The sequence below is a fragment of the Acipenser ruthenus genome, chromosome 41 (assembly GCF_902713425.1).
Source record: "Acipenser ruthenus chromosome 41, fAciRut3.2 maternal haplotype, whole genome shotgun sequence".
In the NCBI taxonomy this organism is placed as follows: Eukaryota; Metazoa; Chordata; class Actinopteri; order Acipenseriformes; family Acipenseridae; genus Acipenser; species Acipenser ruthenus.
In genome coordinates, this window is record NC_081229.1 from 558,273 (window position 1) to 679,067 (window position 120,795).

At 45.4% G+C, this 120,795-nt stretch overlaps 4 protein-coding genes and 1 pseudogene across 7 annotated transcripts; 2 read left to right on the forward strand and 3 right to left on the reverse strand.

The window, feature by feature from the left end:
- Positions 1-1,190: 1,190 nt before the first annotated feature.
- LOC131709140 (IgGFc-binding protein-like) lies at positions 1,191-19,349 on the reverse strand. Its single transcript, XM_059011135.1, has 21 exons — positions 19,318-19,349; positions 18,605-18,655; positions 16,526-17,758; positions 15,349-15,683; positions 14,083-14,656; positions 12,931-13,538; positions 12,273-12,840; positions 11,403-12,004; positions 10,633-11,197; positions 10,097-10,296; positions 9,478-9,616; positions 8,644-8,969; positions 7,734-8,307; positions 6,908-7,503; positions 6,183-6,750; positions 5,059-5,639; positions 3,803-4,367; positions 3,316-3,515; positions 2,388-2,765; positions 1,965-2,236; positions 1,191-1,342 (listed from the first exon to the last, which is right to left on the reverse strand). The coding sequence occupies exons 2-21, from the start codon at positions 18,651-18,653 to the stop codon at positions 1,333-1,335; spliced, it is 8,943 nt and encodes a 2,980-aa protein (XP_058867118.1). The 5' UTR covers positions 18,654-18,655; positions 19,318-19,349; the 3' UTR covers positions 1,191-1,332.
- Positions 19,350-32,953: 13,604 nt separating this feature from the next.
- On the reverse strand, positions 32,954-52,715 carry LOC117433769 (nephrin). 4 transcript variants are annotated; one of them, XM_059011141.1, is made up of 32 exons: positions 52,025-52,715; positions 50,163-50,263; positions 49,619-49,813; positions 49,229-49,351; positions 47,877-48,008; positions 47,464-47,545; positions 46,829-46,932; positions 46,182-46,303; positions 45,761-45,932; positions 45,263-45,420; positions 44,963-45,104; positions 43,866-43,990; positions 43,566-43,737; positions 43,220-43,349; positions 42,819-42,991; positions 42,396-42,536; positions 41,990-42,130; positions 41,559-41,680; positions 40,940-41,105; positions 40,403-40,559; positions 39,981-40,132; positions 39,236-39,347; positions 38,823-39,004; positions 38,527-38,589; positions 37,999-38,124; positions 37,855-37,888; positions 37,395-37,518; positions 37,050-37,164; positions 36,556-36,728; positions 34,476-35,884; positions 33,519-33,570; positions 32,954-33,040 (listed from the first exon to the last, which is right to left on the reverse strand). In XM_059011141.1, the coding sequence occupies exons 2-30, from the start codon at positions 50,224-50,226 to the stop codon at positions 35,750-35,752; spliced, it is 3,837 nt and encodes a 1,278-aa protein (XP_058867124.1). In that variant the 5' UTR covers positions 50,227-50,263; positions 52,025-52,715; the 3' UTR covers positions 32,954-33,040; positions 33,519-33,570; positions 34,476-35,749. The 4 variants fall into 4 exon arrangements, with proteins under 4 accessions (XP_058867124.1, XP_058867121.1, XP_058867123.1 ...); XM_059011138.1 differs by having other exon boundaries at positions 34,476-35,887; positions 52,025-52,712; XM_059011140.1 differs by having other exon boundaries at positions 34,476-35,887; positions 37,855-37,885; positions 52,025-52,711.
- A 13,786-nt stretch (positions 52,716-66,501) lies between these two features.
- Positions 66,502-86,068, forward strand: LOC117971982 (kin of IRRE-like protein 1). The gene is made up of 15 exons (XM_059011163.1): positions 66,502-66,940; positions 77,712-77,861; positions 78,095-78,244; positions 78,502-78,659; positions 79,101-79,251; positions 79,491-79,596; positions 79,959-80,107; positions 80,615-80,742; positions 81,266-81,392; positions 82,025-82,125; positions 82,525-82,723; positions 82,888-82,995; positions 83,278-83,390; positions 83,820-83,906; positions 84,238-86,068. Exons 1-15 carry the CDS (start codon positions 66,895-66,897, stop codon positions 84,691-84,693), a joined length of 2,229 nt encoding a protein of 742 aa, XP_058867146.1. The 5' UTR covers positions 66,502-66,894; the 3' UTR covers positions 84,694-86,068.
- Positions 86,038-106,452, reverse strand: LOC117434051 (suppressor of tumorigenicity 14 protein homolog). The gene is made up of 19 exons (XM_059011157.1): positions 106,397-106,452; positions 106,006-106,035; positions 94,954-95,107; positions 94,483-94,664; positions 94,011-94,081; positions 93,469-93,641; positions 93,119-93,380; positions 92,583-92,722; positions 92,218-92,315; positions 91,823-91,932; positions 91,516-91,646; positions 91,209-91,313; positions 90,728-90,835; positions 90,036-90,152; positions 89,484-89,609; positions 88,886-89,066; positions 88,167-88,435; positions 87,559-87,695; positions 86,038-87,328 (listed from the first exon to the last, which is right to left on the reverse strand). The coding sequence occupies exons 2-19, from the start codon at positions 106,033-106,035 to the stop codon at positions 87,167-87,169; spliced, it is 2,556 nt and encodes an 851-aa protein (XP_058867140.1). The 5' UTR covers positions 106,397-106,452; the 3' UTR covers positions 86,038-87,166.
- An 11,465-nt stretch (positions 106,453-117,917) lies between these two features.
- The window catches only part of LOC131709012 (amyloid beta precursor like protein 2-like), an 11,910-nt pseudogene continuing 9,032 nt past the window's right edge, over positions 117,918-120,795 (forward strand).

Genomic DNA, 120,795 nt, shown 5'->3' on the forward strand with positions numbered 1-120,795 from the left:
CATTTGTTTTAAAATAAAAGTCATTGACCAACAAAGGGGATTATTAACCATATGCACAACAAACTATCTCTGTGGTAGAAACTTTGAAAAGAGTTTTGTAGGATTCCCCATCTCAAATGGAACTTGGGAAAATCATAGAAAACACTTGTGCACCAAGTACCAAAGCCAATCTCAAAGTGTTTGGTCTTTACCATCAGCAAATCTAAAAATGCAAAAGTGAAGGTTTAAAAAAAAAAAAAAAAAAAACGACAAATGTGGCCAAAGCTGGCCCTTCCACTCATGGTCTTTGTTCCAACTCTTCTGTATTTAATTGAACCAATTAACCCTCCATCTAAACCCTGAAGTAGTTTGGGATCTCATTTTACCTGTTAAACCTGGAGTGGAGTAGCCCTCTGGGACCGTGATTGGACACCCCTGGCTTAAGCGATAGCAATAGTTGAAGTTGTTGCTACCAATTTATTTATTTATTTAGTATGAACAAGTCTTACTCATTCAGGTCAACTACACCAAGTCAAGAGATAGATACGCCATAAATATATTTATTAAAATACCAACTGGATAGAATATAGCATCAATTGTTTAGGCAGTGGAATTATTTGGAATCCCAATTTATTGGTTGTGCAAACTCTACAAAACCAAAAACACACAAAAGAATGAATCATTTACCAGCCCTCCCTCCTCTGTACACATCTTCTGCTTCAATGCATTTATATGGTTTGTTAAGTTAATTAAACAATGTGTAGTGTATATATATATATATATATAAAAAGCTTAACTGGACAGTATGGTTTGTTGATCAACAGGGTGTATAGATATATTTGTGAGTCATTGGGAGTTGGGAATCAGGAAACTAAGATGTTGATCAAACCTTGTCAAGCAATTCGGCACACATTAGAGCCAGAGGTTATCAGCGAGGCAAGCAGCAATGCAAGGGAAAGTCAACAAGTTAACATGGTCTCGTATCTACATGCATTTGCCTTGGGCTGACCTGTTCACCGAATCTGACTGGGTTATTCACAATGGGTGAGGTTAAGAATAATCTTTGACTACCTTCCTTCTACTGCTCCATTATGTGAGAAAGCATCTTTTAATATCTGCAATTCAATAATTGACAATGCATTCTCTCAAAATGCAAGTCTGGTATGGTTATCAAGAACACTTTAAAAAAAACTGACACGTGAACACAAGGGTTTCTTTCTCTTGTTTTTTATTGTAGCAAAAGTGTCACAGCTTTTTAAATAAGTTTACAGACACCAAGGACAAGAATAAGAACTGTACTTGTTTTAAACAGAAGAGCTCTGTATTTGTCACACACAGTCTTCCAACATCATCTCAGGGGCTGCTGCAAAAAATAAAATAAATCACATGCGACTTAACGAGGGAGGTAGCCACCAAACAAAGTCACTCCATGTAATGAAAAGATGAACCCACAATATTAACGTACTTGAACTCTTTATATAGAACCCGTTGTGGTTGAAATATTTCAAATGCTTTGCGATTGACATTGTGTGAGATCTACACTCTGCAGCATTAGGAGGGTAGTTAATAGGTTCCAGTGGGAATGCGCCTTGTATTTTCTTTTGAAAACACTCTTCTTTAGTAACAGACCATTTCATACAGTAAGGCTTGTTAATTACTGCATCCAAGCAGCTGCAGATCTAAATAAAGTCGACTAATAACAAGCATCCTGCTGGTGATTTCTGATCATAATCTATTTCCAGAATGCGTAGTTAACCCATGTGTAGTTCAAAAGCGTGTCATTTTCAAATAAAAAATGAAATATTTATTGAAGTATTGAGCCAAGGGCTTGTCCAACTTGGTGCCATATATTGACAACCTATATATAAAAAAGGTACTAGTCTTCTATATATTAAAAAACAAGGAACATTTTGCTGAATGAAACATTAAACCTGGCAGTCATCACCTCAAATCTTTCAGGTGTGCCAGAAATCTCCACCACTCACCAGAGAGAAAAATCTCTTGCAATCCAGGAGGAGTCGACTGGCCCGTTGGAATTCATCCCTTCATCCGAAGGATCTCCGTTCAGGTTGCCACAAGCACCGCAGAGTTTGCCAGAGTACCAAGATGACGCTATTTTCACCGTCACATCCCCAGTGGAGCTGAACCCGATCTCTACCTCCGAGCCCTGTCTTACCACCACACCATTACTAGCGTCAAGGCCGGCCGAAATCCCAACGGCAACATCCACTGGAAGGGTAACCGAGCGTCCATTGACCTGCAAGAAAAGGGACAAACTCTCCCATACAGGCAGGCAATGGGAAAACACCTCCCCCCCCCACACACACACAACATTGCCTTTATCCAAACTTTGCATCATAACTAATCTTACCCCACCCCCACCTTCTTGCACTATTAAAAGGCCTTACCCAAACATTTTCTGTTTGCACCGTAATCAGAGTCTGGCCCAAGAAGATGTGCAGAGCAGTGGCTCTTGGCGTTAGGGTGCCGTTGCACAGCCCACTGTAGACCACGATCCTGATCCACTTCTCAGAAACCTGTTCACAAAGGGAGACAAGCTCATACGAAGCTCCAGTCCCGAGCACCCCGGACATCCCGTCGAAGGAGAGCAGCCGAGAGCCCTGGATCAGCTGGCAGACGCTTTCCTTCCCAAAGCATCCTCGCACTCCGCTTCTGACCAGGCAGGATTCCTCTGCCCCGCAAGCCACGCTCTCACAGACCAGACCTCCCGCCGGGTGGCACCAGCAACTCTCGCTGCAGTCCCTGCTGTATAGCTTTTCAGTAAACTGAAAGACAAAATCAAAAGAGAGACACAAAGCAGAGCCTTGAGGGAAGATGCATGATAAAAATCGACAGGGTTATACTGCAGAAAGCAGTTATATAAAAACAGGCTGAACTTCGGTATACAGGTTAGAGGTGAAATCGGGTGTCACGTGCATTAGGTTGCAATACCACCCCACCCCCCACTCCCAAAACACACACAGTTACACAGATAAAAAGTACACTCATTAGTCCCTTTCCACCCTTGATTGGATGCAGCCTGCACATTCTGCTCTAGGGTTGGACCTGTACAATAGCGGTCACCTTCATTTGTAAGCTGTTTAAGTTCACTTTCAAAACAGTGATTCAGCCTTACTAAATAACAGGTATCTTCGTGCCAGTTCAATTCCATTGAGGCAATATCTTCAGTAGAACATGACCACATTGCAGAAAGTGAAGAGCTGCAATATTCATTGCTACCACTAAGTCAGGTTGAGCGTGGGAATCCAATGCACAGTTAAACTGGATTTAACCCGACTAGTGAATAATGCAAGAAGGGCTCCGGATGTCCATTACCTTAATGTATCTGCCGTCATACACACAGCCACAGCTGCTCATGGGCACACATCTGTCACCATCGAAGACATAGCCATCGTCACACCGACACCCTTCCAAGCACTTCCCCTCGCAGGGGAACGGGCTGGTGATCCCAGCACAAGTGTTTCCACAACTGTCTGCACACACATCGAAGTGGCTGTTCTGCTTGCAAGGAAGTGCTACAAAATACAATCCAGGTGGGTAAAGTTAAAAATCGCACAGATCAGACCTGTTACTGGCTGCCCATCTCAATGACAGGCATACAAGAAACCACTCTTTTTTTTCTTTAATATACAAGTCATTTTCATTCACTTCAAAATGTGACACACATCTATTTAAACTCCATTAGCCAGTTGAAAACTAAATATAAAAGCAGCCCAATGGGTGGCCCTTGCACTAGACAGACCTTCATCTGGCTGTGTTCTGCTGACAAGACACTTAAGCCTCCTTTTCTGCAAATACTTACTGCAAAAATCAGCACGTCTCCAAGGCTTAATGCTTCCACCCTCCACCTGACAGGCGGTCGCATAGGCTTCCACAGATCGGCAGAGAGCCTCCTGGCTGCCAGCTGTGTCACACTGGGCTTTGACACAGAGCTGGAAATACGGTCTGGGGTCCACTAGGGACTGGCAGGTGCTGAAGGGTCCGCTTGCCGAGGTGATCAGTCCACAGCTGCTGCTGTATAGGGTTTTTCGGGCTGGATCACAGAAGGGACACTTCAGACCACAGCCGTCCTCACAGAGCTCTCCATCGCGAGCCACTGTCCAGCCGGCTGCAAAGCCTGGGAGGTTTGAGGCCAGGGCACCACTGGGAAGCAGCAGGTCGTCCACGACTCTGCCATTGAAGTTCCCGCAGAGGCCAGACACGCGACCTCTGTAGCTCCCAGGAACGGAGAGTTGAAGGTAATGAGAGGAACTGGAAAAGAGCTTGAGTCCAAAGTCTGTCTGGAGCACGATGCTTCCTCCTTCCTGGTAGGCCCAGATCAGACTTCTGTTTAGCTTTAGGGGAAGATTGAAATCTTCTCCGTTGACCTAGAAAAAACACAATTTCAAACCCCAATTTAACATCCAAGAATTTCTCCATCAACATCAAAAGGGTGCAGTAAGTCAGAACATTCGTTTCTAATATTTAAAACTGGAATAAAAGCTATGCAGATGAAAAAAGTATTTGATAATCAATAAACTGTTTCAATTTGTTTCAAACTCAGGTCAGATTTGCTTAAGTCCACCAGAACCAAAACACATTCCTAAATTGTAAATCTAATAGGGTTAAAAAAAATGTACACAGATTCAAATATAAAAATCTAAAACACTTTGGGTTATATGTAGTAACAATGTTCCTCATAGGTTTTTTATAACAATTACATTTTCTGCTTGTTTTTCACCCCATCAGGAAGTAGCTGTCAAAACTATTACCACATGGTGGTAAACAAAAAAAAAAAATAAAGTCCAATTCCAGGTGCTGCACTGCCATCTGCTGTTCACTTTACAAAGTAGGGAAAAAATAAAAGCAAGGTTTTAGGAGCCTGCTAAACCCAACAAGAGCAGGAATGACAAACTGGAAGAAAACAAGAAACTTAAAGAAGGTTTGAATCTGCCCATTGCAAACAGCATGTTTAAATCATGAAGATCAAAACATGCCAACATTAATTAGCAGGTCCCACACTGTATATTCCTGATTGTCAAAGGCACAGTGAAACAGTAGCAGGTTTTAAAGACTCACCTTCACCTGCCACTGCACGGCTTGCTCGACTGTGATGTTGAACCCATGCACAAGCAAGACCGCCATCCTCGTCAGGGCAACCTTGCCGCCGTCTGTCTTGGTCTGCAAAAGCACGGTGAAGTTCACTAAACCCTGCCCCTGGGATTTAGCCAGTATGTAGGTGCAGGCTCCATGGTGGGTGAACTGGTGCCCATCGAAAGTGACAAAACCTGTGCCTCCAACTGCCAAGCATTTGCCTTGATCAATGGGGAGGCACTTCCGGACACCGGACTTCACGCCACACAGTTCCTGGGGGCCGCAGCTGAACTGGTTACACTGGACAGAAGCATCTTCGCAAAAGCACTGCAGCCTGCACTGCTCGTCTGGGTAGAAGATGCCCTTGCTGTAGTATTGGTCTTTATACACGCACCCGCAATCCGAGGGAGGGACGCACTTGTCTCCACTGAGGACAAATCCACTATCACACTGGCAGCCTTCTTTACATCCTTCATTGCATCCAACAGGGGTGGAAAGGCCAGAACAGGTGGCAGGACAGCTGGTTCCACACAGATTGTAGTGGCTGTTCAGAGGGCAAACAGCATCTTGGGAAGGAACAGAAGATTACTGTAAGCAGACATGCTGTACTGTAAAAACCCGAGTATGCATCAAAATCAAACACTAATTCTTGGATATAATGCAAAAGCTCAACTTAATTACTTGGACATCTTGCAGTCGATTGCAAGAAAGCCATTGGTGAGCGGGGGGCAGTGGGGACACACTGTCTAGCTCATTGCTCACTATGGAAAAGAATGCATGCAAACACCATCTATCCAGGAACCATTTTCACCATCATATGTGGCTTATAGTATGTATCAAAAATGTCCAGGTGCATTTCAGCTGGAAATTACCCTTTACTTGAGGGTATAAAATAAAGTCTGTAACCAACATTCAATGCAATTCCTAGGGACGCACCAATATTGGAATCCAAGAGGATTCATAAAATCAGATGGGATTATTAAGTTTATATCAGATGGGATTATATTAAGTTTATATCTGAATTGTGTTCATTTATCTAGGATTTAGAATTTATATACATTTACTTAACTCAATGCGTTAAATGGAACATGCTTTAGACCCACACTTACCACAGAAGGTATCACTCCTCCACTGGTACACAGTCGCACCAGATGCTTGGCAGGCAGCAGTGTAGGCAGCGAGGGAATTGCAGATGGCAGAGAAGTGGCCTCCGTAAGCACAGGAGTCGGAGACACAGTTACGCAGGTAGGGCTCTGGGTCAACCGCAGCGTGGCAATGAGCGAAGGGGCCAACTGCATTGAGCAAGATGCCGCAGTACTGATCCATCTCGAACCGTTGCTCCTGCTCTGTGGTGCAGTTTTTGGGTCCAGGGCTGCAGACTGATTCGCAGACCGATGTCGTTTCATTCTGCCAGCTTGTCCCAAACTCCTGCGGGTTCAGCGCCAGCTCTCCATTGCGGGTCAGAAGGTCGTCGCTGGTGTCATCGTTGGCATTGCCACAGAGGCCACAGACTGCGCCGTTGTAAGTGCTGGGCAGCGAGACGGTGATGGCACTGTTCCAGTCAAACACCACCTTCAACCCAAAGTCTGTCTCCACCACCACAGACCAACCACTTTGATAGATGATTATTTGGTCAGTGTTGAAATAGTAGGGCAGAGCTGCATGCAAGCCATTTACCTGGAAAACCAAAGCAATGCAAGGGTTGGGCATACTTGAACCCTACGCAGCAGATGAGTCTCAGAAGATACAGCAGTTGGAATAGCAACTAGAACTCTAAATACAATTAACATTTGTAATTTTTAAAAACTACAGAAAAAAAAAAAACACACCTTACCTGAACTCTGCAAGGAAAAGCTTTCTTGATGATGAGAACAGTTCCATAGACTTTAATGTTGATATCTTTGCTGTAGAAGAGCCTGTTCCCACAGTTGCCGTCAAACACCTGGATTTCAAAAGGGTCGAGCGCTTGTCCCTCCGAGCAAACGCCGACAAGCTGGTAGGAGCAAGAGCCCTGGAAGTCGTAGAGGAAGCCGTCAAAAGTGCTATAGTGAGACCTGCCCAGGGCGGTGCACTTGAAGCTGCTGAATGGGTGGCAGTCCAAGACCCCTTCGAGGAGCATGCATCTCTGGTCTGAAGCACATTCCTCGTTTTTACACTGGATCGTTTTCGTCCCAGAGTCGCAGATGCAATGCTGCCGACAACGGCTGGAGGTCCAGAAGCTCTCCCCCGGCTTGTAATACCGGCCGTCACTGACGCAGCCACAGTCTTCCGGCTTGACACACCCCTCCACACTCAACATGTAGCCCGGATCACAGAAGCAGCCTTGCACACACACGCTGATGCACGTCATAATCCCCTGGGGCATACCACAGGAAAGAGGACAAGCGCTGCCACAGTATTCATAGTGGCTGTTGTCCGGGCAGGAAAGAGCTGGAGGAAGGCAAATCTGAAAACGTTAACAAAACTGCTCCAGAAATAAGTCAAATAGAGATAACAGAATGCAGCCCATTCAGAGCAGAGTAATTATAAGCAGTCAACCGCAAACCCACTGTGACAAAGCTGAAACTAAATAAGCGATGTTTCAAATGAACCATCTGCTGCTGCAAATTCAGATGCAATATCTACCAAATTGTAGGTTTAAGAAAAAAAAAAACACTTACGACAACCACACATGTCCCTCCATTCCATGACAGTGGCCCCAGCTCGCCCGCAGAGGACAGCATACGCCTCCAGAGCCTGGCAGAGAACCTGCCTGGTGCCGCCATGCTGGCAGACATCGTTGACGCAGCCTGTGAAGAACGGGTCAGGGTCGACCAGACGATGACACTGTCCGAACGGCCCCCCGTCCTGCTGGTTCAGAATCCCACAGTACACCTGGCTCTTGTAGAGGGACGTCTCCTCTGGTGTGCAGGGTTTGTATTGCTCTTGGCAGGAGGAACAGCACCCCTCGTCTCCATCGTTCACCTTCCACCTCGTGGCCCATTCCTGGACGGTGGCTGCCTGGGTTCCATTCTGGAGCGTCCGGTCATCATCAGGAACGCCGTTGAAGTTGCCGCAGAGGCCGTCTGTTTTATTCTGGTAGCTGCCAGGCAGGTTGATGATAAGGTTGGAGTTCCAGTCATAGGAGACCCGCAGGCCAAAATCCGTTTCCAGTATCGCCTCAACGCCTCTCTGGTACACCCGCAGCTGTCCGTTTGCGAGCGTCACAGGCAAATTGGCTATTTGATTGTTGACCTGCAAAACGTGGGACAACTGATTAAGCCAATTGCATACTTCATGAGTGAACGGGGGTGGGGGTTGGGGCAAGGCTGACCCTACAACAGGAGCAGAATTTCTGTGCATATGGAGAATCTCATATAGGGAAGGGGGGGGGATTTAAAACTTTTGCAGATTGATAGTTTGTGTTTTTGCCTGATTCCAGACAAGCATGTCAAGGGATGATGTACGCATCTTTTTAAAATGACTACATTCATTATTCTACAAGTGCAAAGACCAACCTCAATCCAAGTATATGCACCCCACACATTTACCAGTTCACGCTCTCCGTAGAGAGTGTATTGTAGCACTCACCCGGACTGTGCTGTGCTCCTGCTTGTGAATGCACACCTTGAAGCCATGCACAGAGATGTGCACCACCCTCTTCAAGGACACCTCTGCGTTTCCTCGGTTCTCGTTCTTCTCCTCGATGGAGAAGGGAACCAGCCCATAGCTGCTCCCGTTGCTCATGGCAAGGACGTACGTGCAGGTGCCCTGGAAGTCATAGTTATACCCATCAAAGGTGCGGTAATGGGTGTCCCCCCAGGCCCAGCAGTTAACGGTGGACAGAGGAACACAGACCCCCACTCCATTCTGCAGTCTGCAGGTCTCCATCGGGCCACAAGTTATTTTGCACAGATCTACAGGAACACAGATCTATAGGTTACAGTTTGACATTAGGGAAATCCACATTTAAATTTCCATTAACTGCTTTCATTATAGTTAAAGAAAAAAAACACAACCAGAAATGCAGACAAAACAAACTGCACTTTTGTAATCCTTCAAAAAACAAAACAAAACAAAATCAATAAATAAGGCAACAAAAAATATTTATTTTAGTATTAAGAACCTAAGGTCTTTGGTGTCATGTTCATGTCTACTGGAGATGAGCCTTTATTTAGAGAACAGCTTGGTAGGGTATGATATTGCACAGTTCATCAACGCATTCTTGTTTAGGTTCATGTGAAAAGCAGTACTGGAAGGTTTACAGTGTAGTAAAAGCTCTGGTTATTGCTCGTTGGCACAACTGGGGAAAAAAAGGAAGTGTGTTGCTTCTGGGGTTGACAAGTTACAACACATCAACGCAGCAGCAGAGCCTCTGTGAATTGTAGCCACCATGCGATATGTGAATCAGCTGAACACCTTCACCTGGATCAAGACAAGTCAGAACACCGTTCTGGACGCCACACGTCTGGTCAGGAGAGCAGCGGAAATCCCTGCAGTTCGGTCCTGGCGGAGCGCAAGTACAGCTCTTTGTGCAGTAATCCATCAACATTACCTCTCCGCGCTATGAGTGAAGACACGGGAAACAATTAGTCAAGTAAACTTCCAGACCGCACAAGCATATTAGTAAGATTTAAAAAGTACAGTAATCCCTGACAAAAAAAAGGAAATATTGAAAAGCTGAATTAGTGAAGGACCCTGATAGATGTACAGTACTTGTATCTGTCACTACAGGGATGGGAACAAAACTCCCACTGCATAGCAGTTTAATCTGTTCTGGTTTCAATATGTTGATGACACACCTGAGCTTGTTACCTACAATATACACTGTGGCTAAATGAAGCTCATAACATCTGAAAAAGGTAAAACCGCTATGCAAAATGAATCTCCTTTCCATCCCTGTACTGTCAACTTGGCCTAACTGAATAACACAACCTGTGCGAGTTATCAAAAGCTTAAAGGTCGAGGGAGTCCTGTATATTGGTCTCTGCAGTACAGTGTGGTCTGTGGGGACCCGTATACATCAACAGCACTCATGCAGTACCCTGTATCTTCTTCCATTCTCAAAGCAGCTGCACTCCTCTGCTGCAACACAGATATGGCCGTCAAAGATGTAGCCCACGTCACACTCGCAGCCCTCCGAGCATTTCCCAGAGCAATCCAGGACGTCAGAAACTTCATAACAGGTAGATAAACAAGAGTCTGCACAAAGAGCATAGTGGCTGAAAGGGGGGCACTGTAGTGCTGGAGAGGAGGAGAGAAAACAAAAAACAAACACACTGATTCAGGCATAATGGCATCCAGTTCCTCCGATACACTGCAGACATTAATTAAACAAATATATATCAATCTAACAATTTAACACGGACTGGGGACCACAGCAGCTCACCTAGCGAGGGGCACGGTCACTTGCAATGTGGCTAGGGCCCCAACAGGGAGCGCTGTATTAGCCATTGCTCTGGAGAGAGTTCACCCAACAGCGCTTGGGTATCTCAAGAAAAATCAGGTAGTACAATCCAATTTTTTAATTTTTTTTTTTAAATTGAGAAACATTGAAGTGAGGGAGGCCTCGATACTTACGACAGAAAGACTCGTTCCTCCAGGGTTGGATTTGCACCCCTGCCTCCTGGCAGGCGGCTGTGTAAGCCTGTAAGCTGTGACACAGCTGCTTGACGTCTCCAGAAGACAGACACAGGTCGTACACGCAGTCATTGAAGTAACTATGGGGCTTCACTTTGGAGATGCAGGAACCAAAAGGGCCACTTGGAGCAGTGATCATCCCGCAGTAGACCTTGGATTTGAAGACTGCCATCCATGTCGTGTCACAGCGAGGGCAGTCGTTCCCACAGCCATCTTCGCAGTCAGCGCCCGGCACAAACACCTTCCAGGAAGAGCCCAGCGCCCGGATGTCTGTAGTCTGGCTGCCATCTGCAAGCTGGAAATCGTCCCTCGGGTTCCCATTGTAGTTGCCACAAAGACCGCACATCTGGCCCATGTAGGTTTGAGGCACCGTCACGGACATTTGGTAATGCAGATCATAGGTGACTTTTATACCCGTGCTTGACTTAATCACCACATTGACCCCTTTGCGGTAAACTCTGATATCGCCGAGAACAAAAGGGAGGTTCTCCAGCACTCCATTGACCTAAAAGCAAAAACAGTTAAAACCAGGATTTCCTCCACAGTTCATTAAATACATTGTCATCAAATCTACTAAATAAGAAATATTTGCAAAATAGCACCAACTTCATTTAATATTAGCTGCAGTGTAAATGCACAATGGGCAAGCAGCATCAGGACCAGAGGAAGTGGAAGTATAAAGACAGTATAGACCACCTATGAAATCTTACCTTGACTTTTCCGCTCAGCCCTTGCGTCAAGGTAAAGTTGCTCCCATAGATCCCCATCTCCACCAGCTTTGTAACAGACACTGTCCCTCTGTCCCACTTCTCATTCTGCACGTGCACAGAGAAAGGCTCCACACTACCCATGGCTCCCCATTTAGGGCAGCTCACAGCCAGCGTGTAGGTGCAGGTGCCCTGGAAGTCGAAGGCACGCCCATCGAAGGAGCGGTAGTGCGAGTCCCCAGAGGCAGAGCACGTGCCGGAAACCGTCACCGGGATACACTTGCGCACTCCATTTTCTACTCTGCATTCTTTACCTTTGGCACAGGAGTAGGGGCGACACTCAACCTGGCCGTCTGACCTACAAGTGCACTGCTGCTGGCACAGCTTGTCTGGGAAAAAGATCTCCCAAGCTTGGTAGTACATGTTGTTGTACCGGCAGCCACACTCTGAAGATAAGACACAACGCGCCCCACTGAGTACGAAACCAGACACACACCGGCAGTCTTCCATGCAGGGAGCACCAAGAGGGACTGGAGATTCAACACAGGTAAGGGGGAAGGCAGCTGTGCACAACTCATAGGTGGTGTTGGCAGGGCAGGGCATATCTGTGGGGAGAAGCAGAAAATGATTAAAAAACACACACACACCAAACAACAAAACCCCACACACACAGGTTCAGGTGAGAAGTGGATCCTGGTGAAAATCTACTGGCTATGATACTGTAGGGGGTTTGACCCCAGGTAAGGCAAGGACATTTACTCTCAACACAGGGTTCACTAGCTAGTGACAGAACCATCATACTTTTTAGGCACTGCTAATTAGGCTTCATAAATACCAGCACCTTGGAAATCTGTGCTTCAGGAAGACTCTTACCACAGAAGCCCTTGGATCTCCAGGAGTAGATGTTGGCTTTCACTTCCTGACACCTAGCCACATAGCTAGCGATAGACTGACACAGGATAGACTGGAGACCTTTGTAGATACAGACATCATAGACGCAATTCTCAAAGAACCTCTTTGGATCCACAACACCAAGGCAGTCTCTGAAAGGCCCTCTGGGGTCTGTGATCCTTCCACAGAAGCCACTCCCTGCATAAGCCAATTTCTCTTTATCACTGCACTCTGAGCAGGAACCCTGACAGCCGTCAACACAGCCAGGAACGTCGCCAGTCTTCCAGCTCCCTCCAAATGCATCTGGGCTGAGGACCGTCTGGCCGTTCTTTCCAATCAGGTCATCAGCAGGATCACCATTGTAGTTCCCACAAAGGCCACAGAGGGAGCCAGAGTATGCATCAGGCACAGTGACAGTGACACGGCTATTCCAGTCGAAGGTCAACGAGAGACCGAAATCAGTTCGTACAACTGCAGTCATCCCAATCTTGTATATTTTCACATTGCCATTACTCAAGGAATAAGGAAGGTTGGTCAAGATGCCATCCACCTGTATGGGAAAACCAGACATATCCATGCATCAGTATTGGTACTCAGAAAATTCATCAGCAAGTTAAAGAAACGGTTGAAACCAACCCACCTGAACCTTGCCGCTGTAGCCTTTGGTGATCTCAATGGTCATGTCATACACCTTCACCCGTACCATCTTGGAGTAAGACACCACTGTGCTTCCCCGGTTGTCGTTCTGCACATGCACCTCAAATGGAGTCAAACTGGGATTGTAGGAACACAGCGCCACCAGCTGGTAAATGCAGGTGCCCTGGAAGTCATACCAGCGTCCATCGAAGGTGGTGTAGTGAGGGTCTCCCTCAGCTGAACAGGTTTTGAATGAACTCTTAAGTGAAGGATAACAGCCCCACACCCCATCAACAAGCCTGCACTCCTCAGAGGGTTTGCATGAAGCTTGTATGCACGTCACCCGGCTTGTGTAGAGATCACAGGTACACTGCTGTGTGCAGCTCTCGTCAGCCCAGAACTTCTCACTGGGCGGGTAATAGTATCCCTGGTAGGTGCAGCCGCATCGCTGGGCAGGAACACACAGATTGCCGCTCCTCAAATACCCAACGTTGCACTGGCAGGTCTCCACACAAGGCAGCTGGCACCTGGCTGAGGCTTCAGGGTCACTGCATGTTGCTGGGCAGGCAGATCCACAAGACTCATAGTGACTGTTCTCCAGGCAGTTCATGGCTAAGAGGAGAGCAAAAGATCTTTAGGGTTAATGTTATGGCTGATTTCAAGGGCCAAAGTCAAACTGACTGAAGAAAGCAAAGCATGCAATGTTAACATATGAACAATGAAATCATAACCAACATCTGCTGCAAAAAAAATAATAATTTATTTACAGTATAGTGACGGGGTGAAGAAAGTGAAATTGGAATACAATTAAACAAATCTAGTGGGTGCAGATCGATTATATTCCAGATAATATAGAATTGGTTTTCTAGAATGTCAGTCTATATGCATTGAAAACAGATATCACTTCAAAATGGTAAATTTACAAAAACTGTTAATTGCACTTGTTTAAATACCAGTTACACTGTCCCATTAAACCAAACCCTGTGCAGTACTAAACATTCTGAAGACCCTGCATATTCAGGAAACATTTAGTATGAGGTCAAACTAAGGAAACTCATCAGCAATGTTCCTGCACCAAGGAAGCACATCAGAAAGTGGTCACAACTATCTAAACCTAGTCAAAAAGAAAATACAGCAATCACTCTCATGTACTTACGACACTGTGTAATCCCTCTCCAGTCGTACACTTTGATCCCAGCTCCCTGGCAGGTATCGGCGTACGTCTTCAGAGCCCGGCAAAAGAGGGTTTGGTCTCCTTGGTAGACACACAGGTCGAAGGCACAGTTAAGCACATAAGCCTCAGGGTCGACCCAGGAATGGCAGTCTCTGAATGGCCCATCTTGCTTCACAAGCAGACCACAGTAGCTCACAGTCCCATATGCCCTGGACAGATCCTCGCTACACTGCGGACACTGGTCATTACAGTCGTCAACACAAAAGGGACCGTCGTCCCTCTTCGCCTTCCAGCTCCTGCCCATCTCAGTTCCACTTGATACTGCTGTGCCATCTGGGGTCACAAAGTCATCAGCGGGGTTGTCGTTGTAGTTGCCGCAGAGCCCACAAACTTGGCCCGAGAATTTACTGGCCAAATTGATCACCAAGTGGTGATTCCAGTTGTACTTCACTGCAAGGCCGAAGTCCGCTTCCACAACAGCGAAAGACCCGCTGTAGTAGATCTTTATTTTACCGTCCTGGAGCGTGAGAGGCAGGTAATGCTTTACACCATTTACCTAAAAAATTAAAATAAAAAAAAGAGAGAGAGAGAAGTGGGAAATAATGGGAGGATGTGGGCTGCATGCGAATTTCAAATGCATAATTTAACTTCTGTACATTGTAAAACTGTTCATGCACAAAACCTAGAAATACCTAAAAAGTTGTTGGTGTTATTAGTCAAGCTTCCCACTAGTTTGCACTGTTTACATGCAAAATGGATTCCCATAGAAATCGTAACACACGCTAGGTATGCTACTTGGAGCTCTTACTGTATATCCCTTTAAGCAGTCGTGGCATGAACTTATAGGTCAATCCACACATGCTTTGGCTTACTATAACAAGCCATGGGGAACACAACGAGGCAATAGTTTCACTTGATTATGGAGCATCAACACTGCTGCTGAATTAATGAGCCAATGCCAGAACCACGTTTGGGTCGTCATTCCCCCCGCCCTGCATTTAATACAAATATCAACAAGTGTGGATATACCCCCAAGCCACGTGACTTCACGGCAGCCTTAATAGTGCTTTGTTTCTTTTTAAACCCTTAAGTGGTCTTGCGAGCTTACTGCAGTAAGCTATTAGGGGACATAGTTTAGTATGCCCTGTTCAGTAGTAGTCCATATAAAAAGTGCATTGTTTATTTAGTTAGCAAGCAAGCAATCCATGGCACCCACACCATGAGATCCACTCTCAATCTCCACCTCACCCTCACAAATGCCTGCTCCTCCTTCACAATCGTGATGTTGACCCCCATAAGCGTGATGTAGACCGTTCTGACGAAAGACACCGGAGCACTCCCTCGGTTTTCATTGGCTGCCTGGATGGTGAACGAGGGGGTTGCGTCAGAGCCCCCACAGGGGGTTTGGACGAGTGTGTAGGTGCAGTTGCCTTGGAAGTCGAAATCTGTCCTATCGAAGGTGTGATAGTGGGGGTCGCCCCACGCCCAGCAGGTTCTAGAGTCCGAGACGCAGACTGCGCTGTTGTTTCTAACCTGACATCTGCTGTTGTAACCACAGCGCACAACTTGGCAGGGATCCGCAACTGCAAATATAGATCAGCGTAAGTATTCATTCAACTGTCACAAGCCAATTCTTCAATGGACTCTTCAAAAAGAATACATAAATAAATCACTAACTAGCTTTGTAGAATATCTGGTTTTAAATGAATATGCAGCCAATGCATGCATCCAAGAGATCACAGTGCACCCATAAGTCAGGTATCATATTGTAGCGATCTTGGTTAACGCAGGCAGACGTGAACCCGGGACCTCTCGCACTAAAGCATAGCACCGATACCGCTGTACAAAAGAGCCGTATATCGGGTTTGTGTGTGCGATTACATCACCTACCAGCCATGCTGCTGCCTCCCCCGTGCACGCTACAATATTATTATTATTAATTTCTTAGCAGACTGCCTTATCCAGGGTGACTTACAATTGTTACAAGATATCACGTTATTTTTACGTGGAATTACATTTTTACATACAATTTAGCCATTTATACAGTTGGGTTTTTACTGCAGCAATCTAGGTAAAGTACCTTGCTCAAGGGTACAGCAGCAGTGTCCCCCACCTGGGATTGAACCCACGACCCTCCGGTCAAGAATCCACAGCCCTAACCACTACTCCACACTGCTGCTCATTTAACCCATATTAAGAGATCATTCCTCATCTGCACCCAAATAAAAAAAGGCAAATGTCACACAAAACTGATGCCTGACTTCTATGAATCCTCTATGCAGGACTTGACAAAGTTATTTTACATTTTTTAAATCATTAATAGGATCCACAAAATTATATAAAATGAGAAATGTTAGAACCTTGAGCGTGGACCAGCATGGCTATTTACATGTTAACTGAAATAATCAATTATTGAAACTCTTACTTTCTTCTGTGCACACTGCCGGGTACCCATAGGAACTTTCTGAGGCAGTGCCAACAATGTACAGCCCAAAGATGCCATCCTGTTGCCTGACACTGTGATCCCCAATGGCAATGGCCATCACTGCCCAGGAGTAGTCAGACTCTTTCACAGGACTCCAGTGAACATCTGGGGGCAGGGGTTTCTGATCGAGCGCAATCAGGATCCCGTTCGCACCATTGGCCACCATCACAGCGCTATTCTGAAAGGATGGCATTGCGGTGAAGGCGTAATTGAAGCAGTATGTGCCAGTGTCTGCTATGCCCATCATGAAGGGGGCGACGGCGGGCAGAGCCCCAGGAACGCTCCCTGTGCAGAAGTAGATCACCTGTACGCCCTTGGAGGCCGTGATGTACATGGGACTGGAGGGGTCAACCTGAAACTGGGCTACCGTACCACCCAGCACGTCCTTCAGTTGCTGGGCTGTGTTGTACTGGATGTGGATCCTGGTGGTCTGGAAAGCAACTATGTAGACCAAGTCCGAACCTGAAGGGGAAGGCAGGGGTGGTACCACATAGCTGAGCCCCCAGCTGGGGGCAGGGATGAGTTGTTGGAACCCGTAGTGACACTTTGCCACTTTGTTTTTTGGGGAGCAGGTGAATCCACACATCACACCCACAGATTTCCGTGTCCTGATTTCTGTGCCAGATAAGCTGTTGGCACCCTGCAGCTGCACGCTCTGAAACTCGGACAGTGTAATCTTCACCACGTCTCCCTTGGAGTATTTGGTGCCTTGAAAAGTGACCTGGCTGGTAATGGAGACTTCAATGGCATTCTTATACTCGTGGTTGGTGATAACGATCTGCCCGTAGGTCTCTTGCTGGGGCACTTGAGGTGTGATGGCATAGTAATGGTTGCCCCAGTACCCGACTGGGTAGAGCAGGGATGTGACACAAGCTCTTGACTTGCAGCTGACTGCCAAGACAGAGACCTCTTGATCAGCTTGCACGATGCAAGCGTTTGAGGAATAGGTGTTTCCCCGCATCTGAACCTTCCTCGGGAGTTCTACAGACATCCTCTGGCCAGCAAAGAGAGTGAACTCCTTCCTGAAAGAGGACTGGTAGACTTGCACTTTGACCAAGGTAGAGGCAGAGTAGGCGGTTATCATCACCTCCAGACGCGAGTCCAAGCTCGGGCCATTGTGCTGCAGGAAAACATTGACAAACTCTCTGCCAGCAGGACTTGCTGAGCAGATACCTGGGGTGGGGGGGTGGGGGGGTGGGGGGAGAGAGTTAAAAAAAACTTGAAGCTACATGTACTGCAGAACCATATTGATTTAGATACATTTAGGGCCTGATGTTCCTACATACATACATACATACATACATATTTAGATACATACATAGAGACAGAAGCTTTATATAAAGTTAAACATGTTCTGTATCATTTGTTAATTACCCTATTTGCATGATCTCACTGCAGACTTCACCCTACAAAAACCTACAGTTACATGAATTTGACTACTCAGCAGTATTTCCCAATGGCTTAAGCTTAACACTAACTGACAATACATTCTGTAAACGGGTAGAGCGACCTGACGATGAGGCTCAAATTACATCAACTCTGAATATTAAAAGATTCCTCCCCCGGCTCCCAAATTAAACAGCAATACAGGAAGTCACGGTTCAAGCCGAGACACAGTCGCACAAAAGGAATGACCAAGAACCAGCCGCCTTTAACAAAACTCAAACAGAATTGATTTTGGACAACCAACCTGCATAACTCCCAAAAAGGTAATCTCTTTTTTCATTTTTTACAGTTACTGCTCATCGCTCTGTGTGTTATTTTTTATAAAATGTTTCTGCTTTGAAATATTTTCCTATACAGTAGTTACAGGCAAAGGGTGTATACAAAATGTCTGTATCGAGTTAACTAAAATAGTCATGAGCAAATCGTGCATTACCGCCTATTGCTGCAAATAAAAACAGGACCTATTCCCAGTGACAAAACAGGGGCAAGCGTTCAAGTTTGGGTCTGCTGGGAGGGGTAAACAGATTACCACGTTCTGAAAAGCCCAGCGATTTAATACAGCTAAAGACTCACCGCCGCTCAGCACATAGAACACGCATATCAGCAATAGTTTTCGCCACATTGCTGGAAGAAAGAAAATATATAGGCTTTAGAACGTGTCACATGTAAAAGACACCGCGTTCAGATCAAATCACTCGACAGCAGCCTGCTTATCCGTGTGATCGATTTATTGAATTCAATTTAACAAAGTCGTGTGCTAAAGAACGTATACGCCTATTTCATATCTCCTTCGGTAGAACATTTAAAACAGTGTGTGTGTGAACGACATGGAGTTCGAAAAACTGCCCTGGCATAACTTTGAGAGAAAAAATGCATGCATTATTTAAAAAGATATTAAACTGAACATGGTGCAGTTATGCACACAGTGATTGAAGGGCGGTATTGTACATATTAAAAAATATATATTATACATAGATCAGCGGCCCTCCAGCATGTGTAATAAGGCAACTGTTGCGCGACACCTTCAATGGGTTCATTAAGGTTGGTTTTGTTGTTGAAGGTATATTGGATCAAGGCAGTGGAGCGATCCTATAGTACAGGCAGTCTTTGTGCGCTATCAAACCTGTTTCAACTTGCGCAGCGTGCGTGCCCAGGCCTGCGCAATTTTCAACACAAGCTGTAGAACTACTTTGTAGTGTTTCGCAAGCACTCGTGCGTGTGTGTGTTTATTTAACAGCAAACATTATTCCCATCGCCGTTCATACTAACACTTGCAAAGTTCTTACCTGAAAGCTGTCTTAACAAGCCTGCCGCGACTGGTCCCTATTTATCAAGTTCGGGGTGGGCTCCTTCTAATTAGTATCGTAAACTCGTCGCACCTGTGTGGCTGGAGGTGTTAATTGTCCAAGATTTAATTGTTGACTTGCCTGGCTTTAACTGTACTGGTCGTGTGCTCAGAAGGCTAAACTAGTGAACATATTACTTATTATTATTATTATTATTATTATTATTGTCGTAGTAGTTTTCATATGGAGACTCTGTACACCTCAGTGTTCCTGTAAGTACGGTAGATGTTTCTATATGTTTCTCCATGCCAGGTAGTCTCGTCTGTGAATGAATGCGCTACATTTTTTACAATGTGTTCTTTAATTAAGGAAGCGCGCAGGAGGCACAAATGCATTACCTGTTTATTTTTTCACACTTGATTCATAGTCTATAACATGGATTTCTGGAAGAAAGAATCAAAAACAACTTAGGAATGAATTGAGGCGTGCGTGCAAGGCGGACAGCCAGTTGTATTGAGCGATTGAATAAGATAATAGAGAATTAGTCAGAAAGGAGGGTCTAGACAAATAAAAAAATTATTCCAATAGCATATTAATCTGAGCTGCATGACAGCTCTGCAAACACGTCTCCTAAAGAACTGAAGCGCTGGTATGCGTGCTGTTAGGTACTGAAACACGGAGGCGTTTAACACAGAAACTCTGAAGATACGGCTCTTCCATCCACAAAGCAAAGCGTTTAAACCAGGGGTGGCCAAAGCGATCCCTTCCACGCCTGTTCTGAATTGTTTAATTGAACCAATTAAATGTCCATCCACACCCTGAAGTAGTTCATTATCTCATTGTACCTGTTAAACCTGCAGTGGAGTGGAGTGGCCCTCCACCACTGCGATTGGACACGCCTGCTTTAAATATATTGGCTTGCTTCTAGTTTAGCACGGAACCCAAGAAGATTATATATTTTAATCTTCTTAACATTAACACCAAAAAAAGTAAAACACGTGCGCACACAATGACCAGTGATAAGGTTTCTCATACTAATGAGAACAGGGATGTTAATCTGACTGTTCTGAATGGGTGAGTCTGATTTTCATCCTTTAAAGCGATTTGCAAGTGTTTAAAAAATGTGATTTTAAAGTATCGTTTGCACTATTAAAGGGGTCGAGCAGTGGCAATCTTCCTAGTGCCAAAGACAGGCAAGCAATGGATTTAAGCATCATACAGAACGGTATCTGCAGAAACGACTGTATTTGCAGGAAATCGTTGACTGCAGTTGTGTGGAATGGAGACACCCGCGTTTGGATCAACGTGCTGTTTGAAATGTGCAGACAGACGGTTACTAAGTGGGCAGACCTTGTTATACTTGCTTGTCAAGTTCTCGTTCTTCTTTTTCACTGAAAAACAAAAACATCACAGCAAACAAAGACAGGTATTGCGATGTTAACTGTTGCAATGCATGCGTATAGGACATGGAGGGTGGTTAAATGTATTGTGTCTGTAGCCCTGAAACAGGCTGCTCTAAGTCTGGGTAATTTGAATGCTGTCATATTCGATGCTGCAGCACAGTACGCTGACCAGGCTGTGCTCGCCATCTTTAAACAACGCTTGTCTTGGGTTATTTCTCACACCTCGCAATGCTGAACAGCATACTGAAGCTGTTTCGCTCTGGCGCTCGCATTAAACCAAATGGATGCAAAGCATGATCTTAATATTAGGCAGACTGCACAAGCGTGCTTACATGAGAGGCGATACAGATGGGGAATATAAGAATGTGGTAATACTGTCTGCAAACACCCACTTTGTAGTTCCAATAGCAAATATCTGATCTCTGACTGCCAACCCTCATAAAAGTTCACCTCCGTTAAAGAGTAACAGTTTAATAAAGCATATGTGAGCATTGTGAAGAATAGTGAGGTATAGTCATAAACATGGCAAGCCAGGGTATAGTAAATGCATTGTATAACCAAAGCAAAAATACCATGATAAACTTTTATAAAGGAAAGGACCTAGCCGTGCCTTTTTTGACACTGTGTAAGCCTTTGAAAAAAAAAAAAAAACAGCCCCAATTTGTAATTGGTTTCTTTCAGGGTTAATGCAACAGAGACAAATGCTTTGCATGCCTGCCGTGACCAGAGAGCTGTCTATTAATACTGTATTGGTTACATGTAGCACCTGCAGCGTTGAACACAAGGGGGGAAAACCTAACTGAGGTGATCCACGCTTACCCAGTGGAACCACAGAGCAGAGCAGAGCAGCTGTGCTGCTTTATGTCACGGGATAGTATACACCACACAAAAAATCAACAATCCCCTTTAGAGTGAGGCAAGTCATGAAAACTTACTTCAAAGAATTCAAATCAGCAGACACCGTGTGCTGCGTTAAACAAAATCGGGTACTTTTGACTTGGACTCGCAGAAAACAAATCTAAACAAAGTCAAATTTCTCATGAAGAGGAGATGTGAAAAAGCGCTGAGGTTGCAGCGTTACAGTAATATGTCTGAGTCTGCAAGTTTAAATTCTGCTTTCATGATCGCTATCAAAGCGAGAACTCAGAGAAACATTACAATGCGGGCTCTTCTTCACTCAGTTTCTGTCTGACTATTTTTCTTCACATAGAAAAGCCAGTTGTGTGAGAAACAAAGTCCAGAGCAGGTTGGGTGGGGTTCAGGATACTCAAAGTGTGTTCTGCAATTTATTTGGTAACACTGAAGTGTCTGGCATTTACTGTGTATTTACACAGCAGTTACTTAGTGAGTACAGTGTTATCCTGCATAGTTCCAATGTATTTAAACTTGTCTTTGCTGTTTGCATCAGATGATCTCCTTTTCTTAGAACATCTTACTCTAGTCTCTTGCTTTTTAGCGGATGTGGTTTAAGAATGCGTCGGACTCAGCGTCTGTTTCCTGTACCATTTCCCCCTTGCTTATCGGCAACATAGAAGCAGTCTTTGAAAATATAACAGAGGGACTGTTTCAGTCTGTACTGTCTGGGAGAGCAGTCTGGCACTGCAAGAGCTGTTGAACCTGTTTGTTTGCATAGTAGGTTGGCAGCACGGAGCGTTCTAGAGTTCACACTGCTATTGAGCAATATAAGAGACTGTGGTGCCTTGGTGCTGTGAAAGGTAGGACATTGTATGACTTCCGTTTCCTTTTTTGTTGTATCAGCTTTTTCTTCAGGGCTTACAGGTAGCATGCAGGTGCTAGGTCACAGCGGTCACTTGTCATTGGACCTACTGTGTTTGAGTTGCTGTTCCAGAACTAGCCATGAGGTGTCCCTTGACGGTCATTCCAGTCTAGGACTTTGTTCCAGCCCAGTTTTAAATTAGTTGGGAAAACCTGGCTGGAAAAACATATGGGGACTGGAATGGTTCTATAGGGCGAGATAGGGGATCTGGGATGACATCCAAGGGGTTGATTTGATCTGGACTGTACAGCACTTTAAAAAGCGCTCATATTATAGCATTGTGCTCTAATTGCCCCATGCTTGCTGTGCCTTTGGGTAATGCAAATGAATTCTGGAGCAGAGATGAATAATGCAGGTGTGTTTGAATCTGCCTCTAGCTGAGGAGTAGCCTTAATAATGTGCAGATTAAATGATGCAGTGGTTGGTTTTGCACGGTTTGCCGTGCCCTGCTGGATTCGTAGTTCTGCGCTGTGACGTCTGTGAGTGTGTTTTCAGTGGCTCGTTGTCCTGCACGCTCAGCACAGCTCACCCTGCTGAGATGAGTTTGGATGCATTGCTCCCTGTGCGGGTTCTCAGCCGAAAGGGGAAGGAGCAACAATCTGGTTGCAATTGTTTATCTGGGGATCTGCGACTCTGTGCACTACAGCGGCTATCAACGAGGAAGCTCGCAGCATGAAGGGTCATTCCGCTTGCCAGTAATGCAGTCTGTGTGTAAACAGATATATAAATATGGGGACAATACACCGATAACCTGGCTGTGATGTCTTTAACTGCTTCTACTATTCCTTTCTGTTTAAACCTTCAATTCAAACTCTCTCTCTCTCTCTCTCTCTCTCTCTCTCTCTCTCTCTCTCTCTCTCTCTCTCTCTCTCTCTCTCTCTCTCTCTCTCTCTCTCTCTCTCTCTCTCTCTCTCTCTCTCTCTCTCTCTCTCTCTCTCTCTCTCTCTCTCTCTCTCTCTCTCTCTCTCTCTCTCTATATATATATATATATATATATATATATATATATATATATATAGCACAACCGCATACTGTTTGCACTGTACAGTATTAGGCTATCTAACACCTGCTACATTTCCTTTTCCTATATTATCAGAGTTTAAAAATAGAACAGTGTGTATTCTGCACAAGATGTAAAGCTGTAGTAAAAGGATTTTAGTTCCTCAGTCTCACATTGGAAGCAGGCCTGACCTAAAGCCTCTTTCACACTGGCACTCCTTCCCGGGTCCGGATCCAGGTTCTGGCTACCCGGGTCAGAATCCTGCGTAGTGTGAAACCACGTACCTGGGTCGACACGGTTTGACCCGGGTTGAGCGAGACAAAATGCATGAAGGGCGTTCGTAAGCCGACAAAAATAAAGAGGAGTGAAGTGAAGGTTTCACTTCCGCCAGAAGCGTTTCTGTTTATTCTGTTTATTCTGTTTAGCCATGTTTCTGTTGCTTGAGACACAGCACGAGACAGATTGCAGCTGGGATGAGGAAGCATTTGCTCTAATCAACATTTTTGCTGATGGTTCAATCCAGGTCCTGATCCAGGTAGAGCATGCCAATGTGAAAGGGGCTTAACACGTTGGTGCGTCATGCCTAGTCTAGTGTTTCCCACCTTGGGATGGTGTTGTTGTGTAGTGTCTACATCAGCACACAGATGGTGAAAGGTCATCAGACACCATCTGCTAACTTCATTCATCATTATTTTTGGAGCTGTATTTCCTTCATTTCATATTTTGTTTTGCATTTGCACAACAAAAAACATTCACTTCCTGTCTTGGTACGTCTGTTCTGCACATGTGACTAACATCCTGACACGTTTTGTTCTCTTATTTTCTAGTTCCTCGTCCTCTGTAATCAGACAGCTGAGCATTGCTCCTGTACCGTACTGTATGCCTGCAGCAGCTGGTGACTAAGGAGACGTCATTCCACACGTGGTAGGCTCCTCCCCCTCCATTCTGCTCAGTGAGGGCTATTGTCCAGTCTGCAGATGTTCGCTGTGGAAGCTATTTTGAAAGTTGATGGAGGGGTCTCACCATTGATAAATAGGAAGTTGACTTGTTTAAAGTCGGAGTAAGAAGTCGAGGAAATGAAGGGGTGCTGTTTTAATTAACGGGAGGAAACGGCTTTGTCTTCAATATTATATAGATGTTTTTCCTTAGTCATTAGAAAAGTTTACTGTAGTAAGCCACAGTGAGAGCATGGCAAATTGTAGATGAGCAAATTAGATATATGGTAAAAAGCAAAACTATGGTAAATGCATAATATATTTGAAATGTGCATTTATTTATTACCAGGATAGAGCCCTTGAGACATGCATGGAAGTGTTTGAAACTGCAAATCTGACATGAGAAACTTGCATTCTGTTTTGTTTGATTATTCTGTTCATGGAATGTTTTGTAAATATCGGTGTTGATTATTTAAATATAACAGTTTGCATAATATCTCTTGGTGCATGGGATAGAAAGGGAATGGGTTCTCAAAGAGACTAGCAACGCCCCAGCTCTCCACTCCAACAAAAACAAGCTTGGAGGCAAAATGTCCTTTCTGAACACTTTTGATCAGAGCTACTGTAAAACCAGAAATATTTTCAAACCTTTTATGTGTTTTTTGCGTATGGGAGGGAAAAAAGTAGGTTTTATGGGTGTGATTCGCCAAATATTTTTGGCTTTACAGTCTTCTGATTGAGGGGCACCTTTTCATTTTGTGACACACACTGCCCTCTAGTGGCGGTGTCTCAGAATGCAGTCAATAAAGCACATCACCACATTTCCAGGTATACGGTAGGCACACCTTTGCTGTTTGTTTTTCCCATGCTGTAAAAGTCGGGTTGGCAAGTTCACAACTGGCTCGGATCCAGGGACAGATAAGACTTCTTTCTTTCTCAAGATAAGAGAGAGAACGTGCTAGTTTCACTATGGTACTCCTGTAAACAAAGCAATAAGGAAAAGAAAATTACAAAACAAAAGGGTTTTATTACTACTATGACCTAATTGTTATATCTTTCATTTCATAACAAATAATTTCTTTGAATAAATAACCCCAATCCTTCACGTCTTTCTGTGTTTCAGTATTCTACCATGCTGCGGATCCTGATCTTGTGTTTCATGCTAAAGGCTGCAGGTGGGTTTTCAGTTCTGATATGGTTTTAAGATGCTGCCCCTTTTTTTCTTCCAATAATGAGTAACTAATGTTTCTAAATCAAAGAAAAATACAATGCAACGATTAGCATGAAAAGTGTTCAAGCATATCTTACTGTCACCACTGTGTGGACGTCTTGGCTGATCGTCCCACATACTGAACGAAATACACAACAGGGTTAAACGTTTCCAATCAGAGTCCGGCTGTAACCGTTTCTCTGACCTCTTTGTTGCAGCCTCTTTGGAAATGGAGGGTTCTTCGGGAGACTTTCCAGGTAAATAACACGGCTGTTAGTTCTGATGATCACACATCTGCTTCTTTTAGAGGCGTCCAGTAATCTGAATTTAGCACAGATTCCTTCATCAGCTTCAACTATGTGTGCTACGTCTTCCCATATGTATGTATTGATTTATTGTGTGTGTTTGTTTATTCACTCATATTATTTGATTTTATTTTTTCATCCAAATTATTAAAATGAAGATGATGAAGACCTTCATGGCTTTATTATTAAAGGTAAGGTTTTCATATATATTATTCCTGAAAAGTTGCCTAAAATCCGTTTTCTTTCCTCTTCTTAGCTTTGTTAACGTTATCACGCCTCCCTCTTTTATAGTGCGGACAATATTTTGGTTGTTTTTCTTTCCACTTCCTTGAAACTTTAAGATGTTTCAATATTGCAGCTGGACTACAGCAGTAAGACTAAGGGGCTGTTTTGAAGTGGCTGCCCCTGCACCCTGGCACAAGCTGGATTGCATTGGAGTATTTAACAGCATCAGGGATTCTAGGTGGCTGCAATCCAGGATTCCCCAGTGCTGTAAATTGCTCTAATAGAATCCAGGAGGGGATTGTCCGGGTATAGCTCGATCAAACTGACCCCTTAACAATATATGTGATGTGCGAGGAAGTTGAGGGGAAACCTGTAATAATCTGATTATTATATGTATTGAAGTTGAGGGGAAACCTGTAATAATCTGATTATTATATGTATTGTTATTATTACAGATGTGTTGAAAACCCAAAGGGAGTCTTCCACAGGTGACTATCTGTACAAAAAACAAAGAGCTTCGGCAAACGAGCTCTCTGAAATGAAATACTGCTATTATGGGTTGGGGTTCGGGTTCAGGATTCAGGGTAGGGGTTCGGGGTTAGGGTGCAGGGTAGGGGTTCAGGATTCAGGGTTGGGGTTCAGGGTAGGGGTTCGGGGTTCAGGTTCAGGATTCAGGGTTGGGGTTCAGGGTAGGGGTTCGGGGTTCAGATTCAGGGTTGGGGTTCAGGGCAGGGGTTCGGGTTCAGGATTCAGGGTAGAGGTTCGGGGTTCAGGATTCAGGGTAGGGGTTCGGGGTTCAGGATTCAGGGTAGGGGTTCAGGGGTTAGGGTTAGGAATCTGTAGCCAAGCCCGTTTTCTGGAATGGTCTCGTCGTCTTTCAGTTCCCTGCTAAGCTGACACTTGGTTGTTTTTTCAGAGGCCCAAACGAGCCCCAGTTCTTGGATCATCCCTGTTGCAGTCACTGCAGGGCTGGCGGTCTTTACTGTCCTTGTTATAGGTACAGCCTGTTTTCCTTATTTCTTTGCTATGTGGAAGAGGCACGACTAACACAGGAGGTGTGAATGGACATGGAGAGCTCACCAGCCAACGCATTACAGCCACGTTTTCCTAGAATTGAATGTACTGCCATTTTGAACGTCGTTTTGTGCGTGTTCTGTATGATATTGGTGTTTATGCTTAGAGTTATGTCCCAAGATCCTACAGTGTTTTACACCAGACTTGCTGCAGTATTTTAAACATTCGCAATTAGGAGCAGCTTTGATAGCAAGTTCAATACCAAGTAACACCCTCCTCCTCCTGTTTTTTCTTTTTAAATTCAGCAGGAGTTTTGATCAGGAAGCGCAGCCGCTCACAACAGCAAGGGTAAGCACATGCGCTCTATTGTCACGGACGGATTGAGTGGTGGAGTTACTGAACTGGGATGTTTGGGACGTTTGGATGTTTGTTTTCTGGTGCTTTTATGTGTTTTGGTAACATTGCGTTCTTCAAGTATTTAAAGAGCGATGAGCAATATTTTTTTTCTCCCACATCAGTTCAGAATAATAACAGTAAAGTCAAAAGACATGAAGAGGAATAAGTCCATTGTAACAGAGACTACATCGGTACAGCAAGGAGAAGCTGAACTGCTGCTCTCAGATACTCCTTGCTCCTTTCATGCCATTTAAATGTCTCTATGTCTGGCACATGCATTTGCTCTCGCCCTAGTTGCTAAGTCTCTGACTCTCTCTCCCTGTCTCACTTGAAAGCACTGACCTGTCTTCCATCCGCAGGGTCTACACAGTACCTGTGGAGCAATCCAAAAAAGAAGCAGTGTGATTGCAGCAGTGGACAGGAGGCCCAATCTACTGGTGTGGGTGCAAACGCTGCATGCGTTTCGGGGCAAAGTGCCAGTCTTGGAAGCTGTCTTCAAATTACCTGCTTTTAACACAAGCGCCCCCTCACTGACAATATACTGGTGCAGGGGCTACGCTATTTCAATTACTCCATTTCAAGAAAAAAGTTTTAAATATATCTATATATCTATATATATATATGAAATGTGTTGTGAGATTTGATGCTGTTTATGTACGGTGTACCTCGATTATTTCATGATTCAGTAACTGTTGATTTTGGTTTTACCCCATGTTGAGGGTAAAAGGCACACACTGCTGTATTTGCACCCTTGATTGAGTCACTGTATTGTGTATGTTGTGTCAGATTGGAAGAGCAGCACTGTATTCATTTGCTTTTGATAAAACGCGGTGCAGGGCTCACATCTTCATCGAAATGCATTGCTGGAGATGGGCTTTTATTTCTTGGCTTCAGCCGTAGGGCGGTGGGGGGGCTCTCTGTTCAAAGACCAGGTGGAGGGGATGTGCAATCAGCTTTGCTCTGTCCTTGAGGTGTCCAATTAGATATTTATACTAGAAAGTACTAGCGTTGAAATGTCTTTGTACGAGATGGAAAATACGCCTCATTAAAAATGAGCTATACTGTTTCATTATTCGTATGCAATTCTATATTGTTAATTAAAAGCAGATTTTTACGCACTCTGTGGATATCCGCTTGTATCATACAGCACCCAATCCGATGCTCTGTATGTATTTAGTGATGCGAGTAACTTGCCTCATTCTCTTTTGACATGTAGCACTCTTAGTCACCTTGTATTTGAATGGGATTTTTGCATTGTGCCACCTGGTGGCTACTTTAGTGTACTTCACTAAGATGACTTTATGACTGTAGCAGATTACTGTGCCTTTTGAAATGACTAAGGTCTGTTTATTAATAATCACCAATTACTGTAATACTTGTTTAACTCAGATTTACAATGTCCGTGGTGTGGTTTGTATGCTATATACTGGAAGTGCTTCTGCTGCACTTAGTTTTTTTTGTTATGTAACGTACTAAGAAACTGGTTTTCCATCAGCAAGAAATCTCTAACGTGTTTTTTTAATTGTTAAATAAAATAATAAGACAACAATATTTTCCCATGTCATTTATAATGTATTAAAAAAACGTTATATCTCCAAAGTATTCAGCTAAAGCCTGGCACAGAGTATTCTGAAGTCCTGGTTTCTTCCTCCCCACTAACATCGAGTCAAGTCGTAGCTGCTGTAAAGAAACACAGATTCAGTCCCACCTCGTGTTAATGGCACTTAAATACAACATCACTTCCTGTGCTGTAGGTCACATTTACTCAGATCGGGGGCCGGGGGTGGAGGATGGTTTGAAAGCGTTGCTCGTTCTGCTAAATTCATTTCTCTCATAAGAGATGAAAGGAAAACATTTGTGTTTTTGATTTTTAGTCTTTCTTTTTGGAACAGAAAAAAAAAATCCAACTCTACAACAAATACAAAACTGCTTAGGACCGCTGGCAAGACCCCCAAATGAAACGCCGAGCACTTTATTTCTGGTTTGATAACTGCATGATTTACTCACTTTGCCTTCTTCGCGTGACACTTCGGCATGGGACATCTTTTGTCACCTACAGAGAATAATTGAGAGAAAAAACAAACAAACAGAATAACTGGTGTGTTTCCACCCACTGAACACTATCTGTTCTCAAATCGCGTTGCAAAATCACGTACTGAGGAGGAAGCAGGCTAACCCGTTCCATGAAGCGTCTCTAGACACTGTGTATCTACGCTGTACTTATCTGGTAAATGCTCGGACGCTTGCGCATCATTACAATGCTATCCTGCATAGTTACAATGTCCTTCTGCACTCACAGATCAGAACCATGATTCCCATCACAAACAGCACAGCGGCGAAGATCAGACCCAGCCTCCTCAGGGAGTAGTCGTCTGTACGGAGAGAGACGGGACACGAGTGAAGAGTCTGCACACGTCGTGCACGCTATTATAAACCAGTCAGCACCACAGTGCTGAGCACTCCGGTGTGCATTCATTGCTGTGAGTGTCGCTAGACTACAAACTGATAAATATATTATACTAAATATATGATTTACACTCATGTACAGTTGATCCTGTTTTGACAGAACAATGTCTCGGCTTTGCTTCGTTATCCTCTTGGCCGTGTTCTTTTTTGCACAGTATTGTGGCAGTTTCCCCACGCTGTTCCCATGGTGATAATATGCATTTATCATAGCTGACCCTGGTTTGCCATGTTGACAATGAGATGTATATCTCAAGGGTTCTATACTGGTTAAATAAAAATACGTCTCTGTTTGAATTTGAATGTTTATTAATATTCTTTACAATACTTCCCTGTGCTTTACCACACCTCTCTGTGCTTTACAATGCTTCCCTATGCTTTACCAGACCTCCCTGTGCTTTACAATGCTTCCCTATGCTTTACCAGACCTCTCTGTGCTTTACAATGCTTCCCTATGCTTTACCAGACCTCTCTGTGCTTTACAATGCTTCCCTATGCTTTACCAGACCTCTCTGTGCTTTACAATGCTTCCCTATGCTTTATCATCCCTCTCTATGCTTTACCATGCTTTGATGGTGCTGTATCACACTGTGCTTTGACTGTGGGAACACTTTTATAAGGGAAGTGCTGACAAGATACCATAAGAGACAGAGGAGTTAATTGAATACATTCATCTTGACTACAAAGAAATAGGTAAAAAAAAAACCAGGCTGAAAAAATAGAAAATGAAGAAAAGGAGGGTGTGTGTTTTACTAACCATATTCAAACACACCAGGCTCCGGTGACAAACCTGTAATAAAAATAAAACAAGAAGCGATTAAGAGAAATAATGAAAGAAATACAGCTCTAACATTCACCCTGAGGCTGCTGAGCACAGGAGGGTGTTTATTAGGGTTATAATAATAATAATAATAATAATAATAATAAATTATTAGTAGTAGTAGTAGTAGGATATGATTATGATTATCATTATTATTAGTTGTTGTGAATGAGTTTCTCTGGTACAGTCACAGGTCATTTATAAAGCACTCTGCAGTTGTTAGTGTGCGTCTCATTTGTTTAACCTCAGCAGCAATATTAAGAGCTGACTCGCTGTACCTTGTGTGGTTTGTTTCCTTTGACTGGTGTTGAGGGTTGAGGCTGTGGGAGAGTATGGGAGATTCAATCTCCAGGTTAAACACTGTAGTAGTACTACGGAAGCATCTGCCAACTGAGCTCCAGCTGTCTTTGCTCTCTCAGAGTCAGGTCAGCTAGCTTGACTCTCAAGACTGAAACTGACTTGAAGCAAATAGCCTGGTTCTTACAAAATCTGCCAATCCTGATTTTAAGATGGCTTCTGTCTGTACCTTTTCCCGAAGTGGTGCTTTTGGTGGTCTTTATAATCCGGGGCGAGAGAGAAGTCAGGGTGAGGGTCAGAGGGGAGGGAGCAGGGTTATAAATCAGAGCAAACGCACATCCCAGCACACACAGCACTGGAGAACATGACACTAAGAAAATCACTTCATATCAATCACTGGGTAATTGAATCAAACACAGGTTGTCGTGACCATGCATGTTCTTCAACCCTTTTCTATTCATCCAATACAGAATCCACTGCTTTACCGAATCAACGTCTTAAGATGATCAAATGATCACTCTGTCTGTTTCCTTGAATGAGAGACGGATTGATGATCACAATACCTGCTGTGGAGTTAGTAGATGCAGTGCTCCCAGAAGTGCTTTCCGAAGAAGTACCTTCAAAGGGAAAAAACAACACGTTTTTATTAGTATAGTTTTTGTTTTCCCATTTAGCAACAGCAGTCGGACAAAGATATTGCCATGCATTCACTTAGAGAAATGCAGCACTGTAGTGGTGCATGAGACATCGCCTTTCAAAGTTAGTCCAGCGATACAAGAGGAATCACAAAGCCACCCAGACAGGCAGCCTGTGTTACTGTGCAGGGAAATACCTTGTCGCTCCGTCGACTCTGTGCTTGTGCTGCTCGCTCTGGACGTTGTTGCCATGGTACCTATCGGGTAAAGAACCCACAGCGTTATTAACAGTGAAGAGCGTGTTCTGAAATGTTAAAGCCTCGTCTGAGCCTGGCTCCAGTTAGCATGCTGCTTGACGTTTCTTGTCTCTCCTTCAAGCACGCTTACCGTTGGATGAAAACCCGGTCTCAGGTGCTGCAGTGGCTGTCGTCTCCTCAGCGCCGAACGCTTTCCTTGCTGATGGAAACAGATCCAGTGCTTTAATCAAACTGATGACACTTACAATGTGTTAGGAATGGTGAAGCCACGCCAAGCCAATCACAAATGCCATATAACTGTTTTTATTGGAAGAAACTCTGGGAACACTTTACATGAAGTGTCTCTAATTGCTCTGTATTTACATGGTAGATACTTAATAGATGCATGTGTGCTTACACATAATTACAATGTTATTATGCAGAGTTACAATGTACCTAATCTGTAAAAAAAAAATAATAATAATAATTGTATGATACAACCCTAATCTTAACCCCCTAACCCTTTTCAATTGTGTAAAAGTATACACTTCTACACTTCCATATGTCGTGCAAAAAGATTTACACATTAAGTAAATCGTAACTATGCATACTAACAGTGTAATGATATGTGGGTACACCTGTATTTACTATGCAACTACTATATAAGTACACAGTAGAGACACTTAATGTAAAGTGTTATCAGAATTCCTAAATGAAACGAATGCAGACTGCTGTGTATTAGCAGGCATGACAGGAATGAAGGGAGTTACCGTTCGTTTCATTCCTGGCATCCCACCAAGCAGCAGAGGAAGCCTGGCTGGTGGATTCTGGGACGGTGGTGGATTCTGGGACGGTGGTGGATTCTGGGACCGTGGTGGATTCTGGGACGGTGGTGGATTCTGGGACGGTGGTGGATTCTGGGACCGTCGTGGATTCTGGGACCGTCGTGGATTCTGGGACCGTCGTGGATTCTGGGACCGTCGTGGATTCTGGGACCGTCGTGGATTCTGCCAAGAAAAGCAACATCTGGTTGGACGGTAGCAAAGTGGAGTTCTCATCGGTGCAGCCTGAGAACAAACAACCCCAACCCAAATCAGACCCAAATCAGCCTTACAGACTCACCCCACAAGTCCTCTGGATGCGGACGTCTTTTGTTCCACAGATTTTGTTCCCTGTCTGACTCAAGTCTGTCTTTACAGGTATTTTTAGCCCTGGAACACACAGCCACTTTGTGTCTTGGAACTTGGTTTCAGGAGACTAGGTTTCTGACCACTGCATGGCACACCAGGAGGACTTGGGGTTTGATACAGCAAAGGTGTCCTGGAACCAGGTTTCAAGCTGCTGCTCCTGAAAATGTGTCTTTGTGTCTCCAGGGCTTTAGACTATAAGTGCAATTCCATATTATAAAGCACGGTTCTCCCACCAAGACCATTAATCAAAGGATAAAAACCCTTAAAGGAAAACAAAACAGCAGGGTCAGCTTACCGCCAAATGAGACCAGCAGCACGACTGGGATCAGGAACAAAACCACATGCAACTGTGAAGAGATGAACAGATTCCAGTGTTAACAAGGACATGGGAAATGCTCCCTCATTAACACTCTGCTTTACTGAAACAGGAACCTGGAGCGATCTGCTCATCTAACCACAGCCTTTCCCACAAAAACACATCTACATAGAAACCACCTGCTCAGGATTTCCGTTTCAACTGCAGCTTTTAACGTCGTTCTTTTCTTGAGGTGACCGGATTAGCTGGAATTGCTTCATGAGGATCTTGCTTCATGAGGATCTAGGGTGGGGAGGCGTTATTTTGTAGCTTGACGTCAGTTTTTTCGGTGAAGGAAATTAAAAAACAATACATTTCCTGCCGGCCTTTACCAAGAATTTAGAAAAATCTAAAAATAAAATTAACGCCCGATTAGTTTTAAAAAGAAAACTAAATGTACAAGAGCTTTCACGAGCTCTGTGGTCGGGGAGCTGGATGCTCAAGAGCTAGCAGAGGCAGGAGACAGGAGATGGCAGTTTGCAAAAAGCGCACTTTTATTTTCCAGAACAAAAAGGTTGAAACAAACTAAATAAAAATGAAAATCAGAAACCAGGCCCAGTGAAGGCAGGACAGAGCACACAGCCTTTCTCTAAACTAACACAGCACGGGGTTCCTCTTCTACACCATGTCGTTTGGAGCAAAAATTAGGACCTGGCTACATTCGGTTCATGGATTTAGCAGGGATGGGAAAGTCCACTTCTTTAGCTCCGTACACCCTTAATTAAAACACGATACAAGCACCTCTGTTTAACTCGGTTGGATCCTCTGCCATGTGGCTTTCCCCATTTGGATTACAAACCTTCCAGCATGCCAGGAAGGTACAGCCCTGTCTATCTTGTGCTTCTGTTCTGAGAGTGGATCACAGCAACCCAGCCAGTAGGAAAATTAGACCCTTACCTTCCTGTGCGTCCTTAAGAAAGCCATCCGTGCGTCTACCTTGACTCTGCGGAGCTCTGTCTCCAACCTCCAGTGCTGTGAACTAACTGTCAGCCCCCTCCTTGTGAGTAACTTCCTGACTAGGCTGTTACTCATCCTACATCTCTCTCTCTCTCGCTCTCTCTCTCGCTCTCTCTCTCTCTCGCTCGCTCTCTCTCTCTGCCAGGCGGAGGAAGTTACAGGAACAATTATTTACTTTCTTGGCACCCACAGAGACAAGGTTTCCATCATTATTTTGTTGAGTGAAGACATCAAACAGTCTACTTCAGAACTGTTTTGTGCAAATAGATTTTAGTAGAAGAATGTAATAGTGCATACTGTACATCTCCAAATGACTCCACAACCAGACTAAACCATTTCTGTTGACCACCCCGAGATAGTCTGACTGCAAGACATATGTTAACACTCTGGGATTATCATGCAAAGCCAGTGGGGTTTTCTGTAAGATGAGTGTGCGTGCAGATGCGTTTGAAAACACAGGTACCAAAAAAACAAACAGAGGAAGTGATAAAACTGTGTTAACCGCATGCAAGCTGCTGCGGAAATCCCCAACTTCAACAACCAATGGTCTGTACTGCATCAAGGGCAGCTGCTGTGGTACGAGAACATGCGGTGATCTGTGAATGAGAGGAGTCCATTCAGCCCGCCAGCGCGCGTGTCTTCTATAAAACACTAGTCATTTTTTTTTTAAACTTTTATTTTTGGAAAATCTACCCTGTTAAGATCAGAATGTACGAGTATACATGGCATTATTCCAAATCTTTTTTTTTTTGATTGTTGAAAATAAATACACAGAAAACTTAAGAAAAATGCACTTTTGGATTTTAGAAAAAGAAGGAAACAGCATCGATCAGTTAATAGAAAAGTGAACAATAAATGTTTTCAAGCTTAAAAGCAAAACTCACATTCACTTCAAAATGATGCATGGTGCATTTTCTTTGATTGTCATTTTTTACATAGCACACCTTGCTATTACAGGAATGATCAATCATGTTCTACTCCCCACTAACAGCTAATGTTTTAAGCATGCTGAAACACTGACTCCTTTTCACAAAAGTGCATTGAAACAGATTTTAAGCGTGTGTGCGTTTAAGTTCAACAATACATAAAAGCAGACTTTCCATTTCTCTCTGCATGTTCTCAAGCCAGTGGAGTAAAGCTGCTCCCTCACTGGAATTCTTGCATCGTGTCATTTCCACAGGCTAACTAGCCCCTGCTCTCCAATTCAAAGGCCCTCACACCAGCTCTCCTCTCATCTCAGAGGGCGTCTCATAGTCTCTCCAGGAGGGTGTGTACTCAGCCACGCTGTCGTAGACTCTCATTGGATCCTCGTATTCCGATTGGCCCCGCCCTCTTCTCTGATAGGCTCCCTGCTATAATGGAGTGGGGGGAAGGAGGTGAAGCATTGTTTTTCATGTTAGTATTAATGAGAAGTACCGTCTGCTGCTCTACTGGGAACTTTTTTTGTTGTTTTTTTTACACAAGTGTTTAATGTAGATATCATTTGCCTAGAACGAACCTATTTCCCAAGGTGTGTGGCTACATTTCGAAGGATAATGTTGGGGGATGCATGGGAAAGCAGCTCACTGGCTTCTATTCCCTGTGAGTTGTGGTGAAGTTAACCCGTCTCCTCAGTACATGAATCAGTCTCGTGTTGTTCTAAAACTCATTTATATAAATGCATCTGCAGAATGTGAAGCAATGGATCTTCTTAGTATGCATCCATGTATTCATGCAAGAAAAAGCCATTAAAAAATACTCCTGAATATACAGAAATGTGCAAAATAATCTCAAACCATGCAGGTGCCACTATATCCCCTTCAGTCACACATTTTAAAACAGTTTGTGTGAACTCTATGGAGTTGGAGAAGTTGCCTTGCTTTAAAATAGACAGGAATCTTAATGAGATGCAGTTGTACACAGTGCGAGTGAAGGGGGTGCATCTCACAATGCGACTCACAGTTCCTGCACCTTCACAATCTCCCTCTCACAAGGTATACATGGATAATAAAGTCAGCATGCACGTGGGGTTCACACTCACAGTGGGGTCTGAACCTTGCCGTGGGTCCAGCAGCGCTCGTCCTTGCCTGTCCAGCACGCTGTGGTAGTACCCCGAGGAAGGGGGAGGGGGGTACGGTCTCCCCACCTCCTCATACAGGCTGGCATCTCTCACCTGCTCATACTCATGAGCATCCCGCCTCTGATCCCAATGCCCTGTGAACCACATACAGGACTTACAGATAAACCACGCCAGCCTTCAGCCCTCTGCTGTTCACTTTCGTATAATTTTCTGTTTCATTTATTGCATTACAGAGACTTTATAAAACACCTATGTGGCCCAATAATAGAACCATGTCTAAACATTACTCCTCCTCTCCACCTCCACCTCCCTGCAACACTCTGCCCCCTAGTGGATTTAAGAAATACCACATTTGCTCTTGGATGTGCCTATAATCTTGAAAGTGGTGTACTTCGAGTTTAGACATGATTTTTGAGAGCTCTATTGAGTGTCAGAGGGGTGATTTTTTAACTCGCCTGCAAAGCTGCTCGTCCCCTCGCTCAGACACTCTGGTGCCTCCTGGTGGGGGTAGAGGGAAGGGCGGAAGTCGCTCGCGGGGTAGTAATAGTGACCGCGCTCTGAGGCACTGTCCTATAGAGAAGGGAGGAACGGGTGGGGAAGTGTGAGGGACACGTTTAAAAAATCAAGAGGGAAATAGAAAGAAACATGAATTAGATAGGGAAGAACTTTTTTTTCATGCACAGAGAGAGAGACAGAGAGAGAGACACCCCCGCTTCTTCACTGCAGCCCCTCCCAGCAGTGCCCAGTGCCCAGTGCCCAGTGCCCAGTCAGTTCCCATTGGGAGCCTCCCAGACCCTCACCCCTTCATAGCTCTCGTACACACTGGAGCTGAGCTCAGAGCAGCTGTCGATGAGCAGAGTCTGTCTGGCTGCCTTGTTGAGGAGTTCCCCTCCTCCATACTCATTGGGCTTCGTCAAACTGGACCTGCGGAAGTCAGTGAGAGGACTCAACACAACATGAACACCACCCCTGTAGATGTGTAGCTCACACTGTGGTGCCAATGAGACGCCCTTCAAGTGACAGAAGCAATAGCCCTCACGTCCCTAACAAGCATGCCTATAAAGTACAGTAAGGCATTGTGAAAGCATGGTAAAGACCAGGGTAAACTCTTATAAAGGAGGGGGGTAGTAATATTAAGGATAAGTCAATTATATATCAATCTAAGAGACTGCTAAAGCAACTGAAAACGCTTTGAAGGCAGGTGTTCTGAATTTTTTGTCCAGTCCCTGCATGATACTTGTGTGTGTGTCCATTACTCACCCTTCTCCTTCTCCTTTCTTCCCTTCTGAACCTGCTGGGAATGAAATTTGACCTTGAGGTTAGAATGGTGCCGACCAAGGCTTTCAATGCCATTCTATCCCGCTGTCAGAATCAGGCTGCCTCTCGTCCCACACTGCCCCCTACCTGCGTCACTGTGGTGAGTCCTCCACTTCTTGACAAGGCAGGCCACGAGGGCGGAGTTAAGAATCAGCAGGACTCCGCCAACCACCGCCAACACCACAATGAGATAGAGTGGCAGCACAGGGCCCTCTGGGAAACAGGAGGAACAGACAATGAGTGACCAGCGCTCTGAACTACAAGAAACAAACATTTCAGCTTTACCTTCTTCAGGGTTACTGAGGTGAAACTAGAAGAAGCCCAGTCTAACAGACACACATTTTGGCTAGTCCCTTTATCATTGTTGTTGAGGTAAGACTAGAAGAACCTTTCTACTCAATAACATTGATGAAGACACGAGTCAAAGCGTTTGTCTGCATGATTCAGTTTTCTTCCAGATTTTACCTCAATAGCACTAGAGGCAGTAACTTAAGTTATATGTAAATCAACTTTTTTTTTCAGAATTCTTTGACTTTCCACTACTACTGTAGTTGCAATACTGAGATCCAAAACGAGAAGATGCTCTAGATATCAGTTGCAGTGCACGTGTCTCACCTGTAGGGGACGTCTCCGCTGTCTCAGGCGGGCTTGGTATCTTGTCGTCCTTTTCTGGTTTCTCTGTGGGAAAGGAAGGTACAGAAAAAAAAACAAGACAAGCCAAAAAAAAAGGGCGTCAAAAAACACCTGCCATTCAGGGGACTCTTTCAAGGCTGGCGATTAGGTTGAATTGTGAAAATATCGACACCCATCCCTGTTTCCAGTTTCACGTTTGACTGAACGGTTTTGCTGTGAATGATATTTCTCCATCATTGTCAGTCCAGCCCAAGTGGTTTCAGTTCCCGCCCGCTCACCTCTAGTGGTGACTGTCAGCACTGCATTGCCGTCAGCGTAGTCGCTCTCCCCAAGCAGGTTGAGCGCGTTGACGGAGAAGTTGTAGGGAGTCTCTGCGTTGAGGCCGGTGATCGTGAATGTGGTGGCTTGGGGGGGGAACACATCCACGTACATGAAGCTGGCAGCTTCCTCCCAGTGATACCTGCAGCAAAGACGATGGAGATTAACCAGAGAACTACGCCCACCCAACCCACTAGGCTTTCAGGCTGCATACAGCAAAGTGTATTACTAATGGTAAAGGAGTGCTGACCGAGATCAAGACTGTAGCATTGGTAGCATTATCACTGGTCCCCTTTTCCTTGTCTTGAATTTTTTTTCTCATAATTTCTTGATTACCTAACCCTGCACAGTGAGTAACTCCGGACATAGTTACCTGACCCTGAATTTTTGCTCCAGACCCCCGTCAAAGCCCGCCGTCCACTGCAAGGTGACGGAGTTGTGGGTCACGCTGGCAACCTGTAACCCCGTGGGTGGGTCCGGCCGACCTAGAAACAAACGAGAGAAATCTTCGGCTATCACTGCTTCCTTCCATCGCAATGTAACCCTGTCTAACAACCTGGATCGCTCATAGCTTACCATGTCAGAATGCTGTGCTGTCAATGATCCCACACACATCTACATTTTGAACATCGGTTGTACAGCGATTAATGTTTCAAGTTTCCGATCACCCTGCCCCTTATAAAACTACTGTTGTATGTTTCCAGTTCTCCCCCATGCTTTTCCTATGGTTACATACCATGCATTTAGAATCGTTCACCTTGGTTTGCCATGTTTATTAATATGCTTTACCATACACTGTCTCGCTTTTCTTTACAATGCTTACCTATGCTTTATACAATCAGACAGTGACTTAAGATTAAGTTAAATATTTGGGTGTAATTGAAGGTCCAGCTCAATATGTAAAATGAGTCACCAGTACAAAGTAACTAAACAAACACACAAACAAAATATATATAACTGTGTGCAATCAATTAATGCTACCACTGAATAAAATGTCTTTGTTGTTTTTTTTTTATATATTTGGGACTTGTTTCTTAAAAGCCACAGTAACTTGTACTCCAGTGCCAGCCCAGTTTAAAGCGAGCTCGACGCAGTGTTAGCATGAGAGCGCGGCGTACTGGTGCTGACGAGCTGGATGTGGAAGACGTCGAGTCCCAGCTTGTTGCGAGCGGTGCAGGTGAAGATGGCGTAGTCCAGGGCAGCACTCGCGTTGATGATGGTCAGAGTGCTGGTGTGGAGAGCACCCTCGTGCACAGTATCCTCCGAGTACCTGAGTGGAGAGGGACACACTCTGCCTTACAGTGCCATTGCAAGGGGAGCCAGGCTGTCGAACATAGAGGGCAACTGATGCATGCAACGATTTTCTTAGAACAAAAGTGGGATTATTTTATGTTTAAACAGCAGACACTGAGTACAGTCTTTGTTTTTGAGATGTATTATTATGTAGTTAGTACATAATTTGCAGGGTGTCTCTGATTATACCACTTTATAATTTGTGCACAGTTTGAGCAGCCGCAATTGATTCACTTCTAAGACTCACCTTGGGTGATTGAGGTCCAGACCCACTCCATTCTTGGCCCAGCTGTATTCCACTTTGGGGATGCCCTCTGCTTTGCAGCTCAAGGTGGCGGTTTTGCTCCCATCTCCAGAGGTGGCCACTTTACTCAGATGCACGCCTTTCTGCAGCTCCGGTTTGACTGCCAGCAACGCAAACACACACACAGTGAGAACTGGGCAGCTTTCTATTGGACTTCACACAATCCCCCCCATGAATAAGACCAGCTAGGTCTAGTTAATAGAGAATCACACAGACCAGGCAATGACGGGGTATTAAACAGGTAGAAAAACTATTATTAGGAAAAGGTAGCTGATATAAGGTCGGGGGGTTCACCCCCCGGTGCCACTACTGTAAATTAAAAAAAGGCGACTCAACAATGTGTTAACTCCCAGTTGTTGTGTGTTTGAGCAGCTTTCCCAGCTGGAGGGGCGAGTGCATGCCAGTTTAAATAGTAAAAGACCTGCTACAGCAAGTGTTTACAAGCGGACTCTTTGAAAAGGACAGATCTGTAACGCTCACAGCGCACAACGAGCCGCACTGCCTGCTTGGCTGGGGGCGCGATGCCGTTGTCCACTGTGCACTCGTAGAGTCCAGCGTCTGAGCGTTTGGTCTCTGTGATGACCAGCTTCCCTGTCGCCCCCTCCGCGACCTGCTGATCAGCTGTCAGCTCCCGCTCCTCCTCGCCCTGCCAGACACACATTAGAAAGGATGCTTGTGTCATGGGAGACAATATTGCCAGTAAGCAGTAACATAGATATTATTATAGTTGTGAGCAGACAGAGAGAGAGAGAGAGAGAGAGAGAGAGAGACATAGAGAGAGAGAGAGAGACAGAGAGAGAGAGAGAGAGAGCGAGAGAGAGAGAGAGAGAGGGAGAGAGAGGTGGATACACAGATATACACAAGTATGTCAAATGTTTCAGCTAGTGCCTTCATCAGTGCTTGTATTAGCTGACGAATTGCTCAACTTTTTTAGGTTTTACAATTGCTTAGAATTACCAACCCCAGAGAGACATTAACACTGTATACAGGATCCAGAAAGAAATGAACTGACAGACAGAAACAAATAGATAGCAAGGACAGGCAGAAAAGACCAATGCTCAGCTGGTTACCCATGCCAGCGCAGTGAACCCCCTCTTACCAGCCAGCCCCACCGGAACATGCCCGGGGTGACAGGATTGGCGTCGGCGGTGCAGACAATCTCCGCAGTGTCCCCGAGATCCACCTCCGTGGGATCCTGCAGGCTCTTTATTGAGGGAGAGTCTGCCAGGATAGAGACACTGTCAGGGTGAGTTTCAGAATGGAAATCGGGCGCCTGTGAGCCTGACCATTACAATGTGATAATATAGTGGGGGGGACTGTTCTGTATTCTCTTTATTAACATTGCTTACATTGACGGAATCTAAAGGAGGCAGCCATCTGTAGTTTGCAAGCTGCTACATTAACCCTGATACAGCTTGTGATATCGCAGCATTCAGCTTATGATAGAACAGCAAACCCCTGGATACGGTTATGCCAGACATGGTTTTGTTTCGATTTCCCAGGCGTCCCTCCAGACCCCCCAGCACTTACACTGCACGTCCAGTTTGATGAGGGTCTCGTTCTCGCCCTCCGTGTTTTTGCAGAGGATCTTGTAATCCCCGGCGTCTGTGCGGGTCAGGTTCCAAATCTCCAGCTCCCCTCCGTCCTTGAGGTGGTGGCGCAGCGCGCCCTCTGTAGCCAGGAGAAGCAAGGTGCTGAATGAGCTAAGACACTAGAACTTCAAACACTCAAACAGAGGTACAACCTACAAGCCAATTTGCTGCAGATTTGCAGGCCGTGTTTCTATCGTGCTTCCAGGGGTGCTTTGTGTTTTGTTTACAACACCCTAATTTAATTTTTTTTTAAATAAATATTCTGTAAAATGAACAGGACTGGAGGACCCCCCTTTCTCTTATTGAGTTTCCGCCCATCCCCAACTGAGTTTTGATTGGTCTACCTTTTATCAGGTTCTCTCCATGATAGGTCCAGGTGTAGCTGATGTTGTCTGGATTGGCCGATACCCTCAGCGGCAGGCGGGCTGCGTCGTGCTCCACAGCTTGGACCACCCGCTGCTGGTCTGGGGAGAACTCGGGGGGGTCTGCAACAGAAAGACACGTCGCTAAAGAAAACTCCACAGACTGAAATGTCTGCTCACTTTTCATTAAGTACTGTGGAATACTCCAAAGTGGCAAGTGATTTAATATGTTAATGTAACATTATTCAGCAGGTTTCATTCGACATGATGAAGCAAAATTAGATCATTCTATAGGATGACGCTGCAAAACCTTTGGCCACAGCTGTACAGTGTTGTCTTTGGAATATCTGATGCTTGTGTGCTTTATTGACACAGACAGATGGGGAGACGGGGAGACAGACTCACAGAGCACGTCGAGCCTGTAGAAGGTGTTCACCCCCTGTGTCAGCACAGCGCTGTATGCCTGGCATGTCACTCGCTTCCCGTTATCAGAGGAGACGGCTTTGATATAGACCCGGCCCATCGTCGACTCGCCTCCATGCTCCGCTTTCTTCTTCCCCAGGTCAAACCCACGCAGCCTGCCAGAGAGAAGGGACAGTGAGAGCAGAGGGTGGTGGGGTAGAGGGGTGTGGAAAGCAGGGAAGGTTGGAGTTAAATCAGGGAGGGACAGAAAGTAGGGTGGAGGAGAGGGAGAAGGGACAGAAAGAGAGAAAGTGAGAGTAGGTGATGGAGGGGGTTAGCGGGAGAAGAGAGGGGTGAGAGACAGCAAGGACTATAGAGGGATATGCGAAAGGGCATTGGCTCACCTTTCCCCATTCTTGAACCAGGAGATATTGGCCACTGGGTTGCTGCTCCCTGTAGTGCAGGTCAGTGTGAGAGACTGGCCTCTCTTGACTTGCTTTGCTGAAGCAGAGATCTTCACGTTCATCGGCGGGACTGAAGAGACGGGGAGGAGAAAGTGTCATTCAGGGGAGTTCCTTGTTATTGTACCATCTGACTTTCACATCAGTTATAAAATATTAAAAACAGCGAATTACTGACAGTTTCCCATACAGCATTGCACGTGTACAATTTACTATCGACGAACGAGACAAATTTTTTGATTAGCGGATCTTGAAATAGCGAGGGAGGTTGATGTCAGCGATTACTCACACTGCACGTGGAGTTTGGTGGTGGCGGTGAGGGGCGGAGCTTTCGCCTCATTGGTTGCGTTGCATCTGTAGGTCGCCAGGTTATCATCGGGCTGTGTTGTGATAATCAGCTGTCGGGACGCCATCATCCCCGAAACGATCGCAGACGGGACGTACCTGACGGACTTGTTGTCCTGAACAAACACACAGCAGCTGTTTATTATGAATGTACTGAAGCAGGGAGTGTCTGTAGAAACCTCACTGTGCAGATGTTCCGCGACACACCTATATTTACACCAACAAATGCAGGTGAGGGGCTGACCTTGTACCAGGTGAGGCTGCCCGTTGGGTTCCCTCCACTGGAGAAGCAGGTGAGTTTGACCTCGGTCCCTGCCTTGAACTGCTTCCCCTCCGGAGGGCTTTCGATCCAAATCTTCTGAGGGGGGTCTGAGAGAGAGGAGAAAGAGGAGTGAGTGGCCGTCACTATCATGTGAAGGAAGTCTCTTATTGTTACAGAGAGACGTCATCTTGTGCAGTTTGGACGAGAGATTCTGTCGACTCAAACTGTGCGATATGATTCCTGTTATAACAGATGCCCCAGGCACGATTTATCATGAACTTATTATAAATCAGGGGAACCACTGTTAAAACATACATAGCTATTACACACATAGCTATTGAAAAATACTAAAAGAAGCCTGGATTAATGTCCGATGACAAACTTCCAGGTCTATAGCACACCTTTCATTATGAAGGACCCCTCAGGCAGGTCACAATAAAACTGTAAATGGAAAATGAATAACTCAATAAGTAAAGCCAAGTTATGTGGCAATGTGTGGAGGCCCTCTCCAGCACAGTCACACAGTGTGGAGCCCCTCTCCAGCACAGTCACACAGTGTGGAGCCCCTCTCCAGCACAGTCACACAGAGTGAAGCCCCTCTCCAGCACAGTCACGCAGTGTGGAGCCCCTCTCCAGCACAGTCACACAGTGTGGAGCCCCTCTCCAGCACAGTCACACAATGTGGAGCCCCTCTCCAGCACAGTCACACAGTGTGGAGCCCCTCTCCAGCACAGTCACACAGTGTGGAGCCCCTCTCCAGCACAGTCACACAGTGTGGAGGCCCTCTCCAGCACAGTCACACAGTGTGGAGCCCCTCTCCAGCACAGTCACACAGTGTGGAGCCCCTCTCCAGCACAGTCACACAATGTGGAGCCCCTCTCCAGCACAGTCACACAGTGTGGAGCCCCTCTCCAGCACAGTCACACAGTGTGGAGCCCCTCTCCAGCACAGTCCCACAATGTGGAGCCCCTCTCCAGCACAGTCACACAGTGTGGAGCCCCTCTCCAGCACAGTCACACAATGTGGAGCCCCTCTCCAGCACAGTCACACAGTGTGGAGCCCCTCTCCAGCACACTCACAGAGCACGCGGAGCAGGACGCTCTCGCTCTTGGTGAAGCGGATAGCCTCATTGAAAGCCTCGCACGTCAGCTGCAGCCCATTCTCCTCTCGGGACACCGTGTGGGTCAGGTTGGACATGGTCACTCTCCCACCATTGGACGCCTGGACACAGTAAACCACAGAGACACTTCGTTAACACAGAGACACTTCGTTAACAAAAGTGCCCCTCAGAAGGGGATCCCCACTTTGACCCTGAGGGAGTCCCCATTGGAGTGCCTTGTGTCCAGCTGAAGGGAGCAGCAGGGGGAGGCAGTGCTCACCTCAGTGATGGTCACCTCGGTGGTGGTGAGTTCTCTGAAGCCCAGCCACCAGCGGATCTGCACCGGCGGGTTACTGGCGGCCGTGAAGCAGGAGAGGGAGAGCTGCTTCTTCTCAGCAATGCTGGAGGAGCCCAGGATCTTCACCTCCGAGGGCAGGACTGAAAGAGACCGCAGAGATTGATTGATTGGTTGATTGATTGATTTGCAGTGAAAGGGTCATCCTGTTCAAAGGTATCAACAGCATATATTTGCTGCTGTACAAATGACATTGTGCAGAAAGGTTCAAGCATGGTTTACGTCAATCCCTTGCAATTATATATATATATATATATATATATATATATATATATATATATATATATATATATATATATATATATATAGAATATACCATTCCATTGAACCCTCAGACCACTCTAGCTGCCCTTGTGCTCCCCTTGTAGTGCAGAACCACTGCATTGCCCTGCTACTGCAGATGGTTTGGGAAGCGGGACTCACAGACTACTCGCAGAGTGATGGTGTGTTGGAGGGGGACAGGAGTGACTTGGTTGACCGCCTCGCAGGTCAGTCTGGCCATGTTGTCTTCAGGTTGGATGTGCAGAGACAGCGGGCTGCGGGCGGTGTTGGTCAAGGAGACGGTGTCCCAGCTAGTGGAGATGACCTCGTCGTTCTGGAGAAAGAGAAACATGTGTAGAGCATAGGTAGTATTCTGTGAGAATACATCATAATTCCAAATCCAACACCAACGCAAACCCAAACCAACCCTAACCCCAAGCTCCAGTTTATTTACATTATTAACACGTATCTAACTATTTAATAGCTTAACTGGCTGGCAGCTGGTTGACCAACAGCCTTCTGTTCACTAGGTCCCCCTCAAATGTATAGACTTGATTTTACACCCTGTATCTGTGCCTCTCACCTTTGACCACTGCAGCGTGGCGAGTGGGTTTCCCCCGATGGACTTGCACTCTAGACTTAGGGTCTCCCCTGCCTTCACCTCGGGGCGATCGTACCCCTCAATCCGGGGGGGCTGAGGGGGGACTGGGGTAGAGGCAAGAGCAACGGCACACCGTTACTTCTGAGCTTCTGTGTTTATTATTTAACTCCCTATGGAGTGTCCTAGCTGGTAGCTTCTCCTGGTGGATCAATCAGGCAGGGCAGTGGTACATGCTGAAGGGCAGTCAGTTCATTTTTACAGGATATCCATATTATGGTTTACTGATTGCTGCAACAACTGGCCCTTTAAAAGATTTCAAATAACTCTAATGTTTTTTTTAGTGTTTAAAACGCAAAGTAAGAAGAGGACTCCTGTATATATTGTTTAGTCCAAAAACATTTTCACCAGAAGAACACCTATCCACTTTAAAAATAGATCATATAATGTTAGGGTAATCATGGCAAGAAATAATAATAATAATAATAATAATAATAATAATAATAATAATAATAATAATAATAATGGTAACAATAATAATAATAATAATGGTAACAATAATAATAATAATAATAATAATAATAATAATAATAATAATAATAATAATAATAATAATAACAGATTCTACTCACACAACACTCTCATTGTAAAGCCAGTCTCCACAGGCTGAGACACGGCCTCATTCATTGCCAGGCACACCATCCGATTCCCATTGTCCCAACTCTGAGGGGTCACCCTGGCCGGGGAGGGAGGAGGAGGGGGGGTGAGTTTGCTTTAAAAGGAGTACAAACCAACCTCCAGGGTTTAATGACAGCGCTATAGGGCCATCTAATAGAAACCTTAACCCAAACCCAAACCCAACTCTAAACCTACTGTAACCCTGACCCCAATGAAAACCCTAATAGAAACCAAACCCAAACCCTAACTCAGACTACACATTTTAAATTAGGGAAGGTGGGAGATCAATCCAAAAATACAGCACCCTTGCCATTCTTTCCTTGACAACACTGAATAACCCAGGGTCAGTATTCCCTGTTCTCTTCATACGAATCGGCTACAGATCCCAGATCCTCACACTGATTTATAAAGGCAGGCATGTCACTGGCTCATTCACCGAATGAGAGTTTCAGCACCATGTTTCAGAGTGCAGGGCTGGACAGCTCCCTCTCTGTTAAAGGGGGCCAGTGCTCACCCTAATGGTTCTGCACGTTGAGAATGCACGAGCGAGTCTTACCACTGGAGTGTTGGATCTGAACACGTCTCTTACCTCACAACCGCTCGTGTGTTCTGAAGTTTCTCCTGTGACCCTGGGAGGACATTTACCTCGACTCCAGACAGCTCATTTGAACCTGTAGATAGACAGCATTCAAATGTGCAACCCATTTTCTATATCATATATGAATTAGGTATGTCAAACCATTCTTCTTGGAGCGACCAGAAATCAAAACGATGACCTTAAGATCGATAATATGGCTTTAACATTACATTTTACCACCAAAGACATTGGAAAAAACTTTGAGTCAAAATGGTTGTCAAAAGAATTAGTGAAGGTTTTACGGAAGATAATCTCACATGACTTGACAGGTCACCAGGTCACCAGGGGGGCTAGGTGTGTGACAGTGGTTGTACAATCAAAGTTCATCTATTCTATAACGGTATCTTTTGTTCATTTGTACTTACTCTTGGTGAATTTGAGCTCAGAGGCTGGCTTGGTGTCTGTCACACTGCAGGAGACGGTGTACTCCACACCTGCCACCCACTCCACTTCAGAAACCCCGCTGTGCTCCTCAATCACAGGCTTGCCTGGAGGGACTGAGGGAAAACAAGACGTCAGTAGAAAACTAGGAAAACTGCCTGTACATTGTAGACAATACAATTCAGAAAACTATCAGTTTTAACCCAAATCTTAACCCTATTTTAACCCGAATCTAACAAGGGATCCGTACAGAACACTCAAACAAAATGCCTGCATCAATCCAGAGGCTGGAAGTTGTTCTGGAATGGGACAATGACTGTAATTAACGTGACAGCTGCCCGGAGGAAAATGTGGGAGCCAGTCCTCCTGCCCCGGCGAGAGGGAGAGGAGGGGAGAGGGGAGGTCTAGTTTATCCACCCCCATCCTCCCCTTCACCAGCTCTGGAGGCGTCAGGAAAACCTGCTCTGTTCCCAGGCCCCCAGGGGGAGCGCCAGGCCTCGTCTCCATGGCAGCGGCAGGCTCAGGGAAGCAGGCCCGTGGAGCCCCATTGAAGTGGCAGCGGGGCGAGAGAGAGGCTAACAATCAGGGCCTGCCAGAGAAAAGTCCTTTTCATCCCTGCATTACACGCTGGGGTCTGCTGGCTGCTTTACAACTGGACACATATGGACTGAATCTCACAGCTCCCAGAGGCACCGCGGGACAAGAGAGACTTGAAATGAAGATGTGAGGGGACTGGACTGGCAAGAGGGAGGGAGAGAGAGGGGGAGAGAGGGAGAGAGGGAAAGGGAGAGAGAGAGAGAGAGATAGGGAGAGAGAGAGCAAGAGAGGGAGAGAGAGGGAGAGAGAGTGAGGGTGGCAGGGAGGGAGGGAGAGAGGGAGAGAGAGAAAGAGAGAGAGAGAGGGGGGGAGAAGGGCCATTTAATTGTAACATTCTGAGACCAGAGAGCGACACACACACACAAATCCTGCTCCACAGACAAAGCCAGTTGTTCAGTGACGCGATGTGAAATGCATCCATAACAGATCATTTGACAACAGTTGACTAAAAAAGACGAATTCAGACTTCAAGTTGAATTCTCTCAGGAGCTGTTATTCTCACAAGCTCCATACCCCCAAAAAATAATTAATAATTACAAATAATTACTTCTCTGGTGAACCTGGCACCAACGATCTTTAGCATGTGGAAACAAAATAAACTTTTAATGAAAACACTTTTCCCTTAAAAACAAAAACAGCCTACAGCCTGAATTATTTTCCACAGGCTTCGTAAAACAAATTCTTGTTTAAATGCTCATCAGGACCCTCCCCTGCTCCCAGCAGTGTTTGGTACACTCACTCAGCACAGTGACCCACACAGTATGGGAGATGATTCCAATGCTGCTCTCGGACTGTCCCACTTGGCACTCGTAGGGGGAGTCATCCTCCAGAGTCACCCGTTCTACCTGCAGGTTGAATTCCCCTGGCATAGTGAGAAAGGTTAGAGGTCAGGAACCCAGTGACTGGCATTGGCTCTAAACTGAAAGGAAACTTGTTTTCCAAGTGGCTGCTCAATCCATGACGCTGGCTCTTCATTATAAAGAGACTTTGGCTGACCTAGCGTAGTCAGCAAACACTGAAGAGCAGCTCCTGAACTGAGGTGACAAAGATTTCGACTGGAAGTGGTTCTCAGTGTCTTAAAACAAGTTTGAATGTATATAATATATGTATATATGAAATACTTCTTCACCTTTCCCCTCGTCTCCAGCCATGCTGTACCGAGGGAACCCTGGCATGCTTCGATTGGGACCCAGCAGCAGTCCATCTTTAACCCACTGGACTGCACCCGTGACCCCCTCCACGTGGCACTGCAGCACCCCCGTGCCCCCTTCCACGAGCGTCACGTTGTCGGGCTGTATCCGGAATGCCTGCTGCCCCCTGGAGGCTGAAGGGTTAAACACAAGTCGAGGTCTGGATCTCTATCACAGCAATACCGTTTCCCTAAACAAACTGATTCCAGTCTGTGTGTGTGTCTATAACATTATATCGGTTGCTATTGTGGGTGATCTGTGTGCAAGCCTTGCTTTTAAAGTAGTCTTGCACGTTCTTGGTTATCCACATGGAGAGTGAATTATTTCATTAGCTAGCCCTACTCCCAATCAGACAGCACCCCACCGCCCTCCCCTATCCGGATCACACCGACTCTCTCACCCCGCTCCCATGCCAGTCACTCTCTCACCCTGTACCCCTCTCCCAGTCAGTTTGGAGCTGTCAGATGTGTATCAGTGTGTTACCTTGAATGCAGCACAGCAGAAGCAGAGCTCTTGTGAGTCTGTGCAGAGCTGATGTCATCTTCATCCCCCAGTCCTCTCTCTTTTTATAGAATGGGCAGCTTCTGTACAGAATCAAGAACATGCAAAAGCACGGAGACAGGGTTGGGGGGTCGATTCCTGGTTTCCAATTCCGATACCGTTTCTAATTCCTTTTTAAAATCAATTCCCAGTTCCCATTCCTTTTAATCAATTCCGACACATTGACGATCACAATTGCAATCAGCTCAGTGTTCTGTTAAAATGGGCTTTCACAGCAGAGGCAACAAACTAAGTCATTGATTGTTAGTTAATTAAATTGGTTTAGAATAAAAAGCAGTTGAACAATCACAACAATTACAATATCTTTGAAGGAATTGGAACTGTTATTGGAATTGGAACTGGAATTGGAACTGGAATTGGAATTGGAACTGGAACTGGGAATTGATTTTAATGCAGAAGTATCTAGTTTAATCACAATCTTTATATTAGACTGAATCCATGACTACAAGGACTTCAGAAAAGTAACATTGACACTTAACCGGGAGTCACTGCAAAGTCAGCAGTCGAATTCCTATAGAAATGCCTTCAGTAAGCACTGCGCCACCCTGCCTGCGAGTTTGACTCAGCTTTTAATTCTGAAGCAGGATTCAACTTTGACCAGACTACAAACTGCCTGCCCATCCGAAATGAAAGCCAAACAGTTTTAAAAACTAACAAAACATTGTCGGGCAGCCCCGAGCTAATTACTTTTCCTTGAACCCTGCATACTTACACACTCCCACACTCGCACACTCCCTCACAGATCTCACAGATCTCACACATTCAAACAGGCTTTTAAATAAAAACAGCTTCTGGGAATGAACTCTGATGTTGTGGCCTGCGTCCTTTCTGCTTCATTATAAAGCAGGCAGTGTTCAAAAACTGTTTTGAAACTTGAGACTATGGAGGTAAACAGCCTCAATATCTGATCTTATAAAATCTCATATTAAAACGCATTTATGGTGAATAAATAAAATCATATATACAGTCGTGTGCACATTTAGTAGAACACCTAAATATCTGTTATTTATATCCTTCATATACCTGCATGAGAATTTCAATTTTTGATCAGTAATCAGGGTTATAGAAACAATCGGCACTTGTGTGAAAGTGTTAGACCACTTTGAGCTTTAATCTGGCATTTTAAAACAGCTTCTAAAAAGTCTCATGCATTTTGCCATTTGTGGCCATGTGTTCCTTTTCTTTTCCTATTTTAAATTAAATTTTTTTGACCATTTTCCGAGTTCGATTTCATATGCACAATAAATCCAAACACAGAAGCAATGAGGTGTATAATTATATTATATATATATATATATATATATATATATATATATATATATATATATATATATATATATATATATATATATGCACAATGGAGTATACACACACAGTATAAAGAAAACTTCACTCTTCGCTTATCAGAACACAAACGATCATGAAGTGACCCGACTTCAAACACATTTTCCCAGCCTCAGAAAGAACGACTACTCAAATTCTGTGATCAGCAGTTCAGATTTACCAGGGGCCTGACTGTTCAGACTCCGGGCTGCTGCCAGTACTGGTCATTTCAACACTATATCTGAACAACTTGTGAACCCCAGGACTGGGTGCAGCAGCAGGGCTAGTGTGAGTTTGTAACCCTGCTCAAACTCCTGGCTCCTGATCATTTCAATATTAATAATAATACAAGACTTCATTGAGGGGAGCTCTGAACCCCATGGCTGGGTGCAGCAGCAGCAGGGCTAGCGTGAGTTTCCATGGTCAATGAAGTCATGAGATCTCAATGACAGAAAGCCTACCTGCAGTTGAGCTGTCTGGGTGACGATGGGAGCTGCAGTCCTGGCTGTCTTCTGCTCACAGCTCCCAGCGCTGGTATGGAGAGCTCAGGGTCTTGTGAAGGACTGGGAGCTCCCAGCGCTGGTATGAAGACAACTCCCCCGGAGAGAGACTTACTGACTCCCCTCTCTGGAGGGTCACCTCACACTCAGTGCATTAACTTTACGAAGGACATCTGTTGCTGTTTTACCGCAAACTAATACTCAAGCTACAGCTCTGGCCAAAGGTTTTGCATCACAACTAATTGTGCTTCATAAAGTGGAATGAAACCTGCTGAATAATGTTATGTTAACATATTGAATTACATGATACCGCTTTGTAGTTTTCCATAAAATCCTTTTGCACGATATGACCCTTTTCTGACACTATTGTGTTCTTCCATATATCATGCAAAAATATTGACACATTAAGTACATTGTAGCTATGCATAATACCACTGTAATGATGTGTAAGCACACAAGCATTTACTAAGTAACTGCTATGTAAATACACAGAGACACTTAATGTACAGTTACCAAAAGAAAAAATGCTTTCTTTAAATAAGTCACTAGTTAAATGCCATTTTCATTTTTTGCTTCACCACTAGGGTGCAGTCTCCTCACACAGTGCAACGTGACCGAGGTCTGGCTGTGCCAGCTGGGCTGTGGAAACGAGTAAACAGCACGCGGGTCTGTGAGCTCATACCCTTCAACTGCTGTGGAATTCATTCCACCAGCCCTGCGGAGCACAAACGGTGCATCTGTTTGAACAGACCTGAAGTGGAGCTGAACGGGTGCGTGAGGGTTTTACTGTGACGTCAAACAAACGACGCATACAGAGGCTGGGCGATGTCGGGACACGGCTAACTGTTTCTACTGTGATCTCTGAAGAAGGCCAGTTATTAAATGATCAGTTTGTCAATTTTCATCTTCATGAAGTATTTGTAGTGATTGATGAGGATCTTGTTGGATCCTGATTCTCCTTGGATAGAGAGCTGCTTGCTGTTCTTGAATTCTTTATAATTTCTCTCTCATATATATATATATATATATATATATATATATATATATATATATATATATGGAGCAGGTTAAATGCCTAATGCACCACAACAGCTGAGCTCGCTAAGTGTTAAAAGGTTTAATTATTAAATGAAAACGGCAGCTTGGAGTGAAAAAAACACACACAGTGGCCGAGTGCAGAGCAGCAGAAGGGGTCTGAGAGAGAGAGAGAGAGAGTGATGGTGGAGAGCAGAGATAATGTGCTCTATCAGAATGAGAATTAAATGGAGCCTAGCTGGCAGAGATTACACCTCCCCAGTGAAGAGCCACAGCTGCTGCTGCTCCGCCCTCTTTCCAGGGCAGACTGGCACCCCGTGCCAGCTGGATTCCACTGCATGTACCCCCCTCCCCTCCATGGTTATGCACCTACTATAGTCTACCCTGGTTTGCCTTGTTTTTTTATACGCTTTACCATATCTCTCAGGGTTTTACAGTGTTTCCACAATGCATTATTACACTTTGCTATGGGAAACTTTCAGTTTACCACAACTCTGTAGGTTTTACAATGCTTGCCTATGCTTGTGGGGGACAGAGCAGTGCTTTAGCCATCAAGACCGAGCCAATAGGAAATCCACGTTACCTGGCTGAGGAAAAGCGCTGAAGGCTCATGTATTACAATGAAGGTCTTGGTTGGTCCCCACTGCTATTTCATTTTATCAGGGCGAATGCAGGTGTTTTTTTTTTTGCATTTTGATTCTTGGTTCTACCAGTTGCTTCTGATTGTCTCTGATCTAATCCATCAAAAAGCAGCAACGTTCAGTACTGCAGACACCCCGAGAGACGTGAGGAATTTAAATTAAAAACCAACACGATGGCAGACTCCCCAGCAAAGAGGCCGTACAGTACATTGATTGATAGACAATTATTATTACTTGTTTAGTAAACCAACAGAAGCTGCAGTCCTGTGGTGTATTCCCTAGAGAAAACACGTGATATTGTGGGCTGCCAATAGTCTGCTAGCTTCTCCTCTAGATAAGCTTACCTGGGTAACCTGAGCATGGCCGGGATCTGTTAAACTTGCTCTCTGCTGGAGTTCTGATACATTAGAATCACAGTATGGCCATGTAGCCATGGTGGCGCACGCTTTAACAAGGTACAACAGAGGAGAGAGAGAGATAGAGAGAGACAGAGAGAGAGAGAGAGAGAGAGAGAGAGAGAGAGAGAGAGAGAGAGACAGAGAGAGAGGACACCTTACCTCCACTGTTTGTCTCTTTCCTGCCCTCCCAGCAGGCAGCAGGAGAAAGCAAGGCCTCAAACAGATGGACCCATTGTGGGGGAACAGTGAGGCCTGCCTGGGAGAAGGGTGTGGGGAGTGGGGACCCAGGAGATGTAAAGGCGGTTGTCCGTTAGCTGACAAGGGGCCGGCCGTATTAATGGAGTCCCCTGGAATGTCTGGGCCACGCTTTTAATGAACTCGACCAAAGATTTAATGAACCGTACTCCAAAGCATAACATCTCCCTCCTGACCCGCCGACCCCCGGCCCCTCTCCATGGCGACCAGGGTGGGCGGTTGTCCCCGGTGTCTGTCCGACTCTGGGTTACAATGGCAGGGGAGGGCCCGGGCTAAGCAGGCAGCTAAAACAACAGGGCCGCAAACAAAGAGGGACGAGGAGGAGATATTCAGAATAAAGGGGGGTTGTTTTCACACAAACAGCTTGCTTAAGCAAGCGCCCACTTGTTTTCACTCACCGCGGTTTAAGCGGCCCGCTGGCTGCTTCGTTAATTAAAGTCGTGTTAATTGTGCGATCTGAAGGGAGCTCAGGCAGCAGAACTGCCATCAGCAACATGGAGAGAAACATCTTCTTTTACTCCGAATGAAGTTTTTTATTAGTTTGAAATTAGAAAGAACAACAAGGAGTTTCTAAAGAGTTATTTAGAGTGTGATCTGATTATTTAAATAAAGTACATATATATATATATATATATATATATATATATATTTAATAGATTTTATAGAACTAGTGCAAAGGCACATTTCTGAGAGGGAGAAAAGTAATCAAATTCTGTTTGAGTCTCCTGAAATTTTTAAAAAAAGAAAGTTTCCACACTTTAGGCTTCAGCAACATTTAATAAATAAACCACACCATACCATAATTGCACGCAATTAGCCATGAAAATAAGCAAAACACGCTACACTGAGGTCTCGTGATGTAACTAGATGTTTAATTAACCGTCTGACCACGAATGTATGTTGTTATAACAGCACCCTCTATTTAACAGCATCTGGTTAAACACACTCCCTGCCTTTAATCCTAACACACGCTTGTAACATCTCATACCTCATGTACACCTGCATGCATTTATAACCACCTATTGAATCATCTGTATGTTTTTGCAGCTGTCTTTATGGGTAATCTGAAGCTGAGCTCAGTGTGCACAGATCTGACAGCCGGGCTCTCAGAAAGGAAGGCTGTGTGCTTTTCACTCGTTAGCATTCCTTCATGATAGAAGAGCTAATTGATTCGGTGTAAATGTGTACCAGATGGTTGGATATTAGGGTTTGATTAGTGAATGGAGCGTCTCTCCTCCCCATTATGAAGACAGCCTTTTGGGAGAGGGTGCTTTCATTTACAATGGGGAGGAGGGTGTATTTAAACACAGCTGCCCACCTCTGGCAGCCCCATTATGGAGGATAAATCAGAATAAATCACAAGGATTGGTGCAAGCATTTCAAACGCAATACTACATCTCTGAATAAATGCATTCAAACGCTGTAGTTTAAGTGTGGCGAGGGAAACACACCGAAGACCTTTCAGTGCCTTGATTTAAGTCTCATCAATAATTAATCAAACACCTCCTGGGGAGAAAGAGAGTCTTTGCAGCCTTCTATTGACCCAAGTCAGAAAATTCCACTCGCCCCACTAAGGAATTCCTCATTCAGATAAAAAAAGGAAACAATTTAGAACTGGCATCACAAGTGAAAAATGCAAGGCTTGGGAACCACGTGGAGATCTGGAGAAAGGACCTGGGGAAAGGAGGCATAGAAAGCCAAGGCCTGTGTCTTCCTGCTGAAATCCGAAGACGCATGCAGGGTGTCTTTGAGCTCTGTCAGGGTCGTGCAGGGTTGGAGTCTCTCAGTCACTAAAGCAGATGGTTTCCCATGTCGCTGCCGTCCGTTCCCCCTCCCCGCTCCTTCATCATGTCCTGTCTGGGATGAATAGCCTCCTGCCTGGCACAGGCTCACCATCGCTTCTTCAACGCTCAGTCCCTCATGAGAAAATCCCTTCTAGACTCTTATCCTCTTTGGATGCTTCATTTATTAAAATGAGGTTTAGCACAATACATTTCTAAAGTCATTTTGCACTTTCCCCCCAGTGCTTTTTCCTGTGGTTATACTTTGTTTTTTAGTATGCTGTCCCATGCCTCTCTGGGCTACACATTTCTTTACCTGTGCTTTTCCATGCTTTTAGCAGGCTTTACTTGCTATGCTTTTACTTTGGGTGATGTTTAGAGGGGAAAAATGCATTCCAAAGTTGCCCTGCCTAAACATACATGCATTATAAAATAGATACATAGATAGGAAACTTAACATGGTGTAATTATACACACAGTGACTGAAGGAGGTATTTTATTAGTCCCCTTTTATACTTCCAGGAGTGGTTTCAATGAGAGTAGGGAGGAAGGACTCCTTTGGGGACGGTGTGCACTATTTAGCTGAGAGAAATCGGACCAATAATTCCTCAAGAGGGTTCCTTTATCATTCTGTCAAAATCCATGGGGTGAGATCCTTTAGTTCCAAAGAAACCCAACCTCAAAACCAGATGGTAATTTCCATCCTGACCTGCTTACCTTACCCTCTTTCATCACTCCCTGTCACTGCCTCTGAAATCAACGCAGGCTCCTAGCTGCAGTGCTAGGCCTCACTGGGTTACCCGGGCAACGGGGCCCAGGCTTCCACTCCAGCCTCCTGCTGGTCGCATCACAAAAGTTGCCTCAGGATCAAACGGATTCTTCAGGAGAGGGAACAGATCGAAACTGCCAAGTTTTTTAAAGACACTGAATGGCTGCACATGGAGAGCAAAAAACCAAAAATCCATGGCTAAGCAACGGCAGAAATGCATTCTTTAAACGATCTTCAAAGCAAGCATATTGTGACCCCTCCCTCCCCTCACATGCTTCTGAAGAATTTTGACCACGGCTCTCTCTGTGTGTCAGTTTCGGCTCTGTTGGTTACTAAATTTGACCCATTTTTTGAAAGCTGACCCGTTAATGTTTAACTTGACTGCCTCTCTCCAGTTCCTTTGTTTGTTTATTGTTATTATTTTATAACCAGTGCACTGAAGCTGCTGCAGTCATACTTGCTGTAGGCTCCCCGATGTGGCACTGCCAGCTTTTAATATGGTCCCATGCCTAAAAACAGATGGTTCCTCCTTTCCTGACCTGCTGGGACCATGGTCCCTCTACATCATTTCCTGTCACAGTGCTCCAGCATGGGGCCTCTGCCATGCTGTTCAGGCTGCACACCCAGCACTAGGCCGCTATAGTTACCATAGCGATTAGGGCTAGTCATTCATCGAAGACCCCAGGTGGTTCTACAAGACTTACCAAATGACCCTGCACATGTGTAACAAAGCACAGTGGAAGCATGGTAAAGCACATTGCAAAACAAACCATGGTAAACTAACCCATATAAATGTTTCCCCTTGGTAAAAGCAAAGCAAAGTGTAATGAAGCAGAGGGGAAGCATGGTAAAGCACATTGCAAAACAAACCATGGTAAACTAACCCTTATAAATGTTTCCCCTTGGTAAAAGCAAAGCTAAGTGTAATGAAGCAGAGGGGAAGCATGGTGAAGCACATTGCAAAACAAACCATGGTAAACTAACCCTTATAAATGTTTCCCCTTGGTAAAAGCAAAGCAAAATGTAATGAAGCAGAGGGGAAGCATGGTAAAGCATTGTGAAGACCTGAGAGGTGTCGGTAAAGCATATTAAAGACATGGCAAACCATGGTAAACGATATATAATGCACAGTATATTCATGGGAAAAGCTGCTAAACTACTGTGCAAATTTACAGTGGTAAACTTGTATCAGTTTAACCACTTGTTTATGTCTACAACATACCGAGTGTAGTATGGGAGGAACAGAACTCAGAACCTTTCAGAAAGACTCTGAACATCCTGATATACAACAGGGGTTTCTCATTATTGATACAAACACAACTTCCAAGGGAGATTTTTTTTATAGCGGTTTATTGATTAGCTTTGGTTGTGATGTGTGTGTGTGGGTGTGTGTGTGTCGCAATCTGGTCCCAGAATGTCACAGTTAAACGGCCTCCCTCCCTCTCTCCCTCTCTCCCTCTCTCCCTCTCTCCCTTTTGCCAGTCCAGTCCCCTCACATCTTCATTTCAAATCTCTCTTGTCCCGCGGTGCCTCTGGGAGCTGTGAGATTCAGTCCATATGTGTCCAGTTGTAAAGCAGCCAGCAGACCCCAGCGTGTAATGCAGGGATGAAAAGGACTTTTCTCTGGCAGGCCCTGATTGTTAGCCTCTCTCTCGCCCCTCTCCCGCTTCAATGGGGCTCCACGGGCCTGCTTCCCTGAGCCTGCCGCTGCCATGGAGACGAGGCCTGGCGCTCCCGCTGGGGGCCTGGGAACAGAGCAGGTTTTCCTGACACCTCCAGAGCTGATGAAGGGGAGGATGGGGGTGGATAAACGAGGCCTCCTCGTCCTATCGCCCGGTTCAGGGACACACCTGTAGGGCAGGAGGACTGGCTCCCACATTTTTCAAAACGTCCTCCGGGCGGCTGTCACGTTAATAAGAGCCATTATCCCATTCCAGAACAACTTCCAGCCTCTGCATTGATGCAGACGTTTTGTTTGAGTGTTCTGTACAGATCCGCTCTGCAATCGTGTGGACACTAGCGTGCGAAATCACAAAGCCATTGTAAACACACACATACACACACGCACGCACACACACGCACACACACTACAACCTGGTGACTGCCACACTTCCACAACTGTCTTCCACTTTTGCCCTTCTAAGAAATTGGAAATGGAATTGGAATTGAAAAACACGAATCAATCCCTCTATATACGTCAGAGGGTAGGGGTTACAACGGCAAGCAGAGCAACTTACAAAACCAACTTGTTTTGTATTGCGTCCCAATCTGAAATTGCTTACTCAAGTCGCTCTCATTGTCTGTGGAAATGCTGCTCGGGAGATCAGTGTAATATCATTCTTAAACACGTTTAAACATATTTCCTCTCGTCCCCGTGCTTGCAGTGTAATCTCAACAGACTTTTGCCCCTTTATCCCCTGACTTACATGAACACTGGGCAGACTTATCAATCAGGGTGAGGGGGATTTAGCTTCGGAAGGGATTGCGAAAGACTTTAAGATTGTGGAAATGAAATGTCGCACAGATGTGAGCGAGAGCGGACATCTGCAGTGTTACTGACAAGCTCCTGTGAGGTCCCTCCAGCGCGTACCATTTTATATCACTTTCTTTAACAGACTGAACATGTTGAGCGAGAAGCTTTTTACTTTCAACTATGACATTATACCACTTTCAACTTTTGTACCAGCTACAGTGCAGTAGTGTGCAAATGTATTAGAACACCCCATTGCTTTGTGGTTTTGATTTGTTGTGCAATGAAATCCAGCCACTGTAACTGAAAACCTTGGAAAAACGTCAAAATGGGCAAATTAGTGATGGTCTAATTCGATTGATTTAATTTTCATAGGCCACATATGCAATCAATTTAAAATAGTAAGAGAGAGGGAACTCAGAGCCACACGGGGTAAAATGCAGGAGACTTTTTAGAAGTTGTTTAAGATGCCTAATTAAAGCACAAAGCGGTCTAACATTTTCAAAGTGCTTATTTCTAGATCACTGACCGAAAACTGAAATTCTCACACCCTGAGGTGTTCATGCATATCAAGGATATAAATGACAAATCTTGAGGTGTTCTAATACATTTGCACATGGCTGTATCTTTGTGCTTTAGTTCCTACTGAAGTCTTTACATCCTGCATACCTACACACAGGTCTAGGAAAGAATTTAACTCAAAACTGCAGAGCGCTCTAGTAGCACAGGACAGATAACTGCAGAGCGCTCTAGTAGCACAGGACAGATAACTGCAGAGCGCTCTAGTAGCACAGGACAGATAACTGCAGAGCGCTCTAGTAGCACAGGACAGATAACTGCAGAGCGCTCTAGTAGCACAGGACAGATAACTGCAGAGCGCTCTAGTAGCACAGGACAGATAACTGCAGAGCGCTCTAGTAGCACAGGACAGATAACTGCAGAGCGCTCTAGTAGCACAGGACAGATAATTGCAGATTCTGAATTTGTGCTCAGATGAGCTCATCTGTTGAGTCTGTCGAATATGAATTACAGTATAGTGGTAGTTTCGAGCTCCCAAAAAAATATTCATGTCATTTTGGAATAATACAGATAGCTCATTGTTTCAAACGGTTCAATTTCCCCATTTCGTATTGTCTATTTATTAACATGGAACTGAACTTGCGTACAAATCCATTATCTATTCAGGTCACGCAACATTAAAAAGTGCGACAGAGATCCCAGTCTGGCCGTGACCCGACGACCACATTTACAAGAACATCATTTGGTGTCTCTTAATTCATAAAAGCAATTTCTTTTGCCCCATATAGTTCAAGAGGTATTATTCTACCCGTTGATTCCCTGCATGTTGTTCTGGAATAGCTACACCAAATAAACGGGATTACAGCTGTGTACAAAGCCCGGCAATCTCAGCAGAGGAGACGGGAAGGATAACATGGGCTTGGAGAATTACTGTGGATCATTCCGTCCAGTCTGTAGGGCTGTCCGTCCCTCACCCGACACAGACTGTAGATACCAAAGCAATAGTCTAAAACAAACAATGTAATACAGCTGGGATTTTAAAAAAGAGAAGAGATATAATATGTTCATATGGTCCTTTCCACTAATATATATATATATATATATATATATATATATATATATATATATATATATATCCCAGCTGTTCAGAAGGGCTGCTGGTCTCTCAAATCCATGTGTATTTCCTGCTAAGTCGCACTAATGTGGATTTAAACCTGTGGAAATATATCTCTTCAGCAACAGATTGAGGCTACTCCTGCAGCATCTGTGAAAGAGCACACTGTCTCAAATCAAACTCAGATACGCTGGATTAAGCGGTATTTGCTGCATTTAGGTTTTGTTTTGTTTTTCAAAAAAAAAATGTGCGAGCATTAGAAACCTCAGAACTTTGATCCTCCAGGCTGTAATCTCATCCATAACGTTTGCACACTCAATAGCGCTACGTTTAGAAATGTGAAAAAGAGACACAATTAATAAACACAATTACTTTTTCAGTAGCTTCAAATGCACTGAAGCTACATTGCAGGGCGCTACCACGCAACAGAAAAAAAAAACTAACGCAAGCAAAACTGAAAAGGTGAACGCAGCGCGTAGCTGTCTAGGAGTTAAGAACACTGACATCATCACGAGAGCTGTGCTTGCCTCTCCGCTGCAGAGCCTGCTCTTCACTTGACCTGTGGGACGCTCGTCTTTGAACCGAATGGTTTGGGATTCATGTCCAGACCCTGCCTCTAAATTCGAATCAATGGGCTGAGATGCCAATTCAGTGCAACCTGGAAATTAGAGAAATAAAGCCACTGTTTCTCACTTTCTAATCTCAATAAGACCCTGGTTATCATGTTATTATCATGACAGTTGACCTTGTCTGTATGGCAGTGCCCTTGCCTGGGGCTCTGCACTGTCACTTATCAGATATTAATACCCCCTAGTCCAGGTTTACTGTTACATAATGGAACTAGGGTGCCTGTTTATTTTTCAGTGTCGCTCGTGTTCAGTTTTACCTTAAAACACACTTCTTTGTGTCGGTTTACTGGAATACAGTATCGCTCAGACTTCTGTGCAATCAACTTGAAACCTCAGAGTGCCGACCTTCTCAAATGTGTCAAAAACAATCAGGGAGACGTTCAGAGGTGTGTACTCAGCTGTCTGTCTGCAATGATATTACCATTGGGGGCAATTTCATTTCCTTTTTAAACTCAATTCCCACTCCCTTTTAATCGATTCCAACACCCGGTGGATCAGAATTACAATGAGCAGCATTCTGTTAAAATGAAGCTCCTCACAGTGGCAACAAATGACTAGAAGTCGCTGTTTGTCAGTTAGTTGAAGTGGCTTCAAATGAAAGCATTTGAACAATCACAAATCTCTCCTCCTCTCCCTCTGTCCCTGGCTTCTCCCAGCAACAGAAGTGTCTGCAGTTCAGGTTAATGAGCAGATCTAATCAGAGCTGGGTTTCTGCAGGATTAGACCTCTCACAAAATAAGGACAGATTGCAGTTCGGGATACAAAAGGGTATTTATCTAGTGACGTTAAACACAGCCAGCTGTGGTGAGCCGGGGCACCCTGTACATTTCATTATTCATTTACTACAACTTATTACTGCAGTATTTAAAATGCTCAAGCATTAGAGTCAGACGCAGCTGGGTAATCAGGCGTCCCAGCCAATAGCTCGATGCCGTCTATTTAAACACTTAAGCGTTACCCAGTTAAAGCAGCTGAAGCATGGATTTATACAGCCCTTATAAACGTCTCCCATTGTAAAAGCACAGCAAAGTGGAATACAGCACAGTGAAAGCTTGGTAAAGCACACGTAAGCATTCTAAGGAATAACGAGGTATGGTAAAGCACATTATAAAACAATGCAGCCCAGGGTGAGGTGTGGCAAATGCACCGTATAGCCATGAGAAAAGCATTATTTCATAATATGATCCTATAATGTTTAAATTCAGGCTATTTTAAAATCTATATTGTGGTTTGGGCTTTGAAGTTTTGGGGAGTTTTTTGTTTTGTTTAAATAAGACACAGCAGCTGTAATCCAACAGAGGGTATGCTAATCAAAAAGATCTTCTTACAAACCCAGCTTCTCTTGAACCTCTGTGGCACTGTCCTTGACAATATATGTGTTGTCTACAGTATCTCAAAGGGAGCTCCTGGGTCCAGCTGACTACCCGAATCACCAGGCTGTTGAAGGACCGCGCATCAGTGATCTCCACAGCTGTCAGTGAAAGTCAATTTTTAAAAAAATAAAGCACAGTTGTTGTCCTTGCTTGTTTGCTTTGGGGCTGTAACAGCTATAAACAGCACATGAGCCCCCCTTTGTATGCATCCTGGGGTTTAACAAAACGTTCAGATCTCATTTAAAACACCCTACACATGCACATAGCAACGGCAAGCTTTCAGCTCGGTGCTGAAGTGCCCCGAAACCAAAACGAGATTAACGCCGAGGGAACACGAAGCCCCTTTTTCAGGAACGGTGGCTTGAAAGCTGGTTCCAGGAGACCACTGGGAGACCTAGTTTGAGGCAGCTTTGCTGTATCAAACCCCAAGTCTCCCCCGGTGTGCCACGCAGTGACCTGAAACCTAGTCTCCTGGAACCTAGCTCCAAGCCCCAAAGGGGCTTCTTGTTCCCTCAGCTTAGAAGAGCACCCCCCACATTCACTAGGAAGCTTTTCAACACGGATTGCAAGGATCTCAGAGACAAAACAGAGCAGTCATAGCTGTAGTTACTGAGCGATGTATTTTCAACTGTATATAATCCATGCATGGGGGTTCACATGGAAACGAGAGAAATCAGTAGAGTGTTTCAGTACTACAGGATCAGCTAGTCTCTTCAGTCACAGTGTGTGGCTGATGATCCAGCCCCCTAAGCAGTGAGAATCGTCTCTGCAGGAGCAGTGTCGGGAATCCACAGTGTTGTGTGGGGACTGTGTCACCCTGCTGTGTTTCTGCATGGGTCAGTGTGGTTTTGGCTCTATACCCGGTATGCTTTCTCACAGTTTAAAGTCATCAGTTTTCTTTCCCTGTGGTTTCGCGAGACGGCCGGATGCTGTCGCGAGATACAGTATCACAGTGGAGTTCTGACCCTCGTTATTAGTCATTAAAATATATCATCCAACATCATAGCACTTAGAGCTGCAGTCGCTTTGCCTGGGTTTGATGGAGAGGGACGATAAACGCATTGCTTTATTGATCGGTCAAAAAAAATGTCATTGTCGGTTTACAGGTTTACCATGAGGTTTATAGTATTTACTGCGACAAAATAGCAAGGGGGTGTTGACACACAGACTGGGGGAGAAAGCAAACTTAGAACGACCTTTTACCTGCGTCTTAAGGGCGCAGTTAAAACTTGAAAAACACCACTTAAAACAGGATACTGATGTCGAGACTCTGAAATTTGGACTGTGTGCTAATTGCGGGGGATACAAAGCGCAGTGCTTTTGAAACCGTGATAGAAGCGTCTTGGTTTAAATGCATTGTCAAAAACAATTCAAACAGAACAGATCAAAGCACAAGCCTCCTCCAGTGCGCAATACAACACAGCGCAGCAATTCAACCGCAGGGGATTGAGAATGAAGAATTAACTACACTGAGGCTACAACTGAAACTAATGGGGAGTTTCAATAAGGGGCTATACTGAACACTTCCAATTAATGCATCAAACACCTTCCCGAGAAATCCCAACGGCTCTATATCGAGGGACATCAGGAAACATCTCCCCGTTGAAGTGTATTGTTTGTAAGGTTTAGACTGTAAAAAATGAGAAAATCAACAAATGAACGCAGTTTAGTGATTGGCTCCCTTTTGTCGCTGTGTTTGTTCATCCCAATCCATTTAACACAAAGTAAATGGCCAGATGATAGACTTTCACACAGAGGGTGTTGTTTATTGGGTCAACGTGGCCGGAGTTTGTTTTGTTTCTCGCCAGCAGCGTCCTATAATAACCGCCCCCCGCTGGACACCGTCTTCAGCAGCTGACCGTCCGTGTCAGTCCAGCAAGCTTAACCCATTAAGCACCGCTTTCATTTCTCTTTGAAAAAAAAATCACAACACAAGCTGTATTTATGTAATTCGATACGTTACAGCTAGACTTAACCCTTGCGGTTACAGTAATGCAGTTAAAGAGAACATTTAAACAGCAGGTATGACGCCAGTTTAAAAAATGCTCCAATGAGGACAAGGGCACTGAATGGGTTAAAATCACTACAGCAGTGCTAAAGAAACAGACCGCATTTGACACAAGTTTTGCTGAAGTTTTAATTTTTAATAAAGAACTTTTCAAATCAATTAGGCGTGTCAATCTAACTCATTGAACGAGACTCGCTTGTTTTAAAAACTTTGCGTCGATTTTAACTAGAATATTAATGGCAACACAATGCACTTTAAACAATATGACTATTACTGAAATATGATCACTGTTTATTATTAGTAGTCGTGGTGTTAGTATGATTATTAATGCACCTCTTTACGCTTTTCTGACCTTGGCGTCTCTGCTTTAATAAAACCAATGCGTTACCCGTACCGCTTCATTGTGCGCATTGAATTAACGGAGAGTTCATTTAAAATGCAAAACAACAAGAACCGCGGAAATGATCAGCAGGAAACTTTCAACAACAAACAAACAAACCACAAACTCAATCAAAAGGTTTTGTAAATCCTCCGCGCTAATGTGCGAGATTGGCTTTGATTGCGGTTTGCGTATTGCAGAGATACTGAATGAACGACGCGTTAATGGCCACGCTGCACACTTCAATAAGCCACCTTTCGTTACCTTTTTGTTATGTTGATTCGGCTCCCCTGAACTCCACTCTAAATGACCAGGTGATACATTTCGCACGGGAAGTGTTGTTTCCCGCTGACTTTCACACGGGAAGTGTGTTGTTTATTGAGGTTAGCGCCGGTGGGGACTTTTTTTTTTCTTCTTTCTCATCAACAACATTTTGCTAAAAAAACAAACCAGCCGCGAGCCCGGGGCCGTCGACCTCCACACAGCTGCCCGTCCCCTGTCAATCAATCACTGAAGAGGGCTCGTTCGAGACAGTCAACGCACATTTACAACGCTGTGCTCCGCTCTGCAAAATGCGTCTCACAAGAAGTACACTGACGCAATGCAGCGTTGGTATAATGTGTACTCCTGTCCATCATTTGTATTGTTTGTATCAATGATCTAAACACTGAATTGTGCAAAGCGATCCTTGTCTGGCATGGGTCCCGTTTAATTACTAGCTGGCATATTTCGCACAGGGGGTATTGGGTGTTGTTTATCTAAACAGCTTTTTGTTTTATTTCACACCAGTAAAAGGTCTGGAAAAACAGACCCGCCGACGCAGCTGTTTTTAGGTTGAACGTGTCAGTTCTGTTTTCTACAGAAAAAAAGTTTCGCAAACTTCTCCAGGCGATTCCCACTTACCTTTTTGGAATTCCGTGTGGAACGCCGAGCAGCCAATAGACGAGCAGGGGGTGGAGCCAGTGGCTGGACCTCGTTCTCTTCAGAATGGGAAAGTTGACAAAGGGGAGGGGTCAGTGACTTTATACCGAACAATCACCTCCCATCCGAGTTTTGACAGAGCTACATCCCAAATCCCAAAGCAGATAGAATTCAGTGTGGATTATCCCTGAAACCGATCAGCTGGGAAAGGAGAGACAGTAGGAAACGCGCATCTCTGTACTTTACTATACTATGCAGTATATGTTATAGGCTTAAAGTTCGCTACTACGATTTTAATCAATTTCAGAAATAGATTAATCGACCTGATTCACATCGGAATCAAGTAAAAAAAATACTTCCGTTCGCTTCTGAATTAAATAGCATTAATAAGAAGCAGTGATAAGGAACGGGGGGAAGTTTCAGGAAAAAAAATAATCTTTTTTTCATTCACCAAGTGGGCAGCAATATCAGCTACTGCTTTAAATCAATCACAATTCGGCAGATTCTCCAGGAAAACCGGACTCGACACACCGAGGATCATGTTTGCGTTTTGGACCGTCCTCTCCGTGTGCCTGCTGGAAGGAGGTAAGCCATGTCATTAGCCCGCAACAGCCTATCTTTAACCCGCCGCTTTGATCAACGGCGTCGCTTTCCATTTCAGCACCAGTGCGCTATCGCTGGGGTCCGATACAAATTAATAGAATGTGATGCGATGCACTTCCTCACAATGTAGAACGATGCAGGCATCCCATTAGAGCGGGTGCGTGTTTTTAACGGAGTGACGTCACTAGGACTAGAAATCTGACCGCAGCCTATTGGGGAGAGTTTTTGTTACCAGAACACATTCTACAGTATATCAGAGTGAAGAACATATTCCTATTGTTTAGAGAAAGGAAACGGGTAGTTTATAGACCTGTTAAGAAATCGTTTTAAACCCCTATCGGTGGTATCATCGGTGTTACTGCTGCGCTCCTCGTTGTTCTTCGAGTGTATGTCATTCCGATATCTCCCAGTATCTTGATAGGATTCCCGTGAACGTTTCAGTGGTTAGCATGCGCAATAAACGCACACGGATATCGTGATCATAGTTCAAGGACCGTGCTGGGGTACCATAAACTAACCCAGAATGCAGGTAGGTTAAGATTAGGATCCGGGTCCGGTCCGGTCCGGTCAGTGTGTATTATAGCGAGCCGCATTTGGGTCTGGTTTCTACTGCAGTAAAACTGTATTATTATTACAATAGGACATTTTACAGTATGAAATATAATCATTGTAGGATTGCTAGTTTTTTTTTCAATAGACACAGTATATAGAATCCCATAGAATAGCCTATACCGGATGCATTCCGCTAATCCGATTCGCCCTGCCGCTACTTTATAAGTGAAAACGTTTATTAGAGAAAGTGCTTGAGCAGGGAGAGCTTGAGAGCTGAGCCGGTTTTTTATCTGTAAATTAAAACATCCCTTTGATAGCCAGTGAACCATTAATTAGAGTAAATTAAAATGTTAATTTAGAGTACACACGCTTCACTACACACCAAGCCGGAAAGGCGGAGAAGTGCGAGCTAAAAATAAACGAGAAACTTGAAATAACATCCTCTTTGGGAACATTTCCGATTTCAGCGGAAAGTAAATATCCGGAGTTGTTTTTTTTAAATGTTGCGACCCATCTCCTTGAAATTATTTTTTCCTGTTAAATTTTGCAACCGAATAACAACCCTGTTAATGATTGCATGTACGTCCGCGCACAGTAACACCCTGACTTTCAAAAGGGCGAAATAAGAACTTTTACAGAGCTTTTTAAAACCGGATTTGAGTCACTGAGTATATGGCTTTGAATTTATATCAAATGAGTTGTGAATCTACTTGTTCAACCTTTAATAAATATAAGTAGAGTGATTTTGTTACAGAAATCTGACTTTAAGAATGGCTTTGCAACTCAGTTCTTATTTTGACCCTTTTGAAAATCAGGCTGCAAGTCTCTTCTTAACTCATAATTTGTATTGTTAACTGGGCCATGCTGTTTTAATTCTCCCCTGTATTGTTATGATAACTTACTTTAATTGCGTTACCGCACGAGTTTAGTCAAATTACACAAATACAGCTTGTGTTATGAATTTTTTTCAAAGAAAAAAATTATCTGGTACCTAACGGGTTAACTCGGGAGCCCACACATTTAAGCCACTGTTTAAGTGCTTTGCCGCCCTGTGTGACGTCACAAGAGCCTGTTGGGTTTCAGGGCAGCAGGGCCGCATCGTTCAGCGCGGAGCTGGTTTCAGATAGACTCACGGTCGTTGATTGACAGCAGCAGCTGTATGGGAGGGGTGCTGGAACACTTTCCAGATGGTATCCAATGTTCTGCTTTATGTAATCCTGCCAAGACAGATATTCCCAAACCATTTAGTCATTATTATGGTTTGAGGAACGTCACTAAAGTGATACCTCCGCCAGCCCCCCAGTAATTATTTTGTGCAAGCTATCTAATTTTCCAAGCACAGGCCTATGCAGATAGAGCCCATCTCCCACACACCCATTCATACTGTTTTCCAATTGACACCCCTGTTTGTACAGGTTTCTATCATATAAACAAACCTGACAGCCAATTAGGTTTCTGATATTGAAGCTATTGAAGAATCCGTGGCACTTTTTTGTGTTTTTTTTTTTTTATTTCCTTTTTTGCTCCTGCTCTTGTTTCAGTTCTGGACCATAGAGATACAGTTTGTTTGTCTAACTTTTGAGATTAGGGATGGTTTCCAAAGATACCTTAAAACAACATGGAGATTCGTACTGGTTTTCCAGTCAGGCACAAGTAAAGCTATTCTGATTAGAAAGCCAAGCGTTCTGTATGAGTTTAGTCTAAATCCAAACAAAGCGTCTGTCTAAAACAACTCCGGTCAGGACTGAATCAGCCCCCTCTCTCTGTCTAAAACAAATCCAGTCTGGACTGAATCAGCCCCCTCTCTCTGTCTAAAACAAATCCAGTCAGGACTGAATCAGCCCCCTCTCTCTGTCTAAAACAAATCCAGTCTGGACTGAATCAGCCCCCTCTCTCTGTCTAAAACAACTCTAGTCTGGACTCTCAGCCCCCTCTGTCTCTCTCTCTCTCTGTCTCCTAATGTTAGGGCAGCCATTTATCAACGCATTGCTCAGAAAACAGCCCGACTGTGTCTCCATAAGGTCCATGCAGTGCTGGATAATGAAACCACCTGCTAAACTGTCACAGAATCCCCCCCATCCCCTCCTCTCCTGGGACACTGCGGTCACCCCCTCCCCTGTGCACATACATGACTGAATCCTTTACACAGGCTGTAATCTGAGACCCAGCTTCTATATTATTATTATTATTATTAGTTTATTTAGCAGATGCCTTTATCCAAGGCGACTTAGAGAGACTAGGGTGTGTGAACTAAGCATCAGCTGCAGAGTCACTTACAACGTCTCACGAGCACAAGGAGGTTCAGTGACTTGCTTACACAGTGAGTCAGTGAGTGAGCTGGGATTTGAACCCGGGACCCTCCTGGTTAAAAGCCCCTTATCTTAAACCACTGGACCACACAGCCTCCTGTGTCTGTGCTTTTTGTTGAAACAGTGCCACAGTGTTGATTAGACTGAGATCTTGGTGTGTTGTAGGTGGCGTGGCCCTCACCCAGTCAGTGGCACACAGCAGGACTGCAATGTGTTGCATTAGGGGTTGCTGTAGGGTACAATGGCACCGCAGGTATCTCAATACACCAGGGCTTCCCAACCTTGTTCCTCGGGACCCCTTCTGGTTTCATTCCACCTGCTCTCTCAGTTACTTAACTGAAACCCTTAAAGATCCTTTTTTTAATTGTTAATCGGCTCCTAAAAAAGTTGCAGATTTCAAGTAAAAAATGTTATTGCTGGCTTGAAATCTCTAAGTTCATTTTAGTTAAACAATCCCTTTGAGAAAGCGGTCCTGTGTGAAACGAGCAGCTCGTCAGACACAGCCGACCCCTCAGCATTGCGGTTCCTGTTGCTGTCAGCAGGCTTGCTGAGCTGAAGCCAGGGGCGGATGCATTGTGATAACCAGGTCGCTTCTCTGCTTCTCCTGAGCACAGCTTCCTGGCTCACTAGCTTCCTCTTGTTTATCCTTGAACGAGTTTAAAATGAACCCAGGAAGACAAAGACAGGCTTTGTAGAGCCAGAGGGCTGGCCGGCCTCTGCATTGTCTAGTTAGCAAACAGGGAACAATGAAAAAAGGCTCCTTTGTGCTTCCTATCTCCAGACCTCCCTTTACAGTGTGTGCTGTCTGGTGGTGGAGGGTTGAAACAATGGCACAGACCCCAGACCTTATCAGAGCTGATCTTGAAAGGTGGAGGGTAAGAGCAAAGCTGTGTGTGTTTAAGCATGTTGCGATCTCCTGTTAGGGAGCCCTGGGCATTCTTCTCTGGGTTCAATCACTTGAGCAAACATTTCAATCTGATTAGTCTGTCTCCAAGCACACACATAGATATCCTTCAGGTGAAAAACCATAAGAAACTGAGAAACAGTTTTGGTTAAAATCTACTCGTTAGCAGAGTGTAGGACCACCATGGAAAACAGGGACTGATTCAAGTTGACAGGGCTGTTTAAAATCGTTTCATTTGCTCAGGAGGGATGTGTGGTTATGCCTCAATGAATATTGCTTTCTTTTCAAGCCTGTAAGTAGCTTTTAGTTCTGTGTGATGCAGCTGTGGAATGCTGAGTGCCCAGGCGCTCCAGGTCTTTGATTTCCTCATTACAGAAAGTTGGTTCCATGCGGTGAATTCAGATGAAAGCTTGAAATTTATAACAAACAAAAAAAAACAACCCAAAACTCTGAACTCAGAAGCAGCATCAAAACTAATCTGAGGGGAGGAGAGAGAAAGATAGCAAAGCATCTCTGAAAAGTGAGGAAGATGAACAGCAAGCCCGTGTCACTCTGCGCTCTCCTCGGATATTAAGAGGGCGTCTCTGTGCTGGGGGGTGCCAGGGTGTGTGTGCTGAGGGGGGGTGTGGAGAAGTGATTAGGACCGCATTCCTCATACCCTGTATTACAGTCAGCAGCACGAAATCCATTGAAGGAAAGTATCCTTTTACTGTCTGTGTGCCGGGCCACTTGTGTCCATGAAGATCCTAGACACATGAACAAAGTCATGAGTGAACGCGTTGGAGATCTCAATGATATCTTCATTAATGTAGTGAGGTCCTAAACAGATGAACAACATCATGAGTGAACGCGTTGGAGATCTCAATGATCTAGTTTGAAGCACTAAAAAGTCATACCTGTCTCTGCTTTAGAGGTCTCCCTATGCTTTACCATGCTTTCACTGTGCTTTATTACACTTTGCTGTGCTTTTACTAGGGGACACTTGTATAAGGGTTAGTTTAGCCTGGTTTGTTTTTGAATATGCTTTGCAATGCTCACCTGTGCTCTACCATGCTTTCACTGTGCTTCACTGCACTTTGCTGTTCTGTTAAAATGACGTCTTCCAGGTCCACTCCGCGTGTGAGGGAGGGGAGAGAGACACAGAGCTGGAAACCCAATGTTATCCAGCAAGTGAAAGCAGGTTTACCCCTGCTGCTGCAGCTCAAGCAGAGTCAGTGATACTTTGGGAAATCCAAGCAGGAGAGAGGCAGACAGATTACAAGGGTTGAGAGAAAGAGATTGAGACCCACATTACAGAAATCCCACTGTAAACCAGCGACCGAAGCCAGAGGTCAAGATCCCAAACCATGTTGAAATGGTGCGACTACACGCGTCTCTGTTTGTAGTTCATAAAATGCACCGTATTCATTAATAAATAAGTAAACACAGTAATACAAATTAGACACTTCTTGTTGAAAAGTAAAAGGGCATATTTTACACGACAGTTTCGATGTTTGTTGAAGAATACGCTTTACAGGCACATAAAAAAAAAGAAACCAGCCAGATAAACAGTGCCCTGTGAAATGTTAAACATTTGCTTTACTGTGTCTGCGTTGAGGGTAGACAGACGCACACATGGAAATTGTCAGCCGGTTAAACACTGAGAAGGTCAAGGAATGCCAGGGGACAGGGGTGATACAAAAGAGAAGGTCAAAAAGAATAATAAGACATGAAAGAAGGGGCCGGGTGAAGAATGTGAAACCGAACCCGAAACTGAATTCTGTTTGCACAATCCGAGCAGCTGAACTATATCACGGATCCTGTCATCTTTATCCATGGCTGTTTTTACACCTGTGTAAATTTGAGATGAGGGTGGAAGGGGAGGGGAGGGGAGTCGGGGGTCATTAACTCTGCACAGCTCCACAATGCCTAACTCCAGTCTCTAACATCGCAGTTTTAGGTTAAAAGGATAGAGAAATGAAGCCTTTAAAAGGGTGGATACAGATGCCAACAGACAAATTCAAAGAGTTTCCTTTGAATCGTAAAATGATTGCTAAAAAAAAAAAAAACAGGGCTGATATTTTCCAAAAAAAGAAAACTTCTAAATAAATGTAGACCGGTGACTCTTTCAGTGAGTGCTATCTTCCCACCCCTGTGCTTAATTAAAATCCAATAAAGTAGGCTTTTCTATCCTTTGTCCCAGAGTTTACACAGGCAACCTGGAGTTTGCTTTCTAGTTAATCCTCTCTGGTTTAAAACTCAGGGTTAAGCGAGTCTCGGTCAATGGCAGTGGATCTTGATTTCCTTTAAGATCCAGTCCTCCCTCCCTCCCTCCCTCCCTCCACATGGTTTAATCCTCCTCCTTGAGTGTTTCAATCCTCTTACTATCCCTGGGGACGCAGGGTCATGTTAGCGTCCCGGGACCGGGAAACAGGGCCACTTTAATTAAAGATTAAAAAGAGAAGCGAGTTAAGAAGGATGAAAATGAACGTGGGGAGGAAAAGAGGAAAAATGTGCTGTATTGAAACGAGTGGTATTGTACTGCTGCAGATCTCTGCATCTCTGGCTATTGATTTCTCAACCTAGTCTCCTAGTACCCTGCAGTCTCCCACCTGTTGCTTCATGTGTAAGTGCTTCATGCGTGGTGCATCGTGGGACAGGAGGACCATGTTTCAGAGGCATTGAAAAAGACTTCTGGATGAAACATTGTCTGCCACTGAACTGAAATTAAGTTTAGTAATTCTAAAATCACGCTGAAGGCCCAGAATATAATAGCTAGTGCACAGGCGCTGTTGGGATCTGTCCAGTTCTGTCGGGCTGTTTCCTGTCTTGCTACATCTCTGCCCGTTGCTGCAGCACCACACTTCCATTAGAGAAGCAGAGAGCCTTCTCCTGTCAGCCCGAAGATTAAGTGACAAAGTCCAGGGGGGGTCACACAGCCTACCCACTCTCGAGGGCCGGGGTGAGAGGTGAGGGGGTGCGCGGGCACACAATGGAGTGTTTAATGGTCTCTGGACGCACTGGAGAGGCGTGTAATAGGAATGCTGGGGGCCAGGTCAGGGAAACAGCCCCCTGCATTCTTGCAGAAGCCAGCATATGTTTGAGGTCTGGAAGTTAATCGCGGCAAGCGAGGATAGCGGTCGACACCCCAGCCGTTTATTTTGTTAGATTTCGAAATGTCACATTTTTCAATTTTGACAGTTTTTTTAGATTAAGTATATGAGGAAAACTACGAAGCAGCGGTGTGTAATTCAATATGTTAACGTAACATCATTCATCAGGTTTCATTCGACGTTTCTGAATCGAAATGGGTTAATTCTATAGAGGGTGATTCTATGATAAACTGTTATTATAAGGGATATATCTCCATAAGTTACGAATATGTGTTTTAAAAGCATTGGGACTCGGCTGAAGGATACTCAAGAGAAGTGAATGTTTTTTTTGTTTTTTGTTTTCAGTAGTTTCACAGTGGAGATCTGTGGAGGCTGGTGTATATTAACCTCCCTAGGCTGGGATTGCAGTTCATGGGTGAATGCAGCTCAGAGGGGGGGTGGGGTAGCCTCTTCACTAAGGGGGTTCTACCAATGACAGCTCAGACAATGGGGAATAATGCATGAAAGCAGAGGCTGAGAGGATTAAAACCAGGGAAAACAGCTCTTAAAAAGCTGTTAGGGTCTAATTTGAAAAAAAAACGTGAGGAGAAAAGGACTGAGAGAGAGCCTGAGACAGATCTTGAATGCACAAAAAAAAACACATCTCCAAATAGCCCTCTTGACTTCGATTGCAGGTGGCCTCGGTCTTCAATACTTTCAGAAAGACACACAATAAAACAAGAAAACCTGGCCGCTAAATCCCAAGCAGAAGGCATGAGGGATCCGTATTAGCAAGACTACGCTAACCCTCCGATTCAGAGAGGCATGACACAGCCGCGAACGACAGGGGGAGGAAAAAATGAAACGAAACAAAGAGAAGCACTGAACAAAACAACACATCATTCCTCTTGAAACTGAAAACACAGACGCGGACTGAGGGAAAAACACAGGGTTCAACCTTCTAGACAGATATTTAGGGGGCTGCTTCGTTGTGTGGTTATAGTGCCACATATAGTATAGGACCAGGGCCATAGAACTCGGTTAGTTGCTGGATTGCAGCGTGGAAGGCAGTGGGTTCGAGTGTAGCTCAGTGATTAGAGCACTGGACTGCAGTGTGGAAGGCAGTGGGTTCGAGTGTAGCTCAGGTGATTAGAGCACTGGACTGCAGCGTGGAAGGCAGTGGGTTCGAGTGTAGCTCAGTGATTAGAGCACTGGACTGCAGCGTGGAAGGCAGTGGGTTCGAGTGTAGCTCAGTGATTAGAGCACTGGACTGCAGCGTGGAAGGCAGTGGGTTCGAGTGTAGCTCAGTGATTAGAGCACTGGACTGCAGTGTGGAAGGCAGTGGGTTCGAGTGTAGCTCAGGTGATTAGAGCACTGGACTGCAGCGTGGAAGGCAGTGGGTTCGAGTGTAGCTCAGTGATTAGAGCACTGGACTGCAGCGTGGAAGGCAGTGGGTTCGAGTGTAGCTCAGTGATTAGAGCACTGGACTGCAGCGTGGAAGGCAGTGGGTTCGAGTGTAGCTCAGTGATTAGAGCACTGGACTGCAGTGTGGAAGGCAGTGGGTTCGAGTGTAGCTCAGGTGATTAGAGCACTGGACTGCAGTGTGGAAGGCAGTGGGTTCGAGTGTAGCTCAGTGATTAGAGCACTGGACTGCAGCGTGGAAGGCAGTGGGTTCGAGTGTAGCTCAGTGATTAGAGCACTGGACTGCAGCGTGGAAGGCAGTGGGTTCGAGTGTAGCTCAGGTGATTAGAGCACTGGACTGCAGTGTGGAAGGCAGTGGGTTCGAGTGTAGCTCAGGTGATTAGAGCACTGGACTGCAGCGTGGAAGGCAGTGGGTTCGAGTGTAGCTCAGTGATTAGAGCACTGGACTGCAGCGTGGAAGGCAGTGGGTTCGAGTAGCTCAGTGATTAGAGCACTGGACTGCAGTGTGGAAGGCAGTGGGTTCGAGTGTAGCTCAGGTGATTAGATCACTGGACTGCAGTGTGGAAGGCAGTGGGTTTGAGTAGCTCAGTGATTAGAGCACTGGACTGCAGTGTGGAATGCAGTGGGTTTGAGTAGCTCAGTGATTAGAGCACTGGACTGCAGTGTGGAAGGCAGTGGGTTCGAGTGTAGCTCAATGATTAGAGCACTGGACTGCAGTGTGGAAGGCAGTGGGTTCGAGTAGCTCAGTGATTAGAGCACTGGACTGCAGTGTGGAAGGCAGTGGTTTTGAGTAGCTCAGTGGTTAATTGAAGAGCTTGGCTTCTAATCTGGTTTATTCCTTCCTAATTTTCAGCTCATGTGCTGGAAAGGTCTCTTTAGAGTCCTGCAGCATTGAAACGTTTTACCTCCACAATGCAGATGGCTAAGTATAAAGCTCTTTTAATACCCTGCTGTAGCAATCTGCACAGGCTGCATGTCCTTCTGCTTGGCACTGCCTTCACACTGCACTGCCAACTCCATTCCATAGGAGCACTTTGAAACCGCAGGAGAGGGGAGGGTATTCCAACACAGCTTAGCAAAAACACTGGGAAGTTAGCAAGAAACCGAACTGAACCAACCAGCCAACCAGCCAAGCAACCAGCCAAGCAACCAGCCAAGCAACCAGCCAACCTCTCTCTCCTGCAGCTAACTTCCATACAGATCCAGTGGCAGCATTTGCCTTCCAAAGAGGTCCCTAAAGCTGTTTGCTTTGCTTATAGCAATAGAAGGGGGAAAAAGAGGATAATTTGTAAGGAAAAAATAATACATTTAAAAAAATAAATGCATTCCAAAACTGTTTGTGAGCTGAGCCCCAGCCAGGGGGGTCTTCATGTTCTTATTGAGGGTAGATCTCAATCTCTCCACAATCCAGTGTGGAGCGGATCGCACCTTGACTTACAGCTCGGCGGGTCGTGTTCTCGCTCGGCTAGGCGGGGTGGGAGCGTAGAGAGGGGGCTGCCTGGATTAAGCCCCAGCTCCCCAGCTCCCCAGATGAAGTGTATAATTGACTGGAGACAAAAGCCCCTGGCAGACCTCGGAAGCCTGCTTCAATGGGACGCCTCTGAAAGACAGGCCCCATCCCCGGGGGGAAAGGCCGCTATTGAAAAGCTATTAAAGACGCATTTAGCAGGGATTGATTGGGAATGAAGAGGGTGATAAAAGAGAGGGACGGGAGGACAAAGGGAGGCTCTGGGCACCGTATGTTCCTGTTCTTTGCCTGCTTTTCTTCCAGGGCCCCTCGCAGTCTGTTTAAGTGTCTCTCTTGAGGAATAATTCCGCTGGTTTAGTGCCGCCTCAGCGGCCGTTCTTTAAGCAGATGAAGATTTCTGTCTGCGAGGCTCGAAAAAGTGATTCTGATCAAACTGCCAAAAAAAGAAAAAAGCTGTAATGGCAAAAGTGTCCGGAGAGTGTTCTAGTCAAAGCAATAGCCATTCCTTTTCTTTTAGTGATGTTTTTAGTTTAGCACTATCGAGTGGTTATTAGTTATGGATTATAGAGATCTATATAAAAGTTTGAAAGGCAGTATAACTGCGGTGGACAAAAGGTGTACATGATTAAAAATATTATTTATTGCAGGACTTTCCGAACAAAAGCCCTTCTTCAGCTGTGTAGAAAGTAAAGTAAGCCTACATACAGTATATATTCACATAATATATGTATATATTTCCCTATCTACCATCAGAAACATGTCTTTTGTAATAATGCTAGTTGTCTTAAAATGTTCACTCAACACGGCCACTGCCCATATTCTGTTTGCCTCCCAACATGTTTCAATCGAACCTTCTTGTAAGAAGTTTCAGGAGAGCTAAACTGTTTTAATTCTTTCTGTTTCAAGAAGCAGCTGATAAGGCAGGTCCATCTGAATGATGAGTTTAGCGTGCGACTCATACCTGCTGCTGTTGGACAGAGAGGTTCTGGAGCGTCGCTCACTCTGCGGTACGTTTCTCTCCTTCCAGGACGCGCTGCATACTTCTCGCAGGAGCCTCAGGACCAGGTGGTGGTGAGCGGTCAGTCTGTGACACTGCCCTGCGTCATCGTGGGATACCGCGGCATGGTGCAGTGGACCAAGGATGGGCTGGCGCTGGGAGGAGAGAGGGACCTGCCAGGTAAGCAACTTTAAGAAAGTAAAAGCAGGAGAGAAATTAGGGAACTTGAAGGAATTCAATAGGACAGAATCTCATTGTTTTCATTTAATTCTCCTAGTGTTTATACTGGTAGTCTGTTCATGAAAAAGGTATATATTTTTAAAAGTGCTTCCGATCTTCTGTGCTAAAAAGTTACATGGTACTGGCTTGTTATATGAATGTGTTTCCCTCTCCCTCTCTGTCCCCCCCTGCAGGCTGGACCCGGTACTCCATCATGGGGGAGCCCATGTCAGATGAACACAGTCTGCTCATTGACTCTGCTGAGCTGGCGGATGACGCTGTGTACGAGTGCCAGGCCACTCAGGCAGCCCTGCGCTCCCACAGAGCCAGGCTCACTGTGCTGGGTAAGGGAGCTGATGCCCTGCACAGCACACTGCCATTGCAGGAGTATGGGATTGGAGTTAAGGGATGGGTGTGCTAAACAACTGATCCAGGGCAAGGTTCATCGTTCATGGAATTTAAATGCAAACTGTTTTTTTTAGTTGTTTTGCTAGTTCTGTCGACAGTTTGTGGACTATAATGCACAAAGGGTTCAGGTGATGATGTCATACTGTCAGAGAGCCAATGGGGTCCGGCTAACCCGCCCTTGTTGATCCCCCAGTGCCCCCCGAGAACCCCACGGTGGACGACGGGCCGGTGGTGAGGCTGAAAGCACACGCGCCCTACAACCTGACCTGCAGAGCCTCCGGGGCAAAGCCGGCCGCGGAGATCACGTGGTACCGGGAGGGGGAGCTGCAGGAGGCGGTGGTCTACTCCAAGGTAACAATCCGGGCTTCCTTCTGTTCAATATCCAGACACGCCTTCATTCTGAATGAGCCGGGAAGCACAGGTTAACTTAAATAAATCACCGGGGTCAAATAAATAAACCTGGAAGCCCATCAAATCAAAGGAAGCTGAGAAACGCGTTTCTGGTGTTGTTTTTTTTTTTATTCGGACCTCGTGCAGGCATCGGTTTCCTTCGCACGCTGCTTTTCTCTTACAGTCATTTATCAGCGGCTGTCCTGAATCTGTCCCTCTCATTTTCACAATTCTCATCTCCGCTGCAGCCAAGGGAGGCATTTCCTGACACTGTCGTTTATTTAAAAAGGAGTACAAACGCGACCGTCTCTGCTGCGGATGGGATACATCGAGCTGTGAATGTTTGAATATCCCGTGTGATTAATCACGTCATCTAACGCTGTGTGGTTTTTCTCTCCTCAGAGTCTGATGGAAGATGGCAAGCGGGAGCTGTCGTCCAGCATGCTCCTGATCACTCCCGAGGATCAGGACACCGGCCGAGCGTTCACCTGCCACGTCAGCAACCCCGCCGCCCCTGCCGGCAAGCAGACCTCCGTCACGCTCAACGTGCAGCGTGAGTACACAGCCTCGCTGCCCCTGAGTCCCCCCCCGTTTGAGCTCCTACAGAATTCCCAGATTCCACCACCGACATTGTAAATGGGCCGGTCTTTCTTTCCCGAGCTCAGTGTCCTGCTGACCAGTGTCATGCTGATCAGTGTCCTGCTGGTCAGTGTCCTGCTGGTCCATGTCCTGCTGATCAGTGTCCTGCTGATTTTGTTTTTGGTGACCAACTCCCCTCCCTTTTCCTTTCAGACCCCCCGACCGTCACTCTCTCCGTTGAGCCGCAAACCGTCCTGGAAGGAGCCAAGGTTCTCTTCGTCTGCTTTGCTTCGGCCAACCCGGAGATCACCGGCTACAGGTACCGCTCAGGACTGCCTGCCTTGTCATTGCTGGACAATGCAATGGGTTATGGTATGCAATGGAGGCAAAGTAGTACGGAACAAATACAACACAAAACAAAACACCTAAAAAAAGTCTGCGTTTTGGAACTAGCAGGACGGTAGTGCACTTAGCAGCTACAAGGGTTTTGCCCTGACATGGAAAACAACATGCCTTTGCCACTGATCATGAAAACAACATGCCCTTGCCACTGATCACGCTTACAGATCTATTCATTGTTTTGTTCCCCCGACCCAACAAAGTAGTTTGCAAGTTATAAGAGACTCAAGCTTTTATAGAAGAGAATATCTAAGCAAACAACCTACTCTCTCTCTCTCTCAGGTGGGCAAAAGGCGGCGTGCCCATCTCCGAGGCCAATGGAGACAGCCTGGAGGCCACGGTCGACCACACCTACTTCACGGACCCCGTGTCCTGCGAGGTGTCCAACTCCGCGGGCAGCACCAACGTCAGCACCCTGGTGGATGTGCAGTGTAAGCGCTTACTGACTCTCACACTCCCGGGTTATTCGCCAGTTTTTCTACATCATCTAGAATTTTAGGATTGAGACCTAAAAATTAACTATATGAACATAATTTAGATCTTTTATTTAAAATCAAAGAAACTGCAAAATGACATAGCAAAAGTCTACTACCGGAAAGCCATAATAGTAGCACAATAGTATTTCATGTTAGATTTCAAAAATATCTTTCAATTTGTGTCCGTTTTTTGCTTTAAGTATATGGGAAAACTACAAAGCGACGTTATGTAATTCAATATGTTAATGTAACATTATTTAGCAGGTTTCATTCCACTTTATGAAGCAAAATGTGTTAATTCTATATAGAGGGTGATGCTGCAAAACTTTGTCCGTAGCCCCCAAAACTAGATAGGAGTTTGGGTTAGGGTTAGTATTTGGGTTTGGGTTTGGGTTTGGGTTTGGGTTTGGGTTAGTATTTCTTCAGTGTGTTTTTAACTCTGTTCTTTCTATTAATTTGCAGTTGGTCCGAAGCTGATGTCTGAACCCAAGCCCCAGTCTGTGGATGTCGGAATGGACACTGCCTTTACCTGCTCCTGGACAGGGAACCCACCTTTGACCTTAGCCTGGACCAAAGTGGGCTCGAGCGTGGTAAGTGGACCAGCCTTTATTTTCATAATGTGTTCAAGTAATCCCACAGGAATCATGAAGAGACGTGAAATACTAAAAGTGAATCATGACCAATCTCCCAATACAGTTCTCTCCTATCCTCTTCTTTAAAATGTTATTCTCTTAACTTTTTCTTACCTATAAAGAATGTCCTTGTTTGACTCTTTTTTCATTGCCTAAGTTTAGAACTTTAATAGTTAAGGATGAGTTCCCTTAAGCTGAGGGAACACAAAGCCACTATGTGGCTTGGAGCTTGGTTTTTAGTTAACTAGCTCTCATGGCACACCAGGGGAGACTTGGGGGTTTCATACAGCAACCTCAAACTAGGTCTCCCGGTGGTGTCTTGGAACCAGGCTGCAAGCCAGTGTTGCTTCAGCTTTAGAAAAGCAGCAATGATACCTGGCCAGCAGCCCCTGGTCGATCCAGAGAGCTTTACAGTAAATGCTTATCCCATAGGGGCGGCACCTCTCTACCCTCCAATGACACAGCTCCTCTCCTCCTCCAGGTCCTCAGTAATGGGAACACTCTGCAGCTGAAGGCGGTCACTCAGGAGGATGCTGGGAGCTACACCTGCAAAGCCATCGTGCCACGCATCGGAGTGGCTGAGCAGGAGGTCACCCTCACAGTGAACGGTGCGTCCGCAATGCACTTCCTCTCACTCTGTGTGTGTCTGAGCACCGAGGGCTTGAAACAGGGAAGCATTCCAAAAGTAAAAGCACAGCACAGGGTGACAGAGCACAGTGAAAGCACAGTAAAGCATAGGCAAGCATTGTAAAGCACAGAGAGGTCTGGTAAAGCATAGGGAAGCATTGTAAAGCACAGAGAGGTCTGGTAAAGCATAGGGAAGCATTGTAAAGCACAGAGAGGTCTGGTAAAGCATAGGGAAGCATTGTAAAGCACAGAGAGGTATGGTAAAGCACAGGGAAGCATTGTAAAGCACAGAGAGGTCTGGTGGAGCATAGGGAAGCATTGTAAAGCACAGAGAGGTCTAGTAAAGCATAAGGAAGCATTGTAAAGCACAGAGAGGTATGGTAAAGGATAGGGAAGTATTGTAAAGCACAGAGAGGTCTGGTAAAGCATATTTGAAAAATAAATATTAAGAGCGAGAGGAGGCCATTGGTCCCTGGACTGCATCCAGGCTCCCAATGGATAACCCATTCCATACAGCCTCATCTCCACTCTGTGTGAAAATGACCCACCCTGTCCTGAGTCTGTCTCTGATCTCCTCTCATTTCTTTACTCCCACCCCCCTCTTTCTCTCCAGGCCCCCCACTGATCACAGCAGAGCCCACTCAGCACGCAGCCAAGGGAGGCAATGGGAAGCTTGAGTGTTTCATTGACAGCACACCCCTGCCAGACAAGATTGTAAGTATAGTCAAAATGGTCTCAAAAAAGGTGCATGCAGAATCTGTATTTAATCCAACAAAACAAACATGAGTTTTGTGAATTGGGCTCAATATATGTAATCTGCCTGCCTGCACTCTCAGAATGTTAGGTGGTGTATTAGGAGCCAGGGCTGGAAATAAGACTCCTATTGCACAGCAGTTTCACCCATTCCACGTTTTAATAAGAGCTTGATTAGCCCCAGTGTGTCTAGGGAACAAGCTCAGGTGTGTCTTATTATCAAATTCCTAATGAAACCAGGAATGAATCAAACACTGCTATGCAATGGGTCTTATTCCCATCCCTGGGAGCTCAGACTTGCTGTATAATGTTTCTGCTGGTTTGACTGACCCCCACCCCCCCCTTCCTGTCCCTCCCCAGGTCTGGTCGTTCGGTGAGACCACCTTGTCAGGAGGCAGCTCAGGACGCTTCACGGTCACCACCGCCTCGGTGGCCGGGGGAGTGATGTCATCACTGGTCATCACAGAGACGACGGCGCATGACTTCAGCGTTCGCTACAACTGCAGTGCGTGGAACCGCTTCGGAGAGGGAGTGGCACTGCTCACACTCCAGGAGCAAGGTGGGAGGGGCTGCCTGGTCATTATTATTAATATCTGTCAGTTCTGTCTATTCCGGGAAGGGGATTCAATCCAGTCCTTTGGTACAGTGTAACACACTCTTCATCCGGCGTTTGTTTGACTCGTATCCTCCCTGACCCCCGATCTGTACTTTGTTTCCCCGCAGAAGTGCTCCCCCTAATGATCATAGTGGGCGCTGCAGCTGGGGGCGGAGCCGTTCTCCTGACCTGCATCATCGTCATCATCCTGCTGTGCTGCAGGAACTCTGGGAAAGGTGAGGTCAAAGCCTCTGTGCACACTGTAGCGATTACATTCTTAAACGAAGCAGCATTGATTGTTTGTGTGGCAGAAGCAAAGACAGTCCCATTTGGGGTTTTTGTCTACTCTCGTCGCATGCTTGTCACATTAAATCAAAACCACATCAGAAAAACGAATAACCACCTGGTGCAATGTTCTTGCTGTCAGCTACCCTCTTCCCGACAAACAGAGCCACTGTGCAGCGACTGAGCGAGCCTGCCCGTCCGGTTAGTGAACTCTCCCTTCTCTCTCCTCCCAGCCAAGAAGAGCACGCGCCTCTCCAAGAGTGACATCCGAGTGCAGATCGTGCACAGCGACCACAACGTGGCCCGGACCAATGAGGACGAAGAGGAGGACGTGAAGGAGCCAATGGTACGCTGCCTTTTCTGAAACAGTGACATCACAATGAAAAATAGGCCGATCCAGTTGTGTTTAACAGTGCATGTGTGTGTGTAGATGAGCCTTGTGTCCACTGAGTTAGCAATTCAAGAGACATCGTGAGCTCAAATGAACAATGGGCTAATATAAGGGAGGTTACAGTCTTTTATGCATTCATTGCACGGTCATTCTATGTATAATTGTGTAATGTCAAGTTGCCTATGTAGGCTACACTCACAGTGCTGCAATGTCTTGGCCGATTACCATATCTTACCATCGTGGAAGTGGGAATAGATGGTGTAAAGAGTGTCTATTGTCATATGTCTAAATACAGAGCCATTCAACAAGATAAACCTCACACACTCAATGAAAGTGTCTCGTGAAACGTGGCAAGTCCTTAACCCCGCTTGTGTGTGTCTTCAGGCTCCGAACAGCGAATCTCCAGGAACTTCCAGGACAGAGCACAGTGACCTGCTGGAGGAAGAGGAGGACGAGCGGGCAGAGCTGAAGGTAACCAGCCACCCCCCCTTTATCTTCAAAACAGGACCCACCTTCTCATTTTGTAACATCAACGTGGAGTTTATATAAGACTTTCTCTTAGTTGATACCCAAAATGTACAATCACACTGCCAAGAAAGAAAACAACTAATAGATTTTTACTCAAGCTAAATAAAAGATTCATAATTACCATGTACGACCCAAAATTACATAATTACCTTTAATTAAAGAAAAATAATAAATCACAAACATATCTATTAAAAATGCATTGTAAACAGCAATGAAACAGGAATGATTCCATTAAAACGAGACCCTAATCCTTCTCTCTGATTTTTTTCTCCAGGATCCCACCAATGGCTACTACAACGTGCGCACCCACGAGGACCTCCACATCCGCAGCAGCTTTTCCGACTACGTCCCGAACCCCCGTCCCATCTACACCCCCTCCTCCCAGCTGCCCCACAGCCCCCTGTACAGCCAGCAGCCCAGCCAGCCTCGCATCTACGACTACAGGCACCGCTACGGGACCGCCACCGGGGGGCGCACCGCCTACGAGCAGCAGCAGTACCCCCGAGAGCCCGTGTACGGAGGCTCTGCCTATCTTCCGGCACCCTGCGGGCGAGCTTTCACCAGCTACGTGAAGCCAGCCACCTACGAGAAGGTGGACTCTTACGACCCCTCTGACCAGGCCAGCAAAGTGTCGAGCTCGTCGCGCTTTTCCTACGCATCCTCGCAGGTTTCTTCACAGCAGTCAGACTTCGGGCGGCCCACGCAGCAGCGCATGCAGACGCACGTGTGACGCGGCGCGCTGGGGATCGGACACGCGGCCGCAAAATAACCTCCGGCTTTTGAACCGAAGCGAGACGCACTCCCCTAGAAAATCAAGCAAGAACAATCACGCTTTCGTCGCTGGAAGTTTCCCGAGTGACTAAGTTATTGTACCGAAGACATTGAGACAGTGTTTTTTCTTTTTTAAATTCCTTCACGCAAGGTGCGTGGAACTGTGTCAAAACAACAACCTCACATTGACGTGTGTTTTATTATCCACCTCAAGTCCTTGAAGATGTTTGAACAGGGTGTCTTTCAGGGACTGGTTTGGTTACTGAAAAGTATACTTTGGATGGACCAGTGCCGGTAACTGGGACTACACCTCCTAGGGTCACTTGAGAGGACAATGTAATTTATGTGGGCTTCTTGTCCCGGTGGTTATGGCCACCAAGGAGTCTAAAGACAGTGTGTATACTGAAGGAGACGCATCCTAAAGCTTTATTCGAGACACTGCTTTTACCTGTTAGTCCAACTGGTCAAAAACTCAACAGAAGGAAAAGATGCTGGATTTCATCACAGCTCTGATCCTTACCTCTTCCTTCCGTTCCTTTATGAAGCTCATTCTATAGGCAGGTTCCAGTAAGGGGGTGCCAGTACAGTATACCCAGGAGGGGAAACGTAGATCTTTCAGGGATCTCCAAGCTCTCTCTGTGTGGAAGGGAAGCACGTGGGTGAACAATGATATCCGACTGCTGCAATGCACAAGAAACCGCAGTCATGCTAATACCCAAGAGAACTCGTAGCGTTTTATAAATCTAATCGCTCCGTACAGCTCTGAGCGACAGCTCAATAAGAGGCGGATGAACGGGCGCTGGCTGAACAGGAGACATGACTGGGACTCCTGAAGTCTCCCAGTTAACTGTTTGTTCAGCGAATGTTCATTTTGATTAATGCCAGGAACGAATGGGCTGCTTTTGATGTAGCTTTGTGTCAGCATTGTTTTCACAAGACCAGTATTTCTAATAGAAAATGTGGGACTGATGTGTGTTTTTTGGAATCCTGTACGACAAAGCCAGCCACGGCCAGGCTGACGTAAAGACAGTAAAAGATATTTAAGTTTGATGTTTCTATCTCCATGACTTTAGGAACTTTGTAAGTGTAAAAACAATGATCTGTACATGCGTGTCTTATTTTAATTTAATATTTCATATAACCCTTAAATGTACATCGCTAGCTGCTCCAATGTAAAATATCTTTATAAAATAAATGACAAAAGGAAATTGGGATTTGGGTGCAAACCAATCCAACTTTTTATATGAATTAAGAACTTTATTTGCAAAACTATTGTTGCATGTAACTTTGTACACATACAGTATTTATATTTAAATAAAACATTTGCGATAAAATGTTGTGTTTGTGCGAGTGTAAAAGAATGGGAGTTTTTTTCAAGATATAACCATAACCCTTTTCTGACACAATTGTGTACTTCCATCTACAGTGCAAAAATATTAACATGTTAAGTACATTGTAACCGTGCATAATGACATTGTAATGATGTGTAAGCACACCTGCGTTTACGAAGTCACTACTGTCTAAATACAGTCATTAGAGCCACAGTGTTACCAAAAAAAAACATACCTCTGTGGAGCAAACCCACCGACACGGATGCAAACATACATCCATCATTATAAATGACTAGAAAGGTGCAACACCACACACGTGGGGGAAGCAACAGCAGTTATTACACAAGTCATGAATTTATTATAAAAACAAAGCCCAACAACATGGTATTATTATACAACACTTTAAAAACTTCATTTGACAAGGTCCTGCATGAAATCTAAATGACAGAGGTTCCACAGCCATTATATAACAGAGCTATGGCACTGCCGTAAAGACTCGATTCAGACCAAGGATGAAAATAAAAACTTAAAATAATGTAAAATAAAAAAAAAAAGATAGAAATCCATGCCCTGCGATGGACCAATCCGAGCTCAGATTCATTTAAATACTTTCCAGTCTAAATGTGTTTTACACTCAGAGCTTCTCTTGCAGGGATACTGGGGGTCTGTACATTCACTTCAGAGGCAGCAAAGCAGTGCAGATAGTGACATGCTGAAGGGCTGCTTTCAGTGTAGCCCGTTTCAGTAAAGGATCCGGATCCACCTTTAAATAGAATCGATTCAGCATTAAGCAGGTCCATCCAGCTTCATCAAGGGTCCTTCTACTCTTACACCGATAAAACTGTACTGAAACAAGGGACAGAGCTTCGGAAAAACTACTCCTGCAATATCTACTCACTGGGGATGGACTGTTTAGAAAATAAAACCTAAATGAATGGGAAGCAGATCAATAAAACTGCCAGAAGTGTCAATAGGGTGCAAGGCCATGGTAGGCAGCTTCAACATGACCAGTCTGCAAGGGATTCAAACTGCTCTCCGTGATCAGTCCATTTCCATGAGTTTCTATGTGTGTGTCCAGCTCCTCCGTGGTTCGGTCAGGGTTCAGATGCCGGTTTGCTCTTTGATCCAGCCCCGCAGCTGGGTGACACGGCTGTAGACCCCCGGCTTGTTCCTCCGGGCACAGCCATCTCCCCAGCTCACGATTCCAGACTGGAACCACCTCCCACTGCTCTCCTGACAGACCAGCGGACCGCCAGAGTCTCCCTGCAGAGCGAGAGCGATGAGACACTGCACAGTTCACAGTATTTTACTTGCTCTTGCATATTGGAATCTTTATATTTAAATCTGAAGACAAGTCAGCAGGCGTTCTTTATTACAGGTTGAGATTGGGAGCAGGACAAGAGACCAAGTTACAAAATACTCTGAGAACGATATGCAAATTAAACACTGCCACACCCGCAAGCAACACCCCACTGCCGGTTCCCAGGTCCTACCTGGCAGGCGTCGATTCCTCCTGTGAGATACCCGCTGCACAGCATCCTGGAGGTGACCTCCCCCGACATCACGGTGTCGCACACCGTGTCGTTGATGATCTTCACCTCCGCTTTCTGCAGGATGTTCGCAAGAGGCCCTGCGGATGAGAGACGAGGGGGTCAGACACTGTGCCGGAGGGACACGCCCACAAGCTCTTCACAAAGAGATGTTATTACTGCCTATCATCGCGGATAATAAAATAGAGCCGCACACACCCATTATTCGGATCAAGCGCCCCACAGAGGAGAGTCGCTGGGATTGATCGGGGCTAATTTACTTTATCCCCCCCACCCCAGTGTAACGAGTGAACAAGCAGCTGCTTGGGTTTGTGTGGATCGCTGTTCTTCGTGGAGTCATTAAGAAAAGCAGCGATCACCACAAACCCAAGCAGCTGTTTAACAAGTTTCACTCCATGGTAAATCAGCCCGATCGACACCAGCGTCCCTCACCTGATTATCAGCCCGATTCTCTACAGAGAGTTCAAATCTGAACAATCAGTTTGTGTAGCTCCAATACAATTATGAATGGATGAATAGACGGATTCATTAATGGGTGAACTGATGCCCACCGGACTCTGCGAGTGCCCCCCAGCCCGTCACAAAGCAGCTCTTGCCAGCGGGGAAGGTGTGCGTGGCGTCGGGGAGGCAGAGCGGGTAGACGGTGCTGCTGAACTCCAGGGGGGCGCTGAGCTCCAGCACAGCCACGTCGTTGTCGAAGGTGAAGGCGTTGTAGTTGGGGTGCACGGTGATGCTCTTCAGCTTGCGGCTCTCAGCGCTGCTGTAGTCGAGCTGCGTGTGGAGCCCGCTGTACGTCAGCCAGCTTCCAGGATTGCGGTACCTGAGACAGGAGGGGAGGAGTTAATACCAGGATGAGACAGGAGGGGAGGAGTTACAGAGAGAGAGGGAGGGGTTACACAAGGAGGGGAGGAGTTCATAACAGGATGAGACAGGAGGGGAGGAGTCAGTACCAGGATGAGACAGGAGGGGAGGAGTCACACAGAGAGGGGCAGGGCATCGCACAGGAGAGGAAGTAAAACCTCTCTGCCAAAGATTAGAGCTGCAGAAACATTACATTTTGATTTGCCCGATAAATTGTTCAGCTCTTGTGATCACTGTATAAGGAGAGGCGCTATATAAAAACCAATTGTATTTTTCTATGATCTTCATCTCATTTTAACACTTAAAAAAAAAATAATAAAACCATTGAGAAACACGTTTTATACATTAAAAAACCACACACTTGACCCCGGTTTAATATGAAGCCCCTCCAGGGTTGAGGCGGACTCACTCGAGGTTGGTGGTGGGGAAGCAGTGCGCTGCAGAGACCAGCCAGCGCTCCGAGATGATGGAGGCTCCGCAGGTGTGTCCAGAGGTCTTGAAGTGGAGGCTGACCTGCCACGGCCACTCCCCGACGTCCGCGTTCGTCCCGCCCACGATGCGGTTGTGCTTGTAGGGCCGCTTCCCACAGTCTGACCCAAGAGAGGAGGAGGGGGCTCTTATTAACATCATTTAAAAAGGTCCTCTTAGAACAGTTTACACAGTATTTTTACTATGCATTTACCATGGCTTACCCTGGTTTGCCAGGTTTAAGAATATGCTTTACCTTGCCTCGCTATTCTTTGTAATGCTTACCTAGGCTTCACCATGCTTTCACTGTGCTTTATTAAACTTTGCTGTGCTTTTAATGTAGGAAATTGTTATAAAGGCAATGAAGAAATGTCAACCCATGCTGCCCTTTAAACACAACCACGTGTCACTAATAAAACACATAGGAGAGGCTGCCAACAGGGCACCAGGGAGACGAACAAAATCGATCAATGGGTGTTTATTGAGGCTCGCAATGCAAGACCCATTGGGATCATTCATTGCTGCATCTCTACACTCACTGCAGTCCTGTTCATCAGATCCGTCGGCACAGTCTGGGCTGTTATCACACTCCGGGTTCAGTTTGCTCAAACACACGCCGTTCCTGCACTTGTAGGTGAATTCAGTGCAAGCCACCGTCGGGCTCCCTGAAGAACAAGGACAGGAGAAACAGCTGGGGTTAGAAACAGAGCCGCTCTCGAAACACACACGGTGGTGAAGAGATCCAGATCTGCAAAAGAGACTCCCAGAGACCGAGTAGCAAAAACGTATTTACACAAAGAATAGCCAGACTATAAAAAACACACTCTGGTTTCCAGTTCATTCAGCACTCCTCCTATTACCCGCTGCATCATCATCACAGCTTTATGTGATTCTTGGTGCCAAATGCTGGGATTGCATGTTTTTTTTCTTGATAATGCTACCACCTAGTGGATTAGAAATGATAATACAAGACAGCAGTGAAAAATCAACGCCATGCTAAAAGCTCTTAAACCATGAATGCAGACGATCCCGGCTCTCTTGCTCGGGTACACACACACACGCACACGCACGCACGCACACGCGAGCCTCACCTTGTTTGCTGCACGAGGCCTCGTCGCTGCGGTCAGTGCAGTCCTGGGTTCCGTCGCACACTTTGTCCTTGTCGATGCAGAGTCCGCTCTCACACTTCCACTGGTCTGTACCACAGCCTTCGAAACACACAGAGGACAGAGTGAGGCAGGCAGAGACACGGAGCATTGCTGTTACTAAATCCGATACAAATTATTATTACTTTTTTTTTTTTTTTTCAAAAAAAAAAAATCACAAAAACTAAGAGACTGCAAGTTTACCCCCCCCCCCCCCCCCCCAATTGAAAGCCATTAGCAGCAGCTACACTTCTAATGTCACAGAGTGTAGATCTCACACTCCACGTCAATGACAAAGCATTGGAAATATTTCAACCATAACAGAACCTACACAAACAGATCAAATACATTCATATCAACTTCTGTTTTGTTTTTTTTATTTAGATTTTAGAAAATATGTTTCTAAGTGTTCAGTGGCTGGCTCTACTCAAGTTGAGAGTCTACTTTCTCATGCACTCTTTGTATAACAGGTCTGACCCAGCAAAGAGCACTTGATTAGAGATGAAGATCAGAACTACGCTCAGTGCACAGGCTGAGGCGTGCCAGCACTTTGTGTTGGATGATTTCTCATGCCGGGTTTGCAATGCTAAAAACAGCCCTAAGGAGAGCTCAGGATAAGAGGAAGATCTCCCACTCACTGCAGGACTTCTCATCACTGCCGTCCCCACAGTCGTTGACCCGATCGCACACCCAGTACTTGGGTTTGCACAGACCGTTGTCGCATTTGAACTGATCCTCCCCGCACTCTGCAGGACAGGGAAAGGGGGGAACAACGTTACTCAAGAGGATCCTGGGTAATTAAGTTGGACAGTTTCTTCATTTGACTCAGTCAGCACAAAAGAGGGCTATAAAAAAAATCAGATTTTCTTTGTAGATTTTTTAACCCCTTAAGGACAGGGAATTGGGTGGTGGTTGTTCAAAACGGTTTCTTCTTCAAAATGCATCGGAGAGCGACTCGGGTATCACGAGGAGGAAACTGAGGATTTTGGATGACCAGATCCAACCTGTTCCGTGCACCTCTTTGCAAAAATAAAAAAGACATTGTTTGCGGGACACACAGGTGTCCCTTATACCTTAAAGGGCAACACAGTTTATTTGACAGTATTTTGTGACACTCACTGCAGTCCACTTCATCACTCATGTCCCCGCAGTCATTCCAGCCGTCACAGCGCAGCGTCGTTTTAATGCAGAGCCCAGTGTTGCAGGCAAACTGACCGGGGCAGGCTGTGTGACACAGAGGAACAGAGTCAGAAAACACCACCATGCAATATACAGCACTCCCTCCATTTCACCATCCGACTTACTGAGGCGTTCAACCCCTTTGATCGAATCTCTAAAAGGTGCATCATCTACATCAGGGATCATTACAAACTGGTTCACAGCAAAACAAAACGTGGTTATTAGTCTAGGAGACGGGCGCACTCACGGTTCCGCGGGTCGTAGGCATTGTAAACCGCTAGGAAGCCCTTATCGGTGAAGGACTCGTCCGAGTGGAACTTCACCACCATGGTGTTATCAGTGCTGGCCACAGCCAGGAGAGATCGTTCCCCACAGTACCTGATGAGGAGAGGAACACAAACCAAGCACTTGAGCAACACTGAGACTACAAATACTCAACTAGAGCGTGAAGTAGAGCCAGAAACAACAGCACGGAAACACACGCGCACAGACACGCGCACAGACACACACACAGACACGCTTCTAATGTATTCAACACGAGAATGCAGGTTTACTTCTGGGACATGATCTCCACGTAGTCTTTTCCACAATCACTTATATCAACGTTGGGCTCCTTCACACGGAACATGATGAACTTGAGACGGATTTTCATGTTTTCTGGTACCTGGACAGGAACAGTCAGGAGACAGACAGTCAATGCCTGTGCGCTCGGAGACAGCGTTTTAATAATAAGACAACAAAGAAGCATTCGGATCTAAAATTCATCCTGATGTACAAAATCATGTAACAAATGCAGATATATGACAGACAGACGACCCACAGTCTGCTGTTCTCATACCTACAGAATATATAACACCACACTTCAGGGTGATCAAATATGGTTCAATATCAGATTTTGGACAATATTTGATGAACCAGGAGTTTGTTCTTGTGCTTATAAAACTGGTACCTTGATGGTCCAGTTGCAATCCAGGTTGGGAGGGTAGAAGCTGGGGTAGTGTGGAGTGCTGAAGTTCCCACTCTGGTCAGTCAACACCTGATCACAAGCTGCAATTGGAGGAAACAGAAAAACAGGGGGGGGGGGGGGGGGAGGAGTTAGGGTTGACAAGTACCATGCAATTAAACCAGGCATCTGAAAACTACTCCGATTCAGCCTGCCCTTCTATTGTAGGAGAGAACAGCGATCTGGCTTGGTTTTAGAGAGCTGACAAAACGAAACTCAGACACAAGAAAAAAAAGGGAGAAATTCACAAGCAAGGAGTTGAAACGGGATTGAAGACGGCAGTGGAAAGGATACTGCAGCGAGGCACTGACCTGTGTTCCTGGGGATCTCGATGTACTCCGCATTGAAGCCTGGATGCTGGGAGCTGCTGTCTGAAATGAAGCTGACCAGCATGACGCTCCCCGACGACACCACCTCCAGGTTATTGGTAGGTGGGCGATTCCCACACTGCCTGCGAGGAGGAGGAGGAAGAGGAAGAGATCATAGCCAGCAGAGTACATTGATACAAGCAGAGACCCTATTGAAACTCAGGGCCCAGTTTGTTGAGCCAACAATCTCCCAGTAGACAAGCTCTTCACCCATTCAGTGCCATTTGAGGACAGGCTACTCTGTCATGGCATCACCATGGAATCACATCACAGCAGGATGCTGTGCATTCAACTGCACAGGAGTTACAAAGAACCGTCACACCAGCGCAGGGGTCATTGGTAATTACCCAGTTATTAAAAGCAGTGGCAGTAATCTACAGCACATTTAAAAGAGATACGCCAGATAGCAAGAGGCTGTGTATTAGAATTCCTCAGCCTGTAAGGAGGCAGGGAGGCTGCGAGAGGGGCTGAGCACTCACTGAGTCAGCTGGTGCTTCTCCTCCGGGCTCAGAGAGTCATAGATGGAGACAAAGTCGTCATCGCAGTTGTCCTCCACGTCGAAGTCGGGAAAGAACAGCTGGATGGCTTTGCCCTTGGAGGCGCGGATCTGCCACTGGCAGCGGGACTTGTTGGGGTAACCGGGCGATGGGTAGCCGGGCGAGGTGAAGCTCTGTTTGGAACCGGTCGCTCGCAGCGTGTAGAAACAGGAGTCGGGAGTGTTAGTCATCCTGGGGTCTGTAACTGGAAACAATAAAACAATCACATCAGAGTCACCGCGGCAAGCAGACAGTGATGCAACCGAGCTAGCAATGAGGGGGGCAGTACTCACGCGACGCGGTGATGGAGCGCACGGTGAAGCTGAGCCCCGATCTCACTCCTCCCTGTCTGATCAGGCTCCGCAGCAGCCCGGTCACCCGACTGTCTGTGAACTTGGACAGGTCCTCGGAGTTCGAGCTGGGGATATCGAAGCGCGTCCAGTGATAGGCGATCACGCTGCCTTCGCTGAGAACACAAACGCGAGACACATTCTCACACACACAGAGCGGCCGGGCACAGGCACTGAAGAGACACGACGATGCTAAAAGCATGAGGATGAAAAGCTGACACCTCAGGGTAACAGAGCGAGATAGAGGTGCAATGAGCTGGTGGGTCAACAATGGGAAGTAGCTTTCCGTCTGCATGGCAAACTGTCAATGTGTGTTCTCACACTGCGATTCGAAGCCACCAGCTACTCTGGCCTCCTGACTGTGGCTCACCTCCCCTCGATGCACAGAAACAGGAGACTTTGTTCCTTTTACAGTCACCCCCCCACTGAAGTTTAATTGACGTACTGTTAGCACGGGCGATGGCAATGAAGATTTCACTCCTTACCTGTATCCAGTAATGACAGATGTGTTGTAATACTTAAAAAGCACAGTGTCTTTAGAGTATATGTCTCGCAGCTGGGAATACAAAGAAAAAAACAGGAACTTCATGTTACAAAAAGAGGTACGGGTCATTGTTAAATCAATGTCACTGTCACATGTCTGAAATGGATTTGAAAAACCAGTTCAAACTCGTTTCCATCTGCAGCAGACAGAGCAAGGTCACACTACAGTGAATTGAGACTCAGGTCAGCAAGCATGCCCTGGAATAGAACAGCACACCTGAATACACAAGCCTTGACTTCTCTAAACTGCACCAACACTTATCAGCCCTATTGAGAAAACGAGCGACAGAGAGAGATATTGGATGAAATATATAATTCAATGATAAACGTTATACTCAGTGCTACTGAGGTAACACTAGAAGCTGCCCTATGCAGTGAATGCCGATGGCTGTGGTTTGAGGAAGCTGCTCTCACCAGGTCCTGCAGATTCTTGCTCAGCTCTCTGAAGTCCTGTGTTTTGGGGCTCCCCAGGCTGTCTGTGTATTCGATATCGTCGAGGACCAGGTGCCCGCTGTAGACCCGCACCTGATCAGAGGGAACAGCGATATCCTTGGTGGGGCCGACTTGAGGATTCCCTCTTCCCTCACTGGGCCTGACTGCAGCAACGAGAGAGCGAGAGAGCGAGAGAGAGAGGGAAGGGGAGAAGGGGAAGAGGAGAGAGAGAGAGAGAGAGAGAGAGAGAGAGAGAGAGAGAGAGATCGAGATCATTACAGAGGGGACCAAGCAGCGTCAGAATAATAATAAAATGATCCCAATATTAAATTCGTATTTAGTTTAGTCTTGATTATTTTAATTAAAGCTTGCGGTGGCCCGTGGACAAGCCCTCAAACAGGAAGGCGGTTCGGTGGGACCCACGGATCGCGATCGTTTCACTTCCCTTCGTACCTGCAAAGTACCAGATGAGGAAGGCTGCTACTCCAGCCAGGACGAGGAAGGAGAGGATCACCAGCACAGCGAGCAACAGCGAGTGCGTCTTCCTGGACGCCATCTTGTCTTTCTCTGTCAGGAACGTGACTCTCTCATGCCTCCCGTTCCTGTCCTGGTTATTAAGAATAAAATACAATTGAGAAAAGAAAAAGGAAAAACAACACCACCGTTTAAAACTACTGAATAAAAAAAATAAGAGCACGTATAACAACTAGAAAATCACATGGAGCGGTTTGTTGTACCAGCTGCACAGGTCAGTTAGTCATGCGACACCACGCATAATTTTGCATGTAAGGTTTGTCAGCCAGGATCAGGATTCGTTGTGAAATTGATCTCATGAGAATGCCGTTTGCCAAGGACTGCACAGTCTCTGTAACGGGCAGTGTTGCGTGATACACAGCCGTTACGGATTCTGTCAAGATCCTATAGCAGAGAATGAACCACATGTCAACAGGACCAAAAAGACAAAGTGTTTTTGGTTTGAATAAGAAACTTGGAACACCTCCATGCTTCAGCCTCCTCAGCCTGTTGATCAATGACTAACTCCTCACCCCCGCTCGCTGGATCGGAGTCCTGTGACTCACTGCAGAACACAACCTGAAAGCTCCACCCAGCTGTGTCACTGCGGATCACTGCCCTCCCTCCCACAGAGAGATGCAAAACAAGGAGACCTCACCAGCCTTACAGAACACAGATCCTTCTAGAAGCCTGGCACTCAATTCCACTGTAGTTTAGGGTGTTCTGTTGGTTTCATTCATTTTACATCCCTCCCCCAGTTAGATTTACCCACAGGGTTTGGATGATCGTGACATTACTGACAAAAACTACATCAGTAACATGCATCCTCCACCACAGGTAGTATAAAGTGACAATTCTAGCGATCAGTGTGACAGACGGCTGGATGGGTGTACAGAGAGACACCCTCAGAATCTGCTACTCTCAAAAGCGTACGCTGAAGTTTGAATAAGCCCCCGTGCGACCGGCTCCGCTGCATCCCCAATGCCAGGGATCTGATCACCTTGCAGGGGAGAGCAACGCACTTGAGCTTCAGGGAAAGTGTTCAGTCATCTTGTGACAGGGCAGTGCATTCTCTCAGCGAGTCCCAGGTCAATCCAATCGAGCACTTCAATTCAATTCAAATCAATTCAGCACCGTCGAGAGGAAGCAGTAGCTGGTTTATGACCAGGGACATGTTGATAAAAACAGCAAGACAAACACACGTGCAATAAAACGCATTGCACAGTAGCTTTTACACTAATGCAGGTCTGGGGGGGGGGGGGTGACTTGTACAATAACTTAGTGTTCAAATAAAAAAAGGAAAAACGACAAGACACCAGAGGACGCTTTCCTTCAGTGTGCTCGATCTTAGAGAGTCCACCATAAACTGTGGATTTCCATTCTAGCAGAACAAAAACAACTAAGCAGGGAGGGGCTGTGAGCAAGTTCCAACTCGAAAACAGAGCTCGACTGAAGAAATCAACAGACTGCTTTACAACTGGAGATCGGTCCAAACGGCTCTTAAATACACATCGCTGCAAGACTGGATAACTGGCTTTCAAAAACCACGATGTGAAACTAAAGAAGAAACCGTATGGGCTGGAAGACAAAGGTCTTTAACACCACAGGTTATCACACCAAGACGTTTATTACATTTTACCCATGTGTTTTATTAAACTGGTTACCCAAACACCAAGATCCTAGTGGTTCTTCAAACAATTTGCGCCGGCTTTCCTGGTTGGGACTGCAAAGTAACTAAAAGCTCCTGCCTATTTGGAGCAGCTTTTCATAAATCGCCAGTACATCAGCGTTCTGTGATAACTGGTAGATAGAAAGAAGAACTTCTAAAATCAATTCTAAAAAACACAGGAAGGCAGTGCTGGGATTCAAATCAGACTCCTATCCCACAGCAGTGTCACCCACTCCAGGTTTTACTATGAGCTTGATTAGCCACAGTGTCTTGGTAAGCTCAGGTGGTATTAAACTCATAGTAAAACCAGGAATGGATCAAAAGGGCTTATTTCCATCTCTGGAGCAATATGTTGAAATCAGCAAGAATGAATAATTACTCAGAAGTTCTGAATGTCAGGTGATCCGAGATTAGTGCCAATCAGAGGCTGTGAAACCAGCCGCTAGGGAGTTTCAGTGGAGTGAAACCGGGGATGGATTGCAGCATCAGCTGAGTCATGGGACCAGCTCTGCTGAAGCAAGGACTGATACTTCAGAGAGAGAGAGAGAGAGAGATGTATGTATGTGCTTTGGCAACACAATTATTTTTATTGTCATGCCAATAAAGCCAATTTGAATTTGAATTTGAATTTGAGAGAGAGAGAGAGAGAGAGAGAGAGAGAGAGAGGCAGCAGCAAGATGAGCTCTTAATTTAAACTAAAAAAATGTTAATCTAGAGTAAATTTAATTGTGAGAATTAAGAATATAAATCAGTAAGAACAAATAAAAAACAAATGGAAAACTTTTACTACAGAAATAAGACATCCAGGAAAAATTAAACAATTAAACAAGAAAGAAAGAAAGAAAGAAAGAAAGAAAGAAAGAGAAAGAAAGAAATAGAAAGAAAGCAAAAGAAAAGAACTGAACTGAAGAGGAAAAGAAAAGAAATAAGACCTCCAGGAAAATTAAACAAGAAAGAAAGAGAAAGAAAGAAAGAAACAGAAAGAAACAGAAAGAAAGAGAAATAAACAGAAAGAAAGAGAAAGAAACAGAAAGAAATAGAAAGAAACAGACAAATTGAAATAAACAGAAAGAAAGAAAAAGAAAAGAACTGAAGAGGAAAATAAAAGGTAAGCCTTTTTAATATAACAAATTAACTAAAACCTAATAGCTAAAAACTCTCAGTCACTGAAAGCAGCTGAAACCGGTTGGTTTTTGGCAGTTGGTCGGAATGGATAAATGTATCAATTTAGACCTGCAGAGTGGGAGGGGCCAGACTAGCAGTGTAATCCGATACCCTGATGAGGTCACCAGTGCAAAGGCAAAGAAGCTGTATAAGAACAAGCTAATGAAGGAGTCCCCAGAGACACTGATAACAGACTGCAGCCTGGCTGGGGGCAAGAGGACCAAAACCAACCTGCTGTTCTATACACAGCACCCCACTGCCTGGCACACAGCCCTCTGCACAGCACATAGTAATATCAAGCTGGGAGGGATTTGCAAAGGAAGGCAACTGCGTATAGGAGATGAAACTGACCCTGACAGCACAAGGCTCAGCATCAATGTGTTTTATAATGGCACTATTATGATTCAGGGAACTGAGGCCAGCCTAGAACTATTCGAGAAAGATTTCCAGGCTCTAAAAGAACTGGCTGAGAAGGAGAAAAAAAATCCAGAGGTACTAGACCCAGAACAGCAGCCAGCTCCCCACACCGCAGACACAGCCCCCTGCAGCCCCCACACTGCAGACACAGCCCCCTGCAGCTCCCCCACTGCAGCCCCCCGCACCCCCCCGCTCACCCCCAGACTGCCCAGCACAGTGCAGCACTTGAAGGAATGCCTCTCACTGCTGGAGGTGGAGTTTGCAGAATTCAAGGAGCTCACCCTGACCACGCTGACAGAGAACGACCTCGTGCAGCAGATAAGAGACGAGGTGAGGCAGGTGAGGAACGAGGCCAGGGCTTCCATCAGGGAGCTGGGAGCTGAGATGGGAGAGTTGCGGCAGGACAACGAGGCCCTGAGAAACGAGCTGGCCAAGCTGAGAGAGGAGCTGCAGCGCAAAGAGAGGAGCATACAGAGCCTGAGAGAGCAGCTACTCAGAGTCACACCTCCTCCCCCCCACCCAGAACAGCAACACCACAGCCAGCCCAAGAACACAGGAGCTCCAGCAAGCAGGGCCTGTCTGACTGACACCGACACCGATACACACACCACATCATCCCACACACACACACTGATCCAAACACACACCCCACTCCCCCAGCACACCCCGACAGTGAGACACTCCCCCCCACCACACACACTACCCCCCACTCCCCCACCACACACACTACCCCCCACTCCCCCACCACACACACTGATCCAAACACACACCCCACTCCCCCAGCACACCCCGACAGTGAGACACTCCCCCCCACCACACACACTACCCCCCACTCCCCCACCACACACACTGCCCCTCCCTCCCACATCACACACACTGCCCCAGAGACACAGACTCCCTCGAGTAGACAGGCTAATAAAATATACAGCTCCAAGGTAGCCATTCTTATCGACTCCAACGGGAAGTACTTGAACCAGCGAAGACTCTTCCCCAGCAGCCGGGTAGCAAAATTCTGGTGCCCAACTACAGAAAGGGCGCTCCAGCTGCTGTGCCAGTCGACCCTGAGAGACCCCGAGCACATTATCATCCACACTGGCACCAACGACCTGGGCTCTCAGGGGGAAGATGTGGCCGAGTCGGTAAGGAGAGTAGCGGAGAAGGCCACAAAGGAGTTCCCTGGTGCGAAGATAGTGATCTCCACCCTGCTGCCCAGAGAGGACGTCCCCCAGCACACTATTCAGAGGATCAACAGTGACATCTCCAGAGGCTGTGCCCTTCTGCCTAATGTCCACTTGGCACACCACCCCACCCTGAGCACGCTGCACCTGTACGACCATGTACACCTCGACCAGGAAGGCGTTAGGATCTTCGCCAAAAACCTAAAGGACACTGCCATGGGCCGAGACCCCGCCAGCCACCCCCGAAACAGGAGCACACCGGACCACCACCAAGGACAGCGCAGCCCTGTGCTTACGAGGAGACCCCCCCAAGAACACCAGCCTCTGCAGCCTGGACACTGGCAGCACACACTACAACAGACCAGAAGAGCCCAGCCCAGCAGAGCCCAGCCCAGAGGGACCCAGCCCAGCAGAGCCCAGCCCAGAGGGATCCAGCCCAACAGAGCCCAGCCCAGAGGGATCCAGGAACAGCAGCAGCTCCAGCACAGCAGTCAGACAGAGCAGCAGCAACACAGCTATGCAGCAGCTGCTTCCAAACCAAGGACCCTAGCCAGCTCTGAGATGGGGGAGATACGGCAGCTCCTGAACTTAATTTTCAAAATCATGAGCTAAGTACACCCCACTCTAAATGTATTAGAAAAGAAATGTACAACTAATAATAATTAGAATAAGAAAATAATACAAATAATAAGAAAATACTTAATAGTGTAAAACATGTTACTGATTTATGTTCAATGTTTCTGACATTATATTTTATTCTAGATAATAATTATAAATAGCTTAAATTATAAATATGAGATCGCTTACAATTAGCTCCTGGAATATTCAGGGTTTGTGTTCGTCAGTGTTTGGGCTGAAGAGCACAGACCCTGAATTCATCAGAAATATAAATAACATAGATATAATTATTCTCCACGAGACGTGGTGCCGTGCTGATGTGTCCACTCACTGTCCCTCAGGCTACAGGGAGATTATAGTGCCCTCCCTGAAACACTCACACGTAAAACGTGGCAGAGACTCAGGGGGGATCATTGTGTGGTACAGAGAGGAGCTCACCGACTCTATTAGACCAATAAGAACAGGAGAGACCCACCTGTGGCTAAAAATGAGTAATAGCATTGTCACCTGCCAAACAGATATCTACCTGTGTGCAGCCTACATCCCCCCATCGGACTCCCCTTATTACAAGGAAGACACCTTCCATGATCTCCAGACAGAGATCTGCCACTTCCAGGCCCAGGGAAGTGTGCTGCTCTGCGGTGACTTTAATGCCAGAACAGGCACTCTGCCTGACTTCATGAACTCACATGGCAACAGCCACATATTCGGACAATCCCCTCTGTACCACACGCACATGACTACAAACAAGAATAGCCATGACAGTGTGGTAAATAAAAATGGGAGACAATTATTGAATCTCTGTCAAGGCCTAGGCCTCTATATCATGAATGGCAGGATCAGAGGGGACTCTTTAGGTAGGTTTACATACAGCTCAGCTCTTGGTAACAGTGTGGTGGACTATGCCATCACTGACCTGGACCCCTCCTCTATTAATGCATTCACTGTCAGACCACAAACCCCCCTGTCAGATCACAGTCAAATCACTGTGTTCATAAAAAGAACAGAGCAGATCAACAACACACAGACACAGCCCTGTAAGCTGTACAATCTAAACCATTCCTACAGATGGGCTCCAAACAGCACAGAAATATACAAAGAAGCAATTGGCACCAATGAAATAGAAACCCTAATACACACATTTCAAAACACACAGTATCAACACACAAAAACAGGAGTAACTCTGGCTGTAAAAGATTTGAATAACATATTTAGAAAAGCAGCAGAAAAATCTAAATTAAAAATAGTAAATCGGAAAAACAACCAAAAGAATAAATTCAAAGAAAAGTGGTTTGATGAAGAATGTAAAACTAGAAGGGAAAAACTAAGACAGCTATCCAATCAAAAACATAAAGATCCAGACAGCCCAGATTTACGCCTCAGATACTGTGAGGCACTGAATCAATACAAACACACTCTAAGAAATAAAAAACAAGACCATATTAATAAACAACTCAGCGAAATTGAGGAGTCAATAAACCAAAATCATTTTTGGGAAACCTGGAACAACCTAAATTCAACAAAAAAAGAAGAATTGGCCATCCAAAATGGAAACATTTGGAAAAAACATTTTGAAAACCTTTACAAAGAAATACAAAACAAAGAACAAAAAACTCAAAATGCCATTTGTGAAAAACTAAAAAATTTAGAATCCTGTATTAAGGACAATCAGAACCCCCTCGACACCCCAATCACGGTGGAGGAGCTGAGTGATAAACTCAAGGCCCTCAAATCAAAAAAAGCAAGTGGACCTGACAGCATCAACGCTGAGATGCTCAAACACAGCAGCCCCAAGCTGCAGGAGGCCCTGCTCAAACTCCTCAATCTTGTACTGAGAGCTGGGTATTTCCCTGAGACCTGGAACCAAGGGCTTATAACACCCATATATAAAAGTGGAGACAAATTCGACCCCAATAACTACCGGGGCATCTGTGTGAGCAGTAATCTGGGGAAGGTGTTCTGCAGTATCATTAACGCCCGGATACTGGCCTTCCTTACCGAACACAGTGTCCTGAGTAAGAGTCAGATTGGATTTCTACCAAAACACCGCACTTCTGATCATGTTTACACCCTACACACCCTAATCAATAAACACGTCCATCAAACTAATAAAGGAAAAATATTCGCTTGCTTTATAGACTTTAAAAAGGCATTTGATTCAATTTGGCATAAAGGACTATTTCTTAAACTTCTTCAAAGTGGTGTAGGGGGTAAAGTCTATGACATCATAAAATCGATGTACTCAGAAAATAAGTGTGGTGTGAAAATTGGCAACAAAAGAACAGAATTCTTCACACAAGGGCGTGGGGTGAGACAGGGCTGCAGTCTGAGCCCAACACTGTTCAACATCTATATCAATGAGCTGGCCACAGTGTTGGAGCAGTCTGCAGCCCCTGGCCTCACTCTACATGACACTGAAGTCAAGTTTCTGCTCTATGCAGATGACCTGGTCCTGCTGTCACCCACAGAGCAGGGGCTGCAGCAGAGCCTGGCACTGCTAGAGCAGTACTGTCAGACCTGGGCCCTGGCAGTAAACATGAACAAGACCAGAGTCATGATATTCCAGAAGAAAGCCAGATCTCAGGGAAATAAGTACCACTTCACTCTAGGTAACACCACCCTAGAGCACACCAGCAGCTACACATACCTGGGTCTGACCATCAGTGCGTCAGGGAGCTTTAACCTGGCAGTGAATGCACTAAAGGAGAAAGCACGCAGGGCTTTTTATGCCATAAAGAGGAGGCTCTACAATATAAATCCCCCCGTCAAAATTTGGCTCAAAATTTTTGAAAGTGTAATTCAGCCAATTGCTCTCTATGGCAGTGAAGTGTGGGGTCCAATCACCAACCAGGACTACACAAAATGGGACAAACACCCCACAGAAACCCTGCATGCAGAGTTCTGTAAAAACATCATGAGATTACAAAGAAAAACACCAAACAATGCATGCAGGGCTGAATTAGGCCTTTATCCATTGATTATTAACATCCAAAAAAGAGCATTAAAATACTGGATTCATCTAAAAACTAGTGACCCAAACTCACTCCATCATAAAGCCCTGCAATACCAAGAGCTCAGCCCAGAAAAGAGTCCCCTCAGCCAGCTGGTCCTGAAGCTCACTGAGCTGAGCAACACTGACATCAGTCAGCTTCAGGACAGCACTGCAAAAACAATTCCAATTAGTGTCAACCAAATTATAAAACACCTGAAACACTCCTATCTGGACCATTGGGATACAAACACTAAAACACAAAACAAACTAGAGTGCTATCGAACCCTAAATAGAAATTACACCCTGGCAGAATACCTGGTAACTGTCAGAAACACAAAGCAGAGGCAGATCCTGACCAAATACCGGCTCAGTGACCACAACCTGGCCATTGAAAAAGGCCGACAGAGGCAAACCTGGCTGGCCAGGGAGAACAGGCACTGTGGTCACTGTGAGACAGGAGAGGTCGAGACAGAGATTCACTTCCTGGCACACTGTGAAAAATATAAAAACATAAGGGACATTTTCTTCCCCAAATTCTGTGATTTAGTCCCAGAATTCCCAAAAATGTGTGATACCCAGAAGCTGTCAATCCTGCTGGGGGAAGACAAACACACAGCCAGACTGGCTGGTCAATACGTGGAGACCTGTCATAGCCTGAGGGACAGACCGTGAACACGTCACACTAGAGAGGGAAAAGAGAGAGGGCGGGAGGGAGGGATTCTGTTTAATATAGAAAGAGGGAGGGAGGGGGTATTGTTTAATTGAGGGGGGATTCTGTTTAATAGAGGGAGGGAGGGGGATTCTGTTTAATATAGAGGGGGGAAGGGGGTACTGTTTGATATAGAGGGGAAGGGAGGGATTCTGTTTACTGTATTAATATAGAGGGAGGAGGGATACTGTTAGTATTAAGAAAAATTCTTTGTCTGTATATTTGAGTTGGTTATGCCATGTATGTGCTTTGGCAACACAATTATTTTTATTGTCATGCCAATAAAGCCAATTTGAATTTGAATTTGAATTTGAGAGAGAGAGAGAGAGAGAGAGAGAGAGAGAGAGAGAGAGCACTGCAACCAAGATGTTTTGTACCTCCCGGTCTTCCTGTAGACTCGGCATCAGGAGAGGACAGTGCTATGGCTTTTTTTAACAAAAAACAGCAAGTGAAAAACAGACAGAAAAGAGAGAGAGAGAGAGAGAAATACTAACTGGAAGTTCAAACATGACTTCAGCTCATCTATTTCAACCTGTGATCAATCATTTAAAAGTTTGTGATTGTCATTCCCTGTGATATTAGAACTTCTTTTCAAAAGGGTTCTTCATTGGGACAGGCATTTAAACAATTGCAAACACTATAGGTTTTGCAGCAGCTATAGGCTGAAACCTTCCCGGGGATGGCACTATGAAATCAGACACCACGAAAGGGGCAGTTCCCAGTCTGGAATTACTGATTCAGTGCCGAGAATAAACACATCTACTTCAGCAGTAAAGACTATTAAACTTTAACTTCACTGGCAGCTAACCTCCCTGCGTTAGCCAGGCTGTTAATAAGGGATCTGCTACCTGCTTAATGAGGCGTTATGAAAAGCTGGCTCGATCCTTCACAATCTCACCCCCTCGAGCAATGCTGTACTGCTGACTGAACCCAGATCAAGAGCCAGCAGCGAAGGTTAAAGAAGCAGACCAATACTTCTAGAATTCAAACGTTTGATTCAACTTGAAGCCCTGTGTGTGTGTCTGTGTGTGTGTGTTGGTTGGTTCTCAGACCACACCCCAGGCTGTGTTGGTAGGAACTATTGAAACAATGTTTCCTCTCCTATTGGCAAGACTGTTTTCTTTTTTAAGTAAATAAAGTTTGGATTTCACATCAGTGTTCTGGAATGTCACTGGAATAATTTCATGAATTCCAAACAAATGTGCATCCCATTCCAAGTGAACAGAAGTGCAAGCTTTGTGATTGGGGCTCTTAGAAAAGCACTCGGCAAACACACCACAAGACCACTGGGAATACTAGAAGAAACCAAGCCTACTGTTACAAAATAACACTTTGGAACAAACAAACACAAAAAGAGAAAAGAAAAACATCAGCTGACCGGATCAATCCAGCTCAACAAAGACACCAGCGCTCTACCCGACTTCCCTCCCCCCGCAACACAACTCTGGAAATGCAAATGTAGTTTGAAAATAAAGGGTGCGTTCACGAAGATCATTCGGCGCAGATTCTGTGCAGAATCTGAGCAATTTAGCCAATGATCTTCTAAGAATGATCTCCGTGAACGCACCACGCCAAGCACTAACAACCAAACAAGACAGAAGTCTATTCAAGTACCTGGAGGAGAGAGTTTCCTAGGTGCGTCTCCGAGCGGGCTTTTCACTGAGACGGCGAAATATGTCTGTGGTATTAAGTACCCCGACAAACAAGATAGCTTATCAAGTGTGAACAAGACAGAGTGTGGCAACACACCAGCGAGCGCCTGCTTTCAGAAACACTGCAGGCCCCAACAGGCCAGTGACGGGGCTCCAGGAAACAAGGTGATCCCTATGAACAAGGAGTCTCTTATTCCCATCCCTGCTTACTAATGACGAAACATGCACCTGTACTCGAGGCACGTCTCCCGTGCATGCTGCGGCCAGCCGGACTCCAGCTCTGCCACCCCCGCCCCCGTGTTACACACGCTCGCAGTGTACACCGCGCCTTTATGAGTGACCACAGAGACAATGTATGACATTTGTGCAGGAAATGGAGACCTCGCCTCGACACGGCTTCTGCTCGTTTGCAAGTTCATCGTCTCCGTGTTGTTTATTCGAGCTTAACCTGTCGGTGGCCATGATGAGATCAATACCAGCCAAACTAAACCGTGACCTTATTTTTACCATTTCATCAGACACAACCCCAGAATGTGTTTTTAATCGATCGGATTCACAAGACCAACAAATAAAAAAATAAATAAATAACTTACCTCCGGGTGAAATTCTACCACCGACCCCATCTTCAGTAAAAACAAAACGAAACAGTTTTGTTATCAGATTTTACCCAAGTTTAAAATCCCTTACAAAAAAATCTTCCTCCTCCGACAGGTGTTATTCTTGTTATTTAACGAATAAAAATTAAAAATACACAATATTGTTGAGGCTTAAAATCCTTCCTTTTTTACTTCTTTGTCTTCTAGTTGAAAAACGCGTTGTCTCTAAAACTACACTCCCTAAAGAATAAACGTCATTTAATTTAGTTTGCTTAGTTCAGGTGTCTGGAGTCGGTGTCGTGTACAGCTGCTAAGGATATAGCGCACGTCCTTCTTAAATATTTTTCTTATACCCGAAACTTTTCTCTCTCTCTCCCTCTGTCCTCACCAAAATCCCAGGAATGTCACTTCCGCTCGCCCCAGGTGTGTTATGGGTGTGGCTAGGTTACAGGTTTTTTAGGGGGGTGGGAATTAGCTGCTCTTAAAGGACCAGGGATTTTATTTTATATTCATTCTCTCTCTCTCTCTCTCTCTCTCTCTCTCTCTCTCTCTCTCTCTCTCTCTCTCTCTCTCTCTCTCTCTCTCTCTCTCTCTCTCTCTCTCTCTCTCTCTCTCTCTCTCTCTCATCCAGACAGGTGATTCAACACTGCACGATGATGTCATTTTGAGCGTTCGGTGACACGAACAAATTGGAAAAACGTTAACAACAAAAATACTATGTCGAGTGTCGTGTCATACACTGTACACGACAGGTGTAGGGTTCATATATATAATGTGACCAGCAGAGGGCGTTCACAGCCTAGTCTGCAATAACTACCAAAACAATTACTCGTCAATTTGAATTGCACGGTGTCCTGCAGAATGTTTGGGAAAGACGCAGTTTCCTTTATTGCTAATAAAATGACTTGAAAGTCCAGTTTTACTATTAGTGTTAGAACCTGCGGACATGGTACACAAACTGGACTGTCAACAGAGTGCACAGGAAATTCAGCGAATGCAAAAAATAAGAATATAGAAATTAAAAAGGTGCCCTCCAAATAATGTTTGTGTTCGTATGCAGAATATACGGACTGGTTTGAAATCGACCACCTCAAAGATTTCATTGACCCGATTAGATTGTGCAAATAAACGCAGAGAGTGTTGAGCCTGTCTGCGCCAGCAGGCGTCTCCCGTCGATGCCACTTGCAAAGCTGCATTCACTCCTCTCTCCCGGTCCCGCCTACAAACCCGGGGAGGCTTTGAACCAAAAGCTTCGATGAAAGGGCTTGGTTCCAACGCAAGAGCATCACAACGCGAGCGAGTGCACGGATTGGAGGGAGCTCAGGACCGGCAAGCAGGCGAGAGAGAGAGAGAGAGAGAGAGATAGAGAGAGAGATAGAGAGATATCAGAGGCAGGCAACCCCAACCCTCCGCAGAGCTACTGTACACGGACACGCATCTCTCTGACTGGGATACACTGGTGTAGACTGGGAATACAGACAGCAAACATGGGACGAAGTGCGTTCTGTCTTGTTGTGACTCTACTGTCCCACTGCGCATGGGGATATGTCGAGGTAAGAGAATAATTCAAGAAAATAAAACACAAAGAGGGTCCATGATACAGTAAATACCACGATCACTACTGCTAGTACTGCTGCCAGGCCTACTGTGTGCGTGTGCGTGTGCGTGTGCGTGTATGTACATGTATATATTATAAATTGCATACCTTTCTTTTATTTGATAAATTATATCCAGTATAATAGAAATGTTGCACAGTATTAGAACGCTCGGACTGTCAGGACTTGATGTTCATTCACAGAGCATAACATCCCATTCACCTTTAGGTGCCTCTGTGTAAAAAAATAAATACAAATTAATAATAATAATAATAATAATCGTCATCATCATCATCATCATCATCATCATCATCATCATCATCATCATGTTCCCTCTACGGGGATCTACTGTAAGAAACAGGAAGGTTGTTGGCTCTGGCTGTCCCGGGTTCGAGTTTGGATAGACACGGTAGAGGGTTCCATTCCGCTTCAGTGGCCTCCTCGCTAATATAATTACGATGCGTAGGTGCTGCTCAGAACAGGAGGCGAATAGAAAGAGCCCTTCTCGCTCGATAATGATTTTAAAACCTCATGCCAATCGTTTTATAAGCAAGGTGTTATTTGTACGAGTTCTGTATTTATTCCTCAATATAAATATTCATTCAAATTGTGTTTTATTTCATTATATATATATATATATATATATATATATATATATATATATATATATATATATATATATATATATTGTTAGGCAGCAGCCTGCTCTAAATGGCTCTTAATGTCTGCCTGCGTTTTTCTTTTTTCTTTTCCCGCAGTCCTTTTCCGGTGAAGCCCGTCGCTGTCTTTTTGAAGTGTGAATAATTTAGAGCACTCTGGGTTTGTGGTGTGACCCAGGCTGTCTTGTCTGAGTCTGGGAGTTTAGATGCTGTAGCTGAACACATAATTTATGCAGGACCAAATGCTTAACAATTGAAGGCTATAATGGGCTTTATTCCGCAAGCGTTACAGATAACACGGTCTCCCCTGCCTTAGCTTTCCTACCTGAGTTCGGTCTAAAAGAAATCTCTCAGCAGCTCTGTTCAGTTTACCTCCTGTAGAAGTGTCCCATCGTGAAAGCATAGCATGAAGTGGAATATATTGAAAGCATGGGCAAGCATTGTAAAGCACAGAGAGGTCTGGTAAAGCATAGGGAAGCATTGTAAAGCACAGAGAGGTCTGGTAAAGCATAGGGAAGCATTGCAAAGCACAGAGAGGTCTGGTAAAGCATAGGGAAGCATTGTAAAGCACAGAGAGGTCTGGTAAAGCATAGGGAAGCATTGTAAAGCACAGAGAGGTCTGGTAAAGCATAGGGAAGCATTGTAAAGCACAGAGGTCTGGTAAAGCATAGGGAAGCATTGTAAAGCACAGAGGTCTGCAGTAATACTAGGGTAAACATCTCTAAGGGAGCTAAGACAGTGCAGTAGAAGCTGGTGCACAGGAGAGGCGGGTGGAGTGTGGGATGGAGGATCTCTTTAATCCAGTCAGTTCGATGGGCTGTGCGTGGATGCTGTGCTTCTCTTCTTGAGGAGCTGCAGAAAGAATGATTTGCATTTCATCAGCTTGACTCGTATGTTCCCGGTTCTGTGCCTCTGGGTTTGCGTTGTGATGAGCTGTGCTGTGGGGTGACAGGAGCTGGGTGTCTCAGGCTCTCATGATCTTGACTGAGGAGCACGCCGTGTGAGATGTGCTGAGCTCTGATCACACTCCCTCCTCTGGTCTACAAAGCCAGCGCTGCCAGAGAGACACACGCAGAGCATGACGCCCCAGAGAGACACACGCAGAGCATGATGCCCCAGGCTTTTACCCTGTGCGATGCCAGGCTTGTAATGATGAGTGTGATTCCTGTGTCAAACTTACAGATTCATAATTTAACAAACCCTTCTTCTTCTTCTTCTTCTTCTTCTTCTTCTTCTTCTTCTTCTTCTTCTTCTTCTTCAAGCAAAGCACATAAATAAATTGAAAGCAATTTAATGTGAAATTGTAACAAGTTGCTTGTCAATAGTGTACAGTGGTTGTGTGAAAGCGTTAGCAAGCCTTGGTATTTGGTCTTGGATACGGAATCACCCCAAATCCATCTCCTATCACCCCCAAATCCATCTCCTATCACCCGACAATCACCCACCAATCCATCTCCTATCACCCCCAATCCATCTGCTATCACCCCCAAATCCATCTCCTATCACCCGACAATCACCCACCAATCCATCTCCTATCACCCCCAATCCATCTCCTATCACCCCCAATCCATCTCCTATCACCCCCAATCCATCTCCTATCACCCCCAATCACCCACCAATCCATCTCCTATCACCCCCAATCCATCTCCTGTCCATCTCCTATCACCCTCAAATCCATCTCCTAAGACCCCCAATCACCCACCAGTCCATCTCCTATAACCCGCCTATCACCCTTAATCCTTCTCCTATCACCCCCAATCACCCCCAATCCATCTCCTATCACCCCCAATCACCCTCAATCGATATCCTCTCACCCTTCTATCCAAGTCTCAGCTGCCTTGTCCTTCCATGACTGCAATTAAGTTCCAGGGAGATGCAGCTTTAATTTATTACAGGAGCCGAGGACGTTTGTATTGCACCCGCGTTTCACCGTGAAGCAGTTTATGTAAACAAAAGGGTGTTATCTGTGGCAGGGGTGTGTGTGTGCGCGTGTCGCAGCTGATTAAACACAGGAGTGAATTTATTTATGATGTTGGCCATCTCAATATTTGTTTTTCCTATCCGTGTTGAATATGCGATTTGAGTGGGATAAGCAGATTACAGTTTACCTACAGATTCCTTTGCGGGGAAGTCATGCGCTGAGGCTGAGTGGAAAGAGAGAGAGAGAGAAAGGTACAGTGGAACACAGATCTCGCATATGAAGGCATACAGTGATGAGATTCAGAACGGCTCTCGTTTCGTATTGCGTCGTTTTATTTTATGATCAGGGGCAGGGCTAAGGGGTTTAAGCATGCAAGCCCCCGCTAAATCCGCTCTGAACTGAGATCATGTCAAGGGATTGAAGTTTAATGCCATCTTCGTTTTCAGAACACGTCATTTCTTACCTGCTCAGAGTCTCCTGTTACATGTGTGTTCTGTTGAATTATCTGTTGCTGTGTTGGCTGAGGTCATCGTTAACCAGGCGTGCTGATGACTCAATCAATAGGCTTTTAGAAGCAGAATGTGTGAGGGAGGGGTTTTGGAAATGAACTAGGGAGGTGATACTTTAATTTCTGCCCCCTCTGCAGCTGTGCGTTAGTAAATGGGGGGGGGGGGGTGCAGTTGCACAGCATTAATTAAACAGTACAGCTAATTTTAATATGATGTCATTTCCGTCCGATACAAACAAATCTCAGTTGGCTGGATCGCATCAATATCAGGGTCTAATGCTATATATTATAAAGACATTTCAGAGGGCTGGATCGCATCAATATCAGGGACTAGTGCTATATATTATAAAGACATTTCAGAGGGCTGGATCGCATCAATATCAGGGTCTAGTGCTATATATTATAAAGACATTTCAGAGGGCTGGATCGCATCAATATCAGGGTCTAGTGCTATATATTATAAAGACATTTCAGAGGGCAGGATCGCATCAATATCAGGGTCTAGTGCTATATATTATAAAGACATTTCAGAGGGCTGGATCGCATCAATATCAGGGTCTAGTGCTATATATTATAAAGACATTTCAGAGGGCTGGATCACATCAATATCAGGGTCTAGTGCTGTATATTATAAAGACATTTCAGAGGGCTGGATCGCATCAATATCAGGGTCTAGTGCTATATATTATAAAGACATTTCAGAGGGCTGGATCGCATCAATATCAGGGACTAGTGCTATATATTATAAAGACATTTCAGAGGGCTGGATCGCATCAATATCAGGGTCTAGTGCTATATATTATAAAGACATTTCAGAGGGCTGGATCGCACCAATATCAGGGTCTAGTGCTATATATTATAAAGACATTTCAGAGGGCTGGATCACATCAATATCAGGGTCTAGTGCTATATATTATAAAGACATTTCAGAGGGCTGGATCGCATCAATATCAGGGTCTAGTGCTATATATTATAAAGACATTTCAGAGGGCTGGATCGCATCAATATCAGGGTCTAGTGCTGTATATTATAAAGACATTTCAGAGGGCTGGATCACATTAATATCAGGGTCTAGTGCTATATATTATAAAGACATTTCAGAGGGCTGGATCACATTAATATCAGGGTCTAGTGCTATATATTATAAAGACATTTCAGAGGGCTGGATCGCATCAATATCAGGGTCTAGTGCTATATATTATAAAGACATTTCAGAGGGATGGATCGCATCAATATCAGGGTCTAGTGCTATATATTATAAAGACATTTCAGAGGGCTGGATCGCATCAATGTCAGGGTCTAGTGCTATATATTATAAAGACATTTCAGAGGGCTGGATCGCATCAATATCAGGGTCTAGTGCTGTATATTATAAAGACATTTCAGAGGGCTGGATCACATTAATATCAGGGTCTAGTGCTATATATTATAAAGACATTTCAGAGGGCTGGATCACATTAATATCAGGGTCTAGTGCTATACATTATAAAGACATTTCAGAGGGCTGGATCGCATCAATATCAGGGTCTAGTGCTATATATTATAAAGACATTTCAGAGGGCTGGATTGCATCAATATCAGGGTCTAGTGCTGTATATTATAAAGGCATTTCAGAGGGCTGGATCACATTAATATCAGGGTCTAGTGCTATATATTATAAAGACATTTCAGAGGGCTGTATCACATCAATATCAGGGTCTAGTGCTATATATTATAAAGACATTTCAGAGGGCTGGATCACATTAATATCAGGGTCTAGTGCTATATATTATAAAGACATTTCAGAGGGCTGGATCTCATTAATATCAGGGTCTCCTATTTATTTTAACAGGGTAATTCGTGCTCCTTATTAAAGTGCATCATGTCACCATTAGAACGTATTGATTACTGCTGCACTTTTAATTCTGGAGTGGCATTTGCATGAAACACTGAGCATGCTGGACAAATCCAGGGGACAAGTGATGTCGAACTCTGCTGTGGAATGAGAAGAACAGAAGGATTGCTGAGGGGTGGAGATGGGAAGGTGACGAGAGAGAGGGGGGGGGGCATGCTTAGAATTCTGCGGAGAGCTGGTTGCCACGGCAACAGGGTAGGTAGCAGCACTCCTGTGGGAGGTGTTGCCATGACAACCAGCCTCACTGGCCAGGAGATGCTGAGAACATTGGCAGTGCAGTTTAGAGAGAGGGGGAGGGAGGGAAAGAGAAAACGTTAAATCAACGACATGTCTTCTCTCCTTCAGCACGCATAAAGAACGACAGCCCCTGAGAGAACTAATTAAACAGCCTTCGTGAAAACAGAATTTTAAAATGAGCGTGCAGAAACTAGAGACGCGTGGAGCTTGGGACTGCGTTAGTCTCGGACACATGTCGTGGTGATAACCATCGCTAATTATCAAAGCAGGAATTGACTTCAACGGAAGCATTTCAAAGGAAATGTATTAGACAAGCCCAGAGCGTCCGACTCCCCTTCGTGCAATATATCAAACTCTGAAAACACTTTCCATTGAGTGTCTCGAATCACTGTGTATTTACATAGGCGTGATATTGTAAATGCATGTGCACTTACACATCATTACAATGTTATCATGCATAGCTGCAATGTATTTGACACGCAAGTCATTTTTGCATGATATATGTAAGCACACAATTTGAATCAGAAAAGGGTTAGGGTTATTTATCATAAGATTGTAAAACCTATGTTAATAAAGTAAATATCTGTGTGTGAGAATAGGTGAGTGGTTCTGACTCTCTGAGAAGCAGAGCCCTTGGTGCATAGACACTGGCCTGCACGACGAACGCAATGAAATCAGTCCCATCTCGCTTTTAATAAAGCCTTCGAGAGCCGGACACGATGGAGAGCAAGTAGAGGGAAGATCCGGATTACTGTTTGCTCACCTTATCAAGGCACGCCTGCATGGAGAGCTCCAGAGAAGCTTATGTCAGCATTAGCAGAATCACATTGCAAGAGACCTGCCCTCCTCTACCCTGCACCGGCTCTGACACAGCTCAGAAGATTACACGAGGAGCGAAGGGGTGTTTTGGGTGTGGTTCTTCATCCCTTTTTGACCCCCCTGACCAGGTTGAATGTCCTAAAAGTTTTACATCACTTAGAACTGTAGGATTGGATGATTGATTTTGTTCCCCCAGTTTCCGTCAGCAATCAGCTATTAATAATCTGATTTTCTTCTCAAGTCCGGCCTGTCAAAGCGGGGTCAACAGGGGGAGGTTTATCCCTTCAGCGAAGTGAGAAGGATTGATTTTATTTGAAGCCTCCTTTTAAAGAAAATCAAAAACACCGTTGGGATCCACGTTCCTCATCCCGGTGTTATCCCCCAGAAGGAACCCAAGCTAGCACAGAACCTGTAGCGCAGCACAGCATTACCAGCCATGGGTTTACAACACACTGCCAGTATCGCACATGTACAGTACTGTGGCTCATGCAGATCAGTGAGGGGGAAAAACAAATGGGTTGTATCGAGATAGCGAGATAAACTTGTGCTCTAGACCGAACACATGTTTGTGTCTTTATGAGCCACTGTTCACATGGCTCCTGGTGTACCGTGCTGCTGAGATGGATCGTATTGGTTCATGCCATCGCGACGCACATCTGTGTGTTCAAATATCCCACTACCCTGAACAGATAAGCACTGGCTCCAGGTGGACAACTAAAAAACCTGGCCGTTGAAACGTGAAGAATGAATACGCTTCGGAACTCGCACGCCCGTAGCAGGAGCCCCCTGGCACAGATCACGACTGGAATGAGTACAGTGGTCATTAGCGGAATCCGCATTATAAAGCAATTGTCAGAGAATGGCCTTTACCTTCCCCCGCTCCTTGAGCACTAAGACTCGCAAGCAGCGATCCAATGATTGAATTAAAATTCAAAATGAATGAATAAACGAACCTGATATTCCTCCTGATCGTGCACTCTGCTCCTCTACCAGCATTGAGTGTGAAACTTAATCCCCTCGAAGGAAACTCTGCATCGATTTCTTAGGGGGTGGGGGGGTGCAGCAGGCTACCTCCCTGCGTTCCAGGAAGGCACTCAGCGTCGCTGACCTTCAGAGGTCAGAGCTGCATCTGCCAGGATATGGGCTGCAGCAGCAAGGCACAGCGCTGAAGTCTCTAACTGCTGTTTCCTCTCTGAGAAATGGAGCGTGTCTCTGAGATTGGGCAGGTAGTGCTTAATGAGTCAGAGTGCTGAGAGATAATGGATGGCTGGGCTTGCTTTGCATGCATCCCAACGCTGTGTAGATGAACCCTTTGCAAAAACTGTAGGATACTGGAGTTTCATCGAAGACAGGGAAAACCCTCATAAAAGTTTACTGCACTAAATTCACACGGCAATTTCTCCCATGCTTTTTCCATGGTTATACTATGAATTTACCATAGCTTATCTTAGTTTGTTTCTTTAAAATATGCTTTGCCGTACTTCTCTGTGCTTTACCATACTTTCACTGTACTTTATTACACTTTGATATGCCTTTACTATGGAAATATTTTACAATGCTTCCCTATGCTTTACCATGCCTCTCTGCTTTACCAGACCTCTCTGTGCTTTACAATGCTTCCCTATGCTTTACCAGACCTCTCTGTGCTTTACAATGCTTCCCTATGCTTTACCAGACCTCTCTGTGCTTTACAATGCTTCCCTATGCTTTACCATGCCTCACTGCTTTACCATACCTCACTGTGCTTTACAATGCTTCCCTATGCTTTACCATACCTCTCTGTGCTTTACAATGCTTCCCTATGCTTTACCAGACCTCTCTATGCTTTACAATGCTTTTGACATTGCTAAGCCTTTGCTGTGGTAAACTTCTATGAGGCAAGACAAGGTTAAACGCTCTTTCAGAGCTGTATATTAAATGATGTTCATCTAATTCTCTATTGAGCTTCATTGAATTATTTGAATGAATTGACAAGCGATTCATTGATGTCGCTCTTCCTTTCATCTGCTTCTGTCTTTTTCTATTAAAATCTGGATTTTTCTTCTCAATCTCCCTGACTCTTTTTTTGATCTGGGCGTTCTGAACGAGGCGAGCATTTCGGAAGTACGTACTTCTGACTAAAGGAATGAGTTATTCACTGATTGAATGCTTGATAAAAGAAAGACGTTACGAATGGATGTGCTGATGGGAATCAAAATACATTTCCTTGCTCACGCAGGGAATCGGAAATAAGAAGCAGGGACCTCAAAAAAACGACAGCATTCCATTTGTGAGATGCGGTCGTGACACGACGTCAGACCCGCATGTTCTTCTTCTTCTTCTTCTTCTTCTTCTTCTTCTTCTTCTTCTGTAATTTAATATTAATTGCTTTCCATTCAATCTCATTTTAGGCACAGCAATGCAGACTTGTATTTTATGACCCACATCTGAGTATGAAGTCCCAGAATAGTCGCTCACTGATAACGTTTCAGCTGCATGTGTGTAACTTTCGAATCCTGGAAACATCAAATGGAAGCTTACTTTACATAGCAACTGTAAGTGCGTGCAATTGCTTACATCTTGGTTTTGACCTATAAAAATATAACCTAATTCTGGAAGAGTCTACTGTCTTGCGATCTCAGTGGAGACGGAGGAAACACACCTTTCGTATTTTAGTATTCTCCACCCGAGCAAGGAAAAAAAAAACCTGGCTTGTGTTGTGCCAGTAGGGTTAAGAGGATGACGCTTCGATTTATTTATCCACTCAGTTATATATTTATGTATTTGTTGCCTTTATTGCCTGCCTCCTCAAGTGGCTCCATTCAATGGCCAATCCTTCATCCCTTTGCAGTGGCAGCTTTGATTTACATCGGATTGATTTGAAGAGTTATTGATTTAAATCAATCCCCCAAATTAAAAAAAAGAATAAAAGCAGCACTTTTTTTAATTGAAAGGAAAGCGACTGCATTAGGGAGTGGGTGGGATTGCCTCCCCCTGTCTCTGTTGGTTCAGTGTTGCACTGAATCACATCATCAGGTCTTGCATTATTCAAACCAGTGTTCCACACACTCCCACTGTGTTATTGGAACCTGCCAAGGGATGCCAGATTTGTACCTAACACTCTGCAACGCTGGTTAGAAATATGCCAAATACAGGCGGGAGCCCTTTGTTGTACGATGTAGAGGAATAAAGGAAAGATACATGGATAACCAGACTCAATAACTCGATGCCTGCAGGGTTAAATAGAAAGGAACAGCAGATCATTAACTGTGTAGTAAATGACATCACAAGCACATTGAGGTGTTTTCTGAGGTGTTTTCATGCAGGTCGGTGTAGAACGGATATAAATGAGGTATCTTGAGATATTTAAATACATTGGCACCCTCCTGTGCTCCAGGTAAAGGTGTTAGCCTTTCTGGGTTCCCATGGTAGTAAGCGCACAGTGCAAGGCAGTTTATTCTCTATGAAGTAGTTTTGTTTCTGCTGCAGTATCTTTACCTGCTGGTGCTTTTATCTAGCGCTGCACTGGTACAATTTCGCTGTCTGAGGTGTTTCAGGTAAATCTAGACCCGGACAGGATGAGTTACGCCTTTGCTTTTAACCGTCTATAAATACATCCATTCCCTGCAGTGAAGACCTGCCGTGTTGGGGCTATCCATCACTGAAGACGCCAGGAAGGATTATCTGATTAAAATGCAGCCTGAAGCTGAAAGTGAAACTGGGGAGGCAGTGCAGGGACCTGGACTTGTGTGTGTGTGTGCGTGTGTGTGTGTGTGTGTGTGTCACAATAACAAAGACTGTTCACCAACATCTATATGGGTCACAGCCTCAATAGTTTATAATTTAGCACCAAACAAATACTCTTGACATCAGTGGAGGACGACCAGACACTGTCATGTTTTTGTCCCAAAATGGACATTGTGGCCTTGGAGGGAGTCCAGCGAAGAGCAACCAGGGCTTAAAGGAAAGAGCTACAAAGACAGGTGGAGGCTACAATGAAGAATTAGGGGGTTTGATTGAAGCCTTTACAATCTTGAAATAAATTGGACAGATTTCACCCTAGCCAGTACTTTAACCAGAACAAGAGGACACACAGTTAGATATTAAGTGTGCTAGGACAGAGAGTGGGAGAGAATTCTTTAAACAGAGACTGGTGAGGGAATAGACTGGGTTACCTCATCACAGTGGTGAGGGTGTGGACTGGGTTACCTCATCACAGTGTGAGGATATGGACTGGGTTACCTCGTCACAGTGGTGAGGGTGTGGGACTGGGTTACCTCGTCACAGTGGTGAGGATATGGACTGGGTACCTCGTCACAGTGGTGAGGGTGTGTGACTGGGTTACCTCGTCACAGTGGTGAGGGTGTGGACTGGGTTACCTCATCACAGTGGTGAGGATATGGACTGGGTTACCTCGTCACAGTGGTGAGGGTGTGGACTGGGTTACCTCATCACAGTGGTGAGGTGTGGACTGGGTATCCTCATCACAGTGGTGAGGGTATGGACTGGGTTACCTCGTCACAGTGGTGAGGGTATGGACTGGGTTACCTCGTCACAGTGGTGAGGGTATGGACTGGGTTACCCAGCAGGCTCTCTCTCACTCTCACTCTCTCGATCCTCTCTCTCTCTCTCTCTCTCTCTCTCTCCTCTCCTCTCTCTCTCTCTCTCTTCTCTCTCTCTCTCTCTCTCTCTCTCTCTCTCTCTCTCTCTCTCTCTCTCTCTCTCTCTCTCTCTCTCTCTCTCTCTCTCTCTCTCTCTCTCTCTCTCTCTCTCTCTCTCTCTCTCTCTCTCTCTCTCTCTCTCTCTCTCTCTCTCTCAATCCAATCAAAAGATGCTTATTGGCACGACTACAGCAGAAGTCTTGCCAAATCAATTACACAATAAATAATAATAATAAATACAAATAGAACCTCATCCCTCTTTCTCCAGCTCTCGCTGCCAATGCTGGCCCCGGGTTCGCGGTGGCAGAGCCGCAGGTTGCCATGTTCTGCGGCCGGCGGATTCTCCACATCAACATCCAGACGGGCCAGTGGGAGCCAGACCGGGCCGGCAGGCTGGGCTGCTTCACCGACCCGGCCCAGATCCTCAGCTACTGCCAGGAGGTGAGCTGAGGGCAGCAGGACCACACCCTGCAGTATTCTCTTCAGTTTATCAGTGACTTGTCTTCTTCATGAAGTGTTTCTGGTGGTTGAGGAGTTGGATCCTGATTCTCCGGGATAGAGAGCTGTGTGCGGTTTTTCAATTCTGTCTTTATAGATTGATAGATAAAGACTTCGGTTAGGGTTCATCAGGAGATGTAATTTTACATTATGATTTGTACCTTGTTTTGATTTTTCGTTTTGTGTTCGTCCCTTTTTCACGCAAACCCTTCAAAGAATTCGAAAGAGATGCTCGGATTGTGGAGATGCAATCTGTAATATCTCCTCACCCCCACTTACCCTCTAGTGCATGGAGTGCAATATAAATACACTCTATATAATACTGTATTTATACCACTCCGGTGCTGTGGTCCTTCTCATTGGTCTGTGGGACCCCCCCCCCCTCCCCCCCCACATTTGTAATGCCCCCTTCCTTCCCTTCTCCTACCCCAGATGTACCCTGAGCTGCAGATCACCAGCGCGGTGGAATCCTCCCAGCCCGCCACCATCAGCAACTGGTGCAAGAAGGGTCTGGGGCCCCTGCAAGAGCCACCAGTTCATCGTCCTGCCCTACCGCTGCCTGGGTGAGTGCGGGCACTCCTACCTCTGTGCCCCTTCGTCCTGTAATGTTGACAGTGATCGTAGCGAGCAGCAGACTCCCACAGATCTCGCCTGCGGTGTGCTTCTCGTTGTTATGCTGTGTGCACGTCTCCAGTGTTGCTGTCCCTTAGCAATGTTTAGCACAGTCAAAGCCTTGCAAAGCTTAATAGAGTGCAGAGAAAGCACCATGCAAAGCTACCATGGTAAACTTTCATAGGGGTGGACTGCTGTCCATTCGTACGTTTTTCACATATCTTTTTACTTACCTGTGAGAGTGCCTTGGTGTGTGTATGGAGGCAATGCAACACCATTACCATTTCTCTCTGTCTGTCTCTCTCTCTCTGCATCTCTCGCTCTCTCTCTGTCTCTCTCTCTCTGTCTCTCTCTCTCTCTGTCTCTCTCTCTCTCTGTCTCTCTGTCTCTGTCTCGCAGTGGGAGAGTTTGTGAGCGAGGCTCTGCTGGTTCCTGATCGGTGTCGTTTTCTGCACCAGGAGAAGATGGACTCCTGTGAGAGTTACATCCACTGGCACAACATCGCTAAAGAGGTCACTGCAGCGCCCTACCAACCAGCTCTGAGTAGTTTAAAGGGACACCCTTATAACAGTCTCCCACAGTAAAAGCATAGCTACATGTAATACAGCACAGTGAAAGCCATGGTACAGCATAAGGAAGGATTGCAAAGCACAGAGAGGTATGGTAAGCATAGTGAAGCATTGCAAAGCACAGAGAGGTATGGTAAAGCATAGTGAAGCATTGCAAAGCAAAGAGAGGTCTGGTAAAGCATAGGGAAGCATTGCAAAGCACAGAAAGGTCTGGTAAAGCATAGGGAAGCATTGCAAAGCACAGAGAGGTATGGTAAAGCATAGGGAAGCATTGTAAAGCACAGAGAGGTATGGTAAAGCATAGGGAAGCATTGTAAAGCACAGGGAGGTCTGGTAAAGCATAGGGAAGCATTGCAAAGCACAGAGAGGTCTGGTAAAGCATATTAAAAAAACAAACCATGATAAACTAACCCTATAAAAGTCTCCCACAGTAAAAGCATAGCAAAGTGTAATAAAGTACAGGTGCAAGCCTAGGTAAAGTCCTGTTATTTCTGTAACTGGATTCCGTTTCTTGCACAAACCACTCAGGCCTGTGGAACCGAGGGGCTGGAGCTGCGCAGCTACGGCATGCCTGCTGCCCTGCGGGGTGGATCGATACAGGGGGGTCGAGTACGTCTGCTGCCCAGAGAGGAGCTCCGGAGCCAGGCTAGAGGAGGCAGAGGAGCTGGGGAAAGAACCGGGGGTCGTCACTGTCGAAACTGAACTGCAGAGAACCGGGTGAGAGAGGGAGAGGAGGAGAGGGAGAGGGAGAGGGAGAGGGAGAGCTGCAAAGTGCCATTTTAAAGATGTACTACGTTATATCATGTAGTTATATGCAAATATAAAACTATGGACA

Excerpts from the sequence above, each read along its gene's own strand:
- LOC117434051 (XM_059011157.1), bottom strand. The coding sequence starts at position 106,035 with ATGGGGTCGGTGGTAGAATTTCACCCGGAG. Across the intron at positions 92,316-92,582 it reads CGAGATCCCCAGGAACACAG|CTTGTGATCAGGTGTTGACT; the intron begins GTCAGTGCCTCG and ends CTCCAATTGCAG. Across the intron at positions 89,610-90,035 it reads GGCCTCGTGCAGCAAACAAG|GGAGCCCGACGGTGGCTTGC; the intron begins GTGAGGCTCGCG and ends CTTGTTCTTCAG.
- LOC131709140 (XM_059011135.1), bottom strand. The coding sequence starts at position 18,653 with ATGTGGCGAAAACTATTGCTGATATGCGTGTTCTATGTGCTGAGCGGC. Across the intron at positions 13,539-14,082 it reads GAGAGGGATTACACAGTGTC|CCATGAACTGCCTGGAGAAC; the intron begins GTAAGTACATGA and ends CTCTCCTCTTAG. Across the intron at positions 2,766-3,315 it reads ATGACGGCAGATACATTAAG|TTTACTGAAAAGCTATACAG; the intron begins GTAATGGACATC and ends TTTGTCTTTCAG.
- LOC117433769 (XM_059011138.1), bottom strand. The coding sequence starts at position 50,226 with ATGAAGATGACATCAGCTCTGCACAGACTCACAAGAGCTCTGCTTCTG. Across the intron at positions 45,421-45,760 it reads CATCACTCTGCGAGTAGTCT|TCCTGCCCTCGGAGGTGAAG; the intron begins GTGAGTCCCGCT and ends GGTCTCTTTCAG. Across the intron at positions 37,165-37,394 it reads TGTACGAGAGCTATGAAGGG|GACAGTGCCTCAGAGCGCGG; the intron begins GTGAGGGTCTGG and ends CCTTCTCTATAG.
- LOC117971982 (XM_059011163.1), top strand. The coding sequence starts at position 66,895 with ATGTTTGCGTTTTGGACCGTCCTCTCCGTGTGCCTGCTGGAAGGAG. Across the intron at positions 66,941-77,711 it reads CGTGTGCCTGCTGGAAGGAG|GACGCGCTGCATACTTCTCG; the intron begins GTAAGCCATGTC and ends CTCTCCTTCCAG. Across the intron at positions 79,597-79,958 it reads CCGGAGATCACCGGCTACAG|GTGGGCAAAAGGCGGCGTGC; the intron begins GTACCGCTCAGG and ends TCTCTCTCTCAG.